Raw genomic sequence first — 142,982 nt, 5'->3', positions numbered from 1 at the left:
CTCTTCTAGTCCCTGGGATGGAGGGGGGCAGGGCATGCCTGAGCTTCATCTTTCTGGAAGGAGTCCAGCTATTTGTCTGCAGGAGCCTTGGGCTCTTCCTCCTAGACTGGGCTTCACCAGTCTCCTCTCCCTGCCTTGCTGCCTGGAGCTAGGGAAGGTGACATTCTGACACCACCACCCCACTCCAGGGATCTTAATCAGACCTCCCTGGGAAGAGACCCAGTGCCAAAGGCCAGCAGCTGGACTTGTTCTCATCCATTCCCAGCCTGTTCTGAGCTGCCCAAGGGTTCCTTTGGGACATGCTCTACGGGAGGCACCACATCTCTCCAGGTCCCTGTGTGCTCTACTGGCAACTAGAGACCACCATGCAAGCTTCCTCCCCAAGTTACTGAGAAGAAAGTACTAGAATAATAAATGCATGGACAAGTATCAGTGAACCCAGGCTTCCAGTGGGGTCCTTCCCTGACTGAAGAGCTAAGGACTGAGTCTTTAACCTCAGCGCTCTCACCTAGACAGAGGGGAGAATGTTGGTTTCTCTTCTGTAGTGGCAGAGGGTAGAGACAGGAGACCATCAAGAAACTATCGTGTGTCTACCTGGGTGAAAAGTGACAGGTGCCACTCCATGCCAATCACTTTCTAGAAGCCAAATGGTTTCAAGTATTTGCTTCCTAAATTCTTACACCAAGCTCATGTCTTTGGATGCCTGAAACTAGGCAAGATGCGTCCTTGGCTCAAGGTCACAGAACCAGAAAATAGCAAACAGGATTGTTAACCGAGGGTGCCTAACTCTTGAGTTCTCAAAACCCCAATTGCTACTGTTGTCAGTGTTCGTTTCAGATCTCAGAGGAATTCCTCAAGTGGGCCTGCCATTTCGTTTTATAATTTTATTTTCGTGTGTGTGTGTGTGCAGGTTCCTGCAGAGGACAGAAGACGACATTGGATTCCCCTGGAACTGGAGTTACAGGTGATTGTGAGCTGCCTAAAATAGGTGCTGGGAACCAAACTTAAGTCTTCTGTTAGAGCAATACACTCTCTCAACTGCTGAGCCATCTCTCTTAAAGATGGGCCCATTATTTCATTTTAAAGTTGAGAAAACTGAGGCCCAGAAAAAGAATGAGAAGTCTGGTTATAGATATACCACAAACGTAAAGTTCCTATAGCAGGTTCTAGGTGTTTAATTGGTTTTAGTTGTCCAAAGAGAGAGAGAGACTATTTTTAATGCCACCGTAATTTAGGCAAACCGAGGTAGGAAGAAAGCAGCTTGCTCAAGGTTACACAGCTCCTTCGCAGAAAGCCTAGTTCTAGAGCCCTTGATCCAGAGTTGCTTTGTAGCATTGCCTTCTGTAGAGGAAGGCTGGTCTGGCCCAACATCTGGGGACTCAGACGGACTTGCCTGTCATAAGACTACAATCTACAGGACTCAGGCAACATCAGGCAAGGCAGGGCACTGTTGCTCAGGGAAATGGGCAAAGAGTCGGGCTGGCGGGCAAGCCCAATCTGTGCAAAGACCATTAGCCCTCTGCCTCCGTAAAGAGAAGTTTATTCAACAAAATGCAGATGAGCTAAGAACACGTCCTGCTCTATGTGAGTCTTGTTGTAGGCTGTGCACATCTTGGGAGATGTGTGGATGAAAGGCGCCATATAAAATGCAATCAATTATGAATCACCATTACTGAATTAATCACATGTATGATTAATACGGTAATAATAATTAATGGGAGTATGATCTAGAGATTAGAGCTGAGAAGGGGCAGGGAGGAGCTGAATGCTTCTTGCAGTTGCTGCTGCTGCTGTCTGGAGGCATCACCTTGGGGAATGCCCTGGGAGTGAGTGGTGTTCTTCCTTCCCTTGCACCAACCTGAGCTGCAGAAGCAGGAGACTCTGGGATGTCTCGAAACCCCTAAATGGTCCTGGCTGGGTTCCAGGCAGCTGCCACCAATTCACATCTATATCTCAACTGTTCAAGGTCAAAGGGACAAAGGATTTCTTGAAGAATCCAAATTTTGGTTTGGCACACAGAATGCAGTGACTGTAGGTGTGGCCAGAACATGGACGAGCAGCTTCTAAGCTTGTTCTTGGCTTCCTCGGGTGATAGGAGTTCCTTTGATCTGTCCCTCCTTCTCTCTGTCTGTGTTGGTACTTGTCTTCTCTCTGAGATCCCCAGAGGGCGGGACCTCATCTATCACCTCTCACTGCAGAGCTAAGATCTTATTTTCCCATGTAACTTTATAATTTCCTGTTACTCCTGATCCTTTGTTTACTTCCTGATTGCAAAGAATTTGGAAGACACTGGGAAATGTCTGTAACAAAGCATGCCATTTTCCCCATCTCTCCCGTTTATGGGCTGATATATGTCTTCGGAGTCTTTGTATAGTCTCTCTCTATGTGTGTGACATAAACATATGCACACACATATATGCTTAGACACAAATCTTTTTAAAAAAATAAAGGCAGGTGCCATAATATCACTACATTATTCTGCAATGCTTTTCGATAACAGATTTTCACATCCAGGATTCAAATCGCAGCAGCCCAGTGAAGGCAAAGTCCCACCAATGAAGGTGATTAGGCCTCTGGAGAGAGGGGAGCCATTGATGATTCTGGTGGGGGTGTTCATTAACACTTTTCTGCCCCTGGTGCTCAGCTGCGTTCTCTGCCAGTGAAAGGCCATTTGTCAGAAAGTACCTTAATGCAGTTTAGAAATGAACAGGGCCAGGCCACCTGGTCCCTACATGGCTGGAATCCTATTCATTCCTGGGCACTCTATTATCCTTGGAAAGGAATGCCTTCCCCTGGAGGTTGCTGTGGAAGGTGGCTGGTTCAGGATGTCAGAGCAGGGACTGCACTCCCAGACCAATCCTTTTTCACACAGATGGGGAAACTGAGGCTAAGAGCAAGGAAGAGTTCTCCCCAAAGGCACGCACCGGGGAGTTAGGCGGGGAGCCAAGAAAATCCATGATCTCAATTGTGCTCACTCTGACTTTCAGTGTGCTGTAATTTTAGTGGCAGATTCTTTGCCTGCATGGGTCACTGGCAGGACCAGCCCAGGGTCTCTTCATGGTGCTCAGAGGAACTGGGCTTTAGAAGCATCCTCCTGCAAGCCTTGTTGGCTGATCCTGACAATGTCCAGTCATTGTATCGTGGAGCAGCAGGGCACTGCTGCCGATGGATGGCCCTGCCTGGGGGTGACAGCAGGCCAAAGGCCTACTGGGTCATCACTCACTCTGGGCAGAAGCCCCACAGTGTGCCCTTCGCCGCTGCCTGAGGCACAAATGCTTACAAACCAAGAAAGAGGCTGTGATCTGCCTCCTCCCTCCGAGGAGTTTCCTCCAGCTGGAGACACTGAGGCCAGGCAGGGAGTTGATGTGTGCTGGGGAGGGGAGCATTGTCCTGCGTCTGCTTTCTAGGACAGCTTGGTGGGGTGCCCCTCCTCTGAAACCTGAGGACATGCTCAAGTAGACACTCGGAAAATGAAGGTCTTGCCACTCACACTTGACAGATGGGGAAACTGAGGCTGTGAAGTGACTTGTGCCATACCACAACTTAACCATCAAGTCAGCCAGTGGCTGAACACCAACTAAGAACCTGAGATCTACCTCTCAAGACCAAGTCTTCCTAAGCTGTGTGACCTTGGCCAGGTTATTTAAGATCGCTAAGCTCCAAGCTGACAGTTTGCTAACAGGGTGGTCACACAGCTTCAGGAAGAACTAGGGACCAACACACACAAGCTGCTTTGCATGGAGCCTGACAGGGAAGGTGTCCGATAAATGTTTGATATTATTATCATCGTCATTGTTATTACCGATGATAATCTCTAATTCTGCATCTTCTGCCTGCTTGGTCACAAGATGTTATAAATATTAGCCAACAGAACAACCCTCTTTAGATTTATGAGGGCGGATGCTGAGATCAGGGAAGGGTTAAAGTGGATGTGAGTGGTGGCAGTAGGGTGGGGCACTGAGGTATAAGCCTATCTTACTCCTATTTCTGACACCCTCTGTGACCTTGAACCAGTCTCTCTCTCTCTCTCTCTCTCTCTCTCTCTCTCTCTCTCTCTCTCTCTCTCTCTCTCTCTCTCCCTCCCTCCCTCCCCCCCCCAGGCCCTTTGTTCTTGATGCATTCAAATGACATCGCTCTGTGTGAACGCTACAGCAAGAACCCACCCCAAGGAAACCAGGAGCACCTAAAGAGACCCATAAGCGCCCCTAGGAAGCCCAGGATGCGCTCCTACAGCCCTGGAGGCAGCCTGGCAGGAAGCCTCCAGGGGGCTGAAGAGAGCACAGGGCTGCCCTAGCGCTGCCAACTGAGTGGCCTCTGCCCGGCCTCTGCAGGAGTCCTCCCACGTGGTCCTCCCAGGCCTGCCCCAGGGAGGCAGAGAGCTCCTGAGCAAGGGCCCTCTTGCCCCCCTACTCTGCGCTCCCTGCAGAGCTGGTTTGGCTTCTCCGTCAAAAGCAGGGCCCATCAGGCTGGAGGCGGCGATGTGTCAGCTGGTATTCAGGCTTTGGTTGTGCGCTCAGAGCGCTCCCCCTCCCCAGCTCCCCAAATCCACCCACCCACCCCTTTACCCACTGCTCAGGGCCTTCTGGGTGGCAGCGCTTCACACAGAGAGAAAGAGACAGAGACCGAGGAGCCAGCAACCTAGAGCCCTGGCTGTGGGGGGTGGGGTGGGGGCTGACTCACTTGGCCCCCTCCCTGGTGCCGATGGGGCAGGCCCCACACCCCTGGGCGCTGGCACGGAATCAGGTCCCACAGTTGGAAAGAAGGGAAATGCGGCTCTACTGTGCCTGACCCGAGACCGCTGAGGATGCACCCCGAGCTCAGGGACCGCTTGGTCCCGGGGCCGCCAGGAGATGTGTAGGCAGCGACCCCCAACAGCAGGCTCACTCCGGCGGCCGCCTGCTAGGGCCACCCTGGCCACGGGCCCGCCGGGACGCCCCTGCAAGCCGCGCCCCTCCCCGGGCCGAGGCTCTTCCCCGGAGCATCACAGTATTTCCTTCCTGCACCTTTAAGAAGACCGTTGCTCCGTGGTGGGATGGTGTGTTAAAGCCACACAGAGGAAGTTACGCAGCCCGGATCAGACCGGGAGATAAAAGCCCCGATGGTGACCGTGAGTGATGGCAAGAGGATTTAGCCTCAGCATTAACTTGGAGCGGAGTGCAGGGGGGCGGTGAGGCGCCCCGCCATCTGGCCGGCGCCGCGCCAGGGGAATGCTCGGGCGCCTGGACCAGCAGCGACGAAGCCCACCCGGGCCAGGGACTGAGTGGGGCGCGCGTGCGGGTCCTCCCCTGGCTTCCCAGGGGCCCCCAAAAGTTTTCACTTGTTAGCAGCGATCTCCCACTCGGCTCAGGGGGCGATGCGGGCGGCGCGCTTGACCCCCTCCCCTGGCCCGCGTCTCCCGGACGGCTGCGGGCAGGCCCCCTGCCGGCCCCAGGGCTCCCCAGCCCCGATCTGACGGCGGCCACCGTAGCGGCGGCGCGGGGCAGGAGTCCCCGGCTCTTAGCCCTGCGGCCCGGGAGGCCACCCAGTGCCCGCCAGAGGGTGGCGGTCTCCGACCTCTCGGGGCTCGCTCCGGGAAGCTGCTCCGAGCCGGGGTAAGGCGAGCGGGGAGTGCCGGGGCGGCGGGCGGGGACGGAGGCGCCGCAGCTTCAACCAGGGTACTTTCATTTTGAAAAGGCTTAGGTGACGGTGCTAGTCCTCTCTGGGCCGGGGAGTCACTCCATGCTACCCAGCCGAGGCTAGGATGCAAAGTTATTTGGTGGCGGCTGCTACTAGCAGAAGGCTGGAGCGGCGGAAGAGGGGTGTGTGCGCGCGCCCAGTGCAGCATCTTTAAGAAGTACCGTAGCTCGTCTTCCCTCTGGGCTCCCTGCCACCCAGTCCATCTTTTTCCATCCTGTGCACCTGTGTGGGGAGGGGATGAACCGTTACAAGAACACTTGCTTACTTGTGTTTATGAAAAGTAAATTAACCCTTCTCCGTCGCCTTTCCCCCTCTCTAATTTAAGTAGCCTCGGGGCTCTAAAAGCGCACAGAGAACTCTTGGCCAGGCAGGCTAGAAACTTCCTGTGGTGCTGTGGAGGGGGTCGGCGGGTGGAGAGGGGGCTCCACCACAGTATGAAGTCGCACTCTAAAGGGAGCAGAGGCAGAGGGAAGGCGGGAGCGGGAGTCCGCCCGCTTTGGAGTAAGTTGCGGGTACCGGCTGGGGGGGCGGGTAGCGGCGTCAGGGTCCTCGCGAAGCAGCAGGCGCCGGGCAAAAGAGTGCAAATAATTTCAAGGAGCTTTGCTCGGTGTCTTTTAATTAAGGGAGACGATATCAAATGAGGGGCCAGCCTGGATGCTGGCCTGGCCTTTATTAAAGGCGTGATTATTAATTGTGCCTGCGGTTTGCACCGAACTTCGGAAAAGCAAAATGCAGCGGCGGTTTGTGCTCCGTGTGCAGTGCACGCCACTGTCTACGCGCCCCAAGCTCAGCGCGGTCTCAGCCAGGCTCCTGGGTGTCTGCGGGTCGCAAGCTAGCCCCGCCCGTCCTCGGGGACTTACCCGAGGCGGCCTCAGCCACGCGTCCTAGAGCCGGGTGCTCTGCCCCGCCCCCAAGAGCCCAACTTTTCGGGGCTCCGTAGCCTCTGAGAGGGCGTCAGGGAGAAACCAGAGGTCTGGCGAAAGCTCCCTTCCCAGTGCTGGGACCACCGGGACATCTGAACCCGGACGTCCACCAAGGCAGCGGTGAGCGCGGGGCAGCCCAAGGCGGGGTGCGGTAGGGGTGGAGGGGAAGGTAATCGCGGGTCGTGGGGCTCCCCTTTCCTTCCCGATCCCTTCTTCGGCTTCCAAAGCAAGTTTCACATACCCTTTCTACCTTTTGTCCAGCCTGGGTGAAAGAATAAACCTACCCCAGGTCACCAGCCCACCCCCGATCCCCAGGGACCCTGCGTCCCGCAGAGACAAGTTTCCGACCAGGAGAGCGCGCAGCCGAGACTCCGGCAGGAGCCTGTTGGCAGCCCGGGCAGCTCCGAAAGGCGCTAATTCAATAAGACAGAGAAATCTGAGTTCAGAAATCCTGATAAAATCTAATTTTCGGGTTTTAATACCCAGGCTATCAGCCCCCCCTCGGTTCCTGAGGACTCTTAAAAGAAAATAAAGCGCATTGATTCCATTTGTTTCAGAGAGCTGCAGTTTCTTAATAATATCAGGTGAAGATTTATTTTCCAAGGAGAAAACGATCCGCGAGGATGCAACCTCTTACTCTCAATTTCTCCCCTGCTGGCTCCTCGCTCCCTGCTATCTACCTCGTTTTTCCGCGAACTCTTGCCTAGGTCCCCCGCCCCTTATTTTCTTTTTGGCAAAAATCTACTGTAATTTTCGAGTGCTGAGCTCACAGTGCCCCCTCGATGCCAGCAACGCCCAAATGATTGACGGGCTGTAAACACATTTTCCCCTGGCAGATTTTGTTGTTGTTTTCCCCACCCCCATTTTCTAGGGAATGTGTGATGCTTAAGCCAACAAAACTACAAAGCAATTAATAGATTTGCGAGTTGCGCCGCTTGCTGCTCGCTGGGACTCCGGCCTCAGGGCCTCGTTGCCTCTCCACCCGGGCCACAATCCAGCGCTGTCCCAGTCAGGAGCAGCCGCTGGCCCTGCAGATGAAGCCGGCAGCTGAGCCCGCCTTGAGAGCCGCAGCCAGGCTCCCTGGCCGTCCCCAGCCGTCAGGAGCGCCCTACCTGTTAGTGAACAGTCGGGAGCCGGCTGCTGGAAGAATTAATTAGGGGCATGCTGTTTTCTGGGCAGCTCAGAGCTTGGCTGGAAACATCCAAACCATTGCCGGGCCTGTGCTATTTTATTTTTACTACATTTTTCTCAGGATAAAAAAAAAAAATAGACGCTTGGTCACGTTCTTCCAGAGAGTTTTCTAGCAAGAAGCGAGCCCGGGCGGGGTCTAGAGCAGGTTTCTATTTAAACGGTAGGTTGGAGGAGGTGTGAAGTGTGGTCTGGCTGGGTTCTCATTCATCTGGATTAGGAGTCCTTCATCCCAAGAGGGGGAAGGGGCGGTCTTAACCTAGATGGATGAGGCCCACTGCAGCCTGAAGCAGAGTAGTGACGGAGGGGCTTCCCCTGAGCAAGGTGCTCTCATCAATCAGGCTGGACCAAAATGCACCCCCTAGTCATTTGGGGGCAGGAATGTACTTGTGTCTGTGTAACAGTGTTTCGTGCTTTGAGAGCCAGCAGCCTGACTCTCTGGTCATCCTGTCCCCAAGGAGAGTTAACTCCTCTGGGACTTTCAGTATACAATGCTGACAAGGGCTTCAGGTGAGAGTCAGGCCACCATATGTGAGGTTTGGAGATTTAAATGCAGCAACTGTAGGCACTATAAACAGAATAATTAATAACATGGATGTTATTTATTTATTTATTTGCTACAGCCGTTGCAATAACCTTTGCCCTATTGGCAAAGATTATTTTTGGCGGGGATCTCATGCTGGCGGACTCAGATTCATCCATGACGCGGCAAACGCCTGGGACTACAGTAGAGGCTGAGAGGCATATGTTTCTAGATGCAGTACTCCTATTAGCTATATTTATTTTAGCTTTTAAATGATTACTGCGGGCTTAAAATAGCTGTTGCCCTCCTAAAGTGATTGCAAACTGTTGGCCTTGGTCAGAAAACTTAACACAACAAAAACGCTTTGATTCCCGGGAAAACTCTAAGCATCCCAGTTTCTGGCGGTTCATTCATTTAATTCATGGTCTCACATTGTGCGGGTGCCTGGGTAGCGGACTGCTGGTGGCCCACACAGAGACCTCCCTATTGGGCTGTAGCAGTACGGGCATTTTCCTCTGTTGGATGCTCATGGCCTGCATTAACAACCTGGACATTTTGACTGGTCCAGCCTAGTGTGTTACAGCAACCATTCCACCTTGGTTGGCCCTTGAAGATGGTTTAGAAAGCTCCTGATGCTCAAGAAGGGGCACTGAACAAACACCCTCACAAATGAGGAGGAGGAGCACTACCTTTTCCATAGCGTGTCCGTCTTTAAACCTGTGACTCCGATATTAATTAAAAGCAAAACAGCCCAGCTTTCTCTGGAGACCTCGCTAATGCAACCTATTTGTGTGTGTGTGCGCGCGCACATTTTGCTGGAGAGCTTTTGTTCTTATATGTCTCTAACCCCCCCCCTTTAATTTGTTGCAGGTGTTGCTGCTAATGAACCCAGTCTCTCTCTTCTCCCTTTACAATGGAAGCCTAAGCCCAGGTACCTGGATGGAGCTGGAGCCGAAGTCTCAGGAATTTCCCAATAAGTGGCCAATGGCTACTAGCCAAGGTCAGCCGGCCCCCATCCGTGCCTGTCCCCACCAAAGCAGAGGCAAATGGCCTCTCCTGTTAACACCTCAGTGCCTTTTTTATTTTCTAGTCTAGTCACAGAATCGTTGTCAGCTGCAGCCCATATGAAAAGAAATCTCTTTTATTGGTCTGAGATGCCAAGTCCAGTCCCAAAGAGGGGACTCGTTTCCAGCTACCATGTACACCCCCTGATTTTATTTTATCTTCACCATGCAGGCTGGAGGGCTGCTATGCGGTCGTGTTGAGCGCATCACATATTAAGGGCCCTTTAAAGACCTGGATTGATTGGAAGGACAAAAATTAAAAGCAATCCGATCCAGCCCCATGCCAGATCCCTTCGGATTGCCTCCTTATCCCATTTCCATCCACTGTCACAATTTGAGAGTCTGCCTGATTTGATCAGCTTCACCTCCAGGGGAGGTGTAATGCCAAGGTTAGGAGGACGCCAAGTTCCAGGCAACTTTTTGATCTGCCCATCAGCAGCCTGAGAAACGCTGGCTCTGGATTTTCCGTATCGGCCATTTGGAAAACACAAGCTCCCACCGTTGGCAAACCCACAGTGCTCAAGTCTATGATACGTCCCCGCCGCCGTTGCCTGGTAGATGTGGCATTTCCATGCTGAAGCCCCAAGTCCCCCCTGACCCCACCAGCACCTCTCCAGTGCCCCTCTGGGCCCCACCCAGTCTGACTGCGCAGCCATGCTGCACCTGCTGGCCCTCTTCCTGCACTGCCTTCCGATGGCCTCTGGGGACTATGACATCTGCAAATCCTGGGTGACCACCGATGAGGGCCCCTCCTGGGAGTTCTATGCCTGCCAGCCCAAAGTGATGCGCCTGAAGGATTATGTCAAGGTGAAAGTGGAGCCCTCGGGCATCACGTGTGGAGACCCCCCTGAAAGGTTCTGCTCCCACGTAAGTCAGCCCTCTGCTTCTCTATTACTGAATCGAGGGGTGGGGGGATGTGTGCTGAGAAAGGCCCTAGGGTGGCTGAGCAGAACCAGAGGGCCTTGATTCAAGCCTAGCTCTAAGTCCCACCATGGAAAAGCACCAAAGCCAAGTTGTCTTGAGGACCCTGGGGGTTGAGTGACATTTGTGGGTGGAAGCAGTCTTGGCCAGCTGACCCTGGAATGTTTTCCTGCCAGGGACTGCACAGTTGTCATAATTCCCTGTCTCAAAGCCAGTCCCGCCTCCTTTACAGGAGGTCAGCATTCAGACCAGTGATCTGGGTACTATTTGCAAGGTTACACACCCTCTGCATGGGTTCCCCTCTCCAGTGGTGCGCCCTCCCAGCTTACACACCCTCTGCATGGGTTCCCCGTCCAGTGGTGCACCCTCCCAGTTTACACACCCTCTGCATGGGTTCCCCCCTCCAGTGGTACACCCTCCCAGCTTACACACCCTCTGCATGGGTTCCCCCCTCCAGTGGTGCACCCTCCCAGTTTACACACCCTCTGCATGGGTTCCCCCCTCCAGTGGTGCACCCTCCCAGCTTACACACCCTCTGCATGGGTTCCCCGTCCAGTGGTGCACCCTCCCAGTTTACACACCCTCTGCATGGGTTCCCCCCTCCAGTGGTACACCCTCCCAGCTTACACACCCTCTGCATGGGTTCCCCTCTCCAGTGGTGCACCCTCCCAGTTTACACACCCTCTGCATGGGTTCCCCCCTCCAGTGGTGCACCCTCCCAGCTTACACACCCTCTGCATGGGTTCCCCCCTCCAGTGGTGCACCCTCCCAGCTTACACACCCTCTGCATGGGTTCCCCCCTCCAGTGGTGCACCCTCCCAGCTTACACACCCTCTGCATGGGTTCCCCTCTCCAGTGGTGCACCCTCCCAGTTTACACACCCTCTGCATGGGTTCCCCCCTCCAGTGGTGCACCCTCCCAGCTTACCCCCCTGCATGGGTTCACCCCTCCAGTGGTGCACCCTCCCAGCTTGCCCAGTCCAGTCAAGTGCAGAGCATCATGTTGCCAGCTCATGCCAAGAACCGACTAAGCTTCTCGCAGAGGACAGTTTCTGGGAGCCTTAGAAGGAATTCTTAAAGCAGGGGTAGGGGATCAGGTTGGATAGAGGCAACCAGCACCCCAACCAGTGCTGTCCCCTCGTCAAGAGGCAGGTGCTCAGGCCTTGTCACCCGAGCCCCTAGTTAGAGAAGAAGGGGTCTTGAAGCTAGCAGGAGTCTCGGTGTTGAGGCGGTGGTAACGGGGTGATGGTAATAGCAGAGTTTGACAAGAGCTCCAGGAATGTGGGGTCGAGAGCCAAAGCCTGCTCTTCTATGGGGTCCCCCTGGGCTCCACCAGGCTGACTCTACCTTGGACAAAGTCAGGACATCTGAATGGCAGTGTCATTAGTGTCCCTCTGGGTTTCTGCTCTGTCAGCTGTAGAATGGGTGCATCAACAGAGCATGCTGGGGGTAGTTTTAAGGGGTCAATGGCGCAAAGGATTCGTGTCATTCGAAATCAGACCGAACCCAGAGAAGGTGTCCCTGATGTCTGGTCATTCTGGTCATACAGATAGGGAAACTGAGACAGCGGGGTTGAAGGCCCTTGGCCAAGGTCACACGGCAGAAAGCGGTGAAGCTGATGAATTAAGCTGAACCTCCAGCACACAGCAGGCCTGTCCCTGCTGGAGGCTGGGCAGAGCTCTCTCCTGGAGCTGGCAGGAGGGGTTCAGTGTCCCCCTGAAGGCTGCTGGTACCTCTGAGTGTCCTTGGGGAAAGCTGAGTTTATTGCGCAGTCAACCTGCTGTCCCCAGCCCAGGCTCCTGAAAATGCCTAAGTCCCTTGGGGCGGCTTCAGTCACAGCACAGAGCAGCTAGCCCAAGAAGGTAGATTCCCACTTGTCAATGGTGATAAGACTGTCACTGTGGGTGGTGGCTGGGCCTGGGCCAGCTTGGAGAAGGGGAGGGAGGGAGGACAGGAGGGAAGGAGGAAGAGAGAAGACAGCTCAGGGCTGGGAGCCAAAACTGGCTTGTGTGTGGACATTGTTGAGCACCGAAAGACCACGCTGGCTTAAGATAGGCAAAGGGCCCAGGGCCCTGAAAGTCAAAGCTGAGACCATAGCGAAGTCCATTCTGAGTCCGCATCGCAGCTCCCATGGGAACGGCTCCAACCACACATTTGCTAGGCAGAGTCTCAACATGATTTTGTCTTTTAAATATTAATCATTGCCAGGGTTGGGGGCAGTTCACAGAATGGGCTTCTACTCAAAGGCATAAGGGCTACAGATGTCTACCAGAGGCAAGTCCGGGGCTCTGTCCTGGCCAGTGATCCCTTCAGGTCTTGATGTTGGTTAAGCTCTGGGGTCTGGATGGGGAGAGGAACCCAGTGTGGCTGAGAACTCGGCATCTGAGCTCTGGGGTCTGGATGGGGAGAGGAGCCAGTGTGGCTGAGAACTCGGCATCTGAGCTCTGGGGTCTGAATGAGGAGAGGAACCCAGTGTGGCTGAGAACTCGGCATCTGAGCTCTGGGGTCTGGATGGGGAGAGGAACCCGGAGTGGCTGAGAACTCGGCATCTGAGCTCTGGGGTCTGGATGGGGAGAGGAGCCAGTGTGGCTGAGAACTCGGCATCTTAGCACTTGTCTGAATGACGTCACTGTCCCATGGCAGGCAGATACAACTTTGACTTTGATTACAAATGTGAGACCAAGGCAAACGGAATGCCATAGGGGTAGACAGAGAAGAGCCCTCTTAAAGTGCTGGCCTCTGCAGGGAGGTGGCCATCACACCCAGTCTGTATGAGAACCCCAGAACTGCTTTTTACTGAGGCCCTTCCTGTGCGGATCCAGGGCAGGCCACAGACACGTGTGTCGTTGAACCATTTTGAGGGCACCCCGAGGTAAACCCCAGTCTAATCCCTTTTTAAGGATTAGAAAGATTGCCTAAGTCCTGCCAAGGTCAAGAAGCTCAGCAGGCAAGGCAGAAACTCATCTGTGGCCAGAGCACACGCTCACCCACCAGGGTGCCTGACTTCCCTCTCTGAGCCTGCTGACCTCACGGAGCCTGGGTTTCCTTCCTGTTTCGGTAAAAAAGGATCACGTAGGTGTGTCGCTGTGCTGGCAGGGAGACAGCTGGGCCAGGCGTGAGCAAGCGAGCCTGTGGGAGTGCCGGAGTGTGCGATGGCTATAATTGCCTTACGTCAACCATTGTTATTACTCCCGTGGCGGCTTCCTGGGTTTCTCTGCTTCCCTGGAGCTCATTGCTTCGCTCTTCCCCGTGTCTACAGGCGGCAGGTAGTAGATGAATGCGCGGGGACTGAAAATGCCCTCAGCCAGAGCAGGTGTGGCTAAGTAGCCACCAGAGGGCACCCTGGTGGCAGCCAGACCACCCAGTACCCTCTTGGTCTTCTAAGCCAGGCTCTCTGGCAATCCTGCTGCTATAGGTGCGGGCCTGCCTGAACCAGCACCCAGACAACCAGACCATGAACCCTGGAACACCCCTAGAGTACAAGAGGGGACAAAGGAGCAGTTGCCCTTTTCAGTTCCAGGGTGTAGCCCTTGCTCTCCCAGGTGCCTGTCCTTCAGCAAGGCCACTGGAGAACTGAATTGTAAATTCCAGCCTGCTGAGGAAGGGGAGGGGAATAAAAGACAAGATAAATGAATAAATAAAAACCTATTGGCTCTAAATGCATGAGGAAAATGAATAGGGATGAGCTTTCCGCAGAGGGCAAAATTTCAATGAGAGCTGTGGGTCAGAGGCAGCCCCTGGAGGGGAGAGGAGAGGAGGAGGCCGGCAGCAAAGGGCTCTTCAGCTTTTCACAGGGTGGGCAGCCATGGCTTCTTAGACCCCTCTGCCATGAGGTAAGCATACTGGAGCCTGGATGGGCCAGTGTCTAGTGCCTCCTGCCTGCAGCCTGCACCCCTTTCTCTGTGCCAAAGGGACAGAACCTTCAGACAGTGAGGAATGAAGGAGGGGAGACTGAGTGTGCCCAGCCTTCCTGCAGCCTCTTTACCGCAGTGTGAGCCCTGGACCCCAGCCTCAGCCTCCCTGAAGTGCAGATTCCCGGGCCCTGCCCCAGACCTGCTAACTGTAGGGCATGAAGACACAGGCAGGGTTTGACCCGTAGGGGGAAGGTTACTGTGAAGACTCTGGAGTCTTGCAGTTTCCTTGAGGTCTCTACAGCTTTGAGTGTTGATCACTGCCCAGGGAAGAAAGAGAGCAAAGGGGACCCTGGGGTCCCAAGAGGAAGGTCAGGCACTGATGTCACTCAAGTTGAACCCTTGAAAAGCAGGGTGGATTTTGCGAAGACTGGAGTTTGTGCTTCACTCTGTGTGACTGACTTTCAGTGGCTGCTTCCAGAAAGTGACAGAGATCTATTTGGCTGAGACTCTCATCTCGATGTTACTCCTCTGGATTCCATGATCTGGAATAAGCCATTCAAATTCTCTACACTGGGCTGTGGGTGTGGCTCTCTATACTGGGCTGCTGGTGGGCACAGCAGGCTCAAAGCCCAAGGTCCAGTCACTAGCGCTTTACAAACCACGTGTGGTGGCACTTGGTAGTCAGAGGCAGGAGGATCAGAAGTTCAAGGTGTAGAAAGTTCAAGGCCAGCCTGAGCTATAGGAGAACCTGTGCCAATAACTGGGGCTGGGGTGGGGGTGGGGCTGGAGGGATAGCTTGCAGTTAAGAACACTGGCTGTGTTTGCAGAGCGCCTACATGGTAGCTCACAATCATCTGTAACTCTAGTTCCAGGGGATCTGATGCCCCTTTCTGGCCTCCACGGGCATTGCACACAGGTGGTACCCAGACATACATGCTGGCAAAATACCCATACACATAAAATACAATAATTTTTAATTAAAAAACAAACAGTTGGGTCTAGTGGCATATGTTTTTAATCCCAGCACTAAGAAGGCAGAGTAAACCTGTGAGTTCCAGGTCAGGCTGGTCTCCATAGTGAATTTCAGATTAGTCAGTATTAGAGTGATACCCTGTCTCAAAAAGGGGGGGGGGATTCTCTCTCAGTTTCTCCATAAGAGTTTGCCTTCTCCACTCCATTACCTGAAGAAGGAAGCAAGAGCTTAGTCAGAATGAGATCTGACCATTAGCCTGTAGCTAGTCTCCAACACCTGGAATTCTCCATGTCGACATGTGTGAACATCGAATGTGTCTAACAAGTCTCCGGGAAGATGACAGTTTGCAGTCGCATGCCATGTGACCTTCAGCATGGGATGTAACCTTGTGTCCTCAGGTTGGGACTAGTAGGAGACCACAGTCAGGACATTGTCACCAGTGCAGCTCTGACGTGGGTGCTCGGCTCGTAGGGCTCTAAGCAGAGTGCCTCCCTCTCATCTTAGTAAGACTCATCTGATGGACAACTGGATGGATGGTAGAGGGATGCCATGGTCCAGGAGGCTCCTTGGAGGAGAAGGGATGAATATCGAGCTTTGAGGAAGACCTGGGGCTCTGATCAGGACCCAGGGCAGTCAGAACCCTCACTTTTCCATACTCCCATGGCTATAGGATCAACCTGGAGTTGAAGCCAAGGGTTTGCCCAACTCTCTGCTTAACTCAGTCACGATGTCTTGGAGTTGCCAGGACTTGTCTTTAGCTATAGCCACAGGCTCTCTAGAACAAGAATACAGTTGGGGGGGGGCATCTTGTTGCACAGAGAGGAGAGGATGGAACTCTGCTGCCACCGAATGCCAGACCCCTGGAGGTCACTGGTGCATCTGACATTTCTGGTAGGAAGCAGTTGGGTTCAGACACCCTGAGGAGAGCAACTGCAAGTAGTGCAGACACAAAAGGACCCGGAAGAGACATTTCCCCAGAGTCCCAACGACTTAGAAACCCCAGATCTACCACCTTTAGTCTCAGCTTCCTTTCTGTCCCTGTCCCAACTTTATTTTTATCTACTTCGTTTTGGAGACAGGATCCCTTAAACTTGCTCTGTAACTGAGGATGAACGTGAACGTCTGATCCTCCCGCCTCCACCTCACAAGTGCTGGGTTACAGGCATGAGCCATCACATCCAGTTTACGCCACGCTGGGACTCAAACCCAGAGCGTTGTGCCTGCTAAGTGAGCACTCTACAAACTCAGCCAAGTCCCTAACCCCTACCCTGGTCTTTAGGAATTTCCTTTTGGGTTGGGCGGTAGTGGTGCGTGCTTTTGACCCCAGTACTTGGGAGGCAGAAACAGGCGGATCTCTGTGAGTTCGAGGCCTGGTCTACAGAACAAGTTCCAGGACAGGCTCCATAGCTACTGGGAAGCCCTGTTTCAAAAAAATATTTTTTCCTTTGTGGTATTATGGCTTTGTTCAGGCAGGCAATTGGTACACAGACAGACAGATACTCAGGTTCTCCTATGCTGGCTTTGAGACTGACCCCCTTCTAGGCTGTGGAAATTGGGATAAGTTTTTGTGACTCCAAGCTCTTGCTTTCTCATCTGGAAATGGGGGTGATGCTTTCAGGCTTCCAAGGACATTTCCAGGAATGAGGTGAAGCCAGGTGTGAGCCACAGTGTCAAAGTGACACCCAGCAAAGGCATGTTTCCACTCTAGAGCTAGCCAGAAAAGCAAATGGAACACACACAAAGAGACAGTGGGGAAAAGATGACTCAGCCATCAACATGCATGGCAAGGCTAAAGGGGCAGGAATCAGAGGTGGAAAGCCTGGAAGCTTCCAGAGATGCACAGAGGGCAAAAGAAGGTGGGCGGTGGAGAGGGGCACACTCCCTGCTGTTGTTCCTCACCTCTATTCCACATGTTCACCACTGCACCACGTGTTCACCTCTGCACCACGTGCTCACCTCTGCACCATGTGCTCACCTCTGCACCACGTGCTCACCTCTACTCCACACGTTCACCTCTGCACCACGTGCTCACCTCTGCACCACGTGCTCACCTCTACACCACGTGCTCACGTCTGTACCACGTGCTCGCCTCTATACCACATGCTCACCCCTGCACCACGTGCTCACCTCTACTCCACACGTTCACCTCTACTCCACACGTTCACCTCTGCACCACGTGCTCACCTCTGCACCACGTGCTCACCTCTACACCACGTGCTCACGTCTGTACCACGTGCTCAACTCTATTCCACGTGCTCACCTCTGCACCATGTGCTCACCTCTGCACCACGTGCTCACTTCTGCACCACGTGCTCAACTCTATTCCACGTGCTCGCCTCTATACCACGTGCTCGCCTCTGCACCATGTGCTCACCTCTGCACCACGTGCTCACCTCTACACCACGTGCTCACCTCTGCACCACGTGCTCACATCTGTACTCTTTGGTTAGTTTCTCCTAATATGTCTTTTAGACAGGATATTGGTTGACTCTCAAGGGAGGGTCAGTGGGTGGGTGGGTGGGGATGCCATGTTTCTCTCCAGCCCCTCTGTGCTCTCAAGGTTCCCCTCTGCTCCTCTCCTCCAATCAGCCAGGATTGTTCCCACCCAATTGCCGTTGTATAGTCAATAGTCCAACCACTCAGGGCAAAGTGACTGTCGGCTGCTGCCGTTCCTCTAGCCCTGTTCACAAGTCCCTGAGACTCACCTCATCCTGGCTGAGTTCCTGGTGGAGTCCAAGACGTGGGGGCACCGGGCACTAGCCCCCCAGTCCTCCATCTACCATTCACACCTGGATCTGCTCTCACACGATGACACGATAGGGGACATGGGACACACCTGGAGGCCACCTGTGCCAGTGAGGGCTGGAGCTGCTCCTACATGGTTGCCAGGGTTAATGACTCACTTCCTGGCTCGCCTAGATGAGCTCTCACAAACTGCCACCTCTGTCACCAGAGGTAATCTCTCAGAGCTGGAGACAGAGCTCTCATGATAATCCCTGTGCGCGATGGCTCTTCTGTGGCAGTATCATGTAAGGTCGTGCTGAGGCAGGATAGGGTGGCGTGGGAACATCTATGATTACTGAAGTCTGCCCCTTTGATGATCCTTGAAGTAGGATTCTGGGAATGCACCCTTCCGTTGCCATATACTGGCCTATCTCCCCAGGAACCATACAAATTGTGGCTACTACCACACTTGATGTATGGAACCTTGTCATCCTCCCCATAGGATTGCCACACAGATGAGGACAGGAATGGTTAGAGCGGCAAAGACACTTACCCCAAGTTACACAGCCAAAGCCAGGATCCCCTCAGAGTCTTACCCACTGATTCCCCTAAGCCTTCTTCTATAGCCCAGATCTGAATGACTGTGTGACAGTGAGCAGCTGTAGAGAAACCTAGCTGGTAGGAAGGGGCTGAAATTGAACTCCCAGTGGAAAACCAGATCTAAACCCTGGCGTGTGTGTGTGTGTGCATGCGTGCGTGCATGAGCGTATGCGTGCATGTGTGTGCATGTGCATGTTCACGTGTGCGTGCGTGCATATATGTGTTCATGTGTGTGCGTGCATGCGTGCGTGTGTGTAGAATGGTGGGGGTGGGGTGTGTATGTGCATGCATGCGAGTGTTTGTGTGTGTATGTTTGTGTGTGTAGAATGGCCCTTCCTGTGGAGAAGATCCAGTGTCATTTGTCTTCTGTCTCAGGGGACCCTTCAGACCTCTCAGTCCCCATTCCATCTCCCTCCTGCTGTCAAGTCATTTGTCCCCTTGACTGGAAGCACCGCCCTGGGAAATAAGTGGAAATGAACCAAGACCCTGTTCATGCCCCCACCAGGCACACTGTCGGTTTCTAGGCAAAGGTGAAGAGGAGGCTGGGAGAGGCATCTGCTGGAGAGGTGAAGTTTCTTAGTGAGTGCCCTCCCTCTGGGGGACCAAGAAGTGGTTGGCAACAGGAAGGGGAGTCAGTGGTGCTGGAGGGACAAAGTGGACCCCAATCCAAAACCTTTACCAACAGCTGCAGGGCAGACACTATGTTGGGCTAGCTCCTCTGGGACAGCTGGGCAAGCTTTGTACCTTCCCCAAAGGAGAAAGACCAATGAGGGGGTTCGAGTGTGGACCTCTGGGTTCCCTGCCCTCCTGACTTTCTGCACTCTGCTTACTGGTGGAGAGCAAAGAGCAGCATCCACCCAGACACCTGGAACGACCTGAGGGGTCCCAAAGGCAGAAACCAACTCCTGTCTCAGCAGCAAAGTCTCAGGACAGGGGCTCCTGACTTGAGGGGGCCACAAAACTCTGTGAGAGGCTCTAGTGATTTCCGGAACAGGATCTGGACTCACGTGCAAACGTTTGTGTGTACACATACAAACACAAGGTTGCAAACCCTATGGGTACTTCCCAGACAGCCCAAGTTCCCCTGGACCCTGGTGGCCAATGGGACAGCCCAAGAGAGTTGTGTTTACAGGAGCCTTTAACCTCAGAGAAGTCAGGATGTTTCTTCTTGTCGTGTTACACCCTCCATCAACAGCCACATTTACTGAATGCCTAGTGTATACATAAGCTAGTTCAACAGACTTTACCCAGAAAACACGGTAGAATTTATATTAATACCCATTTTAAATATGAGCAGTCTCGGAGTCAAAGAGCTCAAGCCTCTTGCCCAAGCTCACACAGCTTCTAGCATGCTGGGCTGCCCAAACCTTAGTGTCTCCCCAGGCAACAGGACTGTTGAGAGTCTCCGAGTATCTCAGGAGAGGGAGGTGGAGGGAGCGATCATCTGTGTGTATTCACGCATGCATGCTGGCTGAGCAGAGCCCCCATCAGCCCTGGAGGAAGGAGGCTGAGGAGGAGAGACGCTATGTTTTCCAGCCCACTGCTCTTTGAGCTGAGATGGAGCCTGCTAATCCACTTATTTGATAACTCACTTGCTCCACGTCTATTTGGAAGCAGGCAATCTCCCACGCACCAGCTCCATCGAAGGCGTGGTGTCTTTGCTTATTTCTCTAAACCTGGAATCTGATCTGTCTTTCTGGGGATGGAGTGGTGGAACTATACCCGCCAGTGGACAGTAATGCACCTAAAAATAGAGGGTGCAGGAACTGGCGGGCAAGAAAGGGTGCTCCAGGCCTGACTGTCTGGCACTGGGCTATCCTGCCTGCCTACACCTGCTCACCCAGAGCTTGGGATCTTCTCGGCCTAGGGAGAGGTATGAGAATGAGAAGGGTAGGGAGACAGACTGTCCCCATGATGCCATTGCCCAGTTTCCCAGGTCTGGGGGCAGTGCCCTTGCCCTTGGCACTCTGGAACTTCCTGAAGTGTCATAAGCTGTCCACTGCCCTGGGAAGTCCCAGAGGTCTGTGAAGTGGGTGTGGGTATCCTCCGGTCCTAATGGGAGGATCACCCCCACTGTGAGGTGGGTGAGGGTGTCTGTGTTCTCCTCCTTTGGTCCCTCGTCTCCTTACCCCAGTGATATGTGGGTAGCAGTGACCAGAACATGAGCAGGCAAGGACCAGGAGGCAGCCCTCCTCACAGACCCAGATGCTCTGCTCAGTGGGACTTCTCAATGCACTATGTGGGGGACCCCTGGAGAGTTTGTCACAACCCCCATGCCCATGTACACCCAACCATAACAACACTGGGAGAGCCCCCATCCAGGTTTGTAAGATCTACAAATGAGCTCTGTGCTGGCAAGTCTGAGAACCACTGATAAATGGAAGTCATCCCCGAGGCTGGCCTGTATCCTTCCAGGTCTGGGCATCTGGATTTCTTTAATTCAGAGACCAGAGCAGCAAAGAACCCCATGTCTGCCGTGGCTCTCAAAGGCCTTCCTCCCATCTGAGTTTAGACACTCCTGCCAGCTTTGGGAACTGGATTCTGACTCCCAGTCTTAGAGAGTGCTTCCCAGTCTCTCATTCTTCACACTCTGGTTCCTCCTGCCTCTTCCTAGGAGGCTAGCCTCCCAGGAGCTGCCAACTGTCCACTGACTTCTGGTTCTTGCCTTCCCTTTGGCCTTATCTCCCATAAGCCCCAGCTAGCCCCAAGACCGGCATATATGGCAACTTGCCGTTCCCTGTAGAACTGTGCACGCCATCATGGCTCTGTCCTTAGTCTACCCCTCTGTCCCAGACATATCTCCTGCAGGACTTGGTGCTAGTAACATACATGGGAACAAATCATAGGCAATTTCCCTGGTGCCTCTACTAGGGATCTGCATGCCTGAGTTAGCAAAAGTGTGATGTTGAGCAAGTCCCTGGCCCTGTAAAATGAGAGTGACAGCCGATGGCCTCATAGTCAGCCCAGGTCTGACCTACCATGCCAGTCTCCCAAACCCAGCCGCTTGCCTGAGTCAGCACTGTAAGGCCTTCTTTGATTGGTGCTTGGTGTATTCATTGCTTTTTTTTTTCTGTGACAAAAGAAGCTTATTTGGGACCACAGCTTGTGGGAACGATCCATCATGGCTGGGCCATGGCAGTGAAAGTGTGAAACAGTTGCTCAGAGTCAGGACAAAGAGAGATGAATGGAGATGCCCGGTCCACTTGCTCACTCCACAGCTGGGACCAAAGTTCATGGGGTGGTGGGTGAATGGCATGGAGCTTCCTTCTTCAGTTGAACCTCTCTGGAAGCACATGCATGCTCAGAGGTGTGTCTTCTAGGTGATTTCAAATCCTCACAAGGCGATGATGGAGATTAACTCTCACAGTTGGTTAGTTGGTTGGATGATTAATTGGTTTGTTGCTTAGTCAATTGGTTAGTTTACTAATTAGTTGGTTAGTTGACTAATTGGTTTGTTGGTTAGCTGGTTGATTAATTGGTTTGCTGGATATCTGGTAGGTTAATTGGTTTGATGGTTAGCTGGTTAATTGGTTAATTAATTGGCTAGTTGGTTAGTTAGTTGGTTGTTTTGTTGCTTGGTTTGCTTCAGTTCTGGAGCAGATCTCTGAACTTTTAAGACCCATAGACATTGTTGCATATCCCTTCCTTTTGTCCTAATGGACAAAGTCTGAAGCTGCTTCTCTGGAGTGACATCATTCAAACAACTGACGAGTAGCTGACAAATGACTAAAAGAATAAATCTGCACCTTCTGGCCCATTCTCACCACTCCTGCCCCCACCTGAGGTTTCCCTACAGAGCTGGGAGCTGTCCAGGTACACCCCACCTTGAGGCTTCCTGCCTGTTCCTCTGCCACACCTCTTAACTCCCCCAAAGAACAACAGAAAACCACCTGTGGCACTTTGCAGGGACCACCCTGTCTGTGTGGGGGGTTGTGTCACTCCTAAGACTTTGTTCTGGCTGCTGAGGACCCAAAGAGGGGACCCCGGAAGAGGCTCTTGCTCTGCAAACCACTCCTGTCTTCCGAGGGCACCCTGAGCAGATCACACAAACTCGTTGTTAATCAAAGATGTCATTCTGTGTGCACAAACAGGCAGCTGGGACGAAGCCAGGGAGGTGTCCTCGGGGAGGGGTGCTCACCCAGACACCTGCCACTGGGTGGAGCCTTCGGACAGAGGTGCCTGCATGAGAGAGGTAGCTGAGGAGCTGGTGAGCATGCAGATTTGAGTTTGATCCCCAGAACTCTGCTACAAAGATGTGCACTGTGATCCTAGCCATGGGGAGAAGAGCTAGGCTCACTGGCCAGACATAGGGCTCACTGGCCAGCTATCCTATACTATTTGACAAACTCAAGACCAATGAGAGTCTGTCTCAAACAAAATGTGGAAGGTGCCTGAAGAACGGCATTCGAAGTTGACCTCTAAACTACATATGCAAGTGTGCATGAGCAAACGTGCATGCATGCACGTGTGCGTATGCACACACACGCACACACAAACTACCACCACCACCACATGTACATACCCATAAACACACACAAGACGTACTCACCTCACCTCCCCCAGAGGAAGCAGAGACTGGCTGGAGGGAGCTGGAGAATAGAGAGGGAGTAGCTGTGTTGGGGAAAATGGTCAGGACTACGGTCCAAGGCTTGGGCTTGAGGGACTCCAGGTGGTAAAGCTCAGGAGGCTATAGCATCCACCTCATCACTTTATACAGGTACCTAGAGTCAGATTGAGGATGAATTGAAGAGAGGAGACCGAGGGGCTGGTGGTGTCTCCTGTGGGGACAGGACGTGGTCTGGGACAGAGTTACCAGTTAGTGGTGATAAAGGTATATTACCCCTCTGGGTATCTTGCCCTTTGGCTGGGTCTGTCCCAGGCCCCAGCTAAGGCCTGGTTGCCCCACGATTCAGCAAGCAAGCCCGGGGAAGCTGCCCGCAGCAGATGGAATGATCAGGGCTCTAAAGGCCCCGGGGATATGTGGAGGGGCTGTGCTGCGCTGCCCTCGCCCCACCCCGCGCTGGATTCCTCGCAGCCTGCCTTTTCCCCTCGTGATGAAATATTCATGTCAGCAGAGCAGGACCTCTCTGGGAAGGCTGCCTGTGTCTAGCTTATGCCTTGCACAGGCTTTTAAAGAACAGGACGCTTTTCCTACCCTCTAAGCATTTTCTAATTCTCCAATCAATAATGCACTTTGCCAGTGGCTTCCTCTTCTCCAAGCCCTACCTCCACCCCATCCCTTCCTCTCTCTTCCTTTCTTCCTTTCCGCCTCCCAGCCCTCCTTCTTTCCTTTCATTTTCTTGTTAAAACAATTAAGTAAAAATATTGAACCATTCGGGTGGTAGGTGCAGCCCCTAATGGGGAGCGAGGTGGGTAGGGAGGGCAGGCCACCCAGAGGGTGAGCTCAGAGATGGGGTGTGCAGATGCCACAGGTTGGGGACAACTGGACAAAAGCACCAAAGAGCTGGAGGGAAGACGCTGATCCTGCTGAGCTCCTGGTGAAGAGGGGCAGTCGTGGACCTGGGTTTGTATCAGTTGGTAGAGAGGTAGGCTAAGATGCACGAGACCCCCAGATTCAATGCCCTGCATCACGGGCACTGGGTGCGCTGGCACGCACCTGTCACCCAGCACTCAGGTACAGAGCAGAGGATCAGGAATCAGAGGCCAGCCTCAGCCGTATGGGGTACCTGAGGCCAGCTGCAATAGGCAAAGCCCATCTAAGGCAAAGTCGGAAGGGGCAGGCTAGGTTTCATGAGGCCGCTCTCACCTTCCCCTAATGAACTGGAAGATGTTGGTGTCTAATGAGATAAAATCGGACCATGAAAGGGGTCCTGGCACAGGCATTGTGGAGCATGCGCCCAAATAGACAGCCAAAGTCTCTAAAAATAGAGCAATTCACTTTAGGATGCCTGCCTTTTCGTGGTAGTGAGCACCCCATTTCTGGATGTATGCAAACGTAGAGGAATCGTCCTCTTCCAAGGCAGGGGCCCACACATGTCTGCTTGGTAGGTGGTACCGAGGGCCTGGAGCGCAGTCATTGTGTGTGGGGGCCATACGGCTGGGTGCCAGGCACGCTTCAGAACTGGGAAAGAGTTTCCCACCCCAAACATTCCTGGAAGTCTGGCTGTGGGAAGAATTCACATATGCCCAGGGCAAAGCAGAATGGAGCCTTTTTTTTTTTTTTAAAAGACACTTTTGAGTTCTTGGAGAGATTAACCCTCATGTAGTCATGCCTTGGCAAGGCCCTCACCCCAACTCCCTGTGGTTGCTCTGTTGATGGAGGAAACCAGTCATTCTGGGGCTGTGTTCTTGGAGGCTGTATGAGTCTGAGCAGGGTCTGGTTTGCCACCTTGAGCCATCTCCTGGATATCTTGGCCACATATGCAAGCTGGTGTGCCGAGGTCCTCTGAGGGGCTGAAAACGATGTTAAAACCAGCATCCCCAAACAGACCAAAGGTCTTGGGGTTGGCATTTCCTCGGTTGTTGCTTGGGCCCACGGCCCTACCCAGATACAACTCTCATGACACAGGTGTTGAGAGACCCGGCTTGTCTGCTCAATGCGACTGCTGGGGGGTGTCATTTAAGGTGGGGCATTCTGGTCCCTGCTGTTCTGGACTGAATGCTCTTGTATATAGGAGGTTCTGGAAGTAAGGCAATGGTGGGCAGGTTTGAAATGAAAGACCTTCAGGTGTCTTCCTCCAATGCTGCTCTACATGGTGAAGGACCAAGAAATGTTTTTACTGACTTGGGCTAAAGCCACGACAGGCTTGAGAGTTGGCTTTTGACTCAGCGTCCAAAGTAGACCTCTGCGTAGGACATGGTCACTGAGAATGGGTCTAGGAGAAGAGGACGATTACTAGGACTCTGGATGACGCTCTGCTGGGACGAAGGATGGAGGATCAGGCCAAGCTTGGACAGCCTGTCCTCCCCTGCCTGCAATAATTGTTAGCACATGGGAGAATTGTCCCCACAGAACAAGTCTCCTTGGACGGCTGCCGCTCTGAGTGGGTTTCTGCTGATCCGTGAGAGTGAGGCAGGTGACCTTGCTGTCGGCTGGGGCAGAGGAAGAAGAGGGGAGTAATCAATGAACCCACAGAACGATACAGAGAGCTAGCTGGAGAGAGGAGCTCAGGGAAGGAGGCGGGAGTTGGGGATGCAGGGCAGCCCGAATTAGGAACAGCAGCGAACACAATCTCCGTTTCCGCCTTGTTAATAATTCATTCTACTGCAACTTTTCTTACCAAGAAATAGGAAATAATTTGTTAGGGCGAATTCCCCCAGCGCTTGGCTTTCTCCCGGCCACTGAGGGGGAGGCGCTGGCATGGCTCTGTTCCCTTCATCCCTAGCTGCTAGATGAAGGAGGATTACGAGGAATTTGAGCCTTTAGGATAGTGATGGCACAGCTTGTCTGTCCACTCCTGCTCTGTCGTTTCCCGAATAGGGAAGCTGAGGTATAGACAGATCCAGGCATGACCCAAGGTTATATGTCACTGGTGTTAGGGTCAGTGCACCCAAGAAGTCAACGTGCTGATTGACTTTCAGCCTGTCCAGACTAGGACCAGTTCTCCTCGGGTCCAGGGAGAAGGGAAAGGCTGCCTTGATTGTCTTCCGGATTCTCCACCTTCACTTCACCCCAAAGTCCCAAGACTATAAGAATGGAAGGTGGTGGTGTGTCCCCCCTCATCTCAGCACACTATACCCTGGGCTACTCCTTGGGAGTCTCCTGCCTCCCACCTCGGACACAGAAGCCATCTCTAGACCCCACCCCCCACCCCACCCCCAGTGAGGCTGACAGCTCAGCAGCCAAGTTCAAAAAGAATCTGTCAGCTGCTGAACTGCTCAGGGCTGCCCACACACCCGGGTGGCAAAGACACCCTGGGAGGGGGTGTGAGGCATGGGCTGGGGGTGGTTATGTCCTTTTCCTCTTGGGTAAATGGCAGTTTCCTGCTTTGTCTTAGAGTTGAGTGTTAGGCATTGGAGGTTCTGTCCCCTAGGACACAGAAGGGAAATTGTGCTCCTAGGTTGGGGCAGGTGTGTACAATTGTTTTCTTTCCTGCATCCAGCATTCCTGAGCGCATATTACACAAGCAGTCATCCTGTGGTACCCAGACAGAGTCTCACTGTGTCGTCCTGGCTGGCCTGGAATTCCCTGTGTAGACCAGGCAGGCCTCAAACTCACAGAGATCCCCCTGACTCTGCCTGCTGAATTGAAGGGCCAGGAGTGACCTTAATTGCATAGGAGGTTCTCAAATTCTTTCCATTTGAAACAGCTCAAGGGGGCTGGAGAGAATGCTCTTAGTGGATAAGTGCGTTCACTTGCAGTTCTCACAGAGGACCCGGGTTCGGTTCCCAACATCCACACCGGCACTACAACCTCCTGTAACTCTGGCTCCAGGGCATCTGATGCCCTCTTCTGGCCTTCCTGGGTGCTTGAACACATATGTGAGCATGCAGGCATGTATACACACACACACACACACACCAGCACACATAACATAAATAAAAATAAAAACTTTAAAAATACATAGTTTGAGGGCTGGAAAAATGGCTCAGTGGTTCAGAGCACTGCTTGCTCTTGCTCTTCCAATCCTGAGTTCAATTCCCAGCAACCACATGGTGGCTCACAACCATCTGTAATGAGATCCGGTGCCCTCTTCTGGCCTGCAAGCATATATGAAGGCAGAACACTGTATAAATAAATAAACAAATAAATAACTCTTTAAAAAAAAAGAATACATATTTTGAGGTAGCATGTGTTGAACCCCAGCAGGTCTAAAGAAGTTGAAAACTCATTCAGACTCACCCAGACTCGGAGCTCACATGCGACTGAGAGATCATCTGTTTCTCCTCAGCCCACCAGACTTACCCATCAAGGCCCTTTGTGAAGTGCCAAGTCGGCCCATGTCATGGGCAGTGCCTGAGAGTTTGTCCCCACATAGGTTTGGGTTTCATGCCCAGGTGCTATGAAGCCATCCATTTCTCTAGCAGAAACTGTTCTGGTTCTGGTGACCCTTAGGAAGCCACTTGACTTTTCTAAGCCTCTGCTTCCTTGTCCTGCGTTCTGTATGAAACCCAGGTGGTGTCCACACGGTAGTAACAGTTTTTACACAGCCCATTCCTGCATGTCAGCTGGAGTGAGAGAGATGGAGGTGGATGCTGGGAGATGCTGGGAACTTGGAGACTCCATAACACCAACCACTTGAACACAGGCTGCTTAAGACCCAAGAGGCCTGTGAGGACTTCTGGGTTAGGGTTTTGGAGACTCATATGGCTGGACTTTCCCAGATGAGGGTTGCTCTGCCTGACAGCAGCTCACTTCCTGTTCCAGCTTGCCCAGCGCGTTTGCCACCTGGACTCTGACTCCTGCCCTGAAAATAACGGAAAACTAAAATCATTAAAGAGACAAAAATGCCCGAGCCTGGCACAAGATCGGTTTTGCCAGTCTGTCTCCTGCTTAGAGACTTTGCAAGAGACTTGTGCCCTGCACTGCTGGCCCAGGGTAGCTGCACTGCCTACCTTACAGGTGACTTGCTTGGGGTGTGTGGAAACAGGAAAGCTGCAGAGATGCTGTGCTCTGATTCCCCAGTATCCCCCAAGGTCAGTGCCATCGTATCTAGGAGAAGTGACTTTGGCTGGTAAGTGCTTAGTGACCATAACAACATCTGTTGTTATGTCCCGCCATCACTGTACCCCTGGACTGTCACTGAAGCAGTCTATGTTCAGGGTGGCCTGTGTCACGGAGTCCCCAGGTTCCCAGCATCTTCCAGCATCCACCCTCATCTCCTTCCCTTATAAGGTAGCTGACATGCAGGAATCGGCTATGGAAAAGTGTCGCTACCGTACGGTGATGTCACCTGGGTTTCTCATACACTCTATCTCACAGAACATAGAACAAGCAAAAGTCAAATGGCTTTCTCAAGGTCACAAAGCCTCCAGAGGGGGGAGATGAGCTGAGCTTAGGACTTAGAACCAGTTTCCTTCATGGCCCCAAACTCTTAAACAGGGGGTTCCAGCCCAGACTTAGTGCTCCAGGGGGCCCCTAGAAACTGTATGGGAAATGTATGTGGTGGGTGACTGCATTGGGGGAGGGGGAAACTCCAAGGCTTTTTGTGTATGTGTGTGCATGTTTTTGTGCACACATCAGCAGAGGCCAGAGGTCAACCCTAGGTGGCACTCCTTAGGCACCATATGCTTGGTTCTGAGACAAGGTGTCTCGTTGGTCTGGAACTTGCCAATTACTCCAGGCTAGCTGGCCAGTGTGCCCTGCGGTTATTCCTGCCTCTGCCTCCACAGTTAGAGCTGTAAGTGCATCGCCTCACCTGGCTTCTGAACATGACTTTTGAGGCTCAAACTTAAGTCCCTGCAGCAAGCACTTTACAGACTGAACCATGCCCTAAGTCCCCAAGGCTTTTTTCCCTGCTATAGTTTTTAAAATCAGGGGTGTGAGCACTTGTTTTGTTTTGGGGTGCTAATCGTTAAGCGGCCATGGAAGCAAGTTTGGTTTTAATAGCATCCGCACTTAGCCTGGGTTTCTTCCTACAAGGGTGCCTGAAACCCCCTAACATTTGCTGTCCTTGTCAGACCACTTCATTCGGCTGTTTTCACTAACACTTAATCTGTTCCGTAGTCATGGAAGCTGGAGACCCAGGAGGCTGGCAAAGTCACTACTGCCTCCCGCTGTCCTCAGCTGTCCCACTTGGGTGGGGGTGGGGCTGGCTGGAACTCCCCCAGAGCTCTCCCTAGTGTGGCAAGGAAAGCGAGCCAGGAACTGAGCCAAGGCGTGTTCAGAGAGGGGTGGGCTCATTGTGGCCACAGTTCAGGCCTTCTTGATACAGGATGCTGAGATCTGGTGGTGGCTGTGAGGTGGGAGGAAGAGGGAAGGAGCTGAGAGGACTGTGCTGGCCACTGCTTGGGATTATTTGCTGCGCTTGAGGCTGGCAAAGCCCTGCAGTCGGCATGAGCCTGGTAAATACACAGGCTGATTCATTAGTGTCTCACCATCTGCTTCCCAGGGGCTGGGATAGGGGGCTGGCAGGCCCAGCAGGTTGGGCAGCATGTACCCTTAATCAGGCTCTAGTCCCCAGCCCCTGGCAAAGCCATCTCTCCATGATAGGGGGCCAGGAACTGATGGCTTTGAAGAACACTGTGTCCCCACCCCAGCCCAAGGACTTGCAGCAGACTTGGGGTAGGTAAGGCAGGAGGCTGGAAAAGAATCCAGGGAAAAGGTGAGGTATGGTGACTCACAGTAGCTGGGGAGGGGTGTGTGTGTGTGTGTGTGTGTGTGTGTGAGAGAGAGAGAGAGAGAGAGAGAGAATATCAATAGGCAATATGAGATGGGCAGACATTAATAAAATTAATAAAAATACCTGTGGACCAGGTGGCCTGGTAAAGAACATGGCCTTCAGAGGAGTGGGGAGAAAAGGCTTATGGAGATGTCCAAAGAGTCCCTGAGAACGCCCTGGAAAACCCAGGGTCAGCAACACCCCTTCTGAAGGAAGAGGTCCAGAGGTCCAGAAAGTCCCCAAGAACGCCCTGGAAAACCCAGGGTCAGCAACACACATCTGAGTGGCCACTCTCCCGCTTGGCTTACTAGGATGAGCTTGCCAGGAGCTGACAGCTTCAGCAAAGACATTTACTATCTCTCAGTTTGAAGATCAAGGTGCTGGAGGTGTAGGCTCCCGTATGGTGTCTGTGGCCACCTCCATCTGTGTCCCATGCCTTTCCTCCAGGTGTGTGTGCATATGCCCCGGTGTTTCTGTGTGAGCCCCTTTTCTCTGCTTATAAGGGGGCCTTTCTCAGACGGAGAAGGACCACCAGAGGGGCTCCTTCAACTCTTTTATCTTTTCTCTCTTTTTTTTCTGAGGCAGAGTTTCTCTGGAACTCGCTCTGGAGACCAGGCTGGCCTTGAACTCATGGAAATCCACCTGCATCTGCCTCCCGAATGCTGGGATTAAAGGTGTGCGCCACCACTGCCCAGCCAACTCCTTCATCTTAAAGACTATCTCACAATACAGCTAGCTGCCTTTTGAGGGTTTTGAGGGTTAGACATTAACATGTGAATTTGAGGGGACACAGATGAACCCCAGATAAGGCATAGAGCAGCAGGAGAAAGGGAGCTGGAAAGCACCCAACCCGAATCATGATGTCCTCCAGCCCCCTGCTCATGTACAAAAGTGTGTGTCTGCCATTCCACTTCCCAGTGCACAAGCAGGTGCACTCTGCCCTGGGCTCAGAGTGTCCTTCATGCTAGGGGAAGAGGTGTAGGAGTGACCTCGTGGTCAGCCAGTCTCCTTTTCCTGGTCACTGGACTTGATCTCTGGGCTTGATCTCTGCTTGGCCAACAGCATGAGACCCTGGCGGAAGTAACCAAAAGCTCCTCCTTTGCCATCGCGCTTGTAAACTTGCCCGATGTGAAAGGGGTATCCTTGAGGCAGTGCAGGATAGGAGGAGGGAAGGAGCGGGGTGGGTAAGGAGGAAAATGGAAGGGAGGGGGAGGGGAAAAGGCAGAGGATAGGAAAGAGGGAGAAGGAGAATTGATAGAGTTTGGTTTCTCCTGAGTTCTTCTAGTCCCTCTGAAAAGGCCTGGGGTTATCTTACCTTCCCTGGGCCTCAGTTTCCCACTCTGCCCAGGAAGGTGCCAGACTAGTGGGAAATTCCTTAAACTCCAAGGTTTCTGGTTCCACCCATCAGCAGGGCCAGGCAGGTGGGGTGGACACTGACACCACAGGATGCTAAGGACAGAGCTATTTTGGTCGGTCAGGGCTTTATGGGTCCCATCTTAGTGAATCCCTGGGCTAGCTGTGCCCACCGAGCAGCTCTAGGCCGCCTGGCACCAGCCCTGTGCTATAGAGGATCAAAGCCTGTGGCCAGTGGCTGACTACGGTGTTGCTGGCTGGGGTGGCTGGGGATGGTGGCAACGTGTCCACCCCCCAGGGGCCTCATGGCTCATTAGAGAGTGAGAGGTTTTTAACTCAGATCCAAGCTACTTTGTCTCTGCACAGACACCTGAAATATTCATCAAAGTGGCCATGTGGACTGGGGCACTGTGCAGCTGGCAGCGGTAGGGTTTGTTGTTTGTTAATTAATTGGCCTTCCATTTAGTTATGGCCTTATAGAACAGGGTAGAAAGTACAGAATATCAGGAACCCCAACTTTCTGACCATCCCCACCCCATTATCTTATTATCAGGCACCTGCTATCTGTGTGGGACAGGCACTTGCCACTGTCTGCATCCAGAACTTGGTGATGGCTAAGCAGATGGCTAGGCACCAAGCAAGCACACCAGAGGCTCTTCCCAGTGACCAGCACCTACTTCCTGTCTCCCTTCCTCTGCAGGAAAATCCCTACCTGTGCAGTAACGAGTGCGATGCCTCCAACCCCGACCTGGCCCACCCACCCCGGCTTATGTTTGACAGGGAAGATGAGGGACTGGCCACCTACTGGCAAAGTGTCACGTGGAGTCGCTACCCCAGTCCCCTGGAGGCCAACATCACCCTCTCGTGGAACAAGAGCGTGGAGCTGACAGATGACGTGGTGATGACTTTTGAGTATGGCCGGCCCACGGCCATGGTCCTCGAGAAGTCCCTGGACAATGGCCGCACCTGGCAGCCTTACCAGTTCTATGCAGAGGACTGTATGGAGGCCTTTGGCATGTCCGCCCGCCGGGCCCGAGACATGTCACCCTCTAGCGCCCACCGGGTGCTCTGCACGGAGGAGTACTCACGCTGGGCAGGCTCCAAGAAGGAGAAGCACGTGCGCTTCGAAGTGAGGGACCGCTTTGCCATCTTTGCTGGCCCTGACCTGCGCAACATGGACAACCTGTACACGAGGCTGGAGAGCGCCAAGGGCCTCAAGGAGTTCTTCACCTTCACCGACCTGCGCATGCGGCTGCTCCGCCCCGCGCTGGGCGGCACCTACGTGCAACGGGAGAATCTCTACAAGTACTTCTACGCCATCTCCAACATAGAAGTCGTCGGCAGGTAAGGCCCAGGGCCACAGTTTGTCACTCAGGATTCAGCTGTTTCCCGGAATGTTGTCACCTGGTTCCTGGATGTCCCCTGTTTCTAGGGATACCTGACTTTCAGGGATGGTATATGATATTTGAAATGTCACCTGGTTCTAGAGATGTCACCGAATTCTAGGAAAGTTACCTGGTTCCCGGGGATGTTATCTGATATCTAGGATGTCACCTGGGTACCTAGATGTCACCTCTTTCTTGGGCCATCAGCTGGTACCTGAATGTCCCTGACATCTGAATTGTCACCTGATTCCTGGAATGTTTACGTCAACCTGGTACTAGATATAACCATGTTCTCAGGATGCCACCTGGTTTCAAGGAACTCATCTGCCTCAGGTGTCACCTGGTGCTAACATCAAAGGACTGTCTGTGCAGTCAAGATAACCAAGCTTCCCCTGGGTGGTGGTAGCCACCTTTAATCCCAGCACTCGGGAAGCAGAGGCAGGTGGATCTCTGTGAGTTTGAGGCCAACAGGCAGAGGCAGGCAGATCTCTGTGAGATCAAGACTAACCTGGTCTTTAAGAGCTAGTGCCGGGACAGGTTCTGAAGCTACAGAGAAACCCTGTCTTGAAAAACCAAAAAATAAAAAAAATAAAAAAAAAGACCCCCAAGCTTTGCCGTAGCCTGGGAGGCTATGCCTGTTAACTGCCTGGGAGGGCAGGAATTCTGCACTGTCCAGGAAGTTGTTCACTTAGTAGGGGACTGTGCCCCTTTACGAGAAGTCCTCATCCCCAAGCCCCCTGCGGAATGGGGAAGCTTCCCTCTGAACCTTGGGGTGCTTAGATGAGTCAGATGTGGTGAAGGGCTCATGGCAGTGCCCAGTGTTCAGTACACGCTTTTAAAAAGTATTAAATGAAAGGAATACTGACCACGGAGTGACACCAGAAGGTGGGGACAGCTGACAGAGGGCAGTGTGAGGCCTGATGGCAACGAGGCACAATGGGGGCAAAGGCAGCACCTGGGGGCCCTGTTGGGACCCTACATCTTGTATGTCTCTTCATAGTGGCCTCTGTGCTGCCTAGGGCATAGCTCCTGACACGAGGAAAAGCCGTTAACTGGCCCTTGTGTCGAACATCGCCCTGCTTTTGGTGACTTTTTTTTTTTTGCTGTTGTTTTACTTATGTGTGTGTGTGTGTGTGCATTTGTGTATGAGACATTTCTACACTAGGACTGTGTGTGTGCATGTGTGTGTGAGAGAAAGAGAGACATTTCTACACTAGGACTGTGTGTGTGTGTGTGTGTGTGAGGCATTTCTACACTGGGACTGTATTTGTGTGTGTATGTGTGTGTGTGCATGTGTGTGTGTGTATGAGGCATTTCTACATTGGCACCGTATTTGTGTAGATGTGTGTGAGGCATTTCTACACTGGGACTGTATTTGTGTGTATATGTGTGTGTGTGCGTGTGTGTGTGTGTGTATGAGGCATTTCTACACTGGCACCGTATTTGTGTAGATGTGTGTGTGTGTGAGGTATTTCTACACTGGCACTGTATTTGTGTGTATATGTGTGTGTGTGTGTATGAGGCATTTCTACACTGGCACTGTATTTGTGTGTGTGTGTATGAGGCATTTCTACACTGGCACTGTATTTGTGTGTGTGTGTGTATGAGGCATTTCTACACTGGCACTGTATTTGTGTGTGTGTGCATTTGTGTATGAGACATTTCTACACTAGGACTGTGTGTGTGCATGTGTGTGTGAGAGAGAGAGACATTTCTTCACTAGGACTGTGTGTGTGTGTGTGTGAGGCATTTCTACACTGGGACTGTATTTGTGTGTATATGTGTGTGTGTGTGCATGTGTGTATGTGTATGAGGCATTTCTACATTGGCACCGTATTTGTGTAGATGTGTGTGTGTGTGAGGCATTTCTACACTGGGACTGTATTTGTGTGTATATGTGTGTGTGTGCGTGTGTGTGTGTGTGTATGAGGCATTTCTACACTGGCACCGTATTTGTGTAGATGTGTGTGTGTGTGTGAGGTATTTCTACACTGGCACTGTATTTGTGTGTATATGTGTATATGTGTGTGTGTGTGTATGAGACATTTCTACACTGGCACTGTATTTGTGTGTGTGTGTATGAGGCATTTCTACACTGGCACTGTATTTGTGTGTGTGTGTGTATGAGGCATTTCTACACTGGCACTGTATTTGTGTGTGTGTGTGTGTATGAGGCATTTCTACACTGGCACTGTATTTGTGTGTGTGTGTGTGTGTGTGTATGAGACATTTCTACACTGGCACTGTATTTGCATCTTGCATCATTTCTCCCTCTCACCCACTCCCTCGTTCTGCTTTTATAAGGCACACAGCATGCCCGTGTGTATTTCCATATTCTGACAAGGATTGGGAAGGAGAGTGTAGAGGCATGGAGTGGGGAAGCCTAGAGCCAGTTCCCTCCTTTATCTGGAGTGGGTGGGGTGGGCGGAGTGGGCAGTACTCTTGATTGCAGCGTGTATCTACAATTCTTTCATGTTGATGCTGTGTGTGGACTCCAGGGCACGAGACAAAGGTGACCGGTCAGGAAGTAGAGTCAGGTTCCAAACAGGCAGAAAGACAGAAGCAGGCGTACACTTGCAGCCTGCACTGTAGATGTCCGTGATTTTTAATTCTTACCAACTTGGGATAGGACATTTCAAATCTGGAACATGCTGGAAGCCATCTGAAAGTTGGCCACTACCTTCATTTCTTTCCCTATTGCTGTGATAAAATGCCCTGAAAAGGGGCAGGAGAAGCGGCTCGGTGGTTCCGAACACTCGTTGCTCTTTCAGAGGACCCAGGTTTGGTTCCCAGCATCCACACAGTGATTCACAGCCATTGACAGCTTCAATTCCAGGGGATCTGATGCTCTCTTCTGACCCACATGAACACGTACATGCAAGCAAAGCATTTGTACACATAAAAATTAACAAATCTAAAAAAGATTTTAAAATACCCTGACAAAAGCAACTTAGGGGAGAAACACTTTATTCTGGCTCAAAGAGCAGTTGAGCATGGCGGGAGGTCAAGGCTGTAGCAGGTGCTCAGCCTTCCCAACGCTGCCGCCCTGTGATGCAGGTCCTTGTGCTGTGGGGACCCCAACCATGAGATGATTTTCTTTTTTTTTTTTTTTTTTTTTTTTTTTTGGTTTTTCGAGACAGGGTTTCTCTGTGGCTTTGGAGCCTGTCCTGGAGCTAGCTCTTGTAGACCAGGCTGGTCTCGAACTCACAGAGATTCACCTGCCTCTGCCTCCCAAGTGCTGGGATTAAAGGCGTGCGCCACCACCGCCCGGCTATGAGATGATTTTCATCACCACTTCATAGCTGTAATTTTGCTACTGTTATGAATCATAGTGCAAACACCTGAGCTTTCTGATGGTCTGAGGCAACCCCTGGGAAAGGTAGGAACCACTGCTGTGTATCACGTCCCCAGTCAGGAAGCAGGGAGCGACGAATGCAGGTGTGCCTTGTGGCTCCCTTTCTCCACTTACACAGTCCAGGAGCCCTGGCAAGAAATGGCTGTCGCTCACAGTCATGTATCTTCCAGCTCAGCTGACACAATCAAGATAATCTTCACAGGTGGGCATGGTAGCACACACCTTCAACCCAGCACTCAAGAGGCAGAGGCAGGGGGATCGCTGTGAGTTTGAGACCAGCCTGGTCTATAGAGGGAGTTCCAGGACAGACAGGGCTACATAGAGATACCTTGTCTTAAAAAAAAAAAAAAAAAGATAATTCTCATAGGTATGCCCAGAGGCCTGTCACACAGGTGATTCTAGGTATGCCCAGAGGCCTGTCACACAGGTGATTCTAGACTTTGTCAAGCTGCCAGATAACATCAAAGGTATTACCATAGGAACCATGGGCCCACACATTTTAGACCTTGAGGTAGCATCAAGGTGCCCAGGCCCTGAGGTTCAAGCCCCACCCCTCCATCTCCTTCTCTAGCCCTCTCTTTTCCATCTGAGACAAGACTGGGGCCACTGGGAACCACTGTCTCCACAGCAGGGTGGCAGGGGAGTCCCAGCATTCCTTTGGCACACAGCCTTTGTGGGCATAGGGATTCACTGTCATGGTGGTGAGAGCATGGCAATCAATTCACAGATAGAATGAGTACTCTTCAGGTGGCTGGTTGGCAGGAAAGCAACAGCTTGGCTATTGATTAATTGGGTCTGGTTAGATGGCACGAGGCAAGTGGAGGAGCCAGAAGAGGAAGCCCCTGAAGTTCCCAAGTGATCTCAGGTTCTAGGGCTTCCCCCATTCCATGGCACCTGCCTCTTTCTGTGACCAGCTGACAGCAAATCACCCCCCAAAGGGGTATTGAGGGCATGAGGTCCCACAAGCCCAGGCTGAAGCACTGAGCAAGCTGGACTTGATCCCGGCCCGCGGAGCTCACCCTGCAGGGTCAGTGCTGCTATCAGCGGAGGAAACACAGCTGAACTAAATGCCAAGCAACCGGGATCCGGACTCATGTAAAGTCAACAGGCCTCACAAATTTCTCTGGTGAGGCACTGGCCTCACGGACTCCTGGGGTCTCTCATCCTAGCTCTGACACCATCCCTCAAATACTGAAGGATCGTGCACCACAAGGCGACGTCCCACCTCGCCTTCCGGGTCTCCAGTGCTTTGTTTCACTGGTGGCTCCTCGCTCAGAAATTACAGCTCCAAGGAGGGCCCAGATGGCTGGGAGAGCGGATTCAGAGGCACCTGGCAGGGTCCCAGGGAATAAAATGTTAATACAAATGGACACAAAAGGTGTGCAGGGCTATGACAGAAAGATCTCACAGGTGTCTTAAGAGTGAAACCCAGCCACCAGCACCCTGGGGTTCTGCCTCCCTGCAGCCCCATCCCCAGGGCCCCATTCCTGGAAGGCTGGAAGGAGACAGGAGCTATTTTCTCCTGCGTGTGGAGGAGCTCAGGTGCACAGTCTGGGCAGGAGAGGCTGACTTTAAACTGCACGGAATCCGGGCCAAAAGCTGCATTGGAGGAGGAATGAGATCATCCAGGTTCCTGTGGAACAGGGACACACAGCCTGTCCCAGCAGCCTGAGCCTCACCCTAAATTTCCAGGGGAGTTTTATAAGACAAGACCCACCATGAACCCGGGTGGTGGTGGTGCATGCATTGAATCCCAGCACTCAGAAGGCAGAAGCAGAGGCAGGTGGATCTCTATGAGCTCGAGGCCAGCCTGGTCTACAGAGCAAATTCCAGGACAGCCAGGGATTCATAGAGAAACTTTGTCTCCAGAAAAGAAAGAAAGAAAGAAAGAAGGAAGGAAGGAAGGAAGGAAGGAAGGAAGGAAGGAAGGAAGGAAGGAAGACCCACCATGAATTGGCGTCCACTTGGCAGGTGTCAAAGAGATCCAGAAAACAGGGTTCTTGCAAAGCCCCTCCAGTGAGCAGGGGAGGCAGGAATTTCCCAGAAGCAAGCTGCCAAATGAAAACCTGTCTGAGCCTCGGTTCATCTGCAATATGGAACCACAGAACCAATTTCCCCAGTGTGTGAGCTGTTGAGGCAATGCTGGCTTTATAGTGCGTCCCCTTCCTTCACTCAAGTGGCAGCCGAGAAGGGGGGCAGGGGCAAGGACAGTGCTACTGGGTAAGATGTCCTGGTCACACCCAGTCCAGATACTGGCACCTAGGAAAGGCATAAGGAAGTGCGCCTTTCGGCTAGCAGGGTGTGCAAGCCCCAAAACCCCCAGGGCTGGGAAGCGCTGGGAGAGCGGGCCGGCATGTCATCAGAAGCAATAGGAAAGCGGGTAGCCTATGGAGACATGCAGCCAGCCAGCCCCTTGCAACACAGCAGCATGGGAGAGAAGACACACAGCAGGTGCTGTGTGAAGCTCTTGCTCTTTAAGATACCAGCATCACCCTCCAAAGTCTTTGGAAGCCCTGTCCATGTGAAACAAAATACCCCTGCAGTCCAGTCCCGACAGCCCCAGGGCCCCTTGCAACTGCGACAACAGCCACACAGGTCCTTGGCAGGGCTGGCACATTGGGGGCTACCCACCAGGTCTGGGAGTCAAAGGGAAATGGAGGGGGCACCCGATTCCCACAACCAGGCCTCACTCTAGAGCTAGATTTTTCTACCCAGAAAACTCTTATAGGCTCCCAGGAACCTGCCGTGCTGGCCTTTTATAAGCCAGAAACAGAAAAGGAGTGAGCTCCCTACTCAGCATGGTCAATGCCGGGTTTTGGCTGTGTTTTGTCCTCTTTTTCCCTGGAAGAGGCCAAACCCTTGAGAAAAAGGGGACCGCTTGATTCCAGGGTCCTTACAGAGCCTGGTGAGGACCTGTCACTGTGGACTCTGGGCCACACCCACCCTGGTCTTCTCCTCCCTTGACCCTGCCCCCTCTCTTGCCTCCCTGTCTTTTTCATAAACCTCCTGTCCCTATTGATCGCCAGTAACAGGAGATGCAGTCACAGGACAAGAATAGAAATGACAGAGAGAAGAGAACCTGCCGAAGGCAGGCCCGGAGCAGGGGGAAGGTGCCTTTCTACCTGGACCTCTGTCACCCTTGAGTCCCTGCTGCAAACCTGAGTAGGAAGAGAATCCTGGACGACTGGGGAAGATGGAGCTGTCCCTCAGTAATCGTGACCGCCGCTTACAGAGCAAGTCTTGCAGACTAATGCCCCCCCCCGACACTTTTCTGTGGTTTTTTTTTCATCGAGCCCTACCCCAGGAGGATTCTTGTTCCCATTACAAAATGAGAAACTGAGGCTTGGAGGTTAAGAAATGGATGGGGCCGAGTGTGGTAGTACATGCTTTTAGTCCCAGCACTCAAGAGGCAGAGTAGGTGGATCTTTGTGAGTCTGAGGCTAGCCTGGTCTACATAGTGACACACTGTCGCAAATAAAAGAGTTGAAGGGCTGGGTATGGTGGCACACACTTTTAAACCCAATATTCAGGAGGCAGAGAAAGGTAAATCTCTGTGGGTTTCAGGCTAGTGTGGGCTACATAGTGAGTTCCAGGACAGGGAGGGCTATGTAGAGAGACCTTGTTTTTAAAAAGGCAAAAAAAAAAAAAAAAAAAAAAAAAAAGAAAGAAAAAGAAATAAAAAAGAAAAGGAAAGAAAGAAAAGAAAAGAAAAAAGAACTGCTGTGTACACCCATTAGAGGGCTAAGACTCAGAAAACAGAAAATCAAAAGTGTCGGGGAAAACATGGGACAGAATGCACTGCTGATAGAAATGTGAAATGGCCCAGCTGTGTGGGGATAGTATGATGATTCCTAAAAATGTTGACTATGGAATTAACATGTGACCCAGTGATTCTCCTCTGATCCACCCAAAAGTATTCAAAGCAAGGAAGGACCTAAGAGATACCTATGCAACCATGTTATGTCAGCAGGCCCACCATAGTCAATGATGCAGTGTCTTCCGACAGATGATAAATGCAAGGTGGTCTACACATGGGATGGAAATTATTCGCCCTTACAAAAGGAAAGAGCAGGGTGTGGTGGTGCCGCTCAATAACCCTAGTATTAGAAGACAAAGGAAGAAGGATCTGAGTTTAAGGCCAACCTGGGTTCTGCAGTGGGACCTCATCTAAAAAAACAAACGGGGGGGGGGGTTGGTGTCACAGCTTAGTGGTGGGGCACTTGCCTAGAACAAGCAAGGACTTGAACTCTATCCTCAGAACCATATGAAAATGGAAATGGATGGATGGATGGATAAATGATAGATGGTGGAAAGATGGGTAGATGGGTAGATAGATGGGTGTGTGGGCAAATGGGTGGGTGGGTGGATGGTGAATAAATGGACAGATGGGTGGAAGGATAGATGGATGGGTAGATGAGTGGGAGGATGATGGATAGATCGGTAGATGGATGAGTGAGTAGATGGGTGGTGGATGGATGCTAGATGGGCAGATGGATGGATGGAGAGATGGATGAGTGTATGGTGGATAGATGGGTGGATGGATGGGTGAGTGGATGGTGGATAGGTGTATGGGTGTGTAGGTGGGTGGTTGGATGGATGGGTGTTTGTGTGTGTGTGGGTGGATGGATGGATGGGTGGGTGGATGGATGGTGGGTGGATAGATGGGTAGTTAGGTAGATTGATAGGTGGGTAGTGGATGGATGGGTGGGTGGATGGTGGGTGGATAGATGGGTAGATGGATGGATGGGCGGATGGATGGCAGGTGGCTGATAGATGGGTGGATAGACAGACAGGTGAATGGATAGATGGATGAGTAGGTGGGTAGAGAGATGGATGGGTGATGTCACATCAGATAGGTGTAAAGAAAGATAGGTGGGTGGCTGAATGGATAGATATCTTCCCATATTGTACTGTCCAGGTACAAATCTGGTGTCGGTTGTTCAATTAGAACAGGAGACCTAACCTGCCTGTCCTTCTCACTCTGTGGATGGAGACAGTGGCCATGAGGAGTAAGTGAACTTGTCCTGAAAAGTGTGTAGACATGCTCAGGCCCTGGGGAGCAGGAGTCAGCACCACTGTCACCGACTTGGAGCCGGAGCCCTGGGTTGTAGGGAGCCAGAGTGTCTCCCACCTGGATCTGAGGGCTCTTAGGGGCAGAAGACTCCAAGAAATGTGTTCTAAGTGTTTGCACGTAAGGTCTGTTCAGGAAAGGGCCCACATGGAACTCATTCTCAGAAGGACCCTTGGCCCTTTATGTGTTTATTTAGTGCATGTGGTTGGTGTGTGTGCGTGTGCATGTTTTTTGTTCATGTACATGTGTGCACACATGTGCGTGTGTGTGTTCATGTGTGTACGTGCATGTGTGTGTGCACATGTGTGTGTGCGTACATGTGTGTGTGATATAAAATACTCTGGTAAAAACAACCTAAAAGAGAAAGAACTTATTTTAGCTCACAAGTCAAGGCTACAGCCCATAGTGGGGGGTTGAGGTAGCAGGAACTTGGTCACATGACCTATAGTCAGGAAACAGAGAGATGAATACATGCTGCTTGTGTAGTCCAGGATCCCCGCCCACAGAATGGTCCTGTCCACAATCAAGGTGGGTCTTTTTTTTTTCTTTTTTTTTCTTTTTTTTTTTTTTTTTTTTTTTTGGTTTTTCGAGACAGGGTTTCTCTGTAGCTTTGGTGCCTGTCCTGGAACTAGCTCTTGTAGACCAGGCTGGCCTCGAACTCACAGAGATCTGCCTGCCTCTACCTCCCGAGTGCTGGGATTAAAGGCGTGCGCCACCACCGCCCGGCTTTTTTTTTATTTTTTGAGACAAGGTTTCTCTGTAGCTTTGAAGCCTGTCCTGGAACTAGCTCTTGTAGACAAGGCTCAAGGCTGGCCTCAAACTCACAGAGACCCGCCTGTCTTTGCCTTCCGAGTGCTGGAATTAAAGGCGTGCACCACCACTGCCCCGCCAACATGGGTCTTCTCATATCAGTTAAGGATAATTCCTCTCAGGCATCCTCCAAGCTATTGGTAATCTTGGTGATTGTCCCCAGATGCAGAGTCTTGTTTTATGGGTGAGTCTAGACTCTGTCAAGCTGGCCACACTCACCATCACAGACAAAATCATTTATCTTTAACGGCCTCTCACCCACCCTCCTGCCCTGTACCTTCTTCCACGGAGGACGTGTATACTCTTTTCCAACCATTGTGAGCTGGGTTAAAGAGCCAAGTGAGTGGTGTGTGCAGGGACCATAGGCTTCCGAGGCTCCTCCGGTTGGTGGGTTCTCTTCATGTGCTGGGTGGGGCGGACCCACCCTCTGCAGAGAGGAGCTAGGAGCCTGGGGTTTGGCTAGGATACCAGGACGTTGGGAGTCTCACAGTCGCTCTAGGGATGCAAGGATGGTGTCTCTTGCTGGCATACATGCCTGGCTCTCTGGTCCCTTGTTTTTGGAGTTTCTTCCCTCTGACCTTTCTCACCCCTTGTTAATTCACCAGCAGTTTTCAGCCATTGCAGTGACAAAGTGTCATACCCCAGGGCCTTAATGCCTCAGGGGGTTTCCATCTTTTCTGACACCGCAGTGAGGTGCCGGGTTCTCTGAGGCTGGGGCAGCCTTGGCAGACTTCATGTCCTTGTGTCTTTGCAGCCTCCTTCTCTTCCCAGCTGCCTCTCCATAAGTCTTGCCTGATTTTTCCCTCTATACTGACTTTTTGTTTTGAAAGTTTTTGTTTGTTTTGTTTTGTTTTTGGGGGGGTTTTTTGAGACAGGGTTTCTCTGTGTAGCGTTGGCTGTCCTGGAACTCACCCTGGAGACCAAGGTGACCTTGAACTCACAGAAATCCTCCCACCTCTCCCTCCCAAGTGCTGGGATTAAAGGTGTGTGCTACCACACCCAGCCTCTGTCCTGTCTTTATAAAGATTCTAAGCATAAGATTTCAGGCTTGGGCTCACCCTCTCCAAGCTGGCATCATCTTAATAAGATGAACATGCTCCCATAGAGGCCACGTATCCGTGGGACGATTGTGGCAGAAACTGACCCATGCTGTACCCTACACCGAATGGGTGTGAGCAGGTGCTTCAGGTCAAAAGCACTGAGGTGTTGGCACTCTGAAAGGAAGAGTGTGGGGCAAACCAAAGCCATATATGAAAACTGAACCAATGAAAACAGGGTAATTCCGGGACAAACTGAGAGCTGGACCCACGTAGTCAGCAGGTTGCCTCTGAGGAGAAATTGAAGGGTAAATGGGGGAGGGGAGCCATTCCCAGCAAGGGGAGCAGGTGCAGAGGCCTTGTCTAAGATGGGTGTAAGAGGGTCTAAGGACTCAGCATGACCAGGTGACAGTGATTGAGATGTGGTGGGTGGGCACAAGAGGGAAGCCCTGCAGGCAGAGCTGGGTGGCAGTGGTCCCCGTAGCTGGGGAGGCGTTGATTTTGGTGACAGTCTGGGGAGAAATGAGGTGAGACTGTGGACTGTGAGCAAGCGTGGCGATCACGGTCACAAAGGCATGGAGAACATGTGAGACCATGCCCACAACAGCCTGACTGGGTCTGATGGTGGGAGGTGACCCTGGAGGGAACAAGTGAGCAGCCACCTCTGAATGGCTTCTGGCCGTAGAGCTGACAGAGTGAGCAGGTGTATGCTGAAAAGGGGGTTCCCAGGAGACTCTTGGGTTTCTTGAGGTGCTGTGTGGATGGGGATTTTACCTAGTCAAAGAGCAACAGTTGAAGAAAGAAGTTTCTGGAGGGAATTTTAAAAACTTCTATTTATGTGCAAGCATGTGCATGTGTGTGTGTGCTACGTGTGTGCCTGCATGTGTGCTGTGTGTGTGCTATATGCATGCTGTGTATGTGCGTGTGTGTGCTGTGTGCATGTGTGTGTGCTACGTGTGTGCTATATGTGTGATGCGTATGTGCATGTGTGTGCTGTGTGTGCACGTGTGTGTGCTGCGTGTGTGCGTGTGTGTGTGCTCTGTGTGTGTGCCTGCATTTGTGCTCTGTGTGTGTGCACATGTGCATGCGTGTGTGTGTGTGTGTTGTATGAACATGGTCCTGTGTTAGAGGAAACGAGGTTATGGAAGGAAACTTTGAGATCTTGGAGGGGAAGGCAGAACACAGAGGTGTGGAGGCATTAGGGGGTCCCAGAAGAAGTGGCCCAAGGTGGGTTCGTTATCTGAGAACCAGCAGGTAAGCTCATGTTCGCACAGTCTGTGCTTGGTGCTCGAGGGAAGGAGTCGGTGGCAGCTTCAGGGAATCGGTATTTTGTCATCTGTGCATGGAGGCTTCGTCTGGCGTCGTAATGGGTAACAGGATTTATCAGTGGGCCTGCAGAGGTGATGTATATCAGGGCACTTAATAGAAAAGGGCTTGCACAGGAGCCCAAATTTGATTTAGCCAATGAACTCAATTGCCGGCCATCAGCTCCAGGAGGAGCTGCAGCCGGCATCTGTCCACATTACCTTGGCATCATCCAACCACTCCAGCATTCACAGTGGCCACTCAGCCTACAGCTTAATGTCATCTCCTCCTTCCTGGGGGCTCAGGTCTTGATTGGCAGCGTCCTTTGGACCCTGCCAGTCTCAGGTTCGTCAGCCTTGGGACCTCTGTCTGTCTAGTTAGCTGGATATGCAGTTCCTTCCAGATCCCTGTGGCTGTGGTCACAGATGTGCTCTGCCATCTGGCCACTCGGCTCCCTCAGCTTCTCTCCTGACTTCTCTCTTGCTTTAAGTTCGGATGACCTGTCCCCAGGATCACACGGCCTAACAAAGATTCAGGCTTCCTACCCACCAAGGGCCCAAGGCCACAGGTCATGAGTTTCTTATCCTGGGTTCAAGTTGGAATAAAGAATTAGCACCCCACCTTGAGGCCCACCCCACCCTCCACTCAGCCATACCCCTGCTCCTTTAGACTCCATGAGTCCCTCAAGAAGGAAGTGTCTTGGTGACCTGCAGGTGGAGGCTGCTTATTCGTTTCTCTGACTTCAGTGACCTCTTTCCCCTGCCAGCCAGCGTTGAATTGGAGTCTACTTTGTCATAGCCAAAAGCCCAGTGAGATTTTCCCCAAACAGAAGAACAATGCTCTCACTGGTGAGAGAAAAGAAGGCGCCACTGGCTGCTCCCAAAGGGTTGGAAGCCATCACTCTGGCTTTAGCTGGCCTCCTGGGTGACAACCCGTGTGCCAACAGGTGGGCAGTGGGGAAAGAAGAGGCTTTGAGGACCAGTTAGCCAGAACCCTTCCTTCAGTGAGTCGCTTCACAAGGAGACACGACGGGCTCTCCCCTGCTTCCCACATGGGCAACCATGGGTATACAGCTGTGCACAATCCCCTTGGGGCACAGCCCTTGAGGGGAGACATTCCTGGGGCCCCCTACTGCCCATCTCCAGCACCCCTTGTTCCATGCTCACCCAAACTCCCTGCAGCCTCCTCTTTGCCCCAAGGAGCAGGTGACGTCACTCACTGGCTTGGGAGCTGACCTACATTCCGCAGCCCTCCCGTCTGGGAGTCTCTCCAACACCCGCTCTTCTTGCCCAGAGGAGGAAAGGGCCAGCTCACGATTTTTGTGGCATACTGGTGCCAGGCTGGGGCCCAGATGGTGCCCCCTGCTGGTAGCTCCTGGGCATTGCCTGCCCCTCCCTGCTGGGCAGGGCACACTCTGGCCTGGCACAGGCCAGAGTTCCTGCAGTCCTCCATGTGGCTGTCAGGCACCCAGCTGGGCCTGCCACGTGTCCTGAGAGCTAGGCTTGTCTGGTGTGTGCCTTCCCAGGGAGATGAGCCTGGCCCTGTCTTGGAACTGTTTTGTTCTCCAGGGGCTGATTCAGGATTTGCCAACTTCAGACAAAAAGGACAAGATAGGCTAGACCACCGAGACCCCGTGTCTGTGGGAGGCATCAGGGCTAGAGTCCAGCAGGTGAGTGGGTGCACCCCACAGGAAGCTAAGAGTGGGCACAAACCAGGGCAAAGGTCATGTCTCAGCCACACAGTGAGCAAGGGTGGCAGGTGAAATACTGGGTGTCTTCTCAGGTTCAAGTTTTAGATGAACAGGGAACGGTTCCTAGTCTCATGGGACATAATTATGCGAGCAAAACCATTCATTATTTATGTGAAATTCAAATACCACCTCCCACCCTGTATTGCTGTTATTAACATGGAACCCTCCCATGTGGCCCAGAATGGCTTCAAGCCTTTCGACTCAAGCCATCCTCCTGCCTCTGGTATAGCAAGGGGAGCAGGCATGCTTCCCAGGCCCCAGGGTTGCTGTTTGCTATGTGTCCACAGAAGCTCAGGGCTCTATGGACATGATTTCAAGAGGTTAGAAGCTATGACCTCCACCCATAGGGGATCCTAGAGGCCCCAAGCCAGTCACATCTGTCCTGGTGTCTGCTGGCCACCATGGAAGCTGTCCTTGGGGCCACCGTGAAAGACTAGAAAGTCCAGCTTTCTCACCCCACTGGCCTCTGGGCTTGTTGGCTCTCAATCAAAGGCAAGTGTTCCCAGTCTGAGCCCAGTCCTCTACATAGATCAGCCAGCCTATCTACTCCTGTAGGAAGAGCCACCTGCCAAGTCCACAGGCCACTGGCTACCCAGACACTGGTCATCGTGTTTGCAAAGCACTGGATGCTAAGATCTGAACTTCCCCTCCTCTCTCCTCCCTCCTCCCTCTCCACTCCTTCCTCTTTCCTTCCCTCGTTTCTCCTCCCTCCCTCCATCTTCCTCTCCATTCCCTCCTCCATCCTCCACCCTCCCCACAGAAGTGAGGAGCTTGCGCCGTAGTCAGGCAATGTGTTAGGCACTTAGGAAATTTTAATGACAAGATTGAGAATCTGAGGTCTGATTCAACCGCTCCTTTCATAACTGAGACCCAGAGAAGTAACTCTTCAAGGTCACCCAGCAAATCAACCACAAGGTCTGAACCAGAAGGTTGCTGCTGAGTCAGCATTGAGGAAGTGAGCCCCCCCAGCCCCCACCATCCTAACAGTGAGGATGGGACTGGAGTATTCACCTGCCCCCCAGATCCTGCAGGCTGCCGCATCCCCCCCCCACACACACACACACTGTCCTTTTCTTCAGGGTTTAATAATTTATTCTGATGGCTAAGCTGAGAAGAACTTAGCATTAGGGAAAGGCGGCCCAGCCACGGTTTTCGGTTTTCTGACGAACTGGTTCTCAAGGTCAAAAGCAGTGAAGGGACCCTTGGGAGAAACGATCCTGGAGGAAGGGGCAGCGCCTGACCGGAGGGGGCAGCCAGGGGCCTGGGCACCTCAATCAGGGAGGCAGCCAGGGATCTGGGCCATCCACAGGCTCTGGATGGAGGCTGGAGTCAGCTTAGAGCTGCCTGGAGGTGCCGCTGCAGTAATGCGTGCTCACAAAGTCCAGGCTGCACAGCTGCTCCACAGCCCACTGCTGCCCCCTAGAGACCTGAGCAATGGCCTTGACCTGTGGGGCTCCTGCCTTCTCACCCAGGAAAGGGGAGGAGTGGGGCCTCGTGGGGATTTGCCGGCTTCAGTTAATAATGCAGGCGCTGGTGGGTAGCGGGGCTCGGAGTCACTCACACGAGTGCTTATTTATTTTCCTTACTTCCTCTCCCAAGGGTCTTCTAGATCAGAGAAGGAAAATCACAGGACAAGGGATGTCTGTGCCTGGGGTGGGGTGGGCCAGTTGCACTTCTGGGAGCTCACGTCTGTCTGAGAGTCAGACAATTAGACCTCAGGCACTGCCCCGCTGCCAGAAATGGAATCAGCACTTAGTGAACATGTGCTTTTTAATTACCCCCTCCCCCGCCTCCACTTTTGAGACAGGATCTTGTGTAGCCCAGGCTGGCCTCATGACGCAAAGAATGGCCTTGAACTTCTGGCTCTCCTGCCTCCACCTCCTCAGTGCGTGTAATGGGGTTGCTTGTGTGCACCCCCTTCTGCAGCGCCCTGCAGACTAGGAAACTGAGGCGGGGGGGGGGTCTTTCCTCTGGCCACAACAGCCAGTGGCCAGTGGGGCCCAGGTAGCATGGCCACCACCTCCCAGACTCTGGGAAAGAAAGAGGAAGGAACGAGCCTCAGTGGGTGGGCACCTACTGCGTGCAGAGGGTTTTGTGTCATGCCAGCCTTGCCCACGTGTGCCCGCACCACAGGGCATGCACCAGCTTCCCAAAGTCCATCATTTCTTCACTCATTTCTTCACTCACGAGCGACAGTGTTACTGGTCTCCCTGACAACCCAGACGTAGAGGGGAGTTTTGCTCCCATTCTACAGATGAGCAAATGGAAACCCTGCCTGGCTGATAACACGTGTACCTGGGCTGAGCAGAAGCCCGCCCACTGCTGAGCTTCCCCATGGCTACCTTGACTCTAGGGTCAGCTATGGAGAGCAGCTGTGGGTCTGGTTGACTTTTGATCTCCCAGTCTGGTACCACTTTTAGCCCACTGTGGGCTTTCAGAACTTCCATAGCCTTCCCAGGCCTCAGTTTCCAGGTCTGCATATTTGAGGGAGGATTGCAAAAGAGCTTGCAGGGGTTCTCATTCAAAGTGGGAACTTCAGGGCCCTCTGTCTTTACCCAGAACCTTTGAAAGCCAGACTGTGCGAGCCTCTCGTGACTGATGGACAGACGTTGCTCTTGAGCCAATTCTGGGGCTGCTGCCACTCACCTGACTCAACCATGCGACTCCTTCACTTTTCTCAGTTCTGCTGAGACAGAATTCACGCACCATGCATGCACTCGCTTAAAGAATGGTTCATAGAGGGCTGGCGAAATGGCACTGGCCACCACGCCTAGCAGCACGAGTTATCTCCTGGGTGAAAGGAGAGCCCTGGCCTTTGGAAGCTGGTGACCTGCACAGGGCTCAGTGGACTTGACACACAAAATAAACACATGTAAGTTAAAATTTTCGACCTCAGATACTTATGGAGTTTGAGGCTAGTCTGGGTTATATGAGACCATAAAAAGAAACACCAACCTTGAGAGAGGGTCTCTCTATGGAGCCCTGACTGACCTGGAACACTCTGTGTTGGCCAAGCTGCTCTGGCAGTCACAGAGATCCTCCTGCCTCTGCCTCCAGAGAGCTGGGATTAAAGGTGTGTGCCAGCACATGGAGCAATTTCAGGACAGCAGGAAACCCTGCTGCCCACAATCCCACTCTCCCCATGAGCCCAGCCATCTCCCACTAGTCCTCTTTCTGTCTCTGCAGACTGGCCTCTAGGGACAGTTAGCGGGAACTGACTTACACAACGTGTCTGGCTAATTTTGCTTAGTGTCGCATCTTCATGGTTCATCCAGGTGCAGTATGAAGCAGCAGTTCCTTCCTTTTATGACAGAATAGTCTTTTATTTTCTGTATACCCTACATTTCGTGGATTTGTAAGTAGATGTTGGGGTGATCTCCAGCTCTGGGGTGCAGGAACTGGAAAACGGGCTTCATTCTTTTGCACGTGTGTCTTATCGTAAGCAGGGCTACAGCCACCATTTAACCTCTCACGCATGATCTCCCCGAATTGCCTCCAGCACCCCCCTAGAGGACGCAGCTGTGGATGTGGGGTTTGGGGGGGATGAAACTGAAGCACAGCAGGGCTGATAGGAAATGGTGCTGACAGATGCCTCCTCGAAGAGGTGACATTGTTGTTCACCTTGCCACCTCTGCCTCAAAGGGTTAGCCTTGAAAAGGGAAAAGAGCCTTGCAGCAGGGGCCAGGCAGAGGGAACAGCACAAGCAAAGGCCCAGAGGACAGCAAGGTCAGGACTCAGGCTAGGTAGAGGTAGGGAGAGAGGGAAGGAGAAGGAGAGCCGTGAAGCACACCCCACCACCCCAGTACAGGCAATACCATTCACACTTGTGACGTCAGGAGAAGGAGGAGCCCCTGCCCTTGGCTGGGGTGGTACAGACCAATAGTCCTTGGGCAGCCTCCCTTGTGCCAACCAAGGCAGTTCTCCTGCTCCTCCTGGCACAGCCAAGACCAGGGTACCTCTTGTATTCTAGCAGAAGACAGGGCAGAGTTGGGACTGGCAGGGTGGGGCCTGAGCATGGCCCTGGGCAAGCCACTCCCCTCCCGAGCCCCTCGGGCCACTGGGCTCTAACGGCCAGCCTTCCTGTTAGCATGGACACAATCTGCTTCTCAGACCCAACTGATCTTTTATGCATTTTTAATAAGCCAAGGTCAATGTTATCACCCAAAGTTGACTGCAATCTTTTCTCTACGTAGCTGGTGTCTAAAAATATCCCCTCCTCAGGCCAGAGGTGTGGAATACACTCCTGGTTTTCTACAACTGGGTGTTCCTCTCCAGCTAGCTCAGCAGGGTGTTAAAAAAGAATTCAGAAGAAAAAGGAAACCTTTGGAGGTCATATGCATTTTGCAAACAAGTTTCTGTCAAAGTCAAACAGGTTTCTTTCCTGAAGTACTTGTCAGGGACTTTGGTAGCAATGTGCACTGTGAATTGGGTTGTTGGGGGTGTTAGGGCATTACTGCTTGTTTGACCAAAGAGGCTCAGGCCTGGAACCTTCTTGTACGTGAATTTCTGACACCGTAGATTCCTGGGGCCCAGTCGTCCCAAGAGGAAGAACCTACCATGCTAGCCAGCACCTGCCATCCACCTCTGTGCCTTTGGAGGAGTGAGCTGGCTTCTTCATGCTCCGCCCCTTAGGTCAGCACAGGGCAGACCCAGCTGCATGAGGACAGGGTGTGTAAATGACGCAGGCTAGACATCTGTCTTTGTTCCTTTGCAGCTGTGATAAAACACACTGACAAAAGCAATTTAGGAAAAAAGAAATTTGCCAGGCGGTGGTGGCGCCATATAATCCCAGCACTCGGGAGGCAGAGAACAGAGGATCTCTGTGAGTTCGAGGCCAGCCTGGTCTACAGAGTGAGTTCCAGGACAGCCAGAGAGATACACAGAGAAACCCTGTCTTGAAAAACAAAAACAAGAAAGAAAGGAAGGAAGGAAGGAAGGAAGGAAGGAAGGAAGGAAGGAAGGAAGGTTTATTTTGACCCACAGTTCAAGAGGACAATCCATGACGACCACAAAGGCAAGGCTGCCCCTAAAGCAGCTGGGCATGTCACATCCACAGTCAGGAGCAGAGAGAGATGGAGATGAATGCACACTAAGCTCAGGTCCCCTCTCACCCCCTACACACACACACACACAAACACACACACACAGGCAGCCCAGAGGTCCTGGGGGATTCTAGACCCAGTCAGGCAGACAGCTGACATTACCATCACATATCTGTCCTGGTTGCCTTTCTGTTGCTATGATAAAGCACTCATATCTAAAGCCACCCGAAGAGGAAACGATTTGTTTGGCTTCCAGGTCACAGTTCTTCATTCTGAGAAGTCCAAGCATGAAGTGGGGCTTTTCTCAGTTCACACAAAGTTACCTCCAACCAGAATTCACTCAGAGCCACAGGAGTCCAGCAGGAGCCATGGAGGATGCTGCTTGCTGGCTCACTCAGGCTCGTGCTTAGCTAGCTCCTTTATACAGCCCACCTCACAGGGAATGCTGCTGCCCACCGTATGGATCCCTCCTGCATCAATTAACACTCAAGACAATCCCCACAGCGACGTACAGGTCAGTCTAATCCTAATTCTAAGGGTTTGGACCAATGCATCATATATGATTCATGTTGTAAGATCATTTGGGAAGTGTGGCCATACACCCCCAAATCCTCTGCTCTGCCAAAGAGTGTGGCAGTGTGAACCCAGAGAGCCTAAACAGCTGGGATGTGGCTCAGTTGGTAGAGTGCTCACCTGGCATGCATGAAGCACTGGGTTCCATTCCCCTGCACTGCAAATCGGGTGTAATTCTGGTCTGTGAACCCAGAACTCTGGAAGTGGAGGAAGGTGGAGGAAAGTGGAGGCAGGAGAATCAGAGATTCAGGGTCATCTTTAGCTACATAGGGAGTTGGAGGCCTGGGAGACACAAGACTAGGTCTGGAGAAAAAAAACTGACAGAGAAGAAAATAGAAATCATTTGTAATCCTGCCCCTCCTTCCACCACTTGGCTTTGGGCTTTAGGGTACAGGTGTGTGTGTGTGTGTGTGTGTGTGTGTGTGTGTCTGTAATTTGGGAAAAGGTGAGACAGAATCTCACAATGTAACTCAGGCTGACCTGAAACTCACTTCATAGCCCAGGTTGGCCTTAAACTTATGGCAGTCCTCCTGCCTCAGTGCTGATTCCAGGCATAAGCTCCCCACTGTGCTATAGAACTGGGGGCTCCACTGTGACCACTCTGGTGTCTTCCTTTATCATGATCCATGTTCTATCCTGCGTGAACCCAGTGACCATGGAGTTGGATTCTGGCTCCACGTCCTCAGGAAGGGGACAGTGGAAGGTGTTATGAAAGCATTTGGAAACTGTGGCCTTTTGCCCTCACACTCAGCATAGTCCTTGCAGCTGGAAATAGTCCTGGACATGTTCCTTCATGGCTGTATGATATTCCATCCCTGGGATATATAGCACTTTAATTTGCAGTGGAGCTGTGCACCAATGAAGCCTCACTGACTGAACATCACAGTCTAGGTGGCCTACCTTAAGCACTTTCCAGCATCCCCACTAATTAGCTCGTGGTTGGATAGAATCGCTGCACACTAAGCTTGTCTTTTAACAAACCATCAAATAGCTGGCAAAGATGATTGAGTTCTATATGAGCGTGTAAACAGAATGACCACCTTGCCCATTATAAAGTCTAAACACTGAGGGAGAAAGCACCATCAGTGGGACTTCCTGTACCTTAATTCCCTTACAGATCAGGATGACTTGAATGTGGAAGGCCCTGGAAGGCAGGCATCCTGGATAGCCCAGCAGATAATGGGTATTTGGTGGGGTTTGCCTCCCACATCACTGCCCCAGAAGTTCCCCCCTGCTGATCCCTGTTCCTAGTCAGGGAACACAGGCACTGGGAGAGAGAGGCAGAGATAAGAAGGCATGATGAAGGGTCTAACCAGGCTGAAATTCCAAGGGGCGTTGGCTGTGCAGTGGATATGAGGAGGCCAGGAGTGATGGGCCTCCCGGGAGGATATGTGGGATGGGGTATGAGAACACAGTGTGTCACCCAGCCCCGACTGGAGGGGGGAACATAAAGAGAGGAAACGGTTCAGCAGACATAATCCCCAACACCCTGCTAACATAGAACCCAGGGCCTGCTATGCCACTTCCCAGATCCCAGCAATAGTCTTTATAGGATGATACTGTTCACCAGGTATGACAGGGACCCGAGGTGCTGCTGGTTTCCTGCCTTGGCTCTGGTCCCCAGATGAATCCATGTGCCCGGAGCAGCCACAGTGCTGTAAACTGTCAACTAGCTCATTGTGCCCCAGTAGGGCACTCCAACTACCACCATATGAGTCTCCTCTCCATCCCAGGAACCTCCTCACGCTCTTGCTCTTTCTAGAAGGTTCCCCCCTTTCTATACTGTCCTTCAGATTTGGGTTTGGCAATGTTCTTCTTGGAGCCTTTTTCTGCTCCCCCAGGTAGGAACCCCGAGTTCTTTTTTGGGTACCACAACAGCTGGCAAGCATAACTGAAGAGCTAGGCATGGACCCGCATTTACTAATAGTGCTGTTTACAGAACAGGTTTGCAGGCAGGTGGGAAGGCAGCCCCAGCTCCCAGGTACCCCCTCCCTACCGTTGTGACATGCTCACCACCTCACACTTCAGTGGTATGCCTGCTACCATTGTAAACATGTTGGTTAGCTGATGTCCAGCTTTTGCAAGGTTCCCTAGAGTTCTGACGTGCCATCACAGTATCATAAGGGGCATTTCCTCCGTCCTAATGCTCTCTTTGTTCGTCCTTCCATTCTGTTTCCCCTCTCCTGCCACTGTCCGTTCATCATTGACTTTGTTTTTTTATCATCTCCTAGTTGGTGCCCATCAGAGCAGGGACCCCCATCTTCTTTGCTAACCGTTTAACTTACTTAATTCCCAGTTCAGAGCCTGCCACGTTACATTGCCCTATAAAAAATTTTTCCTTGCATATTTTAATAAAAATAAGATTCCAATCAGCATATCAGCAATTTGCCTTTTCCAAATATTGACAATATATCTTGTGAGTCTGTCCATCTAGGAACAAGGCAAGCTTGTGCTCACATGACCTGCCTGCTTCCCCATGCTCCACTAATTTTGTGGGTTTGGCTTGGTTTTCTGGACTCTCTAGCCCTGGCTGGCCTGGAACTTGAGATTCTCCTTCCTCAGCCTCCCGAACCCCAGGGATTGCAGGGTCATACCATTATGTCCAGTTCTCTTTAACTTTGGGCTGTGAAGAGCTTCCCACTCCCACCCCCCACCCCCACTCACGCAAAGAGGTGGCTCCTGCTCCAACCACCATCTGAGGTCTTCTTTTTCCTTAGAGTCTCTACTGAGTGACCTTTTTCTCACCCAAAAGCCACTCTCAACTGTCCCATAACTGCACTTGCAAATATCTCTGGATTTCTCTAGAAGACAGAGACGTTAAGAACCAGTGTGCAGCAGCATCGTGACAACTGATATGCAGTAATATCATAAACACTTTAGTATCGACAGCCATGTGCCTTCTAGGTACACCAGGCATTTCTCTGAGCATGTGCCCACCCAAGGCCCAGCCATGTGCGCACTTGGCCCTGGACTGACGAGCCTTTGAAGTCCCTCCAGGGTTCGCTGGGGTCCCCTCCCTCCGTAGCAGTCTTCACCCTCTGTCACCCATCTACTGATGAGCCAGATGCACGTCTGCACTGTGCGACTGCATCCGCAGCCCACATGTTCAGTGGCATTCAGCGTGTGGCTCTGTCCTTGGCGTTTCTGTTCCAGATCTGGTCTGATTCAAGTTCTGCTCCAGCAGTGAACAATCTAGAAAGTTCCCTTCCTGTCTGCATCATCTGTGTTGTTCTGGGCAGTCATGGCTCAGTGCCTGAAGCCCTCCATTCTTAGGGACCCCCACTTCTGCCATGAGCTTGTGTTATGAACAGGACTGTGCCCCCTTTGGTGTTTGGTTACCCTGAGGTATAGCTTAAGGAAGACGGCAGAATCCATGCTGCTGTTTTCCCTTTATTTACCAGTTTGCACAATGATGAGCTGCCTATGAATATTTGAATAAACGGTGAATAATACATGTGTGGGTGAACTGGCGGGGCTGAGGAGCTGGGGTTCTTTCTGTCACCCTCAGTGCCTGGGTCTGTAGCCTTCAGCCAGGACTCTGTGAACAGCAGCGACTGGGGTGTGGCTCGCTATTGGTCACCTGTCCACCCACCTCAGGTAAGCGCTAATGTGGGTGTGGATATGGGGCTTAACAGGCCTAGGGTTTATCTACTGTGCACAAAGCCTTGGGTTTAATCTACAGAACATCAAAAACAAACTAACAAAGAAACAAAAACTCAATGATTGTGGGGCCGGAGAGATGGCTCAGCCTGTCCCCAAACTTGATGACTCAAGTGTCATCCCAGTCTTCCACACCCACGCTGTGTGTGCATGCGCGAGTGCATACACACACACACACACACACGTTGAATTAATTTAACTTTTAAAATGGGTGTGCTAGCCAATACCTATATCCCTAGCTACTGTCGGGGTGGCTTTGGGAGGGTCAGAAGTTCAAGGTCTTCTTGGCTACATAGCTAATTCAAGGCCATTTTGAGCTATATGAAATGCTGTCTCAAAAAAAATTTTAAAAAGCCAGGCGGTGGGTGGGTTGGGTCCTCGCACTGTGCGGGGATGCGATCTGGAGCAATGGCGCTCGCCGTTCGAGTTGTGTATCGTGGAGCTTGAGGCTACAAGCCCAAGTATCTCCAGCTCAAGGAGAAGCTAGAATATGAGTTCCCCGGATGCCTGGACATTTGTGGCGAGGGGACTCCCCAGGTCACCGGGTTCTTTGAAGTGACAGTAGCAGGGAAATTGGTTCACTCCAAGAAGAGAGGTGATGGCTACGTGGATACAGAAAGCAAGTTTCGGAAACTGGTAGCCTCCATCAAAGCTGCCCTGGCTCAGTGCCAGTGAGACCTGGAGGCAGGGTCCTGAGACCTCCTGGCAGCCGCCTTATGACAGGAAGGACTGAAATGTCTTAAAGACCTGTGGTCCTTCCTCGATGCTCCTGCGGCCACCAAGTCAGGCCAGAGATCGCCTCTGTGAGGGGGTGTGCCTCCCCAGAATCCACCTGTGCACACACCCTGCCCTGTCCTTCTGCCCCCTTCCTCACCTCTCCCTGAATCCCTCCATGTCTCCCACCTACCCTTTTGCCTTGGTTTCCCTCCTGCAGCTCAGACTGCTAAATGTTCCCAGTTGAATAAAAGCTGGATGAGGCAACTCAAAAAAAAAAAAAAAAAAGCCAGGCGGTGGTGGCGCACACCTTTAATATCAGCACTAGGGAGGCAGAGGCAGGCGGATCTCTGTGAGTTTGAGGCCAGCCTGGTCTACAGAGGGAGTTTCAGGACAGCCAGAGCTACACAGAGAAACTCTGTCTCAAAAATAATATAATAATAAATATAAATAATATATTAATTAACTAATTAATTAATTAATATAAAAAGGAGTTCAGGTTGTCAAATTGCTGAACCATCTGACATAAGGGAGTCTCTCTCCACCTAAGAACAGAAGTCCAGGAATCCACACAGGGCAGCCAGAACCAACCTCAGGAGGTCCAGCGTGCCCCTGGCTGGAAAAGGTATCTGACCCATGGGAGTGGGCATCTGCCCTCTTTGTCCAGAAGGAGAGTCTGAGTGTGCGGTGAACGACTGATCTCCTGAGTCCCTTCAGGGCATCCCGGCACAGTCCTGGCCACTCCTGCTCCTGAATTCTTACCTTCACCAGAGGCCCAAGTGGTCCGCCCTGGAGCTCACTGACCTCCCCCAACCTCTGGTCTCCTCAGGTGCAAATGCAACCTGCACGCCAACCTGTGCACAGTGCGCGAGGGCAGTCTGCAGTGCGAGTGTGAACACAACACCACGGGCCCCGACTGTGGCAAGTGCAAGAAGAACTTCCGTACACGGGCCTGGCGAGCTGGCTCCTACCTGCCGCTGCCCCATGGCTCTCCCAATGCCTGTACGTATGTAGCCAACCCAGTGGCGATCCTCATCCTGTGCCCCAGGACTATGGCTCACATGTGCACTAGCATGCATGCACACACACATACACACACACACACACACAAAGGAGGGGGCAGCTGGCGTGGACACGCACACATGCTGACCCTCCAGCCGCCCTCCTCCATGTCAGCCCTAGTTGCTGGCAGGCCAACCCCAACCATTGGGCTTCTCAGCATCTTGCTACCCTTCTTCACTCTGAGAGCAGGGTGGGAGACCTGTGGAGATTCAGGGCAGCAGGTACAGTGAATGCCCCCTAACAATCAGTGGTTATGGGGTGCATGCAGCATGTCACATATCTGGCACTGAACCCCCAGCCCCGCTGCTGGAGGTCAAGCACTAACCTTCACACTTGGCAGAAGTGTCCTTGGAGACTCTTGTCTGAGCCCCTGTTCAGCCCGGTCTTGTCCCCACCTCACTCAGCTATCAAGGGGAGCCACGTGAGAGTTTCCTCACACATGTCTGTATCATGAGCATTCTTTGAGAGATCCTCATGTGTGGGGGACCCCAAGAACAGGCTTCATGGAATCATAGCTCCCACAAGTCTCTGGGCTGCAAGTAGAGGAGAGCCTGAGCTGGCTTCTCAGACCCCTGAAATGTACCAAATGACCTGTTCCACTGAGGCTGCATCAGGATCAGTGGCTACATGTGGCTTCCCTGAGCCCTTGCAATACCCTGGGAGTGCCATGACTACCCCACCCCCAGATGAGCCCCCAAAAGCCCAGTGCCCTCCTGGTTCCACAGCCAGTCCCGGCCAACACAGGACCCAGTGACAAAGCCAGGGTCCACGTGGTTCCCAAACCACATGTCCCATCTGCCACCCTCCCTCACCCCTAAAAGATTCATGTGACTTTATACTGATCAAAGCCGAAGGCTGCGGCAAGGCAGACGGTGACAGGCATGGTGCGCGTGGGCTACAGCCAGCACTGTGACAAGCCTTTGAAGGGATGACTTGCCAAGCACCGTGAGGCACTCAAGGGTCTTCAAAGGCACAGAGGGGGCTTGGCGGGCTGCTGGCCTGCCCCCATCTAGCTCCCTCCTCCTGGGTGCCTCTCCACATCTCTTCGTCTCCCGCGCCTTCCTTTAGTCCTCGCTGCTACCTCTTATCGGTGGGCTTGTCTTCCCTCCATCTCTCCTACACCACCCCACCACTTCTGTTTGGTTCCTTTCACAGCCTCCCACCTGTCACCTCCACCATCATGGACCAAAACTCCTACCTGCAGAGTACCTAAGAGAGCCACTGTCCCATGCCCTGCCAACCAGACAAACAGACCCCAGGGTCGCTTTTATGTCTTATCTCCTCCCCCATCTCACTCCCACTTCCCTCTATCTACCTCCTCTCTGGGACCTCCTCTTTATAATCATAGGGACACCCCCTCCTAGGTGCCCACCTACTTCAAAGCCTTGGGAGTGAACCTCTAAGTTGTCAGTCTCCCCAAATACAAGGCCCCTGTGAAATCACCCTACCTTTCCCTCACCATTCCCTATTCCCAAAGCCAAAGTCCTCCACACCCAGTCTCTTGAGACTGGATCATTCCACTGTGTCCCTGTGCCTTCCTTAACTGCCTTCCTTACCCTCAGGACCAAACTCTGAGGTCACTTGGCCTCTGCACCCCACTGTTAGCACCTAGTCCTTGCCCTCAGCTCCCACACTGCCAAGCTCGTCTATGTCTCAGGCATATGGTACCTGCCGGGTGTGTAGGTAAAGACTGGAATAGGGATCAGGAGAACCACCCAGTGCCCCGCCCAGCCCAGAGTCCCCACAAATCCTCGGAACCACCAAGGAAAAGCCGTGGCTGGCTCCCTCCTTTTGTGACTGTGACAGTTCTGCTCAGGGATGGTGACATCACTAGTTAGTCCAGGCTCAGGTTTCCTTCCCCACAGAGGCACAGAACACTGGGAGATGGGATCCAGCCTCTCACACTGCCCTTCTCCCAGCAGGTCACACCTCCCATTCCCTGGTGATATCTCTGTCCATGAGGACATTGTCCTGCCTTAGGGATCCTGAAAGTTGTGGCTAAACAGTAGAGAATGCTTGTCACAGCTTCTGAAAAATGGACTAAGCGCAGCCTCCGGGCAGTCAGCGGCGAGAATCGTGAGAATGGGTGTGGGCCCAACAGCTGCCCGTGTCCCAGCAGAGTCTCGGGCCCTCTAAGTCTCCTTCCCTTTAGTGGGACCGGATGACACCTCTGTGGGCCCCTCTGCCTTGTACAATGTCCTGTGCCAGATTAGGGTGGCCAGGTCTCCTAACACTGTTACCCTCTTGTGCCCCTACAGGTGCTGCTGCGGGCTCCGCCTTTGGCAGTAAGTATGCCGCACTTAGTACAAGACTCTGGGGCTGGGCCTTCAGAGTGGACAGGAACGGGCTTCTGTCTCTCCGGGCCTGGCCTGTGTTCCCCCTGCATCTAATCGCATCCAACTGCTTCTCCACCTCACCCCGGGTCTCCTAGGAGCTTTCTCATGCTGCTTTGGAAGAAGGACAGGGCCTTTGTGCATTTGTGGTCCCCTGACCCCTGGGTGGACAGACTTCCATTCTGCCCTTTGTACACAGTCAGGATAGGGTCCTTCTCTATTTTTTTTTTTTTGTTGTTGTTGTTTTTTTTTTTTGGTTTTTTTCGAGACAGGATTTCTCTGTGGTTTTGGAGCCTGTCCTGGAACTAGCTCTTGTAGACCAGGCTGGTCTCGAACTTACAGAGATCTGCCTGCCTCTGCCTCCCAAGTGCTGGGATTAAAGGCATGCACCACCACCGCCCGGCAGGTCCTTCTCTATTCGTGGCAGTTTCTGCCCCCTGAGTTTGGCCATTTGGTACCTCCTCCAGGCCTGCTGGAGGGGACAAGCTCTGATCCCAGACAAGCTCTGGATGTCAGGGAATGTCACGCTGGGAAGGGGCATCTGCAAGAGTGCAGGTGTCTTTGAAGCCCCAAGAATGGTGTGTGGGGGGGTTTGATGTGGGTACCTGCTGACTCTCATCCTCATGGTATTCCTAAGCGTTTAGTGGAGCCAAGTGGCTATGCAAAACAGGGCACTGTAGCATCTCATTTAGACATTGCAAACTCACCTCCTGCCCCAAAAGATGTCCTTACTCCACAGTCAGTAGGGAAGGGCTTGTCAGTGTTAAACTGTGGCAGACCCCGAGCTTCGTGGATGTCTCCAAGGACTTCACCACCCTCCACCGTGTTTCTGCGGGGACACACCCTGCCTGCCTGTCCTGCCTCAGCTAGGTTGGCCCCTATCTGAGATGCTAGTGGGCAGAGAGAAACTGGACTCTGTAAACATCACTGGTATTTGCCCCTAACATCAGAGTGAGGACTTCTCTGGGAGGCCCCCTACTCCACCCTTTCCTGCTTTCTCCGTGTCTTGCCAGGTACCAGCAGGTCTATCAAAGACTCTGCACCCAAAGCCCCTATGGCCACTGAGGCCACAAAGAGGGGTCCTATCACTTCTGTCCCCTCCACGTCTACCATCCAAGCCCCTGCAGCCCCCAGCACCCCACAGCCCACAGGTAGGTATGAGAATACATCCAAGGGTTCTTGCTCTCTCCCTTCTTGCCTCCCTCACCCAGGGAAGAGCAGGCGCTTGCTTCTTAGAGTAGAAACTATTAGCAATCTAGTCCCATCAAAGCACTGGCTGAGGGGGTCCCCAGGCCATCTCAGTAAACCATCCCAGCTAGGAGTCCTAGCTAAGGCAACCACTGAGGCTCCCGGAATCTTCTTGTTCCTCCAAATGTTGTAGAGAAGAGCTCAGAGGTAAGTGTAGCCAAGGGGACAGGAGACCTTGTAGGAGGGTGCCCATGGCAGCAAGTCCACTCAGATATTCAGTAAGAGACGGTGCCTTGTTACCCAGACATGCTCTAGAATCCATCCATGGAGATGGCTCAGGCTCTGTCCCTACCTGGCCACCTCGTGGGTTCTCCGTCCAACTGCTGGCCAGGGGGAAGAACAGAGCCGGATTAGTGGAGATCAGGGCAGGAGGAGCCTTGAGAGGAAGCAGATTCCTAAACACCCGTGAGCAGAGCTAGGCCCAGACCGACTTCCTGGCTGGCAGCAGTGACTACAGCAGCTACACCTGGGGCTATAGACTTGATGGCTGTTTGCCCTCCCAAAGCAGCACTGGTGCATAGAAGTGGCACGGGATCTCAGTGTGCCCCTCTGGACTCATCTGGGGAAGGAGTGCCAGGTCTAGCCCACTGCAGATGCTGGGAATCTAAAAAGATTCCTCCTCCCAGAGTGTACCAGCAAGATGGTGGCCAAGTAACTCCTTTTTAGCCCCAGTAACATATCCCTCCCTCCCCTCTTCTCAGAGGACATGGTGACAACTCCTTGTTCCTTGGACCTTTCTTCTCTCTCATCCATTGTCCCTGCCTAGACACTTCTTACCCCTGGCAAGTGACATCTCAGGATGGAGATTCCCCCAGCAGCTGGGGAAGGGATTAGCCCCACACTCTTTCTCGTCTCTATCTACAGCACAGGGCATCCTTGGCATCACTGAGAGTTACCTTCCCAGGACCACACCATAGCTCTCCCTGAATCCTTCCTCTCTACAGGGACGTGTGCAGAGGGCTGAACCCAGAGATGAAACCTTTCAGAGGAAACTTCTTGCTCCCAGGAACCCCTCCGAGGCAGTGGAATCTGGGCTTTCAGACCTAGCTGCCTCTGGAGACCTTTGCACTTGGTTGAGCCTGTGATGGACAAAGGGAACCAAAAATAACCAGGAAGGGGCGGGGTGCTCTATCTACCACTGACCAGTGGTTCATGCAGGGTAGGGATAAGCACTGGCTGCCAGATACTGGGAGACCTTGAACCAACTTGGAAGCTGGGTAGGGCAGACTGAAGTTGGAAGCTAAATATGAGAAGACACGGAGCCCAGTGAGGTGGCTCTAGAAGGACGGGGTCTGAGTTATGAGCGTCCCCTGGGCCCAGGGCTGACTGACTGCAGGATTTTGCTAGTGAGTAGCAGGTATGCCCATCCTCCAGGCTGCAACAGCAAACTCCCAGTGAGTGTCAGATCTGCAGTTATGAGCCCTGTACTGGATGGCTGAGCTTTAAGGGGAGGAAGTGGCTTCAAGGTAACAGTCAGCAGCCTGCACCATCTCATCTAGAACATACTTAGCTCCCGTGTGACCATTGAAGCCTGTACCCAGAGTCCCCGGGACACTTGGCATACCTTTGGTCTGGATGCCAGTTGCATTCAGGTGTCTGGCTGGCTGCACAGCGTTCTCTTCCTAGTCTCCCTGGAGGAGGGCGTTGAGGCTTGGGAAGAAACCACTGTGGCTATGGTATGCAAATTATACCTCAATAAAGCTGGTTAAAAAAAAAAATAGAGAAACAGCTTCCCAAGGTCCCAGGAAACACACAGGCCAAGCTGGAACACTCGGCCAATTCCATTCACTCCCTGCCCCCTCTGCCACTTGGGGCTACTGACCCTGAAGTCCCAAGTGTCTGGAAGTGGTCCAACCTTTACGACATAGCTAGCAGGGGCTCTTGGTCCCAAGGATCCTCTTCTAGTCTTTGCGCACAACACAGGACCCCTGAGTGTGTCCCAGAAGAACCAGAGAGAAGCTTTCTCTTCCTGGACCCAGTACCATCCACAAGGTTCTCAGACCTCTTTGGGTACAGCCCAGCTGGGCCTTGATACCCCAGTCCCAGAAGTTTCTGTCTCCTGCCAATGTCAAGCTGTCTGGAAGCCCCTAATCCTTCCTAGCCTCCTCATGCGGGTGGGGGGAGCCAAGCTCAGAAGCAAGATGCCTTCGGGGTGGATTTACCAGGGATCTTAATTAAGCCCTTGCCAATTTGGGTCCTGCGGCCTTGTCTCTTCACTGAATACCATATTAATGTCAATTTGATGTCCAAAGACTTCAGGCTCCCAGCTGGGAATCTCCTGCTGTTTTTAACTGGTAGAATTTCTTTTTCTTTCTCCATCAGCCACCATGGTAATCCTTTTCCAAAAGGGAAGGCATCAGCTCCTCCTTGATGCCCCCTAACACACACACACACATACACACACACACACAACCTCCCAGTTCTTTCCTTTGAATTTGTCAGGGATTGCCGACTATGTTCCTTGCTTTGTGTGCGCTCTGGGAACTGAAGGTGGGTGGGGAATTGGTGAGCCATGATGAGGTCCCTGATCCTCAGTCCAAGGATCAGAGGGTAGAAGGGCAGTGATCAGAAAGGCGAGTTAGACATCGGAGGACACTCCGGGGAACCTTCTAGAACCTTCCTCAACATGTCTTGCCTCCTTGGCCAGGACATTGTCCGCCAGCACTGCACTAGCCTAAGGTTTTGCACACAGGATTTGTTCAGATTGGCCCTTAAGTTGTAACAGAAACCACGCAAAGAGGGAAGAGTCCTTGCAGGCAGTGTCCCAGCGCAGGAAGGACTATCCCCAGCCCACAGGGCCTCAGGCATGGGGGCCTCCTCTCATCGGGCTTCAAATGTGTGCGTGCATCTCCTCTGCAGGCTGCAATAGCATAGCTGCTGCCTTTGTAGCCGAAATGGAGCCCGGTCCTTTGGCCGATGGTGACAGAGCCTGTAGTGTCACTTCTTACAGGGGCCTCTGGGAGGGTGGGGCACCATCCCTCACATGACTTGATTTCTTCTCTTCTTCCTCCCAAGGGCAGACCACGCCACCTACTGTTGCCCCCCTTGGTGATAGCTCCCTCTGGCCCCAGGTGTCCACCAATGCAGAAGGTATGGGGGCATGCTAGGTCTGAGACCCTGGAAGCTCCATCTTAGACCCTCGGGCCCCTTCCTCTGTAGAAGGGGTGGCAGGCTTATATGGTGGGCCTGGGTAGGAGGGGGCCCCAAGAACTGAAAGTAGTGGGAGGGAGAACTCAAGAGTTAAAGCAAGGAGGAAAAGGACCTGGCGGCCACCCTCACCTCTACTCCCAGCCCTGCCCCAAGGAAGCCAGTAGTGATATTGCTAAAACCTTCTCCAAGGGCTTCAGAGTCTGGAGAAGGAACCGCTCCTCTCCCTCCTCACGATGTGGGTCCCAGGATACCTGGGCAGCTGGCAGGGCTCAGAATAGGAGTGACTATGAATAAATAAAGGTGGCAGGAGAGGCCTGGTGCAAAGACAGCCTAACAGTGGACAATAAGTTACATGAGGTTGTGAACTATGTAGAAACCCCCCAGGACCAGGTCAAGAGCACTATTTTCCCACTGTGGGGGAACACTCAAGAGAGGGGGCTCATCTCTAGTCATATATGGATGTTAATGGGCTAGCTTGTCTCTTCAAGAAGGAAGGTTGTCGTCAGTTGTCCCCAGATAACCTATTGTCAGCCCTATTGTCCTTGCCCTATCCAAACACCTCAAGTGCCCCTCCAGCCCAGGGATGAATGAGCCAGGCTTTGAGTGCCCTCTGCTGACAGTTTCTTGCACAACTCGGGAGCTAGAGGTCCTTCCCTCAATCAACCATCCTCTCTGGCGATGAATACACTAGTCAGCTCCTGCTCTGGCCCCACTAAAGGACCAGAAAGTCCTAGAAGGAAGTACAGAGGCTGATTTCTCCACGATAGTAGAATGCTTACCTCTAAGAATGGTGTTGGGCACTGGTGGGATTCCAGGCAGGGAAAGGCTGCCTGCATTCTTGACTAAATAATACTTGTAAGTCACACCCAATGACAGTAAAGGACCCCACCGTAGCTGGAACAGAAAGAAGTTCTCAGAGGAAAGATGGTGCAGTTTTAGAACTAGTTAGGAATAGTTGTGTGTGTATAAGTGTTCTGCCTGCATGTAAGTATGCGCACTGCATGTGTGCCTGGTGCCCATGGAGGTCAGAAGAGGGTGTGGACGCTCTCGAACTCTGGAACTGGAGTTACAGAGCATTATGAGCTGACACATGGGTGCTGGGAACTGATCCATGTTCTCTACCAGAGCAACAAGTGCTCTTAACCACTGAGTCATCTCTCCAGCCCCATGATGCAGTATTTAATGCCAGGTTTAGACTCAGAATTTGATGACCAGGGGAGTTCTGGGGACAGAGGGAGAGAGCAGAAGGGCGGTGACATTTGCTTTCGGTCATCCAAATATCTCTCAGTGTCTGCAAATGCCTTAGGGTGGGGGATTAGGAGAGGGAGAAAGTGTTTGGGGATTGGTCCCGCAGATGGGTAGGTGTCCTCATGGGACCAGAGGCTGTGGGGATGCACTCATCGCTACAAGGTGCTTCAACCTGGAACTCCACAGCCTGGGAATCTCACTCCACACCTGAGGGCCATGTGGTCTCTCCCTGCCTCAAATGTGAAAAGTTGATAGGCTTGCCTGGCGCCAGCCTGAGACACTCAGAAGTCTTGGTCTAGCATCTCCATGGTTACAAATGGCTTGCCCTGGTAGATGGACCATGGCAGGTGTAAGCACTTGTTTCTCGTCTCTCTAAGCTGTGCCTATCTCGGCTGCTGTCCCCTCCCAAGTCAAGGGCTCTACACTTTTCCAGCTCAAGCCCAGATCTCCTCAAGTGATACCCATTGAAGAATTTCAAGGTAAGATGACCCGGGCCATGCCTCTAGCCTCTTCCCCAGATCATTGGACAAAAACAAGGCAAGACAGAACTAGCCGGTGCCAATGCAGAGAACCCTCCCAGAATAGCTGGGTCAAGGTTAAGCAGTGTCTCTCTGGCCCCAAGGGAGCTGAAAGCAGGGATGAGTCAGAAACCAACTCCGGCACAGTGGGCAGGCACATGGCAGGAGAAGCAGCTGCCACAAATAGCCTGACCTGGCTCCCCTGGGAGGTGTGGCCCAGGGGCTTGTCTTGGTTGGAGTGGAATCTGGGACACTTGGGTCACTGGCAATGCTCTTTGGGGGCATCTGGAGGATGCTTTACCTCCTCGGTGTCTCTGGAGGACCCAGGTCAGGAAGAGGTCAGGCAGACCCATGGGTGGGCCCACCAGTTCCTCTAGATGCATCTCAAAGGCATTTCTCCAGGGTCTCCTGTGACTTTGATCCTATGGAGACCAGATCAGCACCACCCTGAGCATCACAAGAGAGGGGGAGCTGCCAGATCATGGTGGAGCATGCCTTTAATCCCAGCACTAGGGAGGCAGAAGCAGACGGATCTTTGTGAGTTTGAGGGCCAGCCTAATCTACAGAGCTAGTTCCAGGATAGCCAAGACTATGGAGAAACCCTGTCTCAGGAAAAGGAAAAGAACGGCCTATGGTAGGCTGGAGACGTGGCTTGGTTAGCAGAGTGCTTGCCTGGCACACAGGAATAGACCCTGGGCTGGAGCTGCAGCACAGCACTAACTGGGTGTGGAGCAACCCCAGGAGGTGGAGGTAGGAAGGTCAGAAGTTCAAGGTCATCCGTAGGAACAGTCAGAGTCCAAGTCAGGCTGAGCTACCTGAGACCCAGTCTCAAAACAACAAAACCAAAAACACTTGTGGAAGGGATTGTGCATGGCCCCACAATGGCTCAGAGGGAGCTTTCCTTGGTTTGAACTGTGCAGTGAGATTCAAAAGCTGGACTGAGGCCAGAGAAAGTCAGGTGATGATTCCCAGAGTCTTGTTGAAACTAGCCATACAGAGCCAATCAAGCTTGTGGAGAATTCTGGCTAGTAAGGAGTCCCGCAGGACTTGCAGGGACAGGGACAGTGGTCAGTTTCTCTCTTCCAAAGCAGCATGGAAGGGAGGTTTTCTGTCCCGTTCCATCACGTCCCCATTTGTGCATGACTCTATTCATCCATAGGCCCCTGAGGGGACCATGGCAAACATGGAACCCTGGCACTGCCCTCTGCAAACGCGGCCTGCAGCACGACCCCACCTGCCTTGCATGAATCAACTGCTAATCAGCCCCAGCTCATGGGCATCCTTCGGACCGCAGTCTGCTCTGACACTGGTCAGGTGTTAGCATGCCCTGGCCTCCATGACTCCCTACCCACAGGCCTCCCAGGGACTCAAAGCTAGCAGAGTTAACTTCATCAAATCCTGACCTGGGTTCTCTTTCTGATCCTTCTCTCAAAGATGCTTCCACCCACCTTCCCTGTGAATTCTTGGGTATGTCCTTCTCTATATGCCTCAGTTTCCCCCAAATGCTCACTGACCACTGGTGTTTCTCCCACTTGGCTGGTCCAGACTGTGAGTGCTACGGCCATTCCAACCGCTGCAGCTACATCGACTTCCTGAACGTGGTGACCTGCGTTAGCTGCAAACACAACACTCGAGGCCAGCACTGTCAGCATTGCCGCCTAGGCTACTACCGCAATGGCTCTGCGGAGCTGGACGACGAGAATGTCTGCATTGGTAAGTGGCAGTAGCAGGGGTGGGTCTTAGGACCCCTGGAGAGGACCCACCTAGGGAGATCCAAACCCTCCAGAGTGAGGCCCTCCTCATCTGAGCATCTCTAGGGGACCAAAGCCCCTTGATCTGCTGCTGTGACTATGGGTGCTGGAAACAAACACAGGTACTAGTTAGAATCAAAGGCTTGTGCACATTTGCTATCCCCTGTCCTCTCTGGGCGCCCCAGAAAGTTGGGGGGTGGGCTAGCCAAATGGTTTCTATCTCTCCTGCTGTTGAAACTGCCCTTCAGATTTTCAGAGCCAGCCTTGCAAAGCTGGGCCTGCCGTCCTAGGCACCCACTCTTTCTTCCGTGTTCTGTCCCAGCACTGGCTCTTCGGTAGAGAAGTCCCAAGGTGCTCCCTGGGCCTGGACAGGGGACAGACCCTAAAAGGCAAACCCATAGCCCCCAAATGACACCCAGTAGCATAGAAGGGCAGTCAGGATGGCCTATCTCCAGGCCTGTTTCCAGCAGGGGTCAGGTCTCAGGCTGTGAGCAGCCCGGATTCTAACCAGCAGCCGGCAGGACCACTGCCCACCCCCCACCAGCAGCACCACCTGGCCGGCTCAGTTGCAAAGCTAGAGCTGTCACTCTGGATCATGGCTGAGGCCTTCAGATAATTCCATCAGCTCTAAAGTGATCAAACAGAATTGTGTTGCCAGTGCCACACAGGGCCAGCAGCGGGGACAGGGCAAGGCCTCTGATCTGATTAGAGGTGCCCCCTTTTTCTTGTCTGTCTGTGCCTCCATCTCAGGCCAACCACTGGGCTTCAAGAACTGGGGGTCAGGGACACACACACACCCTACACGCAGTCATGCGTGCACACACACACTCCCCCTCCCCTCCCCCCAAACCAGCTAGGGCAGGCAGTGAGCAGAGGTAAGCCTCTGGCTGCTCTTCCTCCTCCAGCCTTGGTGAGGGGGGGAGGGGCTCCTGGGCACCTATCACACTGTTAGTTTTGGATTAGAAAGAATCAGCCCCCTTCAGCTGTCCAGAGAGGGAGATGGGACTGACTGAGACCTCACAGTGGGAGGAGGAAAAGGGTGTTGGATGCCAGGAGGGGAAAAACTATAGAGCCTTCTCTAGTCATGTGGATGCCCCAGCTGTCCCCACTGTGGCCCAGCCATGAGCTCTCTTGTGGGGAGCGTGGCCAGGGAGCACAGAGACCGAGCTAACAGAGATATAAACAAGAACTATAAAGGTTGGGCCTGGGGCAGAACCTATTTGAACGCTGCCCTTCCGACTGCACGTGCCCCATGCCCTTGCTCCTCCTCAGAATGTAACTGCAACCAGATCGGCTCTGTGCATGACCGGTGCAACGAGACAGGCTTCTGCGAGTGCCGGGAGGGCGCGGTGGGTCCCAAGTGCGATGATTGCCTTCCCACGCACTACTGGCGCCAGGGATGCTACCGTGAGTAGACCATTCCGATGGTGGAGCCTTCAGGCTGGAGGACTAATCCAGAATGGTGGGAGGGGGTCTACATGGGTCTGCTGCAGGCTGGGGTGGGCTTCTAGCAAGCCATTGCAGCAAGAAGGGCGTGATGAAGGAGTTCAAAGTGGGTGGGTGGGGCTCAAGTAGGTATTGTCAGGTCTTCAGTGGGTGGAGTCCATGGCAAGTGGGAGCCAGCAAGGAGGGGAGCTGGGGGTTGAAGAGGAGCTGACTGGATTTGGCTGAGTTGGTTGCTCTAAAGAAATGATGGCTTGGGGGAGACCCAAGGGACATAACTTGGGAGAGCGCTCCAGGTACCCGCAGCAGAGTAGGCAAAGCTCTGGAGGCAGACAGCAGGTGCTCTTGGGAAGCCGCACCGCTGCCGGGGAGCAACTGGGGATAGTAGGGCTAACAGGCGGTGGACAGGCAGGGGCCGGGTCCCACCAAGCAGGGTGTGCGTCCTAACATCGAGAGTTCCGGGGGTGGGGGGGTCCCCAGAGCCCCATTGCAGAAGCTCAGTCCCTCCTCTCAGCTCCTCAACTGTCCCCTCCGATCCGCAGCCAACGTATGCGACGACGACCAGCTGCTCTGCCAAAACGGCGGCACCTGCCTGCAGAACCAGCGCTGCACCTGCCCGCGCGGCTACACCGGCGTACGCTGCGAGCAGCCCCGCTGCGACCTCGCTGACGACGGTGGCCCGGACTGTGATCGCGTGCCAGGCACCGCCCCGCGCCCCGACACCCTGCTCGGATGCCTGCTGCTGCTCGGACTCGCCGCCCGCCTGGGCTGCTGAGTCCGCTCTAGGGGTCCGGGAGTCCCGGGCCCGACGGCGACACGGGTGCGGCCGAGCTGCTCCCAGGTGCTACTCGCAGAGTCCTCCAGCCCTCCCTGCTCCGCCCACGCCCACCGGTCCCTTCCGACACTGTCCTTACCGCCAACAGGGGGCGCTGTGGAGCCCTGGCCCGGCGGGCTGCGATTTTCAGATTTTTTTTTTTAATGACCCAACGTCCCTATATTTTTCCTTTGTTTCTTTGCTTTCTTCTTCTCCTCATTCTTCCTCCCCCCCTCTCCCTTTTGCTGGCGGTGAGACAGGGACTGGGGAGAAACGCTGCTCATCCCAACATCCGCAGGTTCACACACACACACACACACACACACACACACACACACACACACACCTCTTCCGCACACCCCAGCGCCTGTTTCTGGCTGGCTCCACCAGCCAGCAGACCCGGAACTCCAGTTGCCTACAACTCTAGTCGCTGACTTGATTCTCTTTTGTATCTTTTTTCTTTCTTTCTTTTTCTTCTCTCTTTGTTTTTTTGCACTCACCAGACCCCAGGCCCCCAAGGAGGCCTGGAGACAGAGGAACTCACTGTCTGAGGGATGGGTAGGACAAAGGGCGGAGCAGAAACCTTGTTTTCTAGAGAACTATTTTGTTTGTATTCAAGGTCCTTGTGAGGAGGGACTTGGGTGGGAGCTGGTCACCGTGGGTGGCTGATGGCGTGCAAGCCCACAGTAAAAGGAGTTCACAGCTGCCTCTGCCCTCTTGCTTTCTGTAATGACAGACACTCCCGAAGGTCTGGATAAAGAGGGGAACCCACAAAAAAGCCTTAAAGAAACAGTTGCATACTGGGAGCACTCTTTCCCAATCTGTCCTCTCCTGGTCCTCCCCCCCCCTGGTGTTTCACCTTTGGCCAGGCTGCTGGCCACCACCTGGTATGTATTGTTCCAAACAGAGATGCCCCCTTTTCCTGCAGCTCCTTCCAAATTCGGAGCACCTGCTATGGAAGCCTCAGGAAGATAACTCAGGGAACATTCTCGAGGCTGAACCCCATGCTAATTTGTAACTCTCTTCTGTGACCCCCTGGGATAAACGTGTTGTTTCAGCCCTGCTGGCTTTGGAGTCTTAGGTCCAATGTGAGGTTACACAGAACTCCCAGGCTGCAATCCTGGCCACTGAGTTCCAAGGTAGGCACGACACCTCCTTGCTTGCTTAGGTGCTTGGGATGTGAGGACCCAAAAGGTCACGGTAGTCGGCCCACGTGGGCGTTTCCCTCCTCTGCTTGCCCTGGAGGTCAGGTTCCCCTCCCATTTATCTCTGCACATCTCTCAGTCCCTCATCCTGGTCCCTAACGCCCCTGCTCCCACAAGTGTCCTCTCCTCGTTATCGGCCAGCTGTTCTCTGTAGGCCATCCTGTCCCCACGCCTTTGCTCAAATCTGAAGCAAAGCTATGACAGTGTGCTAAACATAGCTGGTATGATTTACCCGAGTAAAGACAGAGAATGGAACGTTGGCTGACTGAGGCCAAATGCCGCCCCCTACTGGTCACTCTTTGCTCTGATCCCCCCCCTGCACCAGCAGGAGTCCGCTCCAACCTCTAAGGGGGGCTTCTGTCAGGTCCCTGGCTCCATCTACAGAACCCCAACATGCCCGGGCAAAACATCTCTGGTTCTCCCTGTAGATGAGAAAGGCCATATGACACAGCTCTATGAAATATGATATAAGCAAAAATGACAGACAGGACTTGCAGAAAGTTTCTAAAAGTCACCACCACCCCCGCCACATTGGGCCCCAGCCTCTCTTCTGCCTTTCTCCCCAGTGCTCAGTCTGCAGGGTGGAGGCAGGAGTCATCTGGCTGAGCATGTAAAGCCCCCTCCAACATGGTGGAGCAAAAGCAGAAATTGCCTCTGTGAAGACCCAGCCAGGCTATGATGTCCCAAACTTCTGAAAGTGGGGAAAGAAGAAACATCCATGGGAGGGAAGCTGTGGGAACTGCGGTTTCTGTTTCAGGCAGAATTGCCAGTTCCTAAGCCCCTGGCCTCCTGGCTTGACATCTAGGCGTCTAAAGTGCACTGAATTCAGAGAAAAAAAACAAGACACCTAGTTCACCACACCACCTGGGAGTGTCCCAGGACACTGGAGGGGCCTGAGAGGAGAAAGGAACCCACTCTGTCCTTCCTGAGCTCTCAGCTTGCCTTGCTGTGTCAGCATCCCTGGGACCAGCCAGTCTCCTCCAGAGCGAAGGGCTGCTGCCGTGCAGTGTAAATCAGACTGGCAGCCCCAATCCCTAAGGACCACTCAGGCCCTGACCTCAGCTGGAGGATAGAAGGAATGTTGCCAGTAGCCATTTGGAGAACTCTGACATCTTCCAGATCACGGAACGAAGGAGAAAACAAGGTCACCCAGGCCAGAAGTCACAGTCCAGGCTTTTGATGTCCAGTTCCCAAGGCACAAGGGAGGAAAGCACCCTTTGGCCCAGCTAGGCTCATAGCAGCACCCACCTGAAGCACCATGCAGTGTTAGGATGTTAGCCCTGCCCTTAATCCCTCCGTTATCCCAGGATCAGGCTTCCATCTTGGCTCTGACAACCCTGCAGGCTGTGCAGCTCTTAAGAGGCAGAGGTGAGGAGCCCTTAGCATCAGGGCTCTGGGGATGGAGCCAGCAGTGCCCCTACCCCAAGCAGTGACATCTACAGGTATCTCAGCAGTGCCCAAGTGGAGGCAGAATCGCCCTAGTTTGAGAATCACTGTGTCAGCAGGAATGGATGGTTCATTTTAGAGAGGGGCAAGTAGAGGCTAAGAGGAAGAAAGTGACTGGCCCGAAATCACAATTGCTAAGGGATGGGTGAGATTGCCTGCCTCTGCAGGTCTCTGTACCCCCATTGGCTCCTCTGCCCTCCTCCCTCTTCCACCCTGTGTGGGGATCCCTGGGGAGCATGGCTTCATCCCACTGACTGCTGAGAGCCAGGGGAGCATACCCCTTACACAAAGGCTGCCCTGGCCCTGCCCTCTAGATAAAGAGAACTGCTGCCTTGGCAATCTTGCCTCCAACCATGCTTCATAGTTACGAGGCATTTATGGGCGCCTGGGGAGCAGCTCACATCCCTTGCAGGTCTGGGAGGAATTGGGGTGAATCTGGCTGGTCTCCCCCAGTGTGAGGCACCTAGCCTATCCTAGCTCATCTTAGGTGGGAATCGTTAAAGGAATGGACCCTGATAAGAAACACTGGTGTATTTTTCTTTTAGAAAGCACACGCTGCAATTTATAAGCAAGCTAGAAACTATGAGAAGGCTAACAGAATATATGTACATGTTGAGACAGTCTTGCTTTGGGATTCCTGATCCTCCCGCCTCCTCGGCCTCCTCTGTGCCAGGACAATGAGCATATTAAGTTAAAATTACCCACAAGTCTCCATCCAGAGCTAATAACTGTCAGTGTTTTTGATAGCTCTTTCTAGTATTTTCTATAACAAGCACCCCCACGGAATTATTCTTGTTTTCCTTTTAATCCCACAGGATGCCGGGATAGCAAAGGAACCGGCCAACTTTTGTGTGTATGCTGGGGATCCAAATTCAGGTCCACACTTTTGTGACGGTGCTGTCCCTACTGAGTGTTCACTTTTGAGATCTCTCACTGGATCTGTAGCTCACCAATCAGCTAGTCAGGCTGTCCAGCAAGCTCCAGGGACCTGCCCGTCTTCCCAGTGCTGTGTACGGGGGGAGGGGGCACCACTGCACCCAGCTTCTTACATGGGTGCAGGGATCCAGGTCCTCATGTTGACAAGCACTAACTGGACTGTCTCCCTGGCCCTCTGAAGGCCTGAGAAAGGCTAGCACTCACTGCCTTTCATCTCGCCCCTGGCCCCTTTCCTCTTCCCTCTCAGCCTCAGCTGGTGGCAGAGGAACTCCAGCCCCAGTAGGGAGTTCTGTTTCTCTGTGACAAAGGGGTCCGGCCAGATGCCCCCGTCCCACCGCTGGCTGTGTTTCTGGTGGCAATGGAGAATGGTCGTCCTGGAAGGGCAGGCCCAAGGCAGGAGGCTGCAGGCTGCCAGCTGGTTTCTAACCTTAGCTGAACAAGCAGGTGGCCCTTGGGACACAGCCAGGAGCTGAGATGGGCACTTTCCATAGCTAACCAGTGAATACATGGCTGGCCAAGAACAGGGTGGTCACAAAGGTAAAGGAGATGGCAGCCTAGCCAGGCCAAGGGCCTGGAGCTTGCCACCTGGATTTGAAGTTGGCCTTGGCAGCTACACTTTGTGTGACTTTTGAGTGTCGCACTCTGGTGTCTTGTCTTCTCATCTGTGAAAAGGGACAGTGACCATAGTCCTGGTCTCCAAGGGCTATCTAGGAGTAAGTGCACACTGGCGGGGTTGAGAACATGCCTGGCATAAAGCCAGCCAGTCTACTGTTTTACGGTTACCCATCCTGTCACCTCCAGCCTGCCATGTGACACAGCCTCACTCCTGCTCTCCCTCCCTCCCTTTTTTCCTCTTTTCCCTCATGTACCAGTGTGCCAGGCTCCAGGCACAAAGCACAAGCATCTTTGGGTGCAGATATGGCCCAGCCCTTCCACTTGCCCTATTCCTTCCCATATGCAGGCATCTGCCCAGCCTTCATGCTCCCCAAGACCAGAAAGGCATTGCAGACCTCCGTGCCCAAGGGACTCCCCTGCTCCTGGGCTGTCCTGCATGTAGAAGCTCAGTCAGCATCCCTAGGCCAGGGACCTCTCTGCTTACTTCTTCATGGCTGGCCTGGGACTCGTAGCAAGCCCCCTTCCCCAGGCTTGCGCGCAGGGATTACAGACACGATGCTTGTTCTTTCTGGTTGTTCTCCTGCACATGTTGTATAGACAGGCTTGGAACTAGGTAGGGGAAACTGGCAGGACTGTAGAGAGGTGTGGATGGGACAGTGGGTGACCAGGAATTGGAGGTCCGAGGCTAAAAATTCCCAGTGGCTTTTTGTGGAAGGCACTGATAGTCATGTGACTGTCCTGGGCTTCCAAGTCCAGGGAAGCCCTCTGACTGCATCGCCTACTCTCCCGGCTGACCTCCCTTGCTCAGCAGCATTCCCTGCCCCTCATCCCTTCAAGGTTCTGCTTGATCCAAAATCCCCAAAGAGTTATGGAGAGGCTGTAGGGAAGGTCATGAGGGCCAAGCAGGGCTGGCTCTAGGAAGGTCCTGGGGCCTGACTGAGACCTAGAACCCAGTGACATTGGACAGGGCTGGCCCAGGAACAGGTGGCAGGGCTTCAAAAGCCAGTCAGGTTGACATGCTAGAGATGCAGACTGGGGGGCATCGTTGTCAAGGAAGTAACTTTGATTCCTAGAGGCATCATCAATGACTTGGAGACCAGCCTCCCAGGACCCAATGCATCCAGCACAGGAATAAGATCACAGATAGATTTAAAATCCACACGCCTATTTAAAATCCTCCATCATGGCACGCGAGGTCAGGTGTGTTCCCAAGATGGCGGCCCTCAGGGCTCTGGTATCTGGCTGCGGAAGGCAGCTAGCTCCATGGGTTCCTGGGAGGCCCAGCTACGAGTGGCTAGCTATGGCTTCCAGCTTGCAGGCTGAGAGAAATGGAGATCCAAGAAGGGAAGACGACTGTAATTGAAGGCCGAATCAAAGAGACTCCCAAGGCAACTCAGGCCAGTGTCCCACTGGGCACCCCTGGAACCTGAGGCCCAAGTCCAACTCTGAGGATGGGCTGTTGCTCCGTCAGTTCATCTGGCCACACAGAGGCACGCTGCCCAGGAGTATCACAGGCTTGTGCCTGGAAGAACACCAGAAGATCGAGGCGTGTGTAAAGATGGCTCACCAAGCAGGTCTATTCCCAGATCACAAGCCACGGCTTCGAGAAGTGTCCTTATCGAAGAATAAACCCAAGCTCAACCGCTACCTGACTTGCCGGGCTCCCAGTTCTGTCAAGCCCATCTATAAAAAAGGCCACCGTTGGGATAAGGTGGGTATGGCTGTGGGGTCACCACTCCTGAAAGACAATGTCTACTACTCCAGAAGGCCTTTGAAGCAGATTCATTAATAGAAGCTGCACTGCTGAATATCCTGACTAGACCTTTCCAGATGATGTACCTGCACCTCCCACCTGAACCACTGCCCTCCACACACAGCATGGGGACTTCAGAACTAACTTTTGTTCCCTGGATCTACCCAGTCACGATGTTGGGAGCCAGGGCAGACAGGAACTGGCCTGTGGTCTTCTGACTAGCTTGGGCTGAGATCGGTGCAAGGGCAGGAGCTGTACGCAAAGAAAGGTAATAAAGCAGGCTCTTGGCAATCAATCATCAATCAATCAATCAATCAATCAATCAATAATCCCCCATCATGCCAGATATAGTGGTGCAGGCATTTAATCCCAGCTGGTCTACAGAGTGAGACTCTGTCTTGAGTAAATTTCCTCATCCTGCCGTTGAGTTCAGAGCAGCCAATCCGTGCTGAGCAATGAGGACCAGGTTTGTATTAGTATTCTGGGACTAATTCCAAGGGGAGTGGCCTGAATCCCTTCCACACTGACCTATAATCCTGAAGGGATGCAGGCTCTTCTGGGCATGCTCAACAGCATATCATATGACAAGGAGACTGGAAGAAAGACGAGGGAAGGAGGGCATTAAATCCCTAGGGATTTTCCCACTGCACCTCCCCCTTCTCCTCACACCTGACACATAATTCTACTTACTCCTTCCCTGAGCTCAGTTCTAGAAAGCTCCAGCAGGGAAATGCCTGGGCCTAGCCCTTGGCTTGGAAACACTCTTCTCTAAAAAGAAGAGGACTCCAGGGAATAAAGGTAGATTCCACAGCTGGGTAAAGAAACCAGGCTGGCTGCTGGGGCCCCTGGAATAGCAGGGTCAGAGTGAGTCCAGTAGAATACTGACAGCATGAACTCTTTTCTTTTTCTTTTTTCTTTTTTGATTTTTCGAGACAAGGTTTCTCCGTAGTTTTTGGTTCCTGTCCTGGAACTAGCTCTTGTAGACCAGGCTGGCCTCGAACTCACAGAGATCTGCCTGCCTCTGCCTCCCGAGTGCTAGGATTAAAGGCGTGCACCACCACCGCCCGGCGAACTCTTGTTTTTCTTAAGAGTGTACAGTAATACTTTAAAAAGTATCATCAGGGCATGGGACGGGTGATGGGAGGGTGGGCATTTGCATAATTCAGGGGGCAGGCAGGACAAACAGTTTTCCATGATAAGCAACCAGCATTGGCAAATACCCACTGAATACTTCCAAACAGTTGGTAAAGTGCAGCAAAGGCTGCCAACAGGCATCTTAAGGGATAAAACATGCCTATCACCATGATCTGGTCACTGCACACCATGGGCTGAAAGGTCATATAGATGTCATAAATGAGTCCAGTCACAATGAGTCACTAAGATTCAGGAGATGGCTCAGTAGGTAAAGGCACCTGCTGCCAAGCCTGACTGTTAGGGGCCATTTCAGGCCTCTCCTCTCTCACAGGGCCTTGAAGTAAAAAACTTGAGACAGAGAACTTAAAAGTTAACTAAAACATTGCGTGCTAATCTTAGAGACTCAAGGTCCGGAAAGCACCATAAAGTGCCCCCATTATTCCTTGCTTATCGCTAGCAGCAGGTGTTCTAACCACTGACCTTGCAACTACCTCTTTGCAAGGGCTGCCGAGTCCCTTCCCCCTTCCTCCTTTCCCCCTGCCCGAGTTCCCCACTGGAGGAGTATTTAAGACAAAAACTTGCCTCAATAAACGAGACCTTGACAAAAGAATCTTGCTTGGTCTCCTTCCCCTCTCGCCCATGTTCTTTCAGATAGTGCCTCTTCAGGACTCTGGAATAAAGACCTGCTGGGCGGGTCACCTGACTACCACAGTTCAATCTCAGGCCCCACACAGTAGAAGAGGAGAACTGATTCCTGCAAACTCTTCTCTGACCTCCACAAGTAGTGACTACTACGGTGTGTGCATGTACACACACTAAATAAAACGCAATTTTAGGGGCTGGAGAGATGGTTCAATAGTTAAGAGCACTTGTTGCTCTTGCAGAGAACACAGGTTCAATTCCTAGCACCCACACCCACCTCTAAGTCCAGCTCAAGGGGATTCGAGGACTCTAGGAACACACACAGATGTACACATACCCAAAGCCCCCACCCCCATACTCACATAAGACAGATTATTTAAATTTCCAAACGAAAAGTCTTTCCACTTTTAGATGGCTATAGTAAATGACATTGAGAGGAAAACCTCTGCCTGGCAGTAGTGGCGCACACCTTTAATCCCAGCATTCAGAAGACAAAGGCAGATGAATCTGAGTTTGAGGCCAGTCTCAAACTGGTCAGCCTGGTCTACAGGGCAAATTCTAGGGCACCCAGAGCTACAGAGAAACCCTGTCTCAGAAAACTAAAAAAGAAACCTGTCTCATGGCTTTATACATACGTCCAAGCCATGTCCAAAGCCAAGAGCAAAATCTCAGGAAAATCAAGGGTTTCGCACGATGATGTGGGCTCCTTGCAGGAACAATCAGTTGGGCCATTTCACTTCCCTCTTGGCCTTGCTGCATCACCCTTGGGAACCTCTCCTCTGAACAGAAACAGCAAATATCCCATTTACTTTTCTTGGAGGGGGGCCACATCCAAGGAACTCAGAGACGATGTAACTATGAAACCCTTATTGCTGCTGACTCCACAGGAGCTGGACTCCAATGCCGGCTTGTACCATGTAAACACCCAAGAGTTATACTCCAAACCCATTAGATCAGAAATTCTGGGGTGAGCCAAACTGATTCTCCCTTGCCAATTCCCACTGTAACCACTCTATCTGCAGTAGAAAAAGAAAGGCACTGGTATTCCTGGCCACCATGGCTTCAGCTGCCATTGGAGACTGCCATTGACATCCCTTCAAGTGGCGAGTGCTTTCTGCACAGCAGAAGGGGGTGATAACTCAGGTCCCTTGTGAGCAGAAACCGACTCTGTGGTGCTCACAACACTGGAAATTTTCTTTAAGTACAAGCTAAACCTTACATTGCTCCCTAAATTGTTTATTCCTCAATGAACAGTGAAACCCAGGATGTGGTGTGACTGCATGTAACTGTGTATTGGTCCAGAGAGGGAGGCCTGGTTACTTCACTACCTAATGTACTTAGTGACGCACTAGTTACTTACTACGTTAGCTACCATGCTAACGAACTCCAAAGATGAAGTGACCATGGCCCAGCTCTCATCCCATCGGGCAAATTTATCACCCTCTTTTCTTGCCTGTGATCTGAATGCACCCTGAGTACAGGAAGATGCAGAGAGCAAGAACAGGTGCCTTTTAAGTGATAGCTTGCTGCAAGCCACTGTGTGTGTTCCGAGTGTCTGTCATCACTGGCAATTACCCAACTTGGACATGGATGCCCTATGCCTCCATGGGCATTTCCAGCAGTGCCTGTCCAGGTCACTGCTCATTGCCTACTGTCTCTATCTTCCTGGACCCCAACCTGATGGTGAACTTGCTATAATTTGTAAGATGTCCAGGTGGCAGTGGGGAAGTTCTTAACCTTACCTAGATGATTCCAAAGGGAACTGGGGACAAGCAGTGGAACTGGACAGGCCAGGCAATTAAACAAGAAGCTGGCAAAGGGTCACCTGGCAGCATCTTCTGTTTTAACTTAGCAACATACAATACTTTTAACCCACATCAGTTTTCTTTTGTTTTTAATTCTGCCATTTTCTCTTAAATTTTAGATATTAACAAAGATAACAGGTTTACATTTGTTAAAATCCAGTTATGAAACCAGAGCATACAAAACACAAAGCTACAGAAAGATTCCCAATGTGCGTAAGTAATTTTAGAAAATAGTTTAGTACACTCTTGTTATAAAACTCATTTACAGGAGGTTATTCACACGTTCTTGTTCAAATTTGCTCCTGATATTTCATGAAAGCATAACTGAACAAACTGTGGTAAATTAGAGAAGCAAATTAAGACAGGTGTACATTCGCCCGGGATCAACATTCTGAAAGTAGCCAGGGAAAGTCCCTTTAACCACAGAAAGGACAAAGTCAACTTTTCATATTGTCAGCCTTAAGTGCTCACAACAGCACCTTCAGAAAAGGCCACCTGACACAGCAAACACTTTCTGAAAGTACCTTTACCAACTGAAATAAATAAGGTTTCAAACTCTAATGCCACACAACTACATTCTGCTGAGAGAGTATTCGAAGGCGAGGCCTGGTTGCTGGAAAGGAGGATACAAGGACTCAAGGCCCTGGCCAGAGTCTAGTCCCAGTAGCTCTCACACTCACAAAATAAACAGGGTTTTAAGACCCTCCTAATTCTCACATACCCTGATGAGGTTAGCAGTAAGTCTGCAGATGAACAAACACATGCCATCTATACAATACTCTGGGTGGCAGCCAAGCACATGTTTTGGAAAATCGTCTTTTTAAAAACATGTTCCTTCACCTATGCGGTAACGTGAGCAGAGGGAAATGTCCTGTCGCTGCTGTTTTGTCACGTATGCCCCACTCAGAAGCCCACTTTTCCTAAAGTGGTCACACTCTCAAATCCCTGTTAACCTGAGTACTCTTTAAAGACACCATGAAAGAAAATTTCAAGTAACAGTGAGGTTTCCTGCCAATGTCACATGCAAGAAGAGACTTATTAACCCTTGCCCTAGCCAGAGCGGATTTACTTCCACCTAGCTGGGGCCAGCCAGGAGGCTGAAGCACTCTCAAGATGCCAACTCCCTAGTTTTACAAGTGTCCAGGAGACGTTAAGGGTACATGTCTGTGCACCAGTGCAGAGAGAGAGCTCAGGAAACTTGGCAAAATGCACACTGTTTTTTCAAAAGCTCTTAACAAATAAAACCTACTTCAGCAGAATTTCAAAAACCCTTTTGTTTAAGAACAGATGACAGAATTCCAAACAGCAAACATTAATTTTCAAGAGATGCCTTCCTCCCCAAAGCAGCTAATGGGCTGTATGCGCAGTAGTCACCAGACCCTCACGTTCACATGCTCTGCTATACGGAGGTCTGGAAACCTGACTGGTTAGGCATCCTGCTCTTGTCCTGACTCCTATTCCTCTCACAGGCATACTAGGTGATGAAGGCCAGGCATCCAGTAATACAACACTCCCACCTACTGGATGGTCCTGAAGCCCAGTTGGCAGCTTTCTCTTTCTCACGTATGTCTCCTGCCTGAGATGCACTATCTGCTCTGTCCTGTGCAGCTCCCAAAGAACCCCCCAAAGCATCCACTCTTATTTTTCTAGCAACCCTCAAGCCTTCCCAAGCAACCTGCAGAAGCCAGGCCAGTACAAATCCTCCATTCTGTAACAGTGTCTCCAACTCAGCAGTTCCATCAACCTTATGAAACACTGGGAACATCTGACAGTTCAAGAATTGTTCTTCTGTTTTGAAAAGGGAAGGAAATTTAGCCAGAAAACTAAGTCATACACTGAGTTATCGTAATCCCCTGTGCCAAGCTGCCTTGTCTCAAAGTGCACAACAGCTCCTGACATGCCGCCTTCTGAAGGACCAAGAGACCCCAGCAGTTTTTTATTCAAGACACTGGTCACTGGTACCAACTTGGCTAACTTCCAGTACTGAGGCTGGTAAAGAAACTTGTCTACCTCACAAGGACTGAAAGGAGCTGTCCTCCTAACTACTAAGTTTGTTCTGTTGGAAAATGACTATAATGTTTTCAGCAGAGGAAGGAAATGTCATCTACCAGCTTACATTTTTAAAGGATTTTCTATGTGCTACACAGATTCACAGTTTAACCTTTACAGCATTCATTTGACCTGACCTTTCTACAGAACAAAATATCCCAACATTTTGAATTTTGGGCCTCAAGGACATTAGAGATATACAAACACCCTCTCCAAATGTATATAACTGGCAAAAAATACTGAAGATGACCAACAGCCCAGGGTTAGAAGGTATTTCCATCCTTTAACACAGATTCTTCAAGGGAAACAAAAATAAAACCCAGCTTATCTGTACGGTGCCACTAGTTACACGTGAATGACAGTCTCATCACCAAGAGCTACTATGGAAACCGGCTCTTCTTGGCACTGCTGGGCTCCTGCTCCAGCCTCCTCCTGTCCCAGTCAGCATTCCTCAGCATGTGATGACTCACAGAACCACGCCTTTCTTCTTCACCAAAGGCCCTAGGCTCTCTTCTGTGACTGAACCCAGAGTCTGGGCCACTGTACTTCCTCTTACTTGTGGAAGGAGCAGCAGGGTGAGCAGGTGGTGGCTCAGCCTGTAGAGGTGACCTGTGGCTACCCAGAGGAGCAACGATAGCCATGGATGGTCCCACAACAAAATTCGGGTCCAGAAAATGGGAGCCCACAGACTGTGGATCCTTTAGGGATATTCCCTTGGATTCAGCATCCAATCTCCTAAGTAGTCGTGGATCTCGAAGTCGGTCTTGAGGTGTCCTTTCAGGTTCCTTTGAAGTGACAGTGTCAGAGGGTGTGTGGTACAGAGAAGCAGCAGAAGGTGTCTTGGCAAGTCCACTGTCCAGCTTGTTGCTGGGCAAGCCACCCTGAGGTCTGGGTGCTTCTGGGGCAGTGGCTGGAGGATGGGTCAGACTCCTCTGCAGCACAGGCTTCAGTTTCAGAATCTTCATTGCATCATGTCTGTAGTGTGGGTCACAGGTCTTAATAATGGCCCCACGCTTCTGAGCATCCTGAATCAGTTCATTCCAATGTTGGTTTTCCTGAAACAAAGGAGAGAAAAACAATCATACTCTACAGAAACACTCATTTTGCTGGGGAAACATGGGGGTCCAACTTTCATTTCTAAATAAACAAGTGTAGTCTGAGCAGATCCCCAAGAGACAAGAGTGATAGAGAAGCTCAAGCACCAGTACTGAGGAGGGAGGCATAACTAAACACCAGGGCTGGTGACAGCTGCAAGGACACTCTACGCTCATCTCTGCAGTCCACAGAGCACAGTGAGATGCTCTCCCACTTTACATTAGCTGTTCCTAGCTCTGCTGAACTGTTTAAATTTATGTTAACTAAAATTGAAAACTACTGCACCTCTGACGCATCAATCCACTTCAAGTGCACAATGTCTACATTTCTCCAGTGGTTTCTGCAGCAAGCACATGATCTCCCATCGCTGTACAAGGCTCCTCTGCACCCTGCTAATCTACACTACCACTTACTCCTAGGCATGGCTGACATTTGGCTGACATTCTAACAGTTAAAACTTGGTTTCAGAGTGAGGTAACCCAGACACAAAAAGACAATTATCACATATACTCACTCATAAGTGGTTTTTAAACATAAAACAAAAACCAGCCTACAAATCACAATCACAGAGAACTCAGACAACAATGAGGACACTAAGAGAGACTTACATAGATCTAATCTACATGGGAAGTTGAAAAAGACCAGATCTCCTGAGTAAATTGGGAGCATAGGGACCTTGGGGGAGGGTTGAAGGCGGGAGGGGAGAGGAAGGGAGGGAAGCAGAGAAAAATGTAGAGCTCAATAAAAATCAATTAAAAAAAAAAAACTTGGTTTCAGAAGGCAAATTTCTGACCACATATGAAAAAAACCAAATTTATTGGCTTCCCAAAGGCCTCCCAAGCCCCTAAGGACTAAAACACCTTAATCTACTGAGGGAGGAATTCAAAGATATTCTCCTATTGTCATTTAAATTTAAAAAAAAATGTGTATGGGTATTTGCCTATATATGTACATGCACCGCGTGTATGCATGATGATCATGGAGACCAGAAGATGGCGCTGTATTCCCTGGAACTGAGGTTACAAGAGGTTGTGAACTGACAGGAGGATGCTGGGAACCAAACCTGGGTCCTCTACAAGAGGAGCCAGTGCTCTTAACCCTTGAGCATCTCTCCAGCCTCCATGACTTTATTTTAAAATGTCAACGTTTGTAATATCTTAGAAATAATCTTCTAGCAATATTTATGATAAAATTTTGTTTTTCCTTATCAACTTAAACAGATATAAAACAAGAGTATATACTATTTTTTACAGCTTCTTTCAAAGGGTACGCACAAAACCAGAGATCTAGGTAAGATGGGAAGATGTATCTGGATGCTCTTGGCTGCTATTAACAAAATAGGGAAGGAAAACAAGTTGGCTCCTTGCTTCAGATGACCACTTTATTTTTCCTCTGTGTAACAACTCTGGATGTCCTGGAACTCGCTCTGTAGACCAGGATAACCTCAAACTGCGCCTGCCCCCTAAGTGCTGATATTAAAGGCCTACACTTTTAGAAACAACAAGTTATTGGGCTGGCAAGAGAGTTTTGACATGGAAAGATAAGACTTACAACCAAAAGTTCAAAAGCACCAATACACTGCAAGCCCTAGTTGAGCTAGCTGAGCAGCAAGCACACACTACCTAGCTGTCTATCACTGGCTTCACTCACACTACCTGCCCACTAAAAATGTAGAGAGCATTGCTCTTCATCCTAAGAAGCCCTACAGCAGAAAGGCTCTGGGGCAGAGCTCTCACAGAACAGAGCAAGGAGCTGCCAGCTCCGAGCCTAGAGAAGGCTCCCGCACTCTCTGGAGAAACTGCTCACAATCACACTACCATTTGCTAAGCTCTGTCCTACCACTCTGCACGTGGACTGACAAACCCTCTTCAGACTTGTCACTGACACAAATCAGGGTTTTAGATAGGTCACCTTGAAAACCTAGTGTACACACCTGCACTTGAGCTAAGAAAGAACGGTTTCTATGGACAATTACAGCCAAGCTGCTGGAAGACTTAACCTTTATTTTGTAACTGAGAAATTATTTCCATTTTTAAGAAAAAAAAATCCATAATAGCTAACACTGGATATACTTGGAACTCCCTATAACCCCCAGAGAGTGTACCTACCATCAGAGTCCTCAAATGTCCAAGGATAAAAAGGCTGTATTTGGCTCGTGTAATGGTGACATTCAATCTCTGCAAACTCGCCAGGAATCTAAGCAACAACAAGAAAGTTACTTCTGTATACAAATAGAATCATATCCCTTCAGAGGGTGCAGCAGTACTGGAAGCAGCTTCTCCAGAACCCCTTCCTTCCTAGTTGGAGTGCTTCCTCACTATCTGCCCCGACTCAGGGTACCTGGCACAGAAGCCAATGCCATTAAAATATTGAGCAAACCCTTGGCGCTTTACTTCCAAGTTAAATATTAAAAGCACCTATTTTGACTTGGATAAAAATACTGGAAAGTTAACAATATAACTTAAAATTTAAAAAACTTCAAAAAGGGACTAGAAAGTCAGCCTAGCAGTTAAGAGCAGCTGCTGCTCTTCCAGAAGATTTAACTTCCATACTAAACAACCATCCTACGCAAGTGCACACACACAAAACTAAACTAAAAACTACAGTTAAATTTAAAGCAATAAACTATTGTGGAACTAGTATAGAAATACATAAATATATCAATATAGAAGTACAATGGGTATATGATAATGGTGAAATTTTAAATTAAATCTCTAATTTGTTGTGTGTTTTGTGTGTGTGTGTGTGTGTGTGTGTGTGTGTGCGCTTTTCCCTCCAGGGTTTTTCCATATAGCCCTGGTTGTCCTAGAACTTGTTTTATAGACCACGCTGGCCTCGAATTCAGAGAACCACCTGTCCCTGACTCCCAAGTGCTAGGATTAAAGGCATGTGCCACCTACACCCATCTCAAATCTTTAACTTCTTTATCTCATGAAAAAAAAAATCATCTGGTGACTCAACAGCATACTTAACATCTTAAGTAAACTAAGAGTATTTATGATTGCACCATTAAAAAACTGTGTAGCGTGTAGCATGTACCATGTGACAATGACAATTATAGATTTCTGCAAAAAATACAATTAGAACATCAGTTTTACTGAACAAAAGACACACCCTATGGAAAAGGGTCAACATACAAAACACTAGGAAAAGCAGATCTTACAGATCATCTACTTCACAATTTAGACTTTCAAGACGTTACCTAGGCTGTGTGCGCACACGCGCGAGCACATGTAAAAGCCAGGTGTCTTCCTCAACTGCTCTCCATTTATTTTTTTGAGACAACACCTCTCACTGAACCTGGGGCTCATCACTTAGGCTAAGCACTATAAATAAAATAGTAACTTTGCTTTAAAAAAAAGAATGCTCTTTTCTGTTAAAAGAAGCACATTTTCGGGGCTGGAGAGATGGCTCAGCAGTTAAGAGCACTGACTGCTCTTCCAGAGGTCCTGAGTTCAATTCCCAGAAACCACATGGTGGCTCACAACCATCTGTAATGAGATCTGGTACCCTCTTCTGGCCTGCAGACATACACACAGACAGAATATTGTATACATAATAAATAAATATTAAAAATAAGAAGCACATTTTCCTTAAACTGTACTAAGCTTTGTTAGTAGAATACTGTTTTCTTGAAAGAAACACATGATCTTTCCTATGAAAAGAAGCATATCTTCTTTAAACTGTACTAAGCACTGTTAGTAGAATAATGAGTTTTCTTTAAAATAACACTTGCTCTTTTCTGTGGAAAGAAGCACGTTTTCTTTAAACTGTACTAAGCATTGTTAGAAGAATGAGTTTTCACTAGCCAGCAAGTTCCCAGATATGCCTATCTCTGGCCTGGGGATAGGGGGTTATAGATGTGCACCATCATGCATGGTTTTTTACATGGGTGCTGAACAATCACAATCAAGTTCTTATGCTTGTACAGTAATCACTTTACCAAAATGAACCATCTCCTGGGACAAACTATTATAAACAGTGATTCTCAACCTTCCTAATTCTGCAATCCTTTAGTACGGTTCCTCATGTGACCCCGACCATAAAATTTTCATTGCTACTTCATAACTGCATTTTGGTACTGTTATGATTTGTAATGTAAATATCAGATATGCTGGATATCTGATATGCAACCTCTGTGAAAAGGTCATTTGACCCCCCCACCCACAGATTGAGAACACTGTTTTAAACAAAAGAAAATTAACAAAGCAAACAATAGGGTTCTCTAAGAGCAGTCACTGGTGGGTCTAGATGACAGAACTGATTCTCAACAAGTGACAAAGCAATGTGAGCTACTTACCCAATTGAGCCTTGCTCATGACTTGCCCTGACACATGTAACAATTATACAGTCTTTCTGCCGGCCCTGGAAGGCATCCACTGTATCCACTTCTGCAGGCCTGTTTACAAAAGGCACGTGTTTACCAAAAAATGTAAAATTGTAAAATACACATACACCGTAGTATTTAAAACTCTTCACTGTGATGGCAGATGGTGGTGGCACAAGTCTTTAATCTCAGCACTTGGGGGCCAGAGACAGGCAGATCTGAGTTTGAGGCCAAATGGTCTACGAAGTGAGTTCCAGGACAGCCAGGGCTACACAGAGAAACCCTATCTTGGGGAAAAGAGAAAATACATATATTGAGTTGTAAGGTTCATCGTATATTTGAGATAAGGATAGTCCTTTCAGACACACAGCTTCTGAAGTCAGTACGTCATCCTTACTCCATTCTTCTCATAGCATCTCTGGAAACAATTCTTAGCGTTTATGAAGTCCATAAGAAACCACATATACAGGTTGAGAATCACAATAGCTAGTCCCAGGAGATGGTTCATTTTAGTTAACTAAGGCTATACATATTTATATGATGTTTTCTTAAGTCTTTTAGAGTCTTCTATGGTTTTATCAGCTTGATGACTTCTGTAAAGAGACAGCTGATATCCTGGCAGAAAGAACCATTCTTCTTTGGGGAACTGCCGCCAGAACAGTACCGAGTCTTCTTATCCATAAACATCTCTCCGTGTTCTGGGTGTTTCAATTATTTCTTGTAACATACTTTGTAGTTTCTAATGGATGCATCTTTTTTTTCTTTTTTTGGTTTTTTGAGACAGGGTTTCTCTGTGGTTTTGGAGCCTGTCCTGGAACTAGCTCTTGTAGACCAGGCTGGTCTCGAACTCACAGAGATCCACCTGCCTCTGCCTCCCAAGTGCTGGGATTAAAGGCGTGTGCCACCACCGCCCAGCTTAGTGGATACATCTTATACTGTTTTGGTTTTATTTACTCCTAATTATTTTATTACTTTTGGTGCCATTTTAAGTGGAATGTTTTCACTTCCTGTGCAGACTACTCACTGAAAAACAGATCTTGTTTTCTACAAGTCTCTTGAACTTGTTTGCTTAACCCCCCAAGGGTTTCTTTGTGCAGCTTCATTAATGTATCTATAAATATAACCACGCTGAATTATTTATAAAACACTTGCTCTGGCTAGAACCTCTACTACAATGGATAACAGAATAAGAACAAGTATCTTTCATGGTCTACAGAGAGGACTGCTGAGCCATCAAGGGACAATGTTACCTATGTGGTTTTTTTTTATAGATGCTTTTAATCAAGGTAAGAAATTTTCTCTGTAGCCCTAATAACCTTTTCAGTTATCAAAGATGATAGGTTCTGATAAGAGCCTTTTCTGTTATCTATTGGTATGACATATGGGTCACCTTCTCAATCTAATTGCTTGTCTGTTTTCTGAGACACAGTCTTCATTCTGTGACCCAGGCTGGCCTCAAGCTCATTATGATCATCCTGCGTTGGCCTCCCTAGATGGAGGCTCCATGACTGAGATGCCATATCCGGTTTCATTCTCTTTTCCCATGAATATGCCAAGCCAACACTGCACTCTGGGATAATAAATTTCACTTGGTCATGGTGTACAGTCCCTTTAATATATGCTGAATTTAGTCTGCTTTTTGTTTAGCTTTCTCACATCTGCAATCATGAGTGCTTAGCAGCCCTGTGGTTCTTAAACACCTTCCTGGGCTTGGGCTCATCAAATGAATTACAAAGTGTTCTTGGAGCTGGCAGTACCGCATAAGGCAGCTTGCCATCAAGCCTGATGACCTTAGCTCCACCCCAGAAGCAGTTAATAAAGGCAGTCCTCTAACCACATGCGCACCACTGCGTGCCAGCCCCCCACATAAACAGACTTTAAAGAAAATTCAAAGTGTTCTGTGCTAAGTAATACTGGGCTTTCTGTTGTTGTTTTCAGATAGGACATTTCCTATATAGCCCAGGCTGGTCTAAAACTAGATCCTCCGGCCTCAGACTCCAGAGTGCAAGGATTACAGGCACACAGCTGTGTTATTGCTAACTCTGGACTGCCAGCTGGTGGAACTCAGCAGACAGGTCTAATTCGTTTCTCATCACTGGGAGGTTTTGATTACTAGTGCTACTTGCTATATATAGTCTCTTCAGATTTTTTATTTTCTCTAAAGTCAAGTTTTTTTTTTGTGTTTCTAGATTAAAAACTTAAAATGCTGTTTTGGTATTTTAAAAGATTTGTTGTCTTTGAGAGTCATGTGCATGTGAGTAAAGGCCACAGCAAAGTCCTAGGTGCCCTCCTCTATCACTGCCTATTCCTTCAAAAGGTTTTTCCCTAAACCTGAAGCTCATTCATTCAAGCTTTCTCAGACAGACTAGAAGCCAGGAAACTCCAAAAGATCCTCCTGTCTGCCTGCTTATGAGCTTGGGTTACAGAGAAGTATACAGGACACTCAGCTTGTTGCCTAAATGCTGGGATCCGAACTCTGTTCATGATTGCATATAAAGTGCAATCTTAACCACTGAGCTGTCTCTTCAGATTGTTTGGTGAGACAGGTCTTATGTAGCCCATGTTATCCTTGAACTCACTGTGTAGCAGAATGTGATCATCAGTGTTAACAGTTAACGTGGTAAAAGTTACAACAGCCTAAGCAATGGGTCGCGGCAGGTCTCTGGGGATTATCTATGGATGGTATTAGTTGAGCTGGGAAGACCCACCCAGGGTGGGTGACACCATTCTCTACGCAGGAGATTCCGAACTGTGTAAAAGTGGAGAAATCAAGCTCATCACTAGCATGCATGCATTCACTGCTCTTCTTCTTCTGACTGGATGCTTCAGGGTCCTGCTGCCTTAACTCCCCCATCATGATGGACTGTAATAAACTGTGAGGTGAAATAAACCCTTTAATGCTTTTGCCACAGTATTTTGTTACAGCAATGGGGAAAAGACTATGGCACCAAGGGTACCTTGACTGATCATTCTGCCTCTACCTTCCACATACTGGAATTACATGTTTCTTACCACACACCTGACACTGACTTCCAGATTTTAATCTTTAATTTTATTGTAGAGGTAAAGAGACAAAAGCACAATCACAGCAGGTCCTGGAGGCACTGTAATTCCAAGTACACAGGGGACTGAGGCAGGAGGATAGCAAGTTCAGTGACAACCTGGGAAACTTACCGACACAGTCACAAATTAAAGAGGACTGGGTAATATAGCTCAGAGATGCTTAGAGTTATTTGTCTAATATACAAGACCACAACTGAACCCCAGTACTGTTGAGAAAGAAAATTCAACTTTTATAAACACCAGAAAAACGTAAAAATACATCACCCTTTCTTGTCAAATTCTTTCTCCAAATCCTTCTGGATCATAGTCTTCTGAGCCTTGTAATGGGTTATTATGCCAATATTTCGGAAGGAAATATCTTTTCTTTTGTCTTTAATAAGTTTAATTATTTCCATCACCAACTTTATTTCTTGAACATTTATATATGAGCTAAGATAGAAAAAGAAGACAATGTATCAAATCTCATAGCAGTCTAACTGCTCACTAGTTGTATTTTGCTTGATTCCCTTTATCGTACATAGACAGTACTGTCAGGCAGCAGTGTCAATAGGATATAATAGTAACTACTCATATATATATATATATGAATAACTGTCCAATCCAGGAAGTGATTGTAAAAAAGGAATTTGTAATCAACTGAAGTATGAACCAATAACCACACAGCTGAAAACATGCCACCTAGAGAGCTAAACATGAACAACATGGCCCCAGGATCGAATAGCATGAAAAACCTTCTCATCCTACCATTATCATCTTTGCTTGCTCTATAACCCGTACTCCTGATCCAGACCTCAAGTATGTGTGTCCTTTCATTACTAAAGTAGATCCAACCAACACCACCAGCATGGGCCATGTTATCCTGAGCCGTAAAGCGTAATTACTACTGACATGCTATCTGTTACACTAAAGACGCCCCAAAGGGGACGGCTCCCTCTCCTAGTCCTTGGTTTCTCCTCCGGTTACAATTCTATTCAGGTTCCTTGCGGCCTTCTGGTTCTATAACCTGCTTGGTGCTCAGCTCTTCATCTGCAGCTCTACTTCTGAAGGTGCCACATAAACCTTTCAGTTGCAATTCCTGTGCATTGCAATCCTACAGGAAAACACCTCTGTATTTTTCACTTCTTCAAAGAACGCAACATCCCATTTCCTATTCTGATCTTAGAATCTGCCATTTTCATATTTCCCCACAGCAGGCAGTATCTATGCACGTGTTAATGAACAATACCTCTATTAATTCCTCCAGTCAAAGCAACCCTTGTCTCCTGTGATATATTTGCTACCTAGAAACAAATCACTCACTCCACTTTGCTGTCATAGGTACCCAACCCAACACATTCCCACACAACTCAAAATTCTTAAAATACAGTCCCACTAAGTCACTACCTACTCTTTTAATATTAGCCCATTCACACAGTTGCATTTTTGTTGTTGTTTTTGTTTTTCAAGACAGGGTTTCCCTGTGTAATAGTCCTAGTTGTCCTGGAACTAGCTTTTGTAGACCAGGCTGAACTTGAACTTGCAGAGATTTGCCTGCCTCTGCTTCCCAAGTGCTGGGATTAAAGGTCCTGCACTTTAAAGGCCCACCACGGCCCGGCCACACAGCTGCATCTTTTCACTGCACTTAACCCACCTGGAAAAGTCACTCAACTCAATGATTAGTTAATGCCTGTCTTCCAATGAGACCATAATCACCTTACAATGTCACTGCTATGACCTTTCAAGGACTTACTGGTCACCTGAGAGTATTGCCCAATTAAACAGAAAAGGGGAAGTTATCAAAACTGATAGTGAAAATGACTGAGCCCTGGTACTAGAGAGGCATGTATGGGAAAGGCTTATAACCTAATAATTCTGAGGCCATTACTGAGAACGAAGAAGAGAAAAACATACTCATTATCCCGTCGTTCTGAACCATCTTCAACATCAAACACAAGGTAGGGCTGAAATGGCCACTCTGATGAACATCGAGCGGATTCAGTGCCTCTACAGAAAAGCAACCATAGTCAGAAAATATGCTCTAAAGGACACTTTATCAATAATTTTTTTTCTGTGTAAGATAGAAACAGGAAAAAGTTAAGGGATAAGAGGCCTTTCACAGATGCATAGCAGTGAAAAGTTTAAACTTGATTTTATTTCCATTCTGGCACCAAGAAAGGAAAGATACACAATTATGACTAGAGAAAAGCTCATAACATAGTACATGAGATAAACAACCAGGACTAGGGAAACATAGTGGAGCCTCCAGGGAAAGCAAACACAAAAACACAGCTAAGAGCTAGGCTTCAATCCTCAGTAGCACCATATAAGACAGGTCATGAGGTTACTACTGATTATATCTGGGTTATATTAAATATGGGTGACTTCTGTCTCCTCTTTTTTTCTTTTTCAAGACAGGGTATGTAGACCAAGCTGGCCTCAAACTCAAGAGATCAACCTACCTCTGCCACCTGACTGCTGGGATTAAAAGTGTGCACCACCACAGCCCTGTCACCTCTTTTATCAATCTGTATTTGATATAATCGATATAGCTTTTATAATTAGAGAAAAATCACTTCAAATTGATGATTTAAGCAGATTAGCACTCCCCACCCATCCAACAGGGTTTTATTCTACAGTCTAGGCTGGCCTCTTAACTCTCAGCAATCTTCCTGCCTCAGTTTTCCAAGTAACAGGATCACCCATATCAGCTAACACAGCTAGCCTGATTTATGCTTTTTATGCCAAGATTTCTTCACAAGCAGCTAAATCTTCAAATAGGACAAGTCTATAAGCAATACAGGACACCCACCTATTTGTTTTCAAGTTTTTGTTATAAACATAATTAGAAGGGAAGAGACAAATGTCTGGATGCATCCTATACTGAATGGTAAGCTGTAAAACCGGCAGCCTGCCAATCTTGTTCTGTTTCACATTCTCTTCAAGCAGCTTGCAGAATCGTGCCATCATTGACTGGTCGTACCCGTACTCCTGTGCTTTCTGAGAGGAAGAAAAGTATTTAAAAGTTTGTAACAAAAAAAACAAAACAAAACAACAACAACAAAAACCGCCCAGGGCAGTGGGCGCATACCTTTAATTCTAGCACTTGGGAGGCAGAGGCAGGTGGATCTCTGTGAGTTCAGGGCCAGCCTGGTCTACAGAGTGAGCTCCAGGACAGCCAGGGCTACAGAGAAACCCTGACTCAAAAAACAGACACAAACAAACAATATCTGTCTTGACATTTCCCACAAAAAGAAATGTAATAAGAAAATAGTACCTGAATCATGCTGGTACTCAAAATATAATACTGAAAAAGTGAATAAATGTACACACAAATGCTTGGCAGAATCTTCTAAATTACTAAATTCTCCATGGTAATAATCTCCAGAAAATAGTGGGTTTTAAAAAATCTAAGTGAGCCAGGAGTGGTGGCACACACCTTTAATCCCAGCACTTGGGAGGTAGGCAGATCTCTGTGAGTTCCAGGCCAGCCTGGTCTATAAAGCGAATTCCAGGACAGCTCTGGCTAGTACACAGGGAAGCCCTGGGGGGGGGGGGGGGGAACAAGTGCACGAACAAGTTGGCTCAGTGGTTAAGAGTACTTCTTATTCTTGCAAAAGGCCCAGTTTGATTCCCAGCACCCACATAGGAATTCATGCACAAAAAATAGTACTTTTAAAAAGATATGTAAAAAAATCAACTTTGCAATCATTCTTAAGTTTTTCTTCAGTAAGTTTATTTGTATAGTAACTTTGAAAAACACAAATAGTTGGATCTTATCATTCTTTTTTTTCAAGAAAGGGTTTCTCCGTAGCTTTTTTTGGTTCCTGTCCTGAAACTAGCTCTTGTAGACCAGGCTGGACTCGAACTCACAGAGATTCACTTGCCTCTGCCTCCCGAGTGCTGGGATTAAAGGCGTGCGCCACCACCGCCCGGAGATCTTATCATTCTTGATGTTTTTACCAAGTATCAAAACAAAAATGTTGAGGCCCTCAGTTATCCTTTCAGGAGTCTGTTAAAGCCCAGGATACCCGAGAGCTGCGGCAGCTCTGCCCACAGAGAGGATACCCGAGAGCTGTGGCAGCTCTGCCCACAGAGAGGATACCCGAGAGCTGCGGCAGCTCTGCCCACAGAGAGGATACCCGAGAGCTGCGGCAGCTCTGCCCACAGAGAGGATACCCGAGAGCTGCGGCAGCTCTGCCCACAGAGAAGATACCCGAGAGCTGCGGCAGGTCTGCCCACAGAGGCTGTGCACTCGTGCTCCCACCTTCTCAGGAAATCCACGGTCAAAAATGACTGGCAACAACAAAACAGGCACAGCCCCTCCAGCAGGGGAAGCCTCTGGCACTGCACTGTGACCTTTAGGTTTTCCTGTCTTTGAAACTCCAGCCCACACATTCAGAAGCACAGCTGTGAACAAGGAGGACATTGCAGAGATGTTCCCTCTCTTTGGAGACAAGGTCTCCCTGTGTATCCCTAGCAGGCCTCAGCCGAGAACCTGCTTAGCCTGCTGAGTGCTAGGACTGAAGCCATGCACAATCATGCCACAATTCTATGAAACTTCAAATAACACTTCTCTTTTCTGCCATTTCCTAATTTTCCTTTCAATTTGAAACAGAACCATTCCCTCAAAACAAAAGCAGGCCCTCTACCATCAACAGAAGCACTCACCATAGAAATGACGGTGGGAGGCAGCTGTTTGGGGTCTCCTACTAGGATGAGTTTGTTGCAGCGGTGGATAAGTGGAGTAAGTGTTTCAACTTCACAAGCCTGCCCAGCCTTGGCAAGAAAGTACAAAAGGAGAAACAGCCTTAATTAAGTTCTAATACCCATAAAAGTAAAAATTCTTCCATTAGTACAGCTAAACCTTTTTTTAAATTATGTAGAATCTCAAACATATTGGGCAAGTGCTTTGCTATTGAGTTATATCCAATCTCCTCTACACCAAGTATAAAAAATAAGCATTTAAAAAAAAACTTTTCAAGGTACATTATACTTGTGTGAAAATATATTTATGTAAAACATCTTACCATGTACAATGAAGATATAGCAATGAAAAAACAAGATTTCATTATAAAACAAAAATTATCTAATCACAGCTTTGAAACAATCTAACAAGTATTTTGAAATCAACCACCATGGTTACCTTAACTGTGGAGCTTGCTACCAGCAAGAAGGCTGTGCATATCCTAAGTGCATGCTGCATTCCTGCTGAGCTAGACTAGGAAAAGCTGTTTTACAACGTTATCTCTGAAATTTAGATATTACTTAACACATGACTATCTTTTCCCCATCTTTCTAATTCAATAAAATTGCCTTCAATTATTTCATCATTTCCATTTTTTCTTTTTCATTTTCTCACACATAATTAACATATCTACAACAAGGTATGGGAACTCCCAGACTAATTCTCTGTACCTAATGATCTAGTTCTTCTGTCTTCTGATTTTTCAATCTTGCCTATAACAGTAAGTACCCAATCAAAGTTCAACAAATGGACAAGAAATAAAAGATATCAGTAGAAAATGCGGCAGCCAAAGCTGTACAAAATCATAAATACTTCAAAGGTGGCAGAGAAACTGCAGCAGTTCAACAGGATAGTGCTGGAGACAATCCCACCCAGAAGACGTGACTCCTCCCTTTGGAGCAGGCTGTCAGCACCATGTTTCACTGTATAAGAACATGTGCACATCCACTAAGAGTTGGGGGAGTAGAGTCTCCTAACTTGCAATGCTGGTGGTTCACTCTCTAGCACAGTGATAAAAACCTGCTCTTTATGGGAAGAGGAACGGGGGAAGGGGGAGAGGAGTGGTAGGAGGGGGAGGGAAATGGCAGGCGGGGAGGAGGCGGAAATTTTTTCAATAAAATTAAAAAAAAAAAACTGCTCTTTATCCACACTTCAGCACCTACAATTCACCCATAATGTTTCTTCACAGTAGTAGTAACACTCACATGCTTGAGAGCCACTGACCTCATCAACAATGACACAACTAAAGGGGACACCCCCTTGCCCTCGAAAAGCAGACTCAAGCAGCAAACCACCACTTGTGCTCAATGTGCAGCAGATGACATGAGACTCCAAGATGATGGTATTCTGTGTTTTCTGTGGACGTCCCTGAACCTAGAACAGCAAAGGATAACCATATTTAGTTATATACAAATCCTGCAGGTCCTATTTTTACTATTAAATATCTACCTTTTTCTTCATGTGACATAAAATATTCAATAAAAAGGGAAGCCTGGGCTCCGGAAAACAGGAGCAATCCCTCTGCACAAATTCACTGTAGAGCCGGGCGGTGGTGGCGCACGTCTTTAATCCCAGCACTCGGGAGGCAGAGGCAGGCGGATCTCTGTGAGTTCGAGACCAGCCTGGTCTACAGAGCTAGTTCCAGGACAGGCTCCAAAGCCACAGAGAAACCCTGTCTCGAAAAACCAAAAAAAAAAAAAAAATTCACTGTAGACTTCAAGGCAATGGATGTTGAGTTTTAGGAGAAGTGGCAATCTGGATTTAGTGCTAAAGCATTTGCCAGATTCTCTTCTCTTAAGCCATCACATAGTAAGTCTTCCCCCAAACATACTTAATCTAATGGTCTAAAGAAGACATGAAACAAGAAAATTAAAGCTTACGATACCCATAAACAAGGCACTTCACCCGTAAGTGTGAAATACTAATTTAGAGATCATTTACATTATTAAGGAAAATTCAACTGTTTATCTGATCAAAAAAAAAAAAAACATACCCTTAAGATGTGGAATGTCCTTCTGTATATGTGTTACGTTTATTGGTAGATGAATAAAGTTGTTTTGGCCAATGGCTAAGCAGAGCAGAGCCAGGTGAGAAAGCCGAACAGAGATATATAAGAGAGAAAGTAGGCGGAGTTGAAGAGTCGCCATGTAGCCACCAAATCAGAAAGGTACCAGAAAATTACTGGTAAACTGCAGGCTCGTGGTAATACAGAGATTAACAGAAATTGAGTTAATTTAAGATGTAAGAGCCAGTTAGGAATACACCTGAATCACTGGCCAAAGAGTGTTGAAGCTAATAAGTTTCTGTGTGACTATTCGGGTCTGAGCAGCCAGAAAACAAAAGCGCAGTCTCTGTCTACAAATGGCGTCCAAATGTTTGGCAAGGATCTCCACATAAAGCCTGAGAAAACTTCAAAATTAAAAGGATTTTAAACAGACAAGAACAGAGTTAAGCACAGCTTTTTGGTAACCATCTTTTTCAGGGTGGGCTCTGTTTGTTGGCTTTGAGCAGAGGTGCAGTTTCTTTAAGTAAGGCTTCCTAACTCAGCATTAGCAGCAAAAACCTCACAGTTCTTTTAGAGGCTCTGCCACCAAACATTTAAATGGTGTTTATGAGCAGTCAAAATCAGGCTTCTTTGTGGTGGAATGAACACAGAAATTCCACAGAGTAGTGAAAATAAATGGGGTTCCCACCAGTACCTCTGCCATGAAGCTAGACTCTCAAAAACCTAAGGAATGGGGTGGAGTCAGTTGCCAAAACTGCAGCTTTAATCCTAGCCATATTGTTTAACAGATGAAAGATTTGTGTGGTCAGAAAAAGAAATATGCAGTAAAGATAAGATTCCGATCAAAAAAAAACAAAAAACAAAACAAAACAAAAACCCTCTATAAATGTTTACAGCGTGCTTAAAAATATATGTAGGTGTGGGAGAGAAAAGAAAAATTCCTTAAAAAGAAACAAAGGCCAGGAAGTAGTGGCAAACTTTAATCCCAGCATTCAGGAGGCAGAGACAGGTGGATCTCTGTTGAGTTCAAGGCCAGCCTGGTCTACAAGAGCTAGTTTCAGGACAGCTAGGACTGTTATACAGAGAAATCCTGTCTCGAAAAACAAAACAAAAACAAACAAAAAAAAAGAGACAGAGAAAAAATATAATACGTCACATAAATATGGAAAATACACAGATAATCTGGATTATTTATACCATTGTGCTGTCTTTGGATATTTTTGACTGTTATGAGCAAATAGCTGCCGAGAGACGTCTGATTATAAAAGCTGCTAGATTAGCCAACCTTATGTTTTTTAAATATCTTGACTTCAAAATTTAAGTCAAAAAAATATGTTACTTTGAGAAAGAGATTCGGTTTTTTTTCCACATGAAATGAGAGGCTGTGGATTCATTCTGGGTTAAGAAAAATCAAGTTTGATCAAGAAAGACCCCCTGAAAAATCTCCAATAGACGCAGATGTCCCTGATGATCCAACGTCTCTGCTGCAGTTTTCTCTGAGTTCATCCAGAACAGCTACAAGGCAAGTGGTTGAGGTGATTCAACCATACAGAATACTCCAGTCCCCCAAAGATTACCAGTGTCCCCAATCAGCAGGAAGTAGCCTAGAAAACTATATCCACATTTACTCAAAAATAAATTATGTTATTTATCATTGTTTAGGGAGTTTCGGCACAAATTGTTATTGGTCATTTAAAAAAAAGTATAAACAAAAGCTGGGTGGTGGTGGCACGTCTTTAATCCCATCACTTGGGAAGCAGAGGCAAGCTGATCTAAGTTTGAGGCCAACTTAGTCTACAAGAGCTACAGGACAGGCTCCAGAGCCACAGAAACCCTGTCTCAAAATAAATAAACAAACGAATGAATGACTAAATGAATAAATAAATGGGAAAAAAGGGGGCAGGATATCGAAATAAGATAAAAAGATTACCAAATCTGCTTTAATAAAAAAAAGCTATTAATCTCAGGATACTTTACATTAGTATGGATTTTAGTTTATTAATATAAATTTAAGGTACATTTTGTTATGCTGTATGTATATTTCTACTCTTGTTTAGGGTATTATGTTTATGCAGTTCATTTTAAAATGCAATATATAAGAAATACACATTAATAGTCATCTATAATAACAAAATTAGCCATGTTAGGTATGTTTTCAAAGTCATGCAGACAGAGATATATTTCTGATAGATGAAAAATGTTCAAACACTTCAAAGACCTACAGAAAACAGCATTTAAAATGTTTTAAGAACTTAGACTCTTCTTGACAGTGAGACATGCCTGCTCCTGGCAGCACCAATTACTTCAAAGAGGATGATGGACAGCAAAGAAACTTCATATGGAGTTTGTTTACTTTATGGCAAAAACTAGCCATGTGAGCAGAGAAACTGCCCTTGCCTCAATTGCTGACAGTTAACTGTCCAAACTGGACCAGCAGGAAATAAGAAAGGCAACTGATGAACTTTCCAAAGACAAGATAAGGCAGCCGTTCAAGTTTCTTGTATGCACCTATAGGCTGAAGATGGATGCCTCAATGTTACAAAAGAATTTGGGTGACTATTAGGCAGTAAGATGACTCTGTCATTTCTAGAACTTTGGAAGTTGCTTACAATGCACTTATTGTTTACTCGGGTAATATAACCTTCTGGGGTCTTTGATGGAGTTGAAGACTAGATATTATAATTACAGTTTTCCTTAGTTATGATAAAAGATAAATTATATATAAAACTTTAGACTCACAAAAATAGGATAAGAATATTTTCCTCAATTTGCCAAATGTAAATGGACTAAAGATTGTAACTATAATTCTTGCTTGATAACAGTTTTGTATTTGTAATTTTATTACGTTAAAGTTAAAACTTTCCTTTTTAATTAGACAGAAAAGAGAAGATGATGTGGAATGTCCTTCTGTACATGTGTTGCTTTTATTGGTAGATGAATAAAGCTGTTTCAGCCAAAGGCTAAGCAGAGTAAAGCCAAGCAGAAATCCTAAGAGAGATATAGAGAGAATAGAAGGAGTCAAAGAGATACAATGTAGCCACCGAAGGAGAAAGGTGCCAGAACATTACCAGTAAGCCACAGCCGCATGGCAATACATAGATTAATAGAAACAGGCTAATTTAAGATGTAAGAGTTAGCTAGGAATACACCTAAGCCATTAGCCAGTTTCTGTGTGATTATTTGGGTTTGGGTGGCCAGGAAACAAAAGTGCAGTCTCTGTCTTCACCCTTAAAGTGTCCTATTGAAACTGATTTCTTTAGAGCTGCATTCTGATTGTCCAGACACAAATCTGACTCAGCCTACCTTCAATTAGTCTAATAAGAATCTGATAGTCAGCAGTGGTAGCCCATGCTTTTATAGTCCCAGTACTTGGGAGGCAGAGGCAGGTGGATCTCTATGTGAGTTCGAGGTCAGCCTGGTCTATAAAACAAGTTCCAGGACAACCAGGGCTACACTGAGAAAATCTGTCTCAAAAAAACAACAACAAACAAACAAAAAAAAAACCAAATACAAACCCAAACAAACCTCAGCCCTTAAATCCTCTAAACTGTTTCATTAAAAAAATAAAACACTGCAGGTAAATTACCTCTTTAATTTTTGAAGCAAGTTCCTGCCTTTCTTTTGAAACTTTGACAATGTGTCCATCTAATTCTTGCCTCTGAAAACAAATTAGAACGTTACCATGAAAACCAAGCACTTAAGCAGACAATTCACATGAGAGTGGAAAACAACACATGAATTCACTAAAAGAGTGCTCTCTTCCCTACCAATCAACTCTTAACAATTCTCTGTACAGTTAAGAGACAGGGTGATGTCTCTCGTGCTCCATGATTGCTGTCTGCCTAGTATCTCCAACTCTGGAGCATCATTCATGTCTAAGGCACTTCACACACACTCAACAATCCTGCCACAGTGATAAACACATAATACAGGCATGGGAAATCATGGCACCCTTCCCCTAAATAAAAGCAGGGATTAGATTTGCTTGGCAACCAGAGACTAATCAAAGTACATTCTTAGAACAGACATATGACATTTTAAGTCGGTGTGGTGGTACCCAGAAATTCTGGCACTTGTCCTCTCACGGAAAAGAAATGGCTGACATACAGAGAAAAGAAAATCAAAAGGTGGAAAAAAATGTTAACAGCTTAAGTTCTTGATCCAACCATACTGAAAGCTAAGTAACCCTTAACTTCGAGTATATGAGCCATCAAATTCTTTTTTCTCAACATAATTAGGAATGTTGGTTATTTTTATTTATGCGCACAGTTGCTTTGCCTGCATGTATGTTTGTAACATGAGCATGCCAATAGTCTGAGGAAACAAAAAGAGGGCATCAGGTCATCTGGAACTGGAATTACAATTGATTTTGAACTGCCATGTGAGTGCTGGGAATCAAACCTGGGTCCCCTGGAAAAGCAATCAGTGCTCTTAATCATTGAGCCATCTCTCCGGTCCCTAGGTTTAACTCACCAACTGAAGAGTGCCTAATAATGAAAATAAGTCATCTACCTTTATAAATAAATCTTTACTGCGAAACAAACTGCATCTGTTTGTTTACACTGATCTGATGAGGTTTTAGAGCCACAATCAAGCTGAGAAGCTGTCACAGACACTTTGTTGTCTATAAAACATACAGTATTTACTTCACAAAAGAGCATGCTAACCCTGACATTAAGCACACTACTTCAGCATAGTTCACAGACTCACGTCATATTTCAGTAAGAACATCACACACCCATTGTCAAGCTCAAGTCTAAGCCACTTCTGCAAGGCCCAAGTGAGGAAGTATCCATACCTGCATCTCCCGCCCACCTCGACACAGAGCTCGCCGACGAGAAAGTTCATCGAGTTGACCATCTAGAAACTCTTTTCTTCTCAGCATTTCTTGAATATGAGAAGGCAAGTCTTTTTCTAAATGTTAAAATCACGTGTTAATTTTAACAAATTCACAAATACATACAAATACAATGTGAAGGAAAACTCCTTCTCAAAGCTAGATTAGTTTTGGGATCTCCAAAACACCACTATTGCCCCCTAACCTTTACCTTGCCATACAAAAGGAAGTGGAACACCAATGAACAAGACAGTACTTACTCATTCTGTGGTTGACTTGGCTGTCCAAACTAAATTTTAGGACCTCCGTATTAATAGACTTTTCTGGACCCAGTCGTACTAAATTTATATCTCCACAATTTCCTGTTGATAAAACCACACAAAATTTAGCCAGGTCGTGGTGGCACACACCTTTAATCCCAGCACTTGGGAGGCAGAGGCAGACAGATCTCTGAGTTCAAAGTCAGATTGTTCTACAGAGAGTTCTGGGACAACAAGGACGTGGGGGGGGGCAAAATTATTATTAAGGACACTGCTAATAAATCCCATCTCCATATTAATCAGAGAAGCATAGCATGAACTATAACTGCATGCCAGGAACTATACTAAAGACCTGTCACACAGTCTTTCAGATATTCTGGATGGTAATGCTATAAGGTACTTACCACTTCAGTCAATACAAGCTAGGAAGGTCACATGGATATTGCATGCAGAATTCACACTGTTATGTTGATGTTTCTCAAATTACTCTCTATAAGTGTTCCATGAAGAACACTTGAGGAATGAAAAATTCAGATGCTGGGATTAAAGGTACCACCACACTTAGCTCAAAGTTTTCTTAACCACTGATATTACTATGTATTTTAATTCAAATAAGAACCCACCACCTGCCCCAAACACTCAGAATCAAGGTGTTTGTTTTGAGACAAAGTCTTGTATATAGTCCTGGCAGGCCTGGAACTATGTAGACCAGACTGGCCTTGAACTTCTAGCAATCCTCCTGCCTGTGTATCCGAAGTCTGGGTTATAGGCATGTGAACTACACTTGGCCCAAATTTTCAAACTACAAATATATGATGAAGAAATGGCGTTTTTATACAGTTGCCTATAATACAAGTCTCTAAAGAATCACACAGTTCAGTTCTCTCACCGAAATGTGAGAGGACATCTTCTCTGGCCAACATCTAAAGGTTTCAAAATAGATTCACTGTGTATCCACCAAAAAAATGCAAGAGATTTGGAATTCATACTAAATATCCAGAAATGTTCTACACGTTAAAATGGACATCCTTCACACCACGGAATGAACTTGTGAAAATTGAAATTCCTAAAAGCCAAAAGCAGAGCTGAAAACCAACCTAGGAATCAGTAGCTTCCCTAGGTTCTGAAAAGGGTTGACTGGTGGCAAGCCATTACTTTGTTCTTTATCATCATTAAAGTATAATTTACATTTAGTAAAATATAGGCTTAAAAACCCTTATTTCGCCAGCACTCGGGAGGCAGAAGCAGGTGGATCTCTGAGTTTGAGGCCAGCCTGGTCTACAAGAGCTAGTTTCAGGACAGGTTCCAAAGCTACAGAAAAACGCTGTCTAGAAAAACCAAAAAACAAGCAAGCAAAAAAACCAAAACAAAACAAAACAAAAAACCCTTATTTCTAGCTGGACGATAGTGGTACACGCCTTTAATCCCAGCATTTGGGAAGCAAAGGCAGTTGAATCTCTGAATTCGAGCCAGCCTGGTCTATAAAGCGAGTTCAGGACAGGCTCTTCCCTTGGAAAATATGAATTAGCAAAGCTCACTTAAAACTGAGAAGCTGAGTGAACCACACCCTTGAAAACATTTAACAATTTATGAAAACTTTATTATCAACAAACAAAATGAATATATAACAAAATGAATCAACACCAAAATTAAACCAAGATAATTACCAAACTGTATAAAATAATCTGTCTTATGACAAAAAAGGAATTATGGGTTGTTCTCATTTATGAGCACAAACTTCGAAGTTCGAAAAACAATCAAGCATTGTATCACAGAATAATGACGTTTACAAGCTGATACTATTGTAATTTACCAAAGGCACAAGGAGGAAAAAAAGGCTCTATCATATCAACAAAATATAAAAGCAAAAATTGATAGTTTATTATTCACTGATAAAACTTTAGGCTGTTAATTTCTAACTTTCCCACAGCGAGTAAGTTGCACTTGAACAGACGTCAATGCAGGCATCTACTGTGGGTGAACGCTCTTCCCACATGCTACTCCACCGATTAAAAAGCACACCAAGCACAGCATTGGCAGCCATGTCTCTTGGCTACACATGCAGCTCTCTTGGACAGTGCTATTCAACTATAGCTTGAGAGCCAGTCAGTGGATGGCAGGGTCAGCTTAGAGTACCAGAATTGATGTTACTTCCGTAAGAACAGAAGTACAGAAGGATGGTGTCTACCCTCACAACCATTAACAAATACATGGCAAAAAGGAAAGAGTTTGGCTATAAACTGGCAATGTAATAACTTCTAGAAGAAATGAACCCTGTATTAGGTACACAAATGCAAAGAAAGGACAAACATGTCATCTCTCAGACATGCCCATGTAATTTGCAGTGAAAAGGAGTACACGGAGATGAAATTATAGTATCTAGGAACACTCCTGAACAGACAGCTCATTTATTCCCTTTGTCATTTTACCTTTCCTCATTCTCGGGGATGGGATTTGTAGGTGTAGCAGCTATCCCTCATTAAGAGGTACACTAACAAATGGGGGTCACAACACAGTAAGGCGTCAGGACAGAAGAATATGGTTCACTGCAGACTCTGCACAACAAGAACTAGTGCCCATACTAATCGGTCCCCTAAGCTTTTTGAACTGGAACCAAAATCATGCTTAAGCTAGCCCATGTGCAGTTTCTGTTACTTGCAACTAACTCTGATATTTAACTGATAAAAGGCAGTGTCAGATATTAAGGGAAATAAAGATGAAAAGAAAAAACAAAAGCAAGAGTATCATACCCATAGGATTCTTCTTGTCTTTACATTTTTCTTTAAATTCAAGGATGATTTTTTTCATAAGTTCATCAACAGCTGCATTGGAAGGTGCACACACGAGGACTCGGTTTTGCTTGATTTTGGCATTGAAGTTTTCATCTGAGTGGCCCTTTCTCTGGTTCTACAATTTGTCATACAGCAGACAGACAACAATGAGCTCTAGCCTTGGGATTCAAATCTTTGTCTGCTTGCAAATTCTCACAATGGTTAAAGCAAAGCATCTATTCCTCCCACAATATGAAAAGTACTGTGGTATTGGATGCAGGGGTACATTGCACAGCACTTATGAGGACATCCAAGACCCTGGACTTCAATCCCAGTACCAGAGAAACAAACAAACAAAAGCAAGTTGAAGCCAGGTAGTGGTGGAGCATGCCTTTAATTCCAGCACTCGGGAGGCAGAGGTAGGAGGAAGACTTTGAGGCCAGCTTGGCCTACAGAGCAAGTTCCAAAACAGTCAGGGATGTTGTACAGAGAAACTCTGTCAAGAAGCAACAAAATACAAGACTTTACTGGCATAAAGTTTATCACGACTGTTTGGATGCTCTATGCCTTACTTTTATTTATTTCACCATTATATAATAGTCTCTCCAACCAACATTTAGCTCAAGAATACATTCAAAAGGCTGGAGAGATGATGGCTCAGCAGTAAAAGAGCACTGACTGCTCTTCCAGAGGTTTCAGGTTCGATTCCCAGCACCCAAATCATGGCCCACAAGTTCCAGAAGAATCAGGTATCTTCTGATCTCTGTAAGCACTGCATACATGCTCTACAGACATACATATGGGCAAAACACACATACACACAAAATTAAAAACAGTAATAATAATAATAATAAAGCTTTTCAAATACACAAATAAAAGGGAAGGGCACTTTAATATTCACGTGCCTCTTAATTCAGGTCAAGCCAAGTACAGGCTAACAGTGTCACACCTACCTCTGTCAATAAGCGGTACAAGAGACCAACAATGGTTTTTGATTTTCCTGTTCCAGGTGGTCCATGAATCAAACAGATTTTGGCAACAGATGGTGAGTGTTTCACCATTGCATATGCAGTTTCTATGGCTTTCTTTTGATCTTCATTGAAGTCTTTTAGGTAGGTAATCTATAGAGAAGATGTGTAGTGAGTTCTTTCTGTGATGACACATGGGAGAAGTAATGAACAGCATTCGTTCAACTTTCTTCCTCTATGGCAAACAAAACAAGCGTCTAAGTAACTGACCTAATGATTTCACAACTAGAGGAAATCTAATCAGTTATTAATTACTAATTAATATCTACAGGCTTCAGCCCACTTATACAAATATGGCAATAAATTTTTTACATAAGCTTTTCTTTTAGAATTATTCTGATTATTTCCCTTTAGTCAATTTTCTGCTTACACGGTGAAGGATTCTAGGAATATGTCTTTCCTAATACAATGTCACACACTGAAAAATAGTTTTCATAGCCAAACCACATTGAAGCTTCAGTTTTACTTTCAATTTGGATAGCCAATACTCCTGACCTCTCTAACTCATTAAACTAAGATTCTAAGGTGCAAAATGACTGGATAATGACCACAAAAGCCTAAGTATGCAATATACACAAGTTGTATATAAAATGAGGGTTTAGAAATACTTGTTTCCCTTTATATGTCCTTTCTCATTTTCTAAACTATATATATAATTTTTACAGTGAAAACTACAGGTTCATCCCTTCATTTACAACAATCCCATGGTTCTCCACCAATATTCAAATGCAAAACTCCCGCCACAAAAACTGTGAACAATTGCTGAATGGTGCACACCCAGTAAACACTGAAGCAGATGCTAAAGAACAGTTGAATGGTGGTTTTTTTTTTTCTTTTCTTGGTTTTTTGGACACAGGGTTTCTCTGTGTAGCCTTGACTGTCCTGAAACTTGCTCTGTTGGCCAGGCTGTCCTCGAACTCAGATCTACCTGCTTCTGTCTCCTATATGCTGGGAATAAAGGCATTTGCCACAACCAACCAGCAGAATGGTGCTCTTTTGACACACCCTCTTTACGGTCTTATACTTAGCCAGACATAAGCTAACCCACTTGTACACCTTGCAAAACTGAAGGGAACTAAACACCACTGTGCACAAGCATACAGGACCATTCAACAGCTAAAAGTATCCTGTTAAAAGTTCTCTCACTTTCCCTAGCGCCATTCAAATAAGCACTCACAATTCTTTCAGATGTTGTTGTTAATAGGTCTTTGGTACAGAAGTCCATGGGGTTTGGATTTAGAACAGCTCTGGCCAACTGGTTCCGACCGCTCAACAAAGACATGGCTTTCAATTTCCTCTGTGTGGTTACTAGAGAACTGATTACAAGACATTTTGTAAGTTCCTGTAGTCTGGCTGCCAAGTTATCTTGTGTCTGGATGCACAAGGAACACTCAGTTTTTCCACTGTTCACTATAATCAAAGAGGAGAAAAGCCATCAGTGAGAAAAGGTTAGTCACATGTGTTTAGAACTTGTATTTTATATGATGTACTTAAATAAGCCACTTATCCTTGCTAATCGTAAAATTATTCTCATTTATTTTATGCAGGAGTTGGTCTTGGGTTTTGTGGAGTGAGTTTTACACTTGAACGGTTGATAGAGAACTGTATGGGATTGTTGCAAATGAAATGAACCTGTAGTTTTCACTTAAAAAAAAACAATATTCCTGTCCTTCAAAGAAAAATGTCAAATAAATATGTCAGACAGTAGTGACTGCTTATGGAGAAGCAGAGATGGGATGAGAAAGGAATGGGGGTACAGAGGTGGACAAGCTGGCCAGTGTCTTCCTGACAAAATGATACTGAGCAGAGATGAGAAATAAGGATTTTGAAAGCTTTATTCCTTTGAGGAAAAGAGAGCTACGAGCAAAGATTCACCAAGCACAGAGAATAGGAGGTAGAAGTGTGCTGGGAGTAACTCAAATATAGGGAGGCAGAGCCAGTACAGCTGGAAGGAAAAGTAGGAAGGCATGTATTACAAGATAAAGAGCAAAATGGAGTATATTTTTATAGAGTTCTGGGTAACACAATAATGACTCAGAATGCTATTCACTTAGGTAGGAAGATATATGTATGTCTCTGTATAGATAACAGGCTCTGCCTCATCCATTAAAAAATAGTAACTTCCCAACTGTGTGTGGTGGCACATGACTTTAATCCCAGCCCTTGAGTCAAGAGGAGCTCTGAGTTTGAGACTAGCCTGGTTGACAAAGGTTTTTCCACAGAGAAATGCTATTTTGAAAAACTAAAACTAGGAAAAAAAATTCACTTCTTACTACAAACCAAGAATTAAGAGCTAGATACTGGGTGTAGTGGTGCACACCTTTAATCCCAGCACTCGGGAGAGACAAGGCAGGCAGATCAGAGTTCCAGGACAGCCAGTGGCTACATAGAGAAACCCTGCCTCAAAAAAAAAAAAAAAAAAAAAAGAGTAAAGTGCTATGGGAAAAGTGACAGATGTGATGACGGCTGGATGCAGGGTAAAATGGGCATAAACAATCAGTCAACCTGCAATGAAGAAGTAGTTGTGAAAGACACAAAGGACCAGAAATGAACACAAAGATTTAAACTATAGCTTTTCAAATACAGAGATTCAACAATTTTGAACTAAAAGGATTTCAGGAAAAGAAATAATTGTAAATTTGATGATTATAAATTTGGCAAATGTTAATCACTTTCAAGAGTCAAAAGCAAAAATTAAGTCACATAACTCTGCTGAAAATCTTCCACACAAAGAATCAGGAAAAGGCACCCAGGAGCTCAAGGCCAGCCTAGTCTACAAAGTACATTCCAAGACAGCCAGGGTTACACAGAAAAACCCTGTCTTGAAAAAACAAAGAATTGAGCTAAACTTGGCATATCAGTTAGAATGCAGCATGGTGGGACAGTCTCAGGAGGATCAATGCAACTTTGAAAACATGATACAATAAGGCTGAAGAATCAGGAAATAATCTTTTCTTCATATAAATAAGAATAAAAGTCAAAAGGGCTGTCAAAAGGGCAGACTGACAAAGATGTGGCCTTCGCGGTAAACCACAACTACGTTTTGAACCATGCTATACAAACTATAGCAGCAGTTTCTTATGAAGCTGAAGCAGGAGGATTACTTTAACCTAAGAGCTCAAAAACAGCTGGGACAATATAGAGAGGCCTACTTTAAAAAAAAAAAAAAAAAAGCTTCAATTCTGAATTGCAGATTAGTGTTAGGAAACAATCGTGGTTACATAGTACTTCTGAACCATAGCTTCCATTAGTAACAAGGAATAATTTTGACCACCTTTGAAGAACACTACAAATGTGAAGAAAAATAAAACACATTGCTTGGAAGATGTTTTAAATTAAAGCTACGAGGGAGAAATCCCTACAAAGCAATGAAAGTGATGGACAGTAAATTTCCAAGCTCAAGCTACCTGGTAATAAATTGTTTGTTCTAAATAGCAATTAGTCAGAAAACTAAGGTTGGAATGTGACTTATTAAACAGATGACTTAAAATGATATGTAAAAACGATAGATGGAAGAATGCATCAGAAGAGGACATTAAAACAAAGCTTAAGGCTGCAGACATGGCTCAATGATTAAGAGCATATACTGCTCTTCCAGAGAACCTGAGTTAGTTTTTTAAGCACCCATGCTGGGCAGCTCATAACTGCCTAACTCCAGCTCCAAGGGAAGCCAGCATGTCTAGCCTCAGCAGTCACCTCCACTCATGTGCACATACCTACATACACATAAAGTTTTTAAGTAGTAAGCAGTAAACAAGGATCTTAAGTAGAAAAAAATCTAAATGGCAAGTGATCAACCCAGAATATAACAAAATACAGGGCTAAGGAAGCACAGTGTACAGAAAATGAGACAATCTCCTTATTGACACCTCATTTACTTACTGACTGAAGTACGGCGAAACTTATGAACATAACCACAGTAATAGGCATTTCGATCTTGCATGTTATTCTCGTCCATATCTTTCTTCTCTCTATTTAAACTCTCAGGAACCAAAAACACCAGATCATTTTCCTTTGGATGAAGCTGTTTAGCTAGTTCAGATTCCTCCAGGTAAACTATAAAACAAAAATTAGCATTTATGCAACTCTTAACAGATTTCAAGATCAACTTATAAGAAATTAAACCTTTGTACTAAGCTCCAAAGTACAAGTGGATTAAAGTCCTGATGGATTCTGTTTATTAAAAGGGCGATATAAGCCAATAAAAATGTAAAAATACTGAGTGCAAATCATAACAGTAGCACTTGTGGTAGCCTATACATGACCTGCAAAAGATCAAGCCAATTCAGAACTCCAGCAATGAAAGCAGATGGGTTCCATAGGTGACACCAAAAGCTGAGTTGTTACTGGCAGTTGATAGCTTCTAAGGGAGCAAGGGGCCGGGCGATGGTGGCGCACGCCTTTAATCCCAGCACTCGGGAGGCAGAGGCAGGTGGATCTCTGTGAGTTCGAGGCCAGCCTGGTCTACAGAGCTAGTTCCAGGACAGGCTCCAAAGCCACAGAAAAACCCTGTCTCGAAAAACAACAAAAAAAAAAAAAAAAAAAAAAAAGGAGCAAGGGTCATTTTTCTTTAGGAGAATGAACACTGGTAAGATTCCAGAGACTCTAGTGGATGGCTCCACATCCAGGCACAGAAAGGGCACACCAACTGGGCTCAGAGGGCTTAAAAAAAAAAAAAAATCAGATGTGCGGTGGTGGGGTGTGTCTTTAAATTCCAAGCAGAAACAGGCTAGCTCATCTTTAGAGTTCCAGGTCAACCAGGGACTACACAAAGAAACTCTGTCCAGAAAAACCAAAAAAAAAAAAAAAAAGTAATTAAAAACTATAAAAAGAGCCAGGTAGGGGTGGTGCATGTCTTTAATCCCAGCACTTGGGAAGCAAAGGCAGGCAGATCTCTGAGTTTTAGGCCAACCTGGTTCAAGTGCTGGGTACTGAACTTGGATCCTCTTTAAGAGTAATACCTGCTTTTAACCACTGAGCCACCTTTCATGCCCCAAACGGAAACCTTTAAAAAGGTTGTTTTCTTTATCTGTGTCAATGTACACACAATTGGAGGGTGGGATGAATGTCAGAGGAAAGCTTGGAGGGGTCCTTTCTCTCCTTCTCCCATGATCTCAAACTCAAACCAGACTTGGCAGCTCAGGGCCTCATCCACTGAGCTATCCCACCAGCCTTAAACTTGCAATTTTATATATAAAACATTCTCATGATCTCAAAAGTGAAAAGAAAACAATCAATCACTAAATACCTTTTTAGGTATTAGACAATGTCAGAAATAGATCCAGCATACTAACAAATGTTCCAATGAAAAACATTCACTTTCAGACACTTCAGAGGCAAAGCTAATTTAAATTAAAGACGACAGAGGAACTCTCCCCTCTCTTCCATCTAGATAGGGTTTCTCTTTGTAGCCCTAGCCGTCCTGGAACTAGCTTTGTAGACCAGGCTGGCCTCAAACTCAACCTGCCTCTGCTTCCCAAGTGCTGGGATTAAAGGTGTCTGCCACTACACCTGGCCAAGACAGAACTTAAAGTCACTTATGGCATTTCAAACAAGGGAGAAATGATAGTTGTAAATGAGTATGGAGGCAGAGGCAGGTGAACCTCTGAGTTTAAGGCCAACTTAGTCTACACACACGTGCAGAAAATACTGAAATAAACCTAGCCATATTTGGGTTGTGAAAACTATTGTGAACAAGAAATTTCAAATATGTGTTAGAAGTATAGCTCAGTGGTATAAAGCAACGGTCCTGAGTTCTAATCCCAGACCACAAAACAAAGAAATTAAAAATAAAAACAGGGAAGAAAGAAAAGCTCACTCGAGAGGTTGTTGATTACAGATGGAAAACAGTGACTTCACAGGTGATACTCAGCAACCAAGGCATCAGAATCGATCTTCACCAAGAAAAGCCAACCTCCTGCTCTATTTTTACCAAAATCACAAAACCTCAAGTCTAAGGCAACATCTGGGAAACAAAGCGAGTGTTCTACAAACTAATGGAGCAATATTTTTTTAGGCATCAAAGACACACAATAAGACAGGCTAAGGAATTAGCTTTTCTAGAACACTGAACACTCAGAAGACAGTACAACTACTGATGTTGAACTCTAAATCCCAGGACAGAAAACAGACATTAGGGGCTGGAGAGATGGCTCAGCGGTTAAGAGCATTGCCTGCTCTTCCAAAGGTCCTGAGTTCAATTCCCAGCAACCACATGGTGGCTCACAACCATCTGTAGTGAGGTCTGGTGACCTCTTCTGGTCTTCGGGCATATATATAGACAGAATATTGTATACATAATAAATAAATATTTTAAAATAAAAAAAAAAAAAAAAGAAAACAGACATTAGTGGAATCATGCTATGGTATGAATGAGGTCTCATACTCAGTATTATAGCAATACTAATCCTGGTTTCATATCCATATATTCAAAATGTTAACATAGTAAAAAGGTTTGCTGAGCCGGGCAATGGTGGCGCACACCTTTAATCCCAGCACTCAGGAGGCAGAGGCAGGCGGATCTCTGTGAGTTCAATGCCAGCCTAGACTACAAAAGTTCCAGGACAGGATCCAGAGCTACAGAGAAACCCAGTCTCAAAAACAAACAAAAGGTTTGATGAAAATTATATGTGGACTCTAAGTTTTACATCTCTTTGAATTCTAAAGTTGTATGAAAGTCAGTTTTTCTAATTCAAATGCCAAGGTTTATCACCTTACACCACTCTATTAACCCTCCTCTCTTGAAAGCCATTTCCTAATAATATCAATATACTCTTATGTTTGCTCTACTCACAATACACAGAAGTTCAAGAACTACTAAGCCAGTTTTACCATAAATGTAGTAGGATCTTGGTGAATTATACTGTGTATTTGGTGCAGAAGAAACATCACTTATTTCTATTGTTATTTTACTTTTATTGTTCCTCTTTGTTGATTCAATAGAACAAAAAGTGCTATGTGTACGGACATGAACCTTAAATCTCAGCACTCAGGAGGCAGAGGCAAGCAGAGCTTTGTGAATTTGAGGTGAGCCTGGTTGACTAATGAGTTCTAGGCCAGCCAGGGTGACAAAGCAAGATCGTGTCTCAAAAAAAAAAAAAAAAAGTCGGGCGGTGGTGGCGCACGCCTTTAATCCCAGCACTTGGGAGGCAGAGGCAGACGGATCTCTGTGAGTTCGAGACCAGCCTGGTCTACAAGAGCTAGTTCCAGGACAGGCTCCAAAACCAGAGAAACCCTGTCTCGAAAAAACAAAAAAAAAAACAAAAAAACAAACAAAAAAAAAAAAGAAAAGAAAAAAAGAAAATCATTTGTCTATGAAATGTTCACTTTTCAGCTATTCAGTCTACATATCATATACAATGCACTACAATGCCTGTTTAACTCAACTGAGCATTTCTTTTTATCTCAAATAATGTTTTCTGCCTTACTGCCTCATCGTAATCAAGCTAAATGAGATAATTTACATGGCTATCTTCATCTGATCACTGGCTGTACAGTACTGCTGGGGGTTGTTAAGAATTTGTCCCACTGGGTTACCTTACCAGTCCCTGACACCTCTTCTCAAGTAGAAATTTCCAATGATCACATATATTTCAAGTTGCATATGAACTTACTCATAAACTCCCAGTATTTTTTATAGTCGGCTGGAAATTTTCGTAAATGCAAATGATAGAAATTCTCTTTATTTGGAGAGTTGAACCATTCCTGTGCCACCTACATAAAGGAATAAAAAGAAGCTAAGAAATAAAGAACATACAGCAAAACTTCCCAAACTGAGCTACAGGGAAAGTAGAACAGAATCCCAAGTCAAAGTCTAAAAATCAGGTTGTGTGGTTTAATGCAATTGTTCAAAACAGTGACCTGTTCAATTCAGTAGCCATTAGTCATTGCTTCTATTTGTAAACTGCACTTCTATAGGCTAAAACTACTGCTCCTCAGTTGAAATAGACTACTTTTTTTTTTTTGGTTTTTCGAGACAGGGTTTCTCTGTGGTTTTGGAGCCTGTCCTGGAACTAGCTCTTGTAGACCAGGCTGGTCTCGAACTCACAGAGATCCGCCTGCCTCTGCCTCCCAAGTGCTGGGATTAAAGGCGTGCGCCACCACCGCCCGGCCAATAGACTACTTTTCATGGCCAGCAGGCACCTGGGGCCCTGATCCAGTTCACTGTGGAAGCATCTACTGCTCCTACATCTTGCTCGTAGCACCCACTTCACAATGAGACCTATATTTGACCTATGTTTTCCTCAGTCTCTGGGTATTTGCACAAGGATTCTTCCTGTCAATTTCTGTGTCACACCTACCAGTCTTCCAAAGACTCAAATCAAACTCAGAAGTATCTTTGGCGATCGTAAGTCCAAATTTACAAAAGAAAATGCTAGTGTAAAAAGGATATTTTACACTTTAAAAAAAAAACAAAAAACTTTGGGACCTTAGGGATTTTGTTTTTATAGTAACATTTTGACTCAAGTGGCAAAATCTGCAACTGGCCTGTAATTCCTCTCATGTAACTGTTCATCAACGACTCCTGGTGCTGACCTGCTTCTGCTCAAAGTTAACCAAACAGTCATTCCTCAGGAGTGACAGCCCCATCTTCATACTATCCCTTCCTTTTGACTAAAATATGCAACAGGAGCTTTCCTGCCATGTCAAGGGGAGGCATGTACTCAGGAGGCTCTTCCCCGCTCCTGGGAGAGTAAACATTACAACCTCACCAGGTTAAGGCTCAAATCAGAGCCATTTTCACAACCTCAAGTTAAGTCATATATTCTAAAGTGTACCTGTGGCCGTTCCATCTCCACAGTCACTACCGAAACAAAGCCACCATCATTCTCTCCCCAAGCTGCTGTAACCAACCTGTAAGTGGTTTGCTAGATCTGTTGTTAGCCTTTCTACCGTTTATTCTCTACCAACAACCAAGGATGTATAAGGAATAAACTAATGTGTATTATTACTCCCTGGTCTAAATACTAACTCAAAGCCCCCCAATACCTTCTCACTGAAATGAGTACATACTCAAACATAAGATGGACTATATGCTCATAAGCATTTCTTTGATTTTTATCTACAGAAGGGGAAAGAATTAAAGCATACTTACTGTTTCAAAAGTATTCAATATAATCAAAGGGAGAAAAACATTAAAATACTCTGTATAATCTTGAAATCGGACGGGCACAGATCTTGAGATAGATTGACAGAGACTTGCTGGGGCGCCACATTTATCAAAGTTCAAAAACATTTGGTATTTCCATTTTAAGACCTCCTTAATGAAGGTGTCAAAGATAGGCTGTGATGGTAAGGAAATATTCACTCGAGAAGAAGCTGACATAGGATTGGTCTCACTAAGTATAGGCTTGTAACTATGTCTGTTGGAACTGCCTGGAGTCCGAAAATGAGAAATATTGCATAAACTTTTCACCTCAGCCACTGGTTTCTGAGACATCAGGGAAGAGGGTGGTGTCACCTTCAAATTAGGCTGTGCCACATTTGGCTTTTTTAGTGCTGACTGAAGAATGGTACTTTCCAAAGACTTGGAAAAATTGGCAGTTCGTGAAGCACTGCTTGAGCTAAATATCTTGGTAGTAGTAGGTCTCGACGGCCTGGCTACAGAAAGGGGTTTACGAAACACGTCGTCATCTGCTGGTTTAGCTTCAGAGTGTCTTGGGCAGTATTCACCCTGGTTTATCGTGGATTCAACACAGTCTTTGTACTTACACTTTGTGACACTCAAAGACTCCAACTGAGGCTGACTTACAAAATCTTCTCTCTGAATTGTATCTTTATGAGCCACTATAATTGGTTTATTATTTTCCATCTGTGAGCACAGATCCATATCTAGAGGATCATGTTGTGTTAGGAATAAATTGTCATCATCTGTATCACTACCGGATTCTGGCTCTGTAGCTTTCACAGCATCTTCATCCACAGGGTCCTCATCTGTCGGTACTCCTTCACTTGACACTCCAGACTCACACTGGTTCACAAGACCAGCTATATCCATCACCTGAGGATAGGAAATGGCTTTTGCCACTTCTGGTTTAGAAGGCATGCATTTTGCTAATTGCTTTTCATTACTGTTGGCAGGTGGCTCACTTCCTCTATGATTATCTGGCCCATCAGAGTCTGGTACAAGTACGTCGGAACCCAGTATTCTCACAGTATTGGTATTTTTGTAATCAAGGTCTCGTTTTTTATGTGGTCTGCCTCTACTAAGTTTTTGAAACTGAAATTCCTGGCTTGTCAGAAACTTCTTATTTTTGAAGGACTGAATTAATTTAGCCTTTCTGGGGATGTTAACTACTCCAACAGTCTTACCATGGTGACGTAATTGGGATGTACTCTCCAAAGACCTCTGAGACAACTCAAATGCCTTCCGGGGAGCTTTTCTTAGACCAAGCTTTTCAGGCGCTGAAGATGGCTGGGGATGCTGGCGAAATTTCTTTGGTGGCACAACAGCAAGAGATGTTCTGCAGCTGATGTAACATGAACTCTTACTCCGACCTCTTTTGGTATCTAAATAGGTTTTCTTAATAGCCTTAGAAGCTGGAACTTTTCTGACAGGTTTAGAGTGAGTATGAAGCTTTGTAGACATCAGTGAAACTGCAGAATCTCTCTCAACACTTGAACTGAGAGCTGACGTCCCTATGTCTGTGCTTTTTAAATCACTTCCAGAAAGATCTCTGCCATCAGTCGATTGCTCAGCTATGAAGGAAAATGAAGATTTCTGAGCATCTTCAGTTGTAACTCTCTCACACTGTTTTCTCTTATGTTTTCCTCCAGTTTTACAAAATCCCTCAACAGAAACACTACTGTGTGGTTCTGTACGCTCTTCAATATCCTCTGCTTCATTTATAACAACCTCTTCAGACACAGAGTCTACACCACAACCCAAATTGTCATTTGTACTATCAGCTACATGAGTTAGATAGCTTCTTCCTTCCTCTTGAAGGGAGTTCTTACTGTCTACTTTATGATCTTGCCAAACTGAGAACACTTCAGAAGAACTTTCAAACTCAAAAACCTGAGATTCAGAGTCTTCAAATTCAACAGGGTACTTTGTTTCTTCTTCTTTTATATGTTCCACAATGCTATTAACTACTGACCCATGCTGCTCTGGACATTCTTTCTCCATGTATACTTTGTCCTGTTTGATGTGTTTCTCAATGTCATGACTTCTGTCATAATCATCTTCATCAGAATCCGAAATAACAATAACTTGCTCTTGGCAGGTATCAGCACTGTTTGGGTTAGCTGTCAAACATCTTATATCATCTTTTCTTTGTAGCCGGGATGGACTTTTACTTGAACCCGATGGAAATTGAATAACAGTGGTTTGAGCTATTAAAGCTATGTTACAAAGGTCTGTTTGAGGACCTGTTACCAAAGGCTTGCTATTGCCATGAGGCACCTCTCCTTTTACCATGTTAGAAGTCAGCACTGTACTCTTTATTTCCTTATCTCTTGATTCAACTTCAACCTTTTCAGGACCTTCACATGAAGTTTTCTTCACCAGTCTATCAGTAACTGGTAACAAATCAGCAGCAGCATGGCATTCCCAGGTTTGGCACTTTTTCCCATCAGAATTATCTAACTCCTCGCTTTTTAACCGTTTCTTTTTTAACAATGAACTCTTTTGAGAATTTTGCTCTCCATGTTCATCATCTGAAACAGGGTCTAAAGACACATGTTTGATAGTATCTTCCTTTAGAAACCGTCTATCTTTTCCTGAACAGGAGTTCTCAAGGTCAGACAAAGCTGCATTTTCCTCTAGACTAATAGTACTTTTCCTGTGTTGTTTCTTTATGACATGTGATAACTTTGCACAAATCTCATCCTTCTGTGCTTTAGACTTTGGTTTTGAGTTTTTGCCAACAGTTTCATTCTTTACTGAGACATCTTCATTTGATGCAGATACCTTTTCCAAAGAATTCATGCTAGAATTAGTCAATGAATGCGTTGATATTATTACTCCTCTGTCACATTCCCATTCTAGGCCATTTCTTAAAGTATTATTCTGTAGTGTATATGAAGAGTTTTCTTTTACAGACTTCTCTGTGCTTACTTTAACTTGCTCTTGAACACGTCCAAAAAAGGGGGCCTCACTCTTCCCCTTCAAGGACAACTCAGCTGGAAGAGGCTCGTCTTCATTCAAATCAATGTAATGCTGCTTGATGCCCTCCTCTTCTGTATTATCTGCTTTAATCAATACTTGATTGCTGTCAGCTTTCTCTGATTCTTTAGAAGATGTGGGGCTGCAATATTCCAGGCAATAAAAGTCTTTTTTAGGCTTCCTGTCTGCTTGTTCACTTTCTTCTTTAAAAGATGGAGAAGTTTTACATGTAGAAGTCAGATCCCCAAAAGTGCTATACTGGGGCATTTTGAATTTTATGTTTTTAATTATTTGTTTCAAACACATTTGCAAGTCATGGGTTTCTTGAGCAGACAACTGCCAACCCAGAGATAAATTTCCTCGAAGGAATAAGTTAAGTTTATCCCAGAAGCGCTTACAAAGTGTTTGCTGACCAAGCTGATAACCTTCTTTGAGGAGTCCCCTAATCAACTGCACACAAGCAAGCTGAACAGAGCTAGAGGGCACTGAATGCAATGTCAATGGTGGTATTATTGCTGCTCCCTTAGAGATATTTCCAGGTAACTTCTCAGAACTTCGTGCAAATGCAGTGGTAGGAAGCTTGGCACACTTTACAACAGCTTCTACCCACTGCTGAGAACTCACCCACAGCAGATGCAAACACTTTTTATTTCTATGCAGTTCAATCACAGACACTAAAATCAGAATAAAAAATTCAGTGACTTTGTCACACACAGTATCTGTCTGGTTGAGGACATCTTTGACTTCAGAGTATAGATGATGAATAACTTCTACAATGTAAGCTACACCCAAATCCTTAAGATCCATGAGTGACTGAACAAAAGGTATGAACCACAGAAAGGTACTGTTATGAACACGCATGTCTTGACCAATATCTGATTGAAGGACACTGGCTAACGTTTCCATTTCTTCATACATGTTAGGACAATAATCTGGACAAATGGCTGATCTCCACCCTGAATCCTAAAATGAAAAAATAATAAACATTCAGATAAGCAAGTATCATGGTAAGTATCAACAACGCCCAAACTGTAGAAAAGGAATACACTCTGCAGCTTTACTCTTCTGGTCTACTATATATGCAACTTGAATTATAAAACTGTTTTGAGAAAACACCATATACTCTAACCTTCCTATCAGTTGAGACTGATTATTACTACTACTTCTACCAAAATCTTCTACTGTGGCTAGAGTTCATGCTCCCCATTAAAGGGTCTTTATGGAATAGTGGATTCACACTACTACATCACAGAGTCAGCACCCAATCACTACACAAAACACTGTCTCTGCAGTGTCACTTCAACTTTTAAAATATTATATACCTTTTTGGTCTTTTCAGGATTATAGTTATAGACAATCTGGCTGCATGTCACCATATCATCAAAATGTGGCTCCGGTTCTGACTTGGTCCTTAAATATTAAAAATAAATAGAAATTATTGAAATGAAGGGATTGAAGGAGAGAGAGGAAAAAGTCTCCTTGGTAAATCAGTTACAATACATTATTTTAAATTTTGACATTTAACCAACCTTATGGAGTTTTTCCGTATATTTTGGATCTCTCTGTTGTAGCTCACATTGTTAATAATGGTTTGAAATGCTTCAATGGGGTCAATAAGTTGACCCCACACTTTTGATCCAAGGCGATCCAGAATCACCATGAAACAGTGTAATGCTGGCCAGAAAGGATCCATGGTGTCATCTAAAATGAATACAGCAATTTCTAAATTACAAAACAGTAAGAAAAACATTCTAAAATATATTAAGAATTAAATATTCTTGGTCAGTCAAAACTGAAAGCAAAATAGCAATTACTATTATTTATTTGTTTAATTAATTTTGGGGGAGGGGTTTCGAAACAGGATTTCTCTGTGTAACAGCCCTAGCTGTCTTTGAACTAGCTCTATAGGCGAGGATGGCCTCGGACTCACAGAGGCCTCTGTCTCCCAAGTGCTGGGATTAAACGTGGGGCCACCACTGCCAGGTGTAATAGCAATTAATTTAAAGTGATATCTGCCAATCTCTCTCTCTAAGTTTTTTGAGACAGAGCTTCTCTGTGGCTGTTCTGAAACTTCCTCTGTAGATCAGGCTGGCCTGTAACTCACAAGAGTTCCATCTACTTCTTCCGAGTGCGCGGATCAAAGGCATGTGCCACCATGCCCAGCTTGTAAATTTTCAAATGTTCTAAAATTATAATCTCTTTGCAAAAATAAATAACAGTATTAATGGGAAACAAACTGATGAGCAACAAAACAGTCTAAGCAAAGGCAACCTCATCACCATTTTACCATGTCTAAAACAGTCTTTCCTAATTAACCTAAGACCTCCCACAAGTTTATGCCCCAACTCTAAATGGTAAGCAACAGGGGGGAAAAGAAGAGAGGGCTAGTACAATGGCCCAGTGGGTAAAGGCACTTGCTGTCAAGCATGGGGACCTGATTCTGACCCCCAGATTCTACATGTTAAAGAAAGCAGACTTTTATTCTTTTTTTTAAAGATTTATTTATTATGTACATAGTGTTCTGTCTGCATGTATGCCTGAAGAGGGCGCCAGCTCTTTACAGATGGTTGTGAGCCACCATGTGATTGTTGGGAATTGAACTCAGGACCTCTGGAAGAGCAGGAAGTGCTCTTAACCACTGAGCCATCTCTCCAGCCTGAGAGCAGACTTTTAAAAGTGTCCTTTAATGTTCTCTCTCTCTTTAAATATTGTTTAAGAGTAAAAGAATGTGAAACAGTATTTATAGATCTAAATAAAACCCAGGATCTAAGAAATTCTGCTTCAATGAGATCCTTAATTTTGCGTGCCATAGGTAATAATTATGCTAAGAATTAAGACTCCTGGTCAACAGTAAGCATTCTTCATACACATTCTACTACCTTTACTGTCCACTTTTCATGGATATGCAGGAATTCCTGCTATTCATTAAGTGTTCGTTTATGCCTTTTCCCTCACTCAGATACACAGTGGAAAGATATTGATCCTGGCTAAAGACCTTCAGTGATTCTAACATCACAGCTCTTAGTCAAAAACTTAAAATTTTGCTGTTCCAACCGGGCGATGGTGGCGCCTTTAATCCCAGCACTCGGGAGGCAGAGGCAGGCAGATCTCTGTGAGTTCGAGACCAACCTGGTCTACAGAGCTAGTTCCAGGACAGGCTCCAAAGCCACAGAGAAACCCTGTCTCGAAAAACCAAAAAAAAAAAAAAAATTGCTGTTCCCAGCTGTATTTTTCATGTGCCCATAATCACTGTTTGTAACCAAAACAAATCAATACCTTTTTGCAAATACCAGAATGCCTTCCCCATCAGCAATGTCTATCAAATAATTTCTAACCATCCTTATTAGATTCCATTCTACACTACTGTTTCCAGCTGTGTGATTTCCAGAGTACCCTGTGGAGACAGTGCTATAGTTTACTCTATTACTCAGTATCTAGTTGTCTTGACCCTTCTGCTTTACTTCTTAAACCTTTCAAACTCTGGTTAGTAACTGTTCTTCAGTGCTTAGGTTGGAACCCAGAGCCTTGGGCATACTAGGTAAATACTCTGTCATCCCCAACCAAAACTGCTTATTTTATATTTATATATTGTATATCCTTTACAACTTCTGATGGCACCTTATGCTTACTAAGACCTCACTCAAATAAGGAAAAAAATAGTCATGTGAAGACAATTATGAAAAGTTAAAGAATTTTAAACTTACACTTAAAAAGTATATACAGACATAGGAAAAAATTAGTAATTTATGCAGTAAATGCTGGCAAATCCATTATTAATAGTATAATCTAGCAAGAAAACATGCCATCAGAAAAAAATGGTGGTGCTGGAGAGATGGATCAGAGGTTAAGAGCACTGACTGCTCCTCCAGAGGTCCTGAGTTCAATTCCCAGCAACAACATGGTGGTTCACAGCCATCTATAATGAGATCTGGTGCCCTCTTCTGGAAAGCATACATGGAAGGAATGTTGTATACATAATAAATAAATCTTTTTAAAAAAGAAAAAAATGGTGCTATTTCTTCTAGAATCTTGGTATAAATTAAGTTCCTGACATAATTTCTCAGTCAGCTAGAGCAGACTCTGTGATGATCAAAGTGTTGTGAGTCTATACTGTCTAGTATGTACTGAGCCTTGAAAATAAGGTTAATGGGAATGAAAAACAGTATTTTTACATTTCAATTAAACTTCAGTAACTCCTTATATCTGGTGGTTATTATGTTGGACAGTGCCACCCTACAGAATCAGAGAACAATGAAACAGCAGAGATTGGAACAGTAGCTGGGCAGCGGTTGGCAGACACTTTTAATCACAGCACTTGGGAGGCAGAGGCAGGTGGATCTCTGTGAGTTCAAGGCCAGCCTGGTCTACAAGAGCTAGTTCCAGGACAGCTAGGACTGTCTCAAAAAACAAAAAAAAACAAAAAAAAGATTGGGACGGCCTTCCAATTGTTAAGTGACATACTTTTGCAAATGGATTTCCCAGAGACTCTGGTTTACATATAATGTAAAAGAGTGAGCTAACTTTGGAGAGGATGTGGAGTAAAGGGAACTGATATAGATATGAATAATATGCATTAGTATGGATCTTGCTTTATTGATACAAATTTAAGGTCAATTTTGTTATACTGTGTGTGTGTATTTCTGCTCTTATTAGGGTATTGTGTTTGTGCAGTTCATTTAAAATTGTAATGTATAATTAAGAAATATAAATTAACAGATACTCATCTGTAATACTCAAGCTTATAGTCATGTTAGTTGGATTTTCTAGATATATATATCCTTCTGGTGTCTTTGATGGAGTTAAAGAATTTATAGTTATAGTTTTCCTTAGTTATGATAAAAGATAAAGTAGATATAAACATTGTACTTAGGTAATATTATATCCTTCTGGAGACTTTGATGGAATTGAAAAAATTATAGTTACAGCTTTCCTTAGTTATGATAAAAGTAGATATAAACATTGTAACTGTAATTCTTGTTTGATACCTGTTTTGTTATATGTAATTTTTCTATGTTAAAGATAAAACCTTCCTTTTTTATATAAACAGAAAAGGGGAAGTAATGTGGATTTCCCTCTGTACGCTGTGATTACCACTAATAAATAAACTGCTTTGGGCCTATAGTAGAGCTATAGGGGAACAGAGCTAGGTTGGGAAAACTAAATAGAAGGCTGAGAGAAACGATGGCGGAGTCAGAGATGCCATGGAGCTGCAGCCAGAATCAGACATGCCAAAACTTTGCTGGTAAGCCACTGCCACGTGGCAATTCACAGATTAATAGAAATGGGTTAAATTAATATGTAAGAGTTAGCCAATAAGATGCTAGAGCTAATGGGCCAAGCAGTTCTTTAATTAATACAGTTTCTGTGTGATTACTTCGGGGTCTAAGCTAACCAGGCAAACAGGAAGAACAAGCAGCCCCTCCTCCAACAGGGAACATTCTTCCATTGTTGGTGGGAGTACAAACTGATACAGCCACTTTGGAAATCAGTATGACAATTTTTCAGAAAATTAGGAAACAACCTACCTACCTCAAGACTCAGCAATACCACTTTTGGGTATATACCCAAACGATGCTGAGTCATACCACAAGGACATGTGCTCAATATTATTTGTCATAACCAGAACTTGGAAACAACCTAACTGCCCCTCGACCAAAGAGTGGATAAGAAGATGTACACTTACACAATGGAGTACAACACAGCGGAAAGAAAAAAATAATGACATCTTGAAATTTGTGGGCAAATAGATGAATCTAGAAAACATCATATTGAGTGAGGTGACCCAGACCCAGAAAGACAATTATCATATGCACTCACTCATAAGTGGCTTTTAGACACAAAGCAAAGAAAACCAGCCTACAAATCACAATCCCAGAGAACCTAGACAACAATGAGGACCCTACGAGAGACATACACGGATCAAGTAGAAAAAGACAGGCTCTACTGAGTAAACTGGGAGCATAGGGATCATGGGAGAGGGGAGACAGGAAGGAAGGAGAAAGGTAGGGGAGCAGAGAAAAATATGTAACTCAATAAAAATTTAAAAAAAAAAAAGAGTAAGCTAACTTCCCTGGCTTCAATCACTCCCTCTAGCAAAGAAGGGTGCTAAATTAAAGTCTAAAAGGGGCCTTTGCAATTTTAAAGTCTGAATCTGTTACCTAACTAAGTTAATTCCCAGGCCATACTTCCTCAACATGCCTGAGGCCAAGATTTTTTTCTTCACACTCTTACAACCCTAACTTACAGTAACATCAACTTCCCGCCTCCCTGCCTTCCCCCCACCCCCACCTTGAGAAAGGGTTTCTCTGAGTAGCCCTGGCTGTCCTGGAACTCACTATGTAGATCAGCCTGGCCTCCAACTCAAAAGATCCATCTGCCTCCTAAGTGCTGGAATTAAAAGGTTTATGCCACTACCACCAGGCAGACATCAACACTTTTAAAAGTACACCATCATAGTATTCAAAATCACTTAGCAAGTAAAGTATATTACCATCCGATTGCTTCTCCATGGTGTGAAGGATTGACTGCATAAAATCATTTTGTTTGTCTGAACCCAACAACAGTGAATCCATAGCTTGCTCTTCAAGAATAGTCAGCAACATGCAAATACCTGCAAGATTATTCCAGTTTACCAAACTGATGAAATAACACTATGCTAAATGTTTTCTAAGCTACCAGATAGAAAGTCAAAGCAGAGGGGCTGGAGAGACGGCTCAGAGGTTAAAAGCACTGACTGATCTTCCAGAGGTACTGAGTTCAATTCCCAGCAACCACATGGTGGCTCACAGCTATCTGTAATGAGATCTGGTGCCCTCTTCTGGTGTGCAGGCATCCACACAGACAGAACACTGAATACATAATAAATAAATCTTTAAAAAAGTCAAAGCAGAACAGAATTCAGCTCCCCTTCTGCCATACTTCATGTTCCACTCCCAACAATAGACCTTGACACTTTTTCTAGTGTTAAGGTAAACACTGCTAGTCATGATACAAGGTGATTTCTAAGATGACCACATAACTTGTACTTCACAAAACCTAAGATATCACAAACATTCACGTGTGCATTACAGTTCATATACCACTAAAAAAAGTTGCTAACTATGATATGTAACTTTAAAGAATTGAATTAATAAAATAGTGACTTACAAACAATGCTAACTTTTCTCACCACCTGGAAATAATTACATGATAAAAAAAGAAGTAACAATCACCATCATACTGACACATCTACTTCAAACAAGATTCACTTGCCAGTATTTGAAAACATACCTGTTTAGAAGGCATTTACAATAAATAATGTTTAATAAGATATAAAATAGTTAAGCTAATTTAGCAAGGGAACAAGAATTAGAAACCATAAAATCTTTTAATAAGAAAATTGCTCAAAAATTGCTCTGTGCTCAGAACACGAGGAAAGACATGGTCATGGAGGAATGATACTCACCTAGCCAATAGTTTTTGTAGTTGGTAGTATCATACATGTGCGCAGGCAGAAGGATCAGTTTGCCTTTTTCAAGCACAGAAGATGTGTAAATGTCTGGACTTTCCAAAAGTCCCAACTCAATGACTTTGAAAAGGCAAGTTAAAACTTCCTGCAAGTCGTAATAGTCATCTCTGTCTACTTTCCCCAAGTTTCTTGCAGTCAGAATAGCCCATCGCCGAACCTAAATAATTGTATTATAAATGACATTGTATGTTCATTAATTCATTCAATAAACAATGATCTACACTAAACAACATAAGATATAATAACAGATTTCAGAAGACATCAAAAGATTACTGTAATGTATGAACCTTTTTTGATCCTGATTCGAACAAACTAAATCATTTATGAAACAATCATTTTCATTCATTTAAAAGCTAGCGGAAATCTGTCCTGTGTTAATATTTTATTTAATATATTTATATTTTATGTATTTGGTAATTCTTTTTCCATCTATCCCACCAATTTTTTTAAAGATCTATTTATTTTGTACATAGTATTCTGCCTGAGGTCAGAAGAGAGCAGGCACCAGATCTCATTATAGATGGTTGCTGGGAATTCAACTCAGGACCTTTGGAAAAGCAGTCAGTGCTCTTAACCAATGAGCCATCACTCTAGCTCCCATTCCATCAATCTTTTATGCTCCCTTACATTTTAAGTATGTGTATTAGAAGCAATCTACTTAGACTTCTGCAAGCCAATTTTATTGAGGTTCAAGACAGGGTTCAAGACAGGGTTTCTCTCTGTAGCCCTGGCTATCCTGAAACTCACTCTGTAGACCACGCTAGCCTTTAATTCATAGAGATCCTCCTGTCTCTGCCTCTTGAGTGCTGAGATAAAAGGTGTGTGTTACCGCCACCTGGCATCAACTTTCCCAGGGGTTCTGGTTTTTTTCTGAAGTATATTTCTAATTTCTATACCATACATAATTCCTCGTGGGCTACAGGATTCTATCACTTACTACTCTGTGCTTCTCTTCCATTGCTGGTCCACAGAAACACCTAGTGTGACCACCTCACATCCTCTCTGAGGACTTTCCTATCGTTTGTTTACAACAGAGGAAACCACTTCACCATTTTGACAGGAAGCCTATTACTACAGTTCTGCTTTGTTTTTCAAGACAAGGTTTCTCTATATAGCTCTGGTTGTCTTGAAACTCGCTCTGTAGACCAGGATGGCCTTGAACTCACAGAGATCTACCTGCCTCTGCCTCCTGAGTGCTGGAATTAGAGGTATGCACCACTATGCCCAGCAGTATGCTCTTTCTTTGCTGGAGGTTTAAAAATAAAACATCTTTTCTTGCCATATTCTTGCAGAACAGTTTTCCTCAGCAACTGACGTAAAAGAGTGACTCCATTCTAACTGCTGTGCATATGTGTACGCTGCCTCACGCCATGGTAGGCTGCGTCCCATTTCATGCCTACGGGTAATCTCTACATCTGTTCTTGTCTACTCTCTGAATTTTATATGGACTTCTTCATCTCTAGCACCTAGTAACTTTTCTTGTTCCTGCCTATTCCCTACAGTTCCACCCCTTCAATCTCACTTATTAGCAAAATTAGTATTTTTAATGATTTTCCATGTGCTTTAGCAAACAAGTGAGAAAAGAATCTTTCATTACTTCAGTTTTACAATATGCTGGTTAATTTTGTCAACTTGACACAAACCTGGAAAGAGGGAATCTTAATTTTAAAAAAGCCACCATAAAGTTGGTCTGTAGATAAGCCTGTAGGGTACTGTCTTAGTGATTGACATGGGATGACCCAGCCTGCTATGGAGTGTGTCTCTTCTCCCTGGGCAGATGGTCCTGGGTTGTATAATAAAACAGGTGGATCAAGCCAGTAAGCAATACTCCTTCATGGTATCTGCTTCAGTTCCTGCCTCTACGTTTCGTTCTTGAGTTCCTGCTATGATTTCCTTTGATGAACTGTGGTATGACAGTGTATGGTAAAATAAACCCTTTCCTTCCAAAGTTGCTTTTGGTCAGTGTTTTCTCACAGCACCAAAAACTGACTATGACAGAAACATTGAAAGAAAATCAAACTACTTTTCCTCCTTGTCTTTTCATCAAGTAGCACTCATCAGCCAATGCTCCCCTGTCCTCTTAAATTCGTAACACTCAACCATGTAACATTCTACTTAAATGTAGTAATTTATAAGAGTAAAAATTTTCAACCTATATTTTAAACAGAATAGACACTATACTACATACAAGGTAATGTCATTACTAGCACTATACCCATACTCACCATTTCATTGGGATGAACCAAAAACAAATAGATCCCTGGGTATTTGTCAAACACCTGAAAGGAGCAATTGGTCTGTTCCATTCGACAGAGTGCTTCCACACACAGCTCATCTAAATAAGGGAAAAGCAGTAAAGGGTTTAAATTGAGGCCTTAAAAACTGGCTCCTTGGGTATTTTTTTAAATAAAAGTTACTCATTTTTTGAAACTAAGAAAATAAAAATGCTGATGGTGTAATTGTTGAAACAAAATTTACCTACTGATACTTTTTTTTTTTTTTGAGGTACTAGAAATCAAACCCAGTTCCTGAAGTATACTAGGTAAACATACTGAGTTACATTCCAATTCTGATAGACTGTTCATTGTGATCATGCATGGAATAGTCCTCTTATTTTAAATTTGCTAAAACATGGGGCTGAAGAGATGGTTCAGGGGCTACGAGCACTGACAGTTCTTCCAGAAGACCCAGGTTCAATTCCTGGCACCCACATATCAGCTCACAACTCTAGCTCCTTTGGCAGGGGATCTGACACCCTCACGGAGACATACATTCAGACAAAACACCTATGCATATAAAATAAAATTTACTAAAACATATATTTATATTTTGTATAATTATCTCGAAAGAATATCTCAGAAGCATGGTTATAGGTCCAGTGTCTTGCATTTGATATTTGGTCCACCTGAACTGGAGTAAGAACAAAAGAGCTTCTCCTCCTAATTGCTAGTCATCTCAATTTCACGTACAGATCAACTAGCTTCCTCGATGAGACTTTAAAGTCAACTTTATTTGTCAAGCTTCAAAAAAATAGTATACTAGTAATAGTAGTTAGCTTTAAAGGGGGAATTATGACTGGGTCAGCTTACAGGAAACTCCTATAATACTGGAAATACACAAAAGTATAAATAATCTTCAAGTTTACATACTTTCATAGATTTTTAATTTTTTTTTAAAAAATATGTATGGGGCCGGGCGGTGGTGGCGCACGCCTTTAATCCCAGCACTCAGGAGGCAGAGGCAGGTGGATCTCTGTGAGTTCGAGGCCAGCCTGGTCTACAAGAGCTAGTGCCAGGACAGGCTCCAAAGCTACAGAGAAACCTTGTCTCGAAAAAAACTAAAAAAAAAAATATGTATGGGGCTGGAGAGATAGCTCAGCAGTTAAAAGCACTGGCTGCTCTTTCACAGGACCCAGATTCAATTCCCAGCACCCACATGGCAGTACACACCTATCTGTAACTCAACTCCAGTTCCAGGGGATCCAATTCCCTTACACATACAGGCAAAATACCAATATACATAAAATAATATAAATTATAAAGAAAATATTTTGTGTATGAATATTTCACCTCTATGCATGTTTATGTACCCCATACCTGCCTAGTACCCAGAGATCAGAAGGGGGTGGGAGTCAGATCCCCAAGATCTGAGTTACTGACAGTTGTGAACTGCCATGTGGGTGTTTAGAAATTGAACCTAGGTCCTCTGCAAGAGCAGCAAGTGCATTCAATTAAGCTGCTGAGCCATCTCTCCAGCCCTGGTATTATGAGTATATTATTCTTTAATAAATAAGGGGCTGGAATGTTGGCTCAGCTGTTTAGAGGACCTGGGATCAGACTCCAAGTACCCACAACAGTGGCTCACAACCATCTTAACTCCAGTTCCAAACGATCTAACATCCTCTTCCTTGGGTATTTCCACATATGTGATACATAGATATAAATGCAGTCAAAACACTCAAAGAAAAATATTAAATGAAAATGATTAGAAGACTTTCAGTTTATAATCTAGTTACTTGGAAATTAGTAATTTAACTAATCAAAAGCAGAGCTTGGTGGCACAGGCCTATAATCCCAGCCCTCCAAAGGCAGGTGAATCTCTCTAAGTTCAAGGCCAGAATGGTCTATATGGTGAGTACCAGGACAGCCAAGACTACAAAAGAGATAACCTGTCTCAAAAAGAGTTTTCTAATCAAATATTTGTATTTACTTTATATAGGATAGAGAAAATTAAATTGCATAAACTGTTTTATATTTCTAAAAAGTAACCATAAGGTTTCAAGTAACAGAGCAAAAAAAAAAGGTTACAGAGGGGCCTGGTGGCATTGTAATCCCAGCTACTGGGGAGGCTGAGGTAAAAGAACCAAAAATTCAAAGCCTGCCTAGGCTACAGAGTGAATTCAAGGTCAGCCTGGGCAATTTAATAAGATGCTGTCTCAAAATAGACAATATTAAGCAGGTTAGGGATAAAGAGTAAATGCCTAGGTATGCATGACCCTGGGTTAGGTCCCCGTAACAGCACTACCACCAAAAAAAGTGAACTATTTTTGATTAAGGGAATAAATACAACCAAATTCAATATGTTGTCTTCTAGTCACTCTAAAACAAATTGGCCCCAATCCACATATCTACCTATTGAGAATATATGAGCTAGATACTGGATTCCTAAAGTTCTTTATACCTGGTAAGTATGTTGGCCCCACCTTCTCCTCACAACTCAGGAGCTTTGATTTCAAGGTCATCCTAGACCTGAGATTCATAATAAGAAAGGCAAATATATAAGACCCAAACTGGAACCACTACCACATGTCATGCCAACTAACTGATAAAAAAAAAAAAAAGTGTCTTCTCTGTTTACTTTGGGAGGGTCTCATACAACCAAGGCTGGCCTAGAAGTCTTTATGTGACCAAAGAAGATTTTCCTGTTTCCACCTTCCTAATAGCGGTATTACAAATACATACCTCAGCTGATAAGAGCAGTGGTTCTCAACCTGTGAGTCTTGACCCCTTTGGGAGTCACATATCAGATATCCTGCATATCAGATACTTACATCAGGATTCGTAACAGTAGCAAAATTACAGTTATGAAGTGACAACGAAATAATTTTATGGTTGGGAATCACCACAACAGGAGGAACTGTATTAAAGGGTCAAAGCATCAGGAAAATTGAGAACCACTGGATTAGAAGCAACTGTTTTTCAGAGCTGTTTTGCCCCTTCTCTTTTAACAAGGAGCATTCAGCAACATCTGGAAATGGCTTTAATCCCAGCACTCGAGAGGCAGAGACAGGTGTATCTCTGTGAGTTCGAAGCCAGCCTGGTCTACAGAGCGAGTCTCAGGAAGGCTCCAAAAATACAAAGAAACCCTGTCTTGAAAAAAAAAAAAAAACAACAATAACAAAAAAAAACAATGTCTGAAGACATTTTTGGTTGTGACAATAACAAGGCAGGGGAGGAAAAGGTTCCTGGCATGTAGTCGACAGAGGTTAAAACTGCTACTAACAATCCCACAAGGAACAGAAGAGTCCTGTGGAGAAACGAGCTGGTCTAAAAAGGCTGTGGTGGTGGTGGTCTATGCCTTTGATCCTATCACTCAGGAAGCAGAGGCAGGCGGATCTCTGAGTTTGAGGCCAGTTTAATCTACAGAGTGAATTCCATGAACAGCCAGAGCTACACAGAGAAACACTGTCTTGGGAAGAAAAAAAAATAAGATACTCACTAACACGCTCATGCAGAAGCAAGTAAGGGTACTTCAGTATTTCAAAAAGAGGAACTCGAAGCTTATTTTCAAAATCTTGGCCACTACAGTCAAATAGCTGTTCCTCTCCATTGTTGTCTACTATATATAATTCATCATCTTCTTCAACTTCTGCCTTCATAGACTTCTCAAAGTGATTTATGAGGCGTAAGGTTTCTAGTTCCCATAAAACCTACAGAAAGATGAAAACAGTGTTTTTTATTGTAACGAAATATGCTGTGTAACAACCATTCCTATAAAAAGCTTTTTCCTCTGTGAACAAAAATTTAGAAGCAGCGGTGGCACACGCCTTTATCCCAGCACTCAGTAGGCAGAGGCAGGTCAATCTCTTGAGTTCTAGGCCAGCTTGGTCTACAGAACGAATTCCAGGATAGCCAGGACTACACAGAGAAATCCTGTCGTGGGAAAAAAAAATAAACAAACAAATAATTTATAAGTTTAAAGTAGCAGCTATCATATATCATACATACAGAGACATAACTTGGAGCTAGGGCTTCAATTTCTACCACTATATCATTGAGATACGAGTCTCATCCAATTTGGCTTTCCAACAGATGTAAAACTTGCTTCCATGATTTTAGTCCAAAAATACTATACACGCAAACAAACCCCCCTAAACTTACTAAAAAAGCAAAAACAGTTAAAGAGTAACGATGTAGCTCAACTGTTAGGGTGCCTGCCTAAGAGGCATGAGACTCTGTTCATTCTCAGCACAGACAGACTTGAGTGTGATAGTACAGGGACTGGAATCAAATACTGAAGAGGTGGTAGCAAGAGGACCAGAAGCTCAAGGTTATCATCAGCTGCACAGGGAGTTTGAGTGGAGTGTGAGCTAGACACCCTGTTTCAAGAGTTTCTCCTTGGCATCCACAACTTAACTATACAAGTTGGTAATAAGGCTTAGCTTTTAGCATGTCTTAGCTTTCACCATGCCTTCCTCGCTAAGCATATCTAGCTTCTACCTGAGAGATGATGTGCTATTTTTCCTTTTACTTAAACACTTCAGGTCACTATAAGTGGTCTAATTTCAAAACTGTTATCTCAGGAATTAAGGAAGCCTAAGAAGAGGGAAAAGAGACAGGAAATGTACAGTCAATAAAGCAGGTAAAATTCACACATTTACTGATTAGAGTACTCACTGCCTTACATGAGTATGATTCATGGCCCTCCAAAGCAGTTACAACAGCAACATCAGTAATCGGTGATCACAAATCACCAGTACATATAACAATCAAACAGTTCAAAATAGGAGAATTACACAAGGTAACACAAAAAGAGGATGTAAGTCCTTGCTCTTACAAAAACAGCAATGGTAAGATTTGTTCAAAGCAAGATTACAAAACCTTTAACTTTTAAAAACAGAGTATTGTAAATCTAAGAGCCAAACAAGATATACCTATATAATTTTTTTGTTTTTTGTTTGTTTGTTTGTTATTTAAGATGGGGTTTCTCTGAGTAACAGTCCTAGCTATTTTGGAACTAGGTCTTGTAAACCAGGCTAGCCTTGAACTCACAGAAATCTGCCTGCCTCAATCTTACCAAAAGCAATCTACAGGTTCAATGCAATGCCCATCAAAATCCCAGCAAAATTTTTCACAGACCTCGAAAGAACGATACTTAACTTCATATGAAAAAGCAAAAAACATGCATGGAGGCACATGCCTTTAATCCCAGCACTTGGGAGGCAGAGGCAGGAGGATCTCTGTGAGTTCAAGGCCAGCCTGGTCTACAAGAGCTAGTTTTCCAGGTCTGGCTCCAAACACTACAGAGAAACCCTGTCTCAAGAAATCCAAAAAGAAAAAAAGAAAAAAAGAAAAAAAAGAAGCAAAAAACCCGAAACAATCCTGTACAATAAAAGAATTTCTAGAGGCATCACAATCCCTGACTTCAAACTCTACTACAGAGCTACAGTACTGAAAACAGCCTGGTATTGGCATAAGAACACACAGGAGGACCAATGGAACCAAATAGAAGACCCAGATATCAATCCACACTTCTTCGAACACCTGATTTTTGATAAAGAAGCAAAAAATATCAAATGGAAAAAAGAAAGCATATTTAACAAGTGGTGCTGGCATAACTGGATATCAACATATAAAGAATGAAAATAGACCCATATCTATCACCATGCGCAAAACTCAAGTCCAAATAGATCAAAGACCTCAACATATAGCCAGCCACGCTGAACCCCATAGGAGAGAAAGTGGGAAGTACACTTGAACACATCGGCACAGGAGACCACTTCCTAAATATAACCCAAGCAGCACAGACACTGAGAGAAACAATTAATAAATGGGACCTCCTAAAACTGAAAAGTCTCTGTAAAGCAAAGGACACAGTCAACAAGACAAAACAACAGCCTACAGAATGAGAAAAGGTTTTCACCAACCCCACATCAGACAGGTCTGATCTCCAAAATATACAAAGAACTCAAGAAATTGGTCAACAAAAGAATAATCCAATAAAAAAATGGAGTATAAGGAGCCGGGCGGTGGTGGCGCACGCCTTTAATCCCAGCACTCAGGAGGCAGAGGCAGGCGGATCTCTGTGAGTTCGAGACCAGCCTGGTCTACAAGAGCTAGTTCCAGGACAGGCTCCAAAACCACAGAGAAACCCTGTCTCGAAAAACCAAAAAGAAAAAAAAAAAAATGGAGTATAGACCTCAACAGAGAACTCTCAACAGAGGAGTCTAAAATGGCTGAAAGACACTTAAGGAAATGTTCAACATCCTTAGTCATCAGAGAAATGCAAATCAAAACAACTCTGAGATTCCATCTTGTAAGAATGGCCAAGATCAAAAACACTGATGACAACTTATGCTGGAGAGGCTGTGGGGAAAAGGGAAAACTTCTGTATTGCTGGTGGGAATGCAAGCTGGTACAGTCCCTTTGGATATCAGTGTGGCAATTTCTCAGAAAATTAGGAAACAACCTTCCTCAAGACCCAATAATACCACTTTTGGGTATATATCCAAAGGACGCTCAACCGTGCCACAAGGACATGTGCTCAACTATGTTCATGCAGCATTGTTTATCATAGCCAGAACCTGGAAAAAACCTAAATGCCCCTCGACCAAAAACTGGATAAGGAAAATGTGGTACATTTACACAATGGAGTACTACACAGCAGAAAAAAATAACGACGGCTTGAAATTTGCAGGCAAATGGATGGAGTTAGAAAACATCATATTGAGTGAGGTAACTGAGACACAGAAAGACAATTATCATATGTACTCACTCATAAGTGGTTTTAAAACATAAAGCAAAGAAAACCAGCCTACAAATCACAATCCCAGAGAATCTAGACAACAATAAGGACCCTAAGAGGGACATACATAGATCTAATCTACATGGGAAGTAGAAAAAGACAAGATCTCCTGAGTAAATTGGGAGCATGGGGACCTTGGGAGAGGGTTGAAGGGGAGGGGAGAGGCAGGGAAAGGAGCAGATAAAAATGTAGAGCTCAATAAAAATCAATTAAAAAAAAATCTGCCTGCCTCTGCCTCCAGGATTAAAGGCATGCATCACCATGCCTGGCCTATATGAAGTTTTTTGAAAGTCCCTAAACATGGGCCCTTTATAGCCTGAGTACTGAGAATGAGAGACTTAATACATTACCCTGCCATCGTGCTACACACATCTCAATATATCTACTATACTAACTATAAGCTATTCCAAACTAAATGAGAAGCAACTGGTGCTTCTTTGTCAAAGGCATAAAAGCAGGCCTTCCTTGCCTTATCCATTCCTGAAATAACAGTACTCATGACACAAGTGGATCAGAAGTTCAAGGTCATCCTTGGCTATGTAATAAGCATGAAGCCAGTCTTGTCTCAAGAGGTGTGGGGGATACTTTTCCTTAAATACAAGTTTATGCACAAAGACATCAAATAGTTTCAGCATAAAAATTAAGGATGGGGAGATGCTCAGTCAGTGAAGTGCTTTCCTTGCAACCTTGAGGACCTGAATTTAAATCTCCAGCACTCATGTAAAAAGCTGGGTGCACCAGCATGTGTCTATAATCTCAGTGCCAGGATGAGACAGGTGAATCTCTGGAGCTTGCTGGCCAGCCAGCCTATCAGTAAAGGGACCCTGTTTCAAAATGTAAGATGGAGCTCAATCAAGGAAGACATACAACACCCAACACCAAACTCTGGCTTACACATGCAAATATAGGAACAGAGGCAGAAATACATCACAGACATCAAAAACACTTTCCCATATATGGTACATCTACTATTTGTTCTTTATCAGATAAATGTAATAAACCTAACATACTTGTCTTTAGAGTTTATAAGTATCTCAATAAAAAAGAAAACATTCGCCGGGCAGTGGTGGCACGCGCCTTTAATCCCAGCACTTGGGAGGCAGAGGCAGGTGGATCTCTGTGAGTTCGAGACCAGCCTGGTCTACAGAGCTAGTTCCAGGACAGGCTCCAAAACCACAGAGAAACCCTGTCTCGAAAAACCAAAAAAAAAAAAAAAAGAAAACATTCTTTGCTTTTTGGAAGCAGGGTCTAACCAGTGCGCCAGGTAGGCCTACTTGCAATTATCCTGCCCTACTTCCTAAGTGCAAGAAATGACTTTGTAAAACTGTTTTATGCCAAAACAACTACAACTGACGTACACCTGTACTTTTAAAGATTCAATTCAAGGACATCAGTAAGTATTTACAGCAACTGTTATATACTAGGAAGTTAGATACTAGAACTGTACTAGATTTCAAAGTTTTAGTCATACAGCACCATTTCCCTGAATGCTTTTAACAACTACACTTAGGATTTCCTGGTTAGACTTTACTGCAAATTACCTCATGCAAGAATGGCACCTCATCTCTGGCTCTGTGGTACTCAGCCACGCACTCTAAGCAGTAGCAGAGGTCTTCATCAGCTGTTTGAAATTCACTTGATCCAGTGCTCGATGCATAGCACTTTATGACATCAACGGTGGAAGTACCACCTGGAGTACACCAACAGCATGTGCTCATTCTGTACCTGTAACAGAAAAATTTTTTAAAAATAAGAGCTAGTTCCAGGACAGTCTCCAAAGCCACAGAGAAACCCTGTCTCGAAAAACCAAAAAAAAAAAAAATATATTTATTTATTGTGTATACAATATTCTGTCTGTGTGTATGTCTGCAGGCCAGAAGAGGGCACCAGACCTCATTACAGATGGTTGTGAGCCACCATGTGGTTGCTGGGAATTGAACTCAGGACCTTTGGAAGAGCAGGCAATGCTCTTAACCGCTGAGCCATCTCTCCAGCCCCTGTAACAGGAAAATTAACACTCAAGACTTACTCTTTATGCAGAACAGACATACTTTCTACTTGTGATCCAAGTCATCTAAAAAACTGTTTTCAGAGCCAAATGTTGTGCTGGCCATCTTTTCAAAACTGATTAAACCCAAATCTGAAAGCAGGGTAGGGCTGAAGCATAGTGGCAAGAGTACTTGTCTCGCATGGAATCCCTGGGTTTGATTCCCAACATTTAGCAAAAATCCTGAATACATTCTGTTAGTCACAACACTCACTAAGGGGTATGCCATTATGTGCCAAATGGGTTCAAACTACACAGTACTGATGTAAAATCAGATAAAGACACAAATTAATATTTTCAAACTACAGATTTTGGAGTCTCCCAATAACTTAAAAAGCTAAAAACTTTTCATATTCCTAAAAAGCAGTTCTAGAAACTTCCAGAAATACATATAAATCTGTATCAATAGTAGATACAATAGTAAGAAATAGTAAGATTATTTTCTGTTATTTGACAAGATATAAATAGATTGCTGCTCTAGACTCACTGCTCTTCAACCAACTATAAACTCCTAATAGTTACAAAAGGTCACAACCTATTGCTACCAAGTTTTTTATATACTCTCACCCATCCTTCACCATCCAAACTCCAATTTAAAGGGTTTTAAGATGGTCTTCCAAATCCTAGCAGTCTCAAAAAAAAAAAAAAAAAAGTACCAAGAGTAAAAAAAGGCATCAAAGCCAGATTTGAAGGATCTCTAGGAGAAATATAATTTATATAACTATAACTAAGTGTATATAAAAACTAACAGAAAGCCCACTGTAGTAAATAGTGTACTGTGGTTGAATAAAAAGCAAACGTGTACTCTGATATGCAATAAATACATAGGTTAATGCAGGTAAAAATGAAGACTGAGCCTAGAGGATCCAGAACTGCCCATCTATGAAAAAGCACATAGTGAAAGCTGAAACAATATGAACAGGATAAATAACATTGACTAGTAAGACAGTAATAAATCAACACAATTCACCTATAGTAACACAAATAAGTGAAAAAATGAGACAGAAGGAACATACCTAAGAACTTCAAGTACAATAGTTATTTTCTGTTGCAGGCTAATCTCAGCCCCTCAGACTATGGGACTAGACTTTTTAAATTACCTCCAAAAACCAGAATTTAGAAAGGGAAAACACACACACAAACATTTATGTAAACTATTAGCCAAATGAAGGAAAAATTTAAAAGCAAATTTCCTTAAATTCATCCCATAAACTCCATGGCCCTAGTTCATGCATTCTCATCAGGTGGTATAACTCTTGAGAGAAAAGCCAATCTGTGACAAAAGTTTACTCCTGCATAACAAAAATATATTATAGAAAGACTGTATTTATTGGTGGGACTAAATTTTAGGGAAAAAAAGCAATTAGGAAAAAAAATGTTGGGCTGGTGAAATGGCTCAGTGGTTAAGAGCACTGGCTATTCTTCCAGAGGTCCTGAGTTCAATTCTCAGCAACCACATGGTGGCTCACAACCATCTATAATGGGATCTGATGCCCTCCTCTGGCATAAAGTCACACATACATATAGAGCACTCATATAGGTAAAATAAATCAAAGAAAGGTTTTGAGTTTCCTTTCACTGAGAAAGAGGAAATATCAAAGGATTGGAAACCTAGTCACTGAATGTTTGCATATGGCCATCTGGCAGCATGCGGGCTTTTAGTAAAGAACACTCTACAATGCAGAGTCTATAATTTCTGCTATAAGAAATCATTAATAGGGGTTAGAGAAATGGCTCAGCAGTTACGAGCACTATGCTGCTCTTCCAGAAGTCCTGAGTTCAATTCCCAGTAGCCACTGGGAATCCTTTATAGTGGGATCTGATCCTCACTTCTGGCATGCAGGCATACATGCAGATAGCGTACTCATACATATAAAATAAATTAAAAAACTAAAAACTGGTTATACCAGACTAACCCAGAGGGGTAAAAAAAAAAAAATTAATCTCCGAGTGGTGGTGCTATAGGCCTTGAATCCCAGCACTCTGGAGGCAGAGGCAAGGGAATCTACAAATCAAGTTCCAGGACAGCCAGAGCTGTTACAACAGAGAAACGCTGTCTCAAACAAAACAAAACCATTAATATAGCCAGGCCTTTAATCCCAGCACTTCTGTGGCAGAAACAAGCATATCTCTCTGAGTTCAAGGGGAGCATAGTCCACACAGTTGAGTTCCAGGATATACAACTGAATTCCAGGACAGCCAAGGCTATGTAGAGACCCTATCTTAAACAAAACAAAAAACCCTGATGATTAGAGGACCAGAGTTCGATTCCCAGCACCCATGTCAGGCAGCTCATAACTGCCTGTGGACTCCAAACCACCTCTGGCCTTGGCAGGCACCTTTACACTCCCTACACACACACATACACATATAAAAAATGGTTACTTTTACACCTACTACAGAATACACTTTTGAAGTATATTTCTTCACACTTCTAAACAATTTAGAGTAGCTCTAAACACTAAAAAACAGAAAACTTAAAGATGAGATTTCAAAAAGAAAAAAAAAAATCTTCTAAGTACGTGTTCCCCTGCATTGACATTACTGCCACCCATTCCATTCCCAAAGCATTATTAACCTTATCATCACCTTGTTTTTTCCCTCTTGTTCTGCTTCATCAGTCCTAGCATTTCTCCTTTCTTCTCAGTATCAGTATCAGTCAGTCTTGGTCCACTGTCATCATTTGTCTGAATTACTGAAGAAATCTCATCTCTCTGCCTCATCTGTCCAACCTCCAATTCTTCCTACAAAATGTTGCCTAGAGGTTACTGAACAAAGTAAGACTTCCAAAGCCAGTTTGGGGATAAAATTCCTATCACTGAGTTCCACCCACACACAAGCCCCTATAACCTTGCTTCATTCTCTTGCTACTCCCATCTCCTACATTTGTTCTGCCTAAAACTCACTGTGTCTGGCATTCCTTTAACTGAAGCTCTCCATCTGCCTTCAACAATCACTCTTCATATCAATACACACTTCTTATTAGGAACATAAACTACCAAGTTGGTAATATAATGCACTCCATTAGTGATTCTGAAAGAACACCTGCTGAGACCAGTGTACCGCACAACCTTGAATTTGAATGCCAGCGATCTGGGAGTCCTGTCTCTTTTCCAGGGTCTTTGAGAATCTCCTATATCCACCTTGTTATTGCCTTCTTTCCTGATCAGTGTGGTTTGGTATACTGGTCTGCCCCCACCTCAGCAACTCGGAGTGTCAGGGTATGGACTTACTCTGTATTTTTGTAATTCCAGTACTCGATACTTATCAAAAAAAAAATGAAAAAGAAGTGATTGTTTTAAAAAGGCAATTACCTTAGCAAACAGTCCTACAGAGAAGAGATCCTCTTTGTTGAAGTTTATTTATTCTGGGTTTATTTGTGAATAGACGAAGCTCTCTGCATTCAGATATACTCACACTTTGACCCCAAAAGAGAACATTTCTGAAATTAAAAATAAAATAAAACTGATAAAGCGCCCCTTACATTAAGCATCTCACCTGGGCTTTGCGTCAACCTTGCATTGTCACCTGATGAGTTACCTCCATCAGGTTAGACAACACATCCGCAGACACCTACGGTGTACTAAAGGGAGCGCTGTAACACTGATGACCTCACTTGTCCAGGGGCTGCCCCCCCACCCCCCACCAACCGGGATCCAGGTAGGACTTCTTTGATAGCGTCTGCATGAGTGTGCGGGAGGCCGTCAGCACTGCCAACACCTGGGGTCGCAGGACGCGCGTCCCGGTGCCCGTGCAGAAGCGACGCCAGGACGGAGGGCTACGTCCTGCCGGCCCCTTAACCGGGAAGACCTCCCTCCTCCCGGGGCCCTGTTCAGAGCCCTTGAGGTGCATCGCAGCCCAGAGCCGGCGGCGCTGAAGCCTGAACGGCAGGGCTCCCGAGGCAGGCCTGGCGTGCGGAAAGCACCAAGCACTGCCCGCCCGAGGCCGCGCAGCTCTGGTCGCGCGCTGCTCTCCGAAAAGAAGAGTCGGAGTGGCGCCCTACCCCGCGGGTCGCGCGCTTACCCTTGGCAATATGCCGCGCGCCCCGCCACGCGCACGCCTCTTCGCCCGCTCGTGGCCTGCCCTCCGAGCTTCTCGCCCGGCTCGGCCCCGTTCGGTCTCGCTGCAGCGAGCTAGCCGACCTCCATGCCTCGGCCTCGACAACTAGCCACTGGCGGAAGTGCTGCGCAGAACCCTGCGCCCAACCCGCTATCGCCGCGCGAGTGGGTACCGCCCCCAAGCCAGTCCAGACACAGCCTTTTTGTTTTGGAACGCCAAGAGGGCGGGCCATGAGAAAACCAACAGCGGGGAGCCACAGGCCTGGCAAAGGCCCGTGAGCTGGCGTCACTTCCGGGCTGAAGGGGGAAGTACGACCAATCAGGAATTCCTTTCCAAAGAAGCCGTGCGTAAATTGCGGTGCCGCGCCCCGCCCCGGACTTTGCTCCGCCCCGGACATTGCCCCATCCTGTCCTTTGCTCCGCCCGGGGTTTTGCCCCACCCCGAACTTTGCCCCATCCTGGCCTTTGCTCCGCCCCGGGCTTTACCCTGCCTCGGGCTTTGCTCCATCCTGGCCTTTGCTCCGCCCCGGGCTTTGCCCCGTCCTGTCCTTTGCCCCGCCCCGGGCTTTGCCCCGCCTCAGACTTTGCCCCGCCTCAGACTTTGCCCCATCCTGGCCTTTGCCCCGCCCCCGGTCGGTTCTGACGCTTACATAGCTGCCGTTTCCCTTCGCCTCTCTTGCTTCCTAACGTCTGAGACGCCGACCTAGACAGTAAAATGTCCGCTTGACGCAGAAAACGGCACTGCTGTGAGCCACCGAGTTCAGGGCAGCTACATGGTTTAGTCCCGACCCGTTAGAACAGGTCTCACTAACGGAAGACACGCAGTCACTCCAGATTCCCCTGGGGACCGCTGGCCTGCCCACACCTCTCCCCTAAAACCCAGGAATTTAGTAAAAAATCATTTTCTTAAGCCCAGCATGAAGGTGAAATCATTTTACATCCGCAACGCGCCTGTAGTCCCAGCACTTAGAGGCTTGAGGCCAGAGGACCCGGACCTGAAGGCCAGCATCCTACAAAATGCGAATTCGAATTTGAGGCCTACATTACAGTCACCAAAAAAAATACTTAAAAATTTAAAATAACAAATTCTAAAAAAGGAAAGTCTGAGGGTGCAAGGAGGTAACACGGGAGAGCACTTACCTAGCCCACTGAGGCACTGTGCTCCATCGCCAGTTCCACAGATAACAAGGCAATAGGAAGCAGGTGGATCAGAGACCGTCCTACCCCTGGAGAACCTTAAGGCAGAATGAGAAACCCGCCTGAAAAGCACGCTGGTAGGACTCTAAGGAACGTTCCAGAAAGGGGGCGTGGTTTAAAGGCAGCAAATGACCGTTAGGGGCTTAGGCCAATCAGGAAGCAGCACGAGGCTGACCGTTATTTTCTTGCTTTAAGAGTTTTTTTTCGTTTTCTCAAAGATTTCTATCAAAATCAAATTTTCAAAAATATGGTTTCAAGTTAAAAGTATTATGTGTGTGCATAAAAAACAAGGCTCCGAATACCGAACTCAAATTTTCAGAAATGAGGGGAAATGAGATGATAGAAACTATCCAAACTTTCATGTCCCTGATGATACAGATCCTTTCAGAATTCATTACACAGATTTTAGATTTCAGCTAAATACCATGTTGTTTTAATCATGAAAAAACATAAATGCTAAGTTACTCATTAGTTCTGAGTAGAAACATTAGTCTGGGGCTAGAGAGATGACTCCGTGATTAAGAGCACTGGCTGTTCTTCCAGAGGACCCAGGTTCATTCCCAGCACCCACAAGGCAGCTCACAACTGTCTGTAACTCCATCACCAGAGTACCCGACACCCTCATGCAGGCAAAACACCAATGTAAATAAATAAAAAGAAAGAAAGAAAGAAAGAAAGAAAGAAAGAAAGAAAGAAAGAAAGAAAGAAAGAAAATTAGTCTGGCCAGGCAGTGTTGGCACTCGGCAAAAAAATAAATTAATTAATTTAATTAAATTAAAAAATCCTAGCACTTGAGAGGCAGAGGCAGATGGATCTTTGTGAGTTTGAGGCCAGCCTAGACAGCCAGTACTGTTTCATAGAGAAACCCTGTCTCAAAAAACCAAAAAGCAAAAAGCAAAAAACAAACAAACAAAAAAAAACAACTTAGTCTTTCAGAGGACCCAAGTTCATTCCCTGTTACCGGCTTTGCAGCTTACAGCTGTCTGTCTGCATCTCCAGTCCTAGGTGATCAGAACACATGCCCTCTTCATGCCTCCTCAGACCCTGCTCCTTAAGTGCGGCACATACACTGAAAGATAAAAGAGAAAATACTCATAATTCTGAACACAGTAGGCTAGTTACAAGGAGCACAAAATGTTTTGTCATATGAAATCAGGACCAGAAAGCTCTAGGCTGGCGAAGATGTCTTCCATGTACCAGATTTTTGTCTTTATACGGGCAGTCATAAAACATGATTTTTACTGCTTCTTCTGTGGTTGAAACTGAAGGCAAATATTTCCTTCAGCCCACAAAAATGTCTCTGAAGCCCCTGTGACTCCTCCAATCTTTCAAACCTTTTTTTTTTATAATTTATATTATGATCTTAAGTGCCTTGGTGTTTTGCCTGTAGGTGTGTGCATGTGAAGGAGCCAGATCCCATAGGATGGAGTTTCAGACTGTTGTGAGCTGCCATGTGGGTGCTGAGAACTGAACTCGGGTCCTCTGGAAGAGCAGCCAGTGCTCTTAACCTCTAAGCCAGCTCTCCAGTCCCCCACCCATGTTTTATCTATAAGCAATATAAGTCTAACAAACTTTTATGCATAATTGGATTTTACCCTCAATCGTAGCACTTGGGAGATGGAGGCAGGAGGATTACCAGGTGTTCCAGGCAAGCTGGGGCTATAGAGTGAATTCCAAGCCAGGTAGGATGCAGAGTAAGACCTTATCTCAAAAAGCCAAGTAGGAGTTTGGAGTTGGCCAGATGCCCCAGTCCCACAGAGACGATTCATGCTGCTTCTCTCTCTTTGGCTAGAGAAGCTTCTTCTTGCTGTGGGTAGCAGTTAATGCAGAGACTCAGAACTTGCCAATGTGCCCAGTATAATTGAGTACTCAGATGTAGGGAGTCGTCGACATCGACCTGCCGCTAGCCAAGGCTCAAAGAAGGCGGAAAGAGTGTAAGAACCAGCAGGTGGGAAGGAGAGCTGTGAACTGGACATGGCATAACTGGTGCATAAATGAGA

The 142,982-nt window shown here is 47.1% G+C and overlaps 2 protein-coding genes and 2 pseudogenes across 8 annotated transcripts; 3 read left to right on the top strand and 1 right to left on the bottom strand.

The window, feature by feature from the left end:
- Nucleotides 1-4,632: 4,632 nt before the first annotated feature.
- On the top strand, nt 4,633-70,184 carry Ntng2 (netrin G2). Of its 4 annotated transcripts, XM_057755452.1 has the most exons (11): nt 4,633-5,591; nt 9,181-9,310; nt 9,547-10,241; nt 31,781-32,424; nt 56,612-56,784; nt 59,103-59,129; nt 63,441-63,515; nt 65,201-65,302; nt 66,887-67,054; nt 68,365-68,499; nt 69,078-70,184. In XM_057755452.1, the coding sequence occupies exons 3-11, from the start codon at nt 10,029-10,031 to the stop codon at nt 69,308-69,310; spliced, it is 1,770 nt and encodes a 589-aa protein (XP_057611435.1). In that variant the 5' UTR covers nt 4,633-5,591; nt 9,181-9,310; nt 9,547-10,028; the 3' UTR covers nt 69,311-70,184. The 4 variants fall into 4 exon arrangements, with proteins under 4 accessions (XP_057611435.1, XP_057611432.1, XP_057611431.1 ...); XM_057755449.1 differs by lacking the exons at nt 63,441-63,515; nt 65,201-65,302 and having other exon boundaries at nt 4,633-5,107; XM_057755448.1 differs by lacking the exons at nt 63,441-63,515; nt 65,201-65,302.
- Nucleotides 55,440-55,999, top strand: LOC130864716 (selenoprotein W-like; annotated as a pseudogene).
- Nucleotides 70,185-74,764: 4,580 nt separating the features above from the next.
- On the top strand, nt 74,765-75,340 carry LOC130864964 (28S ribosomal protein S18a, mitochondrial-like; annotated as a pseudogene).
- Nucleotides 75,341-78,976: 3,636 nt separating this feature from the next.
- Nucleotides 78,977-140,989, bottom strand: Setx (senataxin). Of its 4 annotated transcripts, none has more exons than XM_057754586.1 (27): nt 140,926-140,989; nt 139,042-139,169; nt 138,317-138,471; nt 135,222-135,405; nt 130,375-130,585; nt 126,882-126,991; nt 124,594-124,813; nt 123,640-123,759; nt 118,679-118,850; nt 118,472-118,559; nt 114,138-118,112; nt 112,657-112,756; nt 108,926-109,099; nt 106,221-106,453; nt 104,969-105,136; nt 103,995-104,151; nt 101,245-101,346; nt 100,946-101,061; nt 99,734-99,805; nt 95,367-95,516; nt 94,067-94,174; nt 92,208-92,395; nt 91,310-91,402; nt 89,684-89,848; nt 86,330-86,428; nt 84,138-84,225; nt 78,977-81,989 (listed from the first exon to the last, which is right to left on the bottom strand). In XM_057754586.1, exons 3-27 carry the CDS (start codon nt 138,448-138,450, stop codon nt 81,315-81,317), a joined length of 7,902 nt encoding a protein of 2,633 aa, XP_057610569.1. In that variant the 5' UTR covers nt 138,451-138,471; nt 139,042-139,169; nt 140,926-140,989; the 3' UTR covers nt 78,977-81,314. The 4 variants fall into 4 exon arrangements, with proteins under 4 accessions (XP_057610569.1, XP_057610568.1, XP_057610570.1 ...); XM_057754585.1 differs by lacking the exon at nt 140,926-140,989 and adding an exon at nt 139,751-139,884; XM_057754587.1 differs by lacking the exons at nt 138,317-138,471; nt 140,926-140,989 and adding an exon at nt 139,751-139,884.
- Nucleotides 140,990-142,982: the final 1,993 nt, after the last annotated feature.

Source organism: Chionomys nivalis, chromosome 22 (assembly GCF_950005125.1).
Source record: "Chionomys nivalis chromosome 22, mChiNiv1.1, whole genome shotgun sequence".
Lineage (NCBI taxonomy): Eukaryota > Metazoa > Chordata > Mammalia > Rodentia > Cricetidae > Chionomys > Chionomys nivalis.
Note: the sequence above shows the minus strand (reverse complement) of the source record. Positions and strands in the feature narration are given on the sequence as shown.

Excerpts from the sequence above, each read along its gene's own strand:
- Setx (XM_057754586.1), bottom strand. The coding sequence starts at position 138,450 with ATGAGGCAGAGAGATGAGATTTCTTCAGTAATTCAGACAAATGATGAC. Across the intron at positions 112,757-114,137 it reads TATTGAATACTTTTGAAACA|GTGGCACAGGAATGGTTCAA; the intron begins GTAAGTATGCTT and ends TCCTTTATGTAG. Across the intron at positions 106,454-108,925 it reads GTTTCGCCGTACTTCAGTCA|TGAACAGTGGAAAAACTGAG; the intron begins GTAAGTAAATGA and ends CTTTGATTATAG.
- Ntng2 (XM_057755452.1), top strand. The coding sequence starts at position 10,029 with ATGCTGCACCTGCTGGCCCTCTTCCTGCACTGCCTTCCGATGGCCTCT. Across the intron at positions 10,242-31,780 it reads CTGAAAGGTTCTGCTCCCAC|GAAAATCCCTACCTGTGCAG; the intron begins GTAAGTCAGCCC and ends CTTCCTCTGCAG. Across the intron at positions 65,303-66,886 it reads ACCCATTGAAGAATTTCAAG|ACTGTGAGTGCTACGGCCAT; the intron begins GTAAGATGACCC and ends TGGCTGGTCCAG.